The sequence below is a fragment of the Castor canadensis genome, chromosome 12 (genome assembly GCF_047511655.1).
Source record: "Castor canadensis chromosome 12, mCasCan1.hap1v2, whole genome shotgun sequence".
In the NCBI taxonomy this organism is placed as follows: domain Eukaryota; kingdom Metazoa; phylum Chordata; class Mammalia; order Rodentia; family Castoridae; genus Castor; species Castor canadensis.
Genome location: NC_133397.1, coordinates 21,248,099 through 21,349,786, shown reverse-complemented (window position 1 = coordinate 21,349,786; position 101,688 = coordinate 21,248,099). Strand labels below are relative to the sequence as shown.

At 47.0% G+C, this 101,688-nt stretch overlaps 2 protein-coding genes and 1 pseudogene across 7 annotated transcripts; 1 reads left to right on the top strand and 2 right to left on the bottom strand.

Moving 5' to 3' along the window:
* The first annotated feature begins 1,004 nt into the window (after positions 1–1,004).
* On the top strand, positions 1,005–3,774 carry Pomc (proopiomelanocortin). Its single transcript, XM_020162623.2, has 2 exons — positions 1,005–1,137; positions 3,047–3,774. Exons 1-2 carry the CDS (start codon positions 1,006–1,008, stop codon positions 3,659–3,661), a joined length of 747 nt encoding a protein of 248 aa, XP_020018212.1. The 5' UTR covers position 1,005; the 3' UTR covers positions 3,662–3,774.
* Positions 3,775–5,469: 1,695 nt separating this feature from the next.
* On the bottom strand, positions 5,470–87,565 carry Efr3b (EFR3 homolog B). 6 transcript variants are annotated; one of them, XM_020162635.2, is made up of 23 exons: positions 87,379–87,528; positions 56,244–56,320; positions 55,146–55,273; positions 47,436–47,586; positions 36,269–36,390; positions 31,756–31,905; positions 30,498–30,632; positions 29,973–30,051; positions 29,139–29,274; positions 28,757–28,918; positions 27,771–27,882; positions 27,445–27,496; positions 22,001–22,173; positions 21,420–21,495; positions 20,764–20,925; positions 19,641–19,772; positions 18,010–18,077; positions 17,153–17,280; positions 16,379–16,470; positions 13,165–13,213; positions 12,064–12,170; positions 10,062–10,111; positions 5,470–9,671 (listed from the first exon to the last, which is right to left on the bottom strand). In XM_020162635.2, exons 1-23 carry the CDS (start codon positions 87,383–87,385, stop codon positions 9,566–9,568), a joined length of 2,454 nt encoding a protein of 817 aa, XP_020018224.1. In that variant the 5' UTR covers positions 87,386–87,528; the 3' UTR covers positions 5,470–9,565. The 6 variants fall into 6 exon arrangements, with proteins under 6 accessions (XP_020018224.1, XP_073905407.1, XP_073905408.1 ...); XM_074049306.1 differs by lacking the exon at positions 56,244–56,320 and having other exon boundaries at positions 29,139–29,247; positions 87,379–87,560; XM_074049307.1 differs by lacking the exon at positions 56,244–56,320 and having other exon boundaries at positions 29,139–29,244; positions 87,379–87,560.
* An 8,041-nt stretch (positions 87,566–95,606) lies between these two features.
* Positions 95,607–96,074, bottom strand: LOC109685681 (large ribosomal subunit protein uL23 pseudogene; annotated as a pseudogene).
* Between the last annotated feature and the right edge of the window lie 5,614 nt (positions 96,075–101,688).

Below are 101,688 nucleotides of genomic sequence, written 5' to 3'. Positions count from 1 at the left end.
CACACCATGTGCCCAGAGGTGCTCCCTGGATTCTCCAATAGAATCTCCAGTAGCCATTCACACTGGAGGTAGCTCCCTTCCAGTCTCTTTGTCCATCTTTTTTTTTTTTTTCCTCTGACACCTCTGACAAGTCCAGCTATTTGTGAGATCCAGAGAACAAGAGGTCTGACATGTAATGTGTCAGAAGATGAGCCAGTTTAAAGAGAATTGAGATCTGCTTTAAAAAATAAATCTCTTAAAAGGCTTGGGATGTAGCTCAGTAGCAGAGTGCTTGCCTAACATGATCAAGGCCCTGGGTTCGATTCCCAACATCACAAAAAATAAATCTCTCTAAAGTTATTGGGTCTGGGAAATGATATCACCTGAGTGATTTGTGTACAGGACAAATAGTTGCCTGAAATCTGGACTAAATGGACCAGTTTTATTTGCCTTTTTGCGAATCTAATATTCATGGGAAATAGAGTATTGGAGGAACGACAGGATTCTGGTGGAGGAGGAGGGAAAAAGACCATCCTGAGCGAGAATTTCAGTCCTTTGTCTCTCTCAAGTTACTCCCTTGCATTTGGAGAACTATAGCTTTGTCCAGACAGAGAAATAAGAAAGCAACAGGCTAGAAGCAGAAGAATTTAGCCTTACCTGGTCATGAATATGAAAGTTAGTATCTCTCTTGGGCTTCAATCTTCCCATCTCTCAAATGAGAGACTGGAGCAAGTGATCCCTCAAACAGCTTCCAGCCCTGATCTCTTTAGGGGTCTAGTTTTAACAGGAGATAGAGGGAAAATTTCCCATAGTTTCCCCACGTCTTATCCCCCTTCCTGCCTCCACCTTGCATATCTCACTTCTCCACAGCTCTACTTCTGTCCTCAAAAAGCCTTGGACTGCGCAGTGGGTGTTGTTAATGTTGGCTCCCGGTCCTTCCTGGTGACTGGCCAACATTGTTCTGCAACTTGCAGGGGTCCCACCAATCTTGTTTGCCTCTGCAGAGCCTCAGCCTACACCTGGAAGATGCCGAGGTCGTGCAGCAGTCGTTCAGGGGCCCTGCTGCTGGTCTTGCTGCTTCAGGCCTCCATGGAAGTGCGTGGCTGGTGCCTGGAGAGCAGCCAGTGTCAGGACCTCACCACGGAAAGCAACCTGCTGGTATGTGGGCCATGGATGCCACTTGGTTTGGGCATCAGATGGGACTGGGGCTGAGACATCTCAAAAGAAAGGGGCATTTGGAAGGGGATTGGGATAACCCAGGGCAGGAGCAGAACTTTGCCATGAAGTCAGAATTTGGCCAATGAGAGGAGAAAAGAGCAGAGAGATGGATCTGGTTCACAGCTTCTGCTTGATTTTCTTACTCCCCACCTGTCTTCTAAGGAGATTCCAATCCATTTAAACCATTTAGAGGTAGTGACATGTCGATGATAATTGCTCCTTCAATTAGTCCTCCACTTTCAACCTCTTAGACCTCAAATTATCCCTTTTCAAATAGCCTCATATCACTTACCACTTTTACTCCATATTTCTTATCCTTTTATCGAATATCAATTGCAAAACTAGATAGGTATTTCTAAAAAACATTTCTTTAGGGAGTAGGAAAAATCAAGGCCCCCTTCCCCCAGTACTGGGGATTGAACCAGGACCTCACACATAATAGGCAAGCACTATACCACTTAACTACACCTCCAGCCCCAAAAGGACCATTATTTTTAGTAACTGGTACCAAATGTGCCTCTTCTGGAGGGCTGGCCTTTTGCTAAGTTCCTTTTTAGCCTTTCCAGAAACACGTAAAGGCTCTTTTTGCCAGGGCTGGAGCTCCTTCAAGGTCACCACAGGTATGTGTGTGTGTGCGTGCATAAGCATGTGTGTGTGTGCCTAGTACCTGCCAAATGAGTGGAACATGCATCATTACATTCTGTGTGTTTTATCAGTGGAGAAATGAGTTTAGGTGATGGGAGAGGCTTCTTTCAAGTCACAGAGCAGGTCCCATGTATAATATAAAATAGAAATCAGAAGCCTGAGGGATTCTGAGTTCCAGTGCAGAGAGATCCAAGAGATTCTTGAGACACCTACTCACTGCACAGCCTGTCCTGTTGAGACTTCACCAGGGGCAGTGCATAGGATACCATGCCCTTCTGTCACTAGTGAGCTGGGCGACCTTGATCAGTTCCTTTCATCTCTCTGAGCCTCCTGTTTCATTATGTATCCAAGGGAGGAGGAGCTTAAATTATATTGTTTTTATTTTTCGCTGTTAACATTCTGCCTTATTATAATTCTAAATTCCCAGAATAGAAAATTCCCAATTTGAGTAAGTGGGTGTATTCTGTTTTCTTCTCTGTCATTCCCAAGCAACCGAAAAACTCAAAGCTGCAGCCTATGGGTTCATTTCCTAACAAATATGTAACACCCTGGAGTCCTCTGGGATCAGGGAGTAAAGACAGCAGCTCCATGGCATGTGCAGTGGAAATAACTTTGGCTTCCCCGCTCCTTTCAGTCAAAATGAGGTGACAGGGAGATGAACTATCTTGTTCGAAAGTACACTGATGGGAGAAGGCTCAAGGAGATCCGTTCAGAAAACTCATAAGAAGCAGAGAAAATGACCCAGTGGAAGCAAGAGAGTTTTGAGACATGGTGCAAGGATAGGGTTGGGGTAGGACACGAAGGTTTTCAGATCACTGGGGTAAAATTGGGGAATTGTTGAAAATACAGGGCCTAGAAAGCCAGACGTTTATCCCTTGTAATTCTCTTCCAAACGTGAGCCGGATTGTATCTATTTACTCAGTATTAAATGCCAACAAGAACCGCCTCTTTGCTTTTTGGGGAGCAATTCACAGACATGAGGCATGTAATGGTAAGACCGCTCACGAAAGCTATGGGAGGATGGCCAGGTAAACCAGCGAGCGGGATGGCGTTTCTGCTGTCGTCGCCGGGCAGAATTATGCAAGGGTGCAGGGACAACAGAGGGCACGTGCAAGGAGAGCAGGAAGACGTCCACGAGAGCCTAGAGGACCGCGCGGCCCACGTGCGGGGCACGGCGGTCTCATGGGTTCGCGCTGTTTTCCAGGAGTGCATCCGGGCCTGCAAGGCCGACCTCTCGGCCGAGACGCCTGTGTTCCCAGGCAACGGCGACGAGCAGCCATTGGCCGAGAACCCCCGGAAGTACGTCATGGGCCACTTCCGCTGGGACCGCTTTGGCCGCCGGAACGGCAGCAGCGGAGGCGGCGCCGGGCAGAAGCGTGAGGAGGAGACGGCGGTACTGGGCGGAGGCGATGGCGGCGCTCCCGGCCCGCGTGAGGGCAAGCGCTCCTACTCCATGGAGCACTTCCGCTGGGGCAAGCCGGTGGGCAAGAAGTGGCGCCCCGTGAAGGTGTACCCCAATGGCGCCGAGGACGAGTCGGCCGAGGCCTTCCCTCTGGAGTTCAAGAGGGAGCTGGCCGGAGGGCGGCCCGAGGTGGCGTCCGACGGCCTCGACGGCCCCGATGTGGAGTACGGCCTGGAGCCAGAGCTCGAGGCCGAGAAGAAGGACGACGGGCCCTACCGCATGGAGCACTTCCGCTGGGGCAGCCCGCCCAAGGACAAGCGCTACGGCGGCTTCATGACGGCGGAGAAGAGCCAGACGCCGCTGGTGACGCTGTTCAAGAACGCCATCGTCAAGAACGCCCACAGGAAGGGCCAGTGAGGGCCACGGCCCTCGCTGCGTGGCCGACCTCAGCGCGCGGGGGCCGAGGTAGCCGCAGGCACTCAGCCTTGTAGAGCTGCCTGTAGTTAGGAAATAAAACCTTTTCCATTTCACAGCCGACCCTGACTTTGACTGTAGGCCGGGTGGATAAAGGGACAATACACTCCCACCAGCCAAGAGCAGCATTACGGGGGGACATAGCTGTTTCCGTTGGCAAAGTGGTATTTCATTAGCTAGAGTGGAAAGAAGCCACCCCCTTCACCCAATACGTGGGTCTTCAGGAGACCCAAGTGGTTTGGATGCCCCTAGGATGGCTACATTTTCCACTCCTCCATTGGGTGAAAAAGACTGTTAAGGTAGGTGTGCCAAAAGGCAGGAAGCCTACGGGAGTGACCACAGGGTCTCAGCCAGCGGGCACCCCTCTGAGGCCTGCCCGCCTCTGGGAAGCCTCCCTGGGCTGTCTCGCAGGACACTGTGGGCACACTTTTCCATTTCTCTGTGACCTTAGGCAAGTCCTGAACTCTCAAGATTTAGTTCATCTACTCCTCACTTGTATGAGGACTATGGTGAGGATTAAAGGAGAAAATGGGTGTGATTATCCTTTTATAACGGAGGGGTCAAGTGTGAGAATTGCTATCAGTTCCAATTGGCTAGTCACAGACACATTCTCACCCGTGCTCTTATATACACACGCCCACGGAGGCACACGTCTGTGTTAATACAGTCTCCACAGATGCTTCGTTCCCTCAGGCTCAAGCCTTGATGTCCCCCTTCCTGTGTTCCAGCTCCTGTACTGCCCTACATCAGCCTTTCTCTTCATTCTTAGTCATCTGTCTCTCTATCATACTATCATAGCTGGTCTCCAGTTACTCTCCTTTCCAGCCCATCATACACTAATTACTGATATTAATGTGTACAAAAGCTTGTTTCTCCCACGTTCCTTGGCTCACAAGCCAAAACAGTGCTCTCCCCCCACAATTTTCCATCATTTGCAAACTACTTTGGAAGGCATGTAGGGCACAGTCAACCAGGCTCACTCTCCTTACGAACCTGTTTCCAGATGAAGGCTCTGCTTCATGCCTACTGGTCTCACTGTTCCTCTCCCCTTCTCTACCGTCTGGAATGCCCACCTTCCCCCACCATTCCAAATGCTGCCTTTTTTAACACCAACCCAGGCCAAGTCCACCTCCATTGGGCAAGTCGTGCTCTTGTCCAGCCACGCCTGCTGTAGTGAGCCGCCTCTGCACTTGGGCACGTCTTGCTGTGTGCATGTATCTAGTCCTCTACCATGCTTTGAAGGGCAGAAGCCAGGTGTTGTGTTTCTTCTGCCTCCTTGTGGTGTTTTCAGAATGCTGGGGTTGCAGGTTTGCAGTCACATACTTAGGATTCATGAGGGATTTATACATACTTGTCAGTTGTATTACACGTATCAGTGCATGGTGTGCATCAAAGCCAGATGAGAAACATTTGTGTGTGGCACTTAACGTTACCACCCCTACATTTGATGCTGTGGAGTTCACGACACGAGAAAATACAGAATGCACCCTGGGAAGTCCTGGTGTGTGGGGATCAGACATATTCTTAAAGTCTTCCCAATGTAGGTTATAGGAAATGAGTTAGAATGAAGAATGGGCTGGGCCTTCCTCAGGATGCTCCCATGTGGTGAGTCCTGGTTTCCGCCTTGGTAGCATCTTCTCCCCCACATCCTTTCCTCTGAGCCAGGTAAGTGGTCGGTGGGGGTGGCTAAATGTCAGCAGTATACTGTTGGTATTTTAAGATTCTGTTTTTATCTCAAAAAACCATTTAAAGAAATCAAACAGCCATGTGGTGACAACATTAACATTTATTTGCAAAGGGCATCATGAAGGCTCATTGGGAAATTACAACTAGTAGTTCTAAAGAATGACTTTGCTAAGAGTTCTTCCTACGCTCCCACACTCCCCTCTCGCCCTCCCTTCCCTAAAAATAAAACAAGTTTGATTCAATACACTTAAAATACAGAAAACTGCCACAGGCACTAATTCTGCACTCACATATAAATATGTCAGCTATTATATACATATATCTGCAACTACAAACTACATTACACACATGCACGCACAGGGTGCACGCACAGGGCACTCAGGTCACGAAGGTCGGAATGGACACGTTACAATGCATGGGCTGCAGCATTTGTGGATTTACAACTCTGCATTCCACACTCCAGATCAACCGTCACAGATAAGGAGAAGGTGCTGGGTTTGGGAGGCCCTGTGACACCCACCCTGGTCAGTCAGGCTGGTGCTAAGGAAAGTTAACAAGGACAGAAAGCTCTTCCTGCCAGGCTCCAAGGCAGGGCCCACCATGACTCTCTTCCTGTCGACTGGGCGCAATTTGGGGTAAAGGGCCACAGTAACCAGAGTTTTTAGGGTTAGTGGGATAAAGAGGCAACATGCCGGCTGAACCTTCTCCCCGGATGTAAGGAGGATGCCTTGTTTCAGCAGGGCCTGCTCGCAAGGGGCAGGGTCACGGGAAGCAGGCATGACCTGCTCTGGTGATTCTACCTCCCTGTCTGCCTTTAAGCTCAGCCCAGCATTCCAGGTCTCACCCTTCCCACAAGCTCCAGTGGGAGCTGGTCACTGCCATTTTCTGGTTGTGAGGAGGAACTGAGAAAAGTTGCCTGGCTTCGCAACAGCATTTTCTGTAGCGGGTAGGGAGGCTGGGACAGTAGAATTGCATGTGGAAGGCACTGTGACCTAGGGGCCCCAAAGAAGCCTGTAGGTCGCCATTTAAAGGGAATTTAGGGCTGTCCTGACTCCTATTCCAGTTGAAATGTGCCCATGGGACCTGGAACAGTCAGGGCAAATAGCTTCACATTCATGACACTGTGCTGTTTGAGTGCAGTCACCTGTCCCTCTGCTCATCCTTTTGTATTTGTGGGTAGGGGCTAGACAGAGGAGAATCAGAGGACTTTTCTGGTTCTTCTGTTCTAGCTCCTTCTCTAGTGATGAGGCTGTTTAGGAATCAAGAAACCACTTATTCTACTCTTCAAAGAGAGAGGAAAACGAGAACAGGCCTGGGGCACTAGAGATCCCAGTGCAAGGAAAACTGAAGCCACCTCTAGGCTCTACTTGTCAGCTTCTTGTGTACATTTGTGACTCAACCAAGTTAACAGAACTTCCAAACCTTAGATTATTCGTGCTTATTAAGTTCTATCTGTAAGATGCCAACCCCTTACCCACAAAGCCAGAGCCCTTGGTGGTTTCTGGGAGCAGTTAGTCTGAATGGCCTGCGGCTCCTCTTGGCTCAAGCTCACAACAGAGAAGGGGAGCAAAGAGGGGCATGAAACAGTGTTGCCAGATGCCACAGGGCTTGGAAATAGGGTGTGGGGACCCCAGGCCCCAGGTTCCTCCCTCTAGATCCTACCCAACTCTACTTTGCCTCTCAGGCCTTGTGATGGAAACTGCTGTGTTCACCATTTCATTTTCTAAGTTAACACATTAAACTTTCAATTCAGAGGCATACTTGGCCTGGATCCAGATTCTACTCTGTGTCAGCGGGCAATCCAATATTCTACTGAGTATGGATTTAGATGGAAATGGAGAAGAGGGCTTGTAAGAAAGGGCCAGATCTCCAAAAGTGGCATGTCTCTCTAAGCAGTGTGATGTACAGAAAAAGCTGCCCTGGAGAAAAAAGGGAGTGGCAGTTGAGTCTGCCAAACGGGAGCCCTGTCCCTTTTCTCCTCTCTATTCCCAGAAGCGGGGAGGGACAGAAGCTTCTGAGCAGACCTGCAGGTTTCTGGCTCTGGTGCCAACTTTAGAAAGACACTCCAGGGAAGTGACTCCCATGTCCCAGAACCGGGGCCCCACAGGCAGTGCTCAGAATGAAGCTGCCATGGGGGTGGGAGGGAGAAAGACCCTGACATCACATTGGGAACAAGAAACCGAAGGTCTCTGTCAATGCCAAGCATGGGGTAAAAGATGGTATGATCTGGTGAGGAAAGATGCATTTGTAGTTCAAGGTTTAGATTTTCTTTAAAGTTTCTTCCAAAGATTATTTGTCATCTAGTTTTTTTTAAAGTTATTTTAAACTTAGTTTCTTAATAAAGAGATATGCAAGAGAAATCTAAGTCCATGCTTGTAAAGTTGGGTAGTTATAAGACAAAAGCCACAGAAATAGCCAAAAAACCGAGGAGGAGCAGGACCTCACCCTTGGCGCCTGTGATCACACAGGCCATGCGGGAACCAAGCACCCACAGCACTAGGAGGTGCTTACAGCTGCATCCAAAGTGTGCAAACTAGGAGGGATGAGGGGCAGACAGTCCCCTCCCCACAATATTTACTGCACATGCAAGGGAACTGCATGTGTTAAGTTTGTCCCCATTTTGGAAAATGCACCCATCTGTCCCAACAGTCAGGCTCTCACTAGGCATCTGTGCAGGGCTGTGTGCAGGGGGTGACTTGGGAGTGTCCTGAGAAGCTGCCTCCCCTCCATTAGCAGAAACAGCTCCCTTCTGGCCCATTGCCTAAAACTATACCCTAAAAAGGAATTCAATTTCATGGGGTCAAGAAATCCAAATGGTCAAATGAGTTATGTCAGCTCAGAAAAGTTATAAGAAGTCTGAAAAGAAAAGAAAGGGTTATGCTGGACCACGCGGCATAGCTGTGAGAGGAGGGGTCAGGAAAGGGAAGTGTGACAGAGCAGCTAGCAGCTATTTCTGTGCCCCAACTGGTCCCTGGGTCAGCTGCTCTCATAAATCACGCAGGGGAAACGCTCGGGCTGGAAGCCTCTTCCATGGGAACTAATGGGCAGATTGCGGGGGCTCTGTGCCTCCTCCCTCTTTCAGTCATCCAGAACCAAGTACTATATGCTGTGCCTTCCCTCAACCCAGAGGCTGCAGAAACACTCTGGGGTCCTTGGAAGACAGACATCAAAGAGATGGTAATTCAGTCAGCTGAAGAGTCCACATTTTTTATCTTTCTTTTGGTGCTCCTAGGGTTTGAACTCAGGGCTTCATGCTTCTAGACAGGTGTTCTACCACTTAAATCATGCCCCCAGTCCTTCTCAAGCAACTTAGAGAAATATCAAGAAGTCAGAGAACCACAAGAGGGCCACCACAAGCCCCTCAGAACAAAGGAGGTGAGGAATCTACACAGGGACACAACTTGCCCTTGTGCCTGAGATGGGAGGCAGGTCTTGGGTGATGCTTGCTGCCCAGGCTGGAAGAACCAGCCTCTCCCTATCCCTGGGTCTGCCAGTCCTTTGTTCTATCTTCGCTGCTGCCCAACCTCCACTTCTCTATCCCCAGTTCCTGTTATAAGGGTTCAACATTCATCAGTAGTAAAAAAAACCCAAACAAACAAAAAACCAGACAACTGGAAGGTGAGCAAGAGTGGAAGAGAGACACAAGACTTGAATGGGAGAAGAGGGGGACTGCTAGGGATGAAAGCAGCCACCATCTCCAGCTCCCACACTTTTTTATAAGTGTCATCAATGGCTTCCTTTGACCAACCAAGTCTCCATCTAGCTCCCTCCTCTGGAGGTGGCCAACAAGCCCTCATAGATGTAACCCCAATGGCAGCCATTCATCCAACATACCAGATGGGAAATTTCTAGGCCTCTCAACTTCCCTCTGGAGATACCCCATGACTCTATGTCCCTGGATGACACAAAACAGAAGGTGCAGATGAGATGCTTATTGGCCCCAGAAGGCTGGTGGCTGGAGCTCCGTCAGGGATGATGAGGAGGAGGCAGGAGAGCAATGAAGGACCAGAGGAGGCCTGGGAGCTCCACCTTTGCTTAGCTGGAAAGGCGCTATCATCCAAGGTGTCAGAGATCCAGCTGAATTTCCACATGGTAGAGGTGAGTGTGAGGGCAAGTCCTCCCTCAAAACCCATTCCTTTGAGGTCCTCCATCTTTTGGAATTCAGTACACGCACAGATCGGGAAACTTCATTTCGTAGACAGGGATGGAGTGGTTCTGCGGCTGGCCATAGGCTGCAGTGATGGTTCCTGATGGGCTGGGAGGAGGCCTGTGGGGCGGAGGGGTGGAACACATGGCAGAGAAAGGCATGAAGCAGCAGGAATTCTGGGGTCCTGTTCCTGTGCAGCTGATTTAGGTTTCTCTTTGCATAGGAACCAGAGACCTTGCCACTTCATGGGCTCCCAGGTTGTTCTAGAATCTATCACTCAATGAGACTTTCAGCAGGCTCTACAGTGACACACTGCTGGGACACACAGACTGGGACAGTGGCCCAGGACCTCTGGCCCTTTCGAGGCCTCACTGAGCTGGCCTGCTTCTCTCTCTGATCTCTGTTTCCTCATCTAGGTGGCTGACTCCAGCCCTGGGGACAGAGGTCGTGGGTAGAGGGAAGACCCAATGCAGGGCAATGGGCAGATGCCAGCTCAGAGCTGTGACTTACCGGATGGTGATTTCAAAGATCTGGTTGAGTTTGCTCTGCAACAGGGATGCCTAGACACAAACAGAGAGTAAATGAGTGGGGGTGTTCCCGAACACTTGCTGGTCATCTCACAGATCCACCTGTCCAAGGGACACTTGGCAGGGACCTTGTAGTACCAACTGTGGAAGGAAAGCAGGTACAAACTTGTTCCCAGCACTTGTCTTTTGGACCCTGACTGTGGATTCATATCAGGGACAGCTACCTCAAACGCTGGCTGGGGACAGGGCAGAGGGCCAGGAACACCAGGGAGGACCTTGAGTTGACGCCCTTGCTTCTGAACATGGGAAGGTAGGGTCTGCTGGTCACGGGCTGCAGTCTTTAAGCTACAGCCAGATCTTTCCTTAATTCCCACATGTCCACTAACTGAGCCTCAACTCGGCCCTGCAGTGGGCAGTGTCTACCTCTCAAGGTGGGATGGGAAGTTAGGAGAACACTGAATCAGGAAAACCTACATTTTATATAGATATAAAATGTGCAAATATTATATACATAAATGAAAATAAGCCAGGCATGGTGGTGCAAGCCTGTACTTCCAGCACTTATGAGTTCAAGGCCAGCCTGGGCTACATAGTGAGAGACTCTGTCTCATAAATAAGAACAAAAACAAACAAAAATATATATTATATATTAAAATTTTAGAAGTTACGTTGTTGCAGGAAGCAATACTGGGGTTTGAACAAAGAGCCTCGTACTTGCTAGCAGTTACTCTACCACTTAAGCCAAGTCCCCAGCCCTTTTTATTTGAGTCATTTTTCAGATGGGGTCTTGCTTTTTGCTCTGGCTAGCCTGGACCATGAGTTTTTTCCCTATACCTTTCATATAGCTGTGATCACCACACTTGGCTTGTTTGATGACATAGGGTCTTGCTAACTTTTTTGCCCAGGCTGGCCTCAAACTGTGATCCTCCCAATCTCTGCCTCCTGAGGAGCTGAGATTACAAGAATGAACCACCAGGCTTGGCTAAAATTACATGTATTTTTATTGAGAGAAAAGATTGGTTGTAGGTTTTGAATGTTCACAATCATGTTTCATCATCACTAGGACTGACACTGTGGCTAACAAATCCTTGTATATGATTTGTTTCAAGAACTGCCTGAAACTGGTCATGGTGGCTCACACCTGTAATCCCAGCTACTCAGGAGGCAGAAATCTGGAGAATTGGTTAGAGTCCAGTTCAGGCAAAATGTTAGGGTGATCCCATTGCAATAAAAAAACCCAAGCACAGTAGAACACTCCTGTGGTCCCAGCTATGTGGGAGGCCAGAGGTAAGAGGATCACTGTCTGAGGCTGGTCCCAGGTGAGAACCTGAGATGCTGCCTGAAAAATAAAGCAAAGAAGGGCTGAGAGGTGGCTCAAGTGGTATAGCACCTGCCTAGCAAGTGTGATACTTTGAGATCAAACCTCAGAATTGCCAAAGCTAAAAACAAAAACAAAAAAAAGCCCTAAAAAAACCTCTGGAATCATTTGAACTCCTCCCTCAAGTCCAACCATGGTCTTCATCTCTGCTTGTTTGGCTGCCTGTCTTTCAACTCTCTTTTTCAGAGGGCTGCTGGGGTCCCCTGGTTGGAAGAGGGCCCTGCTGCACGTGTTGACCACCTCTCCTCTGCCATGTATCCTCCTCCATCACACCATAATGTGGAGAGCATAATGGCACCAACCTCACCGAGTTACCTCGAGAATAAAATAAGCTAACAAGTGAGAGACATTCTGGCATGCTGTTTAATTTGCATGCTTGCTACCATGACCCTACTGAGTATAACTGGACTGTCTGGTGCTCCTGGGGTCAGAATTTCTTCCTTCCATGAAAACTACTGAGATGTGCAGTTCAGGTTGTTGGGGAAAACAGCAGAATTCTCTGTGCTGGAATCAAAACTTTAATTTCTGGAGGACAAAGAGCCAAGACTTCTAAACTCAGCCTTGCCCTGGACCCAAATCTGGACACCCCATGTGGTGCCCCACTCACCCGGGCCCCACAGTGAGCTGCAATCTCCTCGAATGGTGCCTTTTGGAATTTCTCCACCACCTGTCGCCGCCGCTCACGCTCCTGCTCCTCCACCGCCACGCTGTCCACTGCCACATAGAGAACTGGGTTAGTACTTGGGTCCTCCCACTGGGAAGGAAGGGGAGGGGCTGAAGGAGATGAAAGTCTCTTCAGAGACTCTGCCTTCTGCTGATGAGGAAGGGACAGTGGCAGGGAGGGTGTGGTGCCCCAGAGAAGCAGGACCTTTTCCTGGTAGATGACTTTGAGAACTAGTTAGGTGGACCCTTTGGTTTTTAAAGCCCAAGAAGCTGAACTGCCACTAGGACCCTTAAACAGAAGGTCTTCAGGAGAGGTGGCCCTTTTAGTACTCTTTGGGTAATTCAAAACGGCAGATAAACCATGAAAGTCAACACAGATGCATGACACAAAGCAGCCTGAGGCCATTTAGCTTAAGGCTTTCCACATGGAACTTGGTACCCAAAATGACTTAGGGGGTCACTATGGTCACTGTGTTCAGTTTAGGAAGGCAATCAGTGGGTACACAAAGAATACCATTCACGAGAACAGAAACTTAAAAAGGATTAATTGAAAGTCCATAAAGGCTTAATTTGTCATTAGTCGGAAAAACTCTCTTAATGAGAATACTTCATGGCCCAGTCACCCAGCACATGAGGTATAACTGCATTGTAGGGCTTAGCGCCCTTATTAAATGCTAACATGATTTGTTCTGAGTATCTTTCACTGGTCAACTTATTTGCATCAAACTCCACACCCCCTACCCCTACCCAGAACAAAAGAGAATTATTTACACAAAATTACTGGCTGTCTGCTGTAACTCCCAACTGATTACTTTTAGAGGCAGCTGTCACTAGTAGAAAAAGGACTGCCTGATACAGGGTACACAGGGAAAAGAATACTGGCCCCCATCAGAAGAGCTGCCATCTTGATGGCTCTGATGAGTTTGTAGGAAGTCACCAGCCTCTGTCCCCAGGTCAGTGCTGAATTGCACTAGGGAAGGCAACAGATCCAGGAGCCAACCCTGCCCTCCCCTCTAGCCAGAGTCCCCTGGAGCCCCTGTCTTACCAATGGCCTTCTTCAGTGTCTCATAAGTGATTTCCTCAGCAGGCACTCGCTGGAAAGGGGACAGAAATGCTCAGAAAGGCAGAGAAGGGAAACAGGTAGCCCAGCTTCCTCAGCTATCTGGCAGCCCCTTTGCTTGTTAGAATGTTTTCGTGGGCACTCCATTCCCACTGGGATCTCAGGAAGCTCCCCCAGCAGGAATGGAGGGGAGCAAGTGAGGTGCCCCACCAGATTCTCAGAAGAGTCCTGAGTCTCATCTAAAAGAATTCCCTATCCTCTGTCCCCTGCTCAAGCCTGTCCCATCAAACCTTGTGGAAGGAAAACACCATGTAATTTTTTTTAATCCTCAGAGAACATAACAGAAACTACTGAATGCCAGCGGAGGCAGTTAGCAAATATAACTGCAAACCTCAACTTCAAGAACTGAATATCATTTGTAAAGACTTATGTTAAATTATCCACTAAGGAGATCAGAGTCTTAATTTAGGTAAGAAATGGAAGAGTATAATTGATGGGCCCTCACTGCTGAGGTTGGTCCAAGCACTTGGGTCATAGGCTCTCAGACTTTTGCAGAGCCTATGAAAAGAGGTAGAAATAATAAAACTCCATGCCTTAGGACTTATACTGAAAATACTGAAGAAGTTTGGACTAAGTTCCAGGAATTCCCCATCAGACTATGAGCTTCTCGAGGCAAGACTCATGGTTTCCTCATGTTCCATCTCTTTATCAGAAGACTAAGTACAGAAGCAGACACAGAAGAAAATGACGTCACCAACATAACATTCAGGAGGAGTCACAACTCAGGTTAGTGGCTCCTTGGGACGGAGTCAGGGCTCTGGACCATAAAAGCATCCCATCCCCTAGACTGGGTGTGATGACATGGGCACATTCACTTTGTGAAAATTTATGGGGTTGTATACTTTTTGATTTGTTTGGCATTCAGTAAACACTTGTCTGAGGACTAAGGAAGTGTAGATATGGGATAAAGACACTCAATGAATACTAGGTGAGCACCTATTGCATGTAGACTCTAAGTGGGTCACTCAGGAGAAATTGCAAAATTTGCCAGGATAGGAATCCTAAGCAAGAGAGATCTATGGTTCACTCTGAGGATTCATCTCATGTCCATCCATCCATCCACGTATGGTTAGAAAATGACCAAAATCAAATATGAGCATAAGGCACTAGACAACCATATGGTGGTGACAATAAGAGACAAGGGTTGCTCACCAGGGGAGAGCAAGTAGAGAGAAGTGTATGGAGGAAAGGGACCTTGGGCTGGTCACCTGTGTGGAGAGGCAGGGCGACTCCAGCATGGCCTTCTGCACTAGCAAACACATGGAGATGACTGAGTGTAGCAGGGGAGGGGGACTGGGGACTGAAAGCAGTCCCACCCGACTAAGAAGGTGGAGTAGGATCAAATGACATGATGAGACCAGTCAAACTGTAACTGGCCCTGAATGCTTGATACCGGGTTAGGATTTGACCACACCAGCATTGATTTATCATCCACAGTCATGGCCACAGGCATGGACATGATGGGCTGAAGGTGAGAAGCAGGGTGGCATGGCAAGAGGGCATGGAATAGAGGCTTCACACCCACCCATCAGCTACCAGGCCACCCCTAGGCTAAGCCACCTCTAGAACAGCGAAGGAACTGACATGGGTGGCCCAGGCAGCCACTGTTATATAGGTGGCTTGGTAGCCAAATGAGGATTTCTCCTCTTTCAGCTTCCCTGAACTCAACAATTCTTCAGGGTCTCTTAACTCAGAACAGCAGCCAGCTAATCCTGTGGGGTACACTGGAGGTTCTCAGTCTTTTACAGCAGGAATGACCTCAGAGGGGCCCCAGTTTCACCACTACTTTGTTCCAACTAGTCCAACTCGGAGCTTTCTGCCTTCCATAGGAAGATTCCAGAAGAGCTCTGAAAGCCCTGGCCTGGTCTGCCCCAGTGAATGAAGTGGTTGAAGGTCTGTTAGAGGGAGACTTGATCTTGATCTCTAAACACATCTCCATGCTCTGATCACATCTGGGGAAGCCTCAGTGTCAAAGAAAAAGGGGGAAAAAAAGGCGTGATGAGCTAGTACCCTCCTTACTCCTTTCTCCTCTCTGCCCCTCCATTTCTTTCTCTTCTGTGGGGGTGGGGGTTAATATGGTATTTCACTATGATTTCTACTCGCATAGATACATCTGCTTTATCTCCTAAGGGAGAAGAAATGAGGTAAAGGCAGGGGGGATATCATAAGTTAATTTGAGCAGAAATTAGATATTCATGACTGGGAGAAAGAGATCATTAAGGTACTGCTGAGGCTTTCTCTTTAAAAATCTCGGTTGGCAAGGGTGGGCAGAGGGAGGGATGGAAGGGGAAGCACGGGGGATTTTTAGGGCATTGAGAACACTCTGCGTGATATTGTAATGTTGGCTACATGTCCACATCCATTGAATGTACAATACCAAGAGTGAACCCCAATGTAACTATGGGTTTGGGTGATAATGGTTTGTTCAGTGACTATAACAAATGTACTACTCTGGTGTGGATATTGAGAATGGGGGGGTCTTCACATGTTGGGGTGGGAAGGGAGTATATGGGAAGTCTCTGTATCTTCCTCTCAATTTTGCTATGAACTTAAAACGACTTTAGAAATTAAGTCAAGTTTTTAAAATAAAGGTTGTTGGGGGGAAGATATAGACAAAGGGTGTAGGAGGAGGTGAATGTGGTAGAAATACTCTACACTCTGTATGAAAATGGAAAAATGAGACCTGTTGACACCATTCCAGAAACTGGGAGGGGCAGGATAAAGGAGAAGGACGGAGGGCTGTAAATGCCACAATGTATCCCCAGTACAACAATAATATCATAATAAAAAAGGAGGGGGGAAAGAATGTTACTGAAAAATCTGGAAGAACGACTCTGAAAGCTATTCTCCCCTGTTAAGCCTTCTGACTCCCAACATGGAGTACAGCGTCCCACTGTGTAAAATGAAGACCAGCAAGCCTTTCAAGAATGATTCTTGACATTCTCTTGGGAGTGGGGGCATTAAAATCTTTCCAGGTGGAATTTCAATGATATCTAGATATGATGAGAAAAAGTAAGAAAATGGATTTTCTTAAGAAACTAATTTCCATGTAACCCTCAATGTGTTGTGTTGTTAAAGGGGCCTGTACCTGTAGCAGTGGGCAACAAGATGCTACACCAGGACAGTGACAGACACTCACCTCCTCTTTCTCTGGGCTGTTCCTTGATTCCACCTCCACCTGCAGGGAAATAGTCTCCCCAATGCTCTTTCTCTTGGATAAGCGATCCTCATCTGGAAAAGAAGAGCCCAGAAGCTGGGATTCACAACCTCAGGCAGCCAGGATTGAGTCCCCAGTCCCATCTCCTATCCTTTGGCCTTGGTTTGGTTCACAGTCCTCTATGGCTTGGTACATACTTTGCTCTTTTGGGTTAAGATTTTACAACCACTGATGCAAAAAAAAAAAAAAAAAAAAAAGCTGCTTAGTACCAGAAAGAGTATCTCAACTTGCATAAGCCTCACCTGTTAACAGCATGAGCACTTACTCTATGTGTAGTGTGTACATAGTGCCTTTGCCTTCAGTATTTCATGGGCCTCTCACATCAATCCTCTAAGGCAGGTATTTTATAGTCAAACAAATTGAAACTCAGGGATGCCCAATGACTTGTCTAAGACTTTTCAGGCAGTAAATTACACAGAGGTATAGAACAGTGTCTCTGGTTCAGTAATCCATGAATGCTCTTTGCAGCACAATGGACCACCCCATCCATGGACCAGGCTATCTCGTGGGCCAGTTACAACCTAGGATCCTGCACTGAGGAGGAAAAGCATGGAAATCAGGATCTTACCATAAATTCTGCTGTATCTTTCAGCTCTTGTGCAACATCAAAGATGCCATAGTGGGTGATAGAGGGGTCCACAGTCCCTTACCCTCAGGCCCTTAACTGGTCAGGAAAAGACAGAGGCAGGCTCATACCTGTCAGCTGAGGGATGTAGGGCAGGCAGAGCCTGTCTGAATTGTAGCCACTGCCCCCCAGGACTTCACTGATCTTGCTCTGGCGGAAGAGGAACTCAATCACCACACCATCTAGATTCTGAGACAGCCTGGACAACAAAGGAGGGAAGAGGCAAAGTAAAACTGTGGGCATCTTGACTGGTTCCCTGGTGACTTTCCTTACTACAAAAACAACACATTTATAATGCAAAATGACAAAAGAAGTCAAAGGAAAAGAAAACCCGCACATTCCCAGAGTTACCCATAAATTTACATTTATGTAGAATCCTTTAGTCATATACATTTAGTTGCCCACATAAATGTCCCCTTCCCCACCATACTGCTCTTTGATCAATGTTATTCACCTATTATATAATGTATATTTCACATTAAACATTCTTCCTAAACATCATTGATCTTATTTACCAGCTTTTTTGGTGGTACTGGGGTTTGAACTCAGGGCACTCTACCACTTGAGCCACTCAACTAGCCCTTTTCCGTGTTGGGTATTTTCAAGATAGGGTCTCATGAACTATTAGTTCAAGGCTAGCTTCAATCCAAGATCCTCCTGATCTCTGCCTCCCGAGTAGCTAGGATTACAGGCATGAGCCACTGGTGTCCGGCCTGCCAGCTATTTATTGCATGGATGGGCCACAATTTAGAAAGCTATGCCCTACTGTTAGACTCTTTGTTATTTTAAAATATCTTTTCCCTGCTCTCTACCCTGGATCTTAGGAGCCCATGTCTCCTGTTGTGCGGCCCCTCCTGGCCTCAAACTGCCCACCCTCCTGCTCAGCTATCTTGGGAATATGCCACCATGTCCCAAGTGCTCTTCTCACCTGGGCCTCTCCACGAACACATCCTCAGGAAGCATGTAGGGGGCCTCTTTCTTCCTGGTCTCAATTACCTGGAGTTTGAGTGGAATCAAATGATGAGAGCCTAGACAGGATAAGCTCTACCCTGGTCTGAGTGTTGCCTCCCTCCTATGGCCTCCATGGGGAGTGTGATACAGCTGGGCTTTTCAAGTGAGAACACAGGTCTAGGCTACCCTCAGACCCAGTGGCCTGCTCAAGCTGTCACTATCCATGGCACCTTTGCATTGAGTGTCTTCCAAGTGCAGGGCACTTCACTCATAAGAGACTGTAGTTTTCTGTTCTTGTGCCTTCTCTCTGTGCTTCCTACCCAAACATGTGGAAAGGGAGCATAGTTTGCACCAATGCTGAGTATTGTAAAAACAGCCAACAGACAGTGACCCTTTGAGCTTTCCTCAGTATCATTTGCAAATTTTTGACAAAAATGATGAAAGTTACTAAGGTGGCAAGAAGTGGGGGAAGAGTTTGCACGGAGATGTGCACAGGGGAATTAGCAACAATCCCATGATTTCTGATGAACAGGACATCTGAGCATTGCCCTTCTTGCACTCCCTCATCAGCCCAGAGCCTGGGATGGTCCAAAACTGTGGGGTTGTCTGGCACATTGGTATGGCACCCTTCCCCAAGCCCCCAAGCCCGGCCTGGCATTTCTTTTATTTTGCTTTTCTTGTATATTTTAAAGTTAATCCTAGACATCATATCATTTCTCCTATAACTATTTTGGCATGCTTTAAAAGATGTTTATGCAACAACTGAGAGCACGTGACTATAGACTGGGTGTTAGACAATTACCAAGGGAGCTTTGAAAATTGAGTTAGCTATGTGACTAGCATGGCAGTCATGGAGCAGGTGCTCATGTTGTGTTTTTTGTTTTGATTTTTAGTCATGCATACTGATGTATGATGTAAGGTACACAGGCAGAAAGCTGGAATTTGTTTTAAAATGTTTTAGCAAAGGAAAAGAAAAGGAGCTAGATGAAGCAAATGTGAGAAAATCTTCTTAAGTATTTCCTTTGCATGATGGATGTTTACTAGTCTACTCATGTTTTTGTGGTATTTGAGATCTTTCATGGCAAAAATTATTTTTTGTTTTGGTTTTTTGAGAAAGGGCGTACTATGTTGCTAAAAGTGACACTAAGCTTGTGATCCTCCAGCCTCAGGTTCCCAAGCAGTGGTGGTACAGGCATGCACTACCACACATGGCTCCCCAAAACTGTTATCGACTTTAGTTCACATGATCTGAGGGATGTGTACTGTGTGCTCCATGAGTAGGGAAGACGAGGGGAAAGCAGGTGCAGGATACTCCTTGTGTCTGATCCCACCCTGCTCTGTCAAGTCAGGCAGCAAGAAATGCTGCCTCATGTAACTAACTGTCATTAGGTTTTTTTTTTAGTAGTACTGGGGTTTGAACTCAGGGCCTTGCGCCTGCTAGGGAGGCACTCTACCACTTCAGGGACACCTGCAGCACTCACTAGTTCTTACTTCCATGTTTTCTTCAGTGCCTAAGTACAGTACTGATACAATTAAGGAAGAGTGGTTTCTGGGAACCCCAAGCCCAAGGAGGGCCTCCTGAGCAATCAGGGCCACGAGGACACTAACCTCATGGATGTGCTGGCAGAAGGCAGGCACTGTCGTGAGTTGGCTGATGAGGTTCAGGTAGGCTGCACCCAGGGCATAGAGGGCACAGCGGTTGTATGCAGGCAAGTTCTCTTCATTGACCTGGGCCACGTCCTGTACCAACACAGATGGCCTTCTGACTTTTAACTGACGACCTACCCTGGAGTTCTCACCCTCCACCCAACTTCTCCCCAGTCTTCCTAGAGGTGACTCATTTTTCTAGACTAAATTCTTTCTCAGAATTAGCCCCACAACTTGCCGGGATACAAAAGTCAGCCTCATTAAAGCAGAAGGGAATGGTCCTTGGAACAACCCATGAGCTAGTGGTCCTTAACCACTCACTGAGCATAAAGGCAATGACCTTGGCTCCCCACTCGGCACTTCTAGCTGCAGTGACCTTCACTGTCCAGATCCGCATCATTGCTCCTTACTGTAGCTGACTCTTGGAGGACTGAATTGGCTTGCTAGACATATGTTAAGTTGACAAAACTATGGGACTCACCAGAGGACTGGGACACAAAAGAATCCAAATTCTATCTCTTGAGGGTAAGCAGAATTAAGAAAATTATGGCAGCTAGGTTGGTTCTGCAGTATTTAGCACTTAGGCCACTAGGCCTAAGACTCTCCATTGCTGATTCAGGAATATGATACCCGCCTGACTTCAGGACCTGGAGACGCCAGCCTTTGAGGTCTGAAGGACCCACCCCAGCTACCTTGGGAACTACACTTCCACTCAGGCAGACCTTAAACTCTCCGACCCTACCTAGAACCACGCTGACTGTCTATGAATCACAAGGAGACCTGTTAAGCACCCAGGTTTCCAGCTTGGAACACTCTGACTTTCCAGCTCAGGGAATACATAGTTTTAATAAGTGTCAAAGGCAATTTTGAACCAAGGGATCATTAGACAAAGAATTTTGTTTTAGGGTCACTTAGGGCTGGAGTGAATGAGATTCTGAGGTTTCATGAACACCCTCTTCCAAACCGTGGCTGAAATCCACAGTAACTGTTAAGCAACTGCTCCTCGGTACTCTTTTCAGTATTTGGCCAGACTGGACCCACCCCATGATCCTAACCCCTATGTCCTACCCGCACCAGGCCACACCTGAACAGCCAGCACCAGGCGGATGAGGTCTACCACCACCTCCTCATTGGCCAGCTCGATGCTGATGAGTGCCAGCAGGCCGTAGAGCGCCTCGTAGTGCTTCTGTATGTTCGTTTCCTCCTTACAGCTCAGGTAGATGTGCCGGTAGAGCTGCTGGGAGTGCTGGAGATGGGAGTGGGGACAGAGGAAAGCCGCAGTGAGTAGGTGGAGAAGACAGGAGAAGCGAGGAGAATGGGGAAGAAAACCAATCCGAAGGGGGATTGGATGGCTGTTACATATCCTATGTCCATTCACAGGGCAGACAGTGGAAGTGAACTTGCACTTCCATGTGTGGGAATGTATGTTTAGGGACAAATGGGCCCAGTGACACCAGCCAACAAGCTATTGCCCAAACCTGGTTTTAGGAGAACAAATCGATGACCCCAGACTGGATATTTAGGGGCATTTCTGGCTCCGGACTTGGCAATGAATGTCACCATGGGTTTTATCTCCACCCCCCACCCCCCGCCCCCGAACCCAGGGGGCAGATGGTTAACCTGACTAAACATATCCAAGCATATCTGTAGAGGGACAAAGTAGGCTCTGGGGGCAGTGGTTGGCCACGACCTGGGAGCTGGCAGGCTCACTTGGGATCTGCCGAGGTCACGCATGCTTACCTTCTTCATGAAGACAGTATCCTGTCGGGAGCACTTATCCACTTTCAGTTTCAGAACTGAGATGTCACTGAGGGTACTGGAAGAGGATAGAAGGGCCCCCCAGTCCTTGTGTGAGGCCAGCCTGAATTCACATGTGGTCACTGGCTTTATTCCCAATGTATATCAGTACAGCCTTCTAGTGCTCCACTGGACCTGGGTCAGCCCAGTCTCCACTTTCTCTCAAGTTCCAAAGTTCCTGTTCCTTTCTCTTAAATCTTTGATTCTGGTTATTCTCTTTCCCCTGTTCCTCCCAAATCGTCTCAGGATCTACTGGTAACTACATCCTCTTCCCCCCACCTGAACACTCCCTTTAGTACATGCTCTTCCTCCCGAAATCTCTAGTCCACTCCCCTTCTCTAGGCACAAATGCCCTTTGGTCTCTCCTCCCTTTGTGGGACCCCACAGTCAATGTCAGTGATCGACTCCCTAGTGGGTCTCACTGAATCTGAATTGTTCAGATTAGCTACAGGCTAAGAAGACAGGCCCCATCAGGGTCTTCTCCCTGATCACATATCTCCTAGAGGAGAGACCTCCAAGTTCACCTGATGGTAGAGAACTTGTGGCGGTTGCCATGACGATCAATGAAACTGATAAGAATCTCTAGGACGAAAAGACGAATTTCTGCATCTTCCATGAGGGCAGTGGAGAGAAGGCGGTCAAGGAAGTTGCTAGGCAGGGCTGACGTCATATTGTTGCACTGGAAACCTGTGGATACCTGTGAAGGAGTCAGGACAGGCGTGTTTAGGAACACTGTCTCTCCCAGGTACAAAGGAGATGTGGAGAAACAGCCAGTGGAAATTGGGTCTAAAGTATCCATCCTTTCTGGACATCTCCCAACCCAGCCTCCTCTCCTTCCCTCTCAGGCCCTAGGTGCCATCAGCATCTAGTTTTGGGACACTCCAGCAGCCACTTGGACAACTTACCAGCACAGTTCGGTAAGACATGAAGTTGAATGGGACAGTGTACAGGGACATCAGGTGTTAAAAGTACCAGAGAGAGCAAGAGCCAGGAAACCTTAGGACCTAACATTCCAGTCGCTCAGGGCACAAATGATGAACTCCCACCACAGGTACGATGATTCAGTAAGTACTCTTAATGAACAGGCATAGGACTATAGAGGAGGAACTTGCAGCTGGGCTGAAGAATCAGAACTCACACTTGTGGCAACAATCAGAGCACATGGACTGCATTTGATTACACCTCCTCTAGTGAGGTGATAACGGGGACCTTCTGACTGAAGTCATTTGGCATAGACACATCATATATGACATCAAAGCATTCAATAGCAGCAAAACATATTTAGTATTAAGTCCATATTGCAGAATAATGCCTTTGATGATTGAGAAGGCCTCCATGCAGAAGATCATGAGTTCCAGGACAGCCTGGGCTACAGGGGGAATTTGAGGCCAGCCTGGAGTACATAGTGAGACTCTGTCTCAACAAAATCAACAAAACAAAACAAACAAAACCCAGAAGGTGAGAGAATTCCAAGATGGCGGCTAGAGGGAGGAAGCAGAAAGCATGCTTCATAAAGTAAAATCTTGGAGAGATGCTGGAGATATACCTTACAGGAAAAACCACTGAGAAGAGGCAAAACTTTGAGCCCTCCACACCTCCAGCCTGCGCATAGCATCTTCACTTCATGTTAAATGGAGAAACCAGGAGGGCTCCCACGCCACCACCAGACGGCAGTGCCCAGACAGCTTGGGAAGATGCGGACCACAAGGTGAGCTAAGCGGCACGCGGTACTCCCACAGACAACCCTGGGCCAGATCAGCATAGCCCCCTGGACAGACCGACACCCCACCCAGGGAAAAAAGAGAAACTAAATAAGCAATAACAACAAAAAAGATACGTAGCAAAGAGGGTGGGGCGCCATGAGCGCCGAAGAGGCCGGCCGGAGAAGGCAGGAGCAGCAGCATATGCCCAGCAACGAGGAGTGGGAAAGCTTGGAAAAGTGGCGGTGGGAGGAAAACTCCACAGGAGAGGGGAGAAGGCCCATTTCCCACATGAACTGTAAATAAACATGCAGGCCTGAGAAAGCGGGTGCAGTGTCACCTCCCCCAGTGTGCTTGGAATGGGGAAAGCTTATAGCAGTGGTCGTGCACAGGAGAACTCTGAGTAAACAAAGCCTGCAGGGCCAGGTGAGTGCTAAGCTCACCCCTGAGATCTGCATAAACAAAGCCTCCAGCAACAGCAGGCTGACAGCAGCGGGCAGGCAAGCCATAGCCACAGATAGCCATTCACAGAACTGTCTCCAGACTCTTTTTTTCTCTCCCTACCTTTGATGAGACAACAATCGAACTACACCTGCATGCTGAAAAACTTACTGAAACTGTATTGCATTTGAACTTGGGATACTTTCTACTGTTTTGGTTTTTTTAGTTTTTTTCCCCTTTGATGAGACAAAGACAGAACTACTTCCAAGACACCATCTCCAGGATTGGAGGCTGAGGGACGAACACCAAAATTATTAAGACTGAAACTTTATTGCATTTGAACTTGGATATTTATTTATTTTTTTTTCATTTATTTATTTTTTATTTTTATTTTTTTAATTTTTAATTTTTAGTCCTCTCTCTGCTCTATAATGCCTGTTCAGCTTACTGTTGATCAGTACACTATCTCTTCCTGTTTATATCTTTGAAACTTTTTTGTTTGTTTCTGTTTTGTTTTTTCTACTTGTTTATTTGTTTTTCCCATTTTCTTTAACTTCTTTGCTTTCCATCTCCTCTCACCCTTCCATTCTAAATATCACCATTGTTATTATTACAATCTAGAAAATATTTAATTGCAAACAGTACAGGGACAATAACAACACCAAGGGTAATGACGGGAAGACAGAAAAAACAGAGAAACCAGTTTCCCCACAGCAAAAAATTAGTACAGGAACCAGAGGGAAATGAAGAAAACAGATACTCAGATCCAGACTCCAACAAAATGAAGATAAACTATGCCAAAGGACCCAATGAAGCCCACAAGAATAATCTAAAAGAAGAAATACTACAGGTAATCAATGAGAATTTTATAGAGATGATATTGGATAGGGTCAACCAAAATGTACAGGAGACACTCAAGAAATTCCAAGACAACAAAAATAGAGAATTTGAAAAAGCAAAAGAAGAAATAAAGGAAACCATAGAAACACTGTATAAACAGAGAACACGATTAATAAAGAGATAAATGAACTCAGACAAAAATAGACAACATTAAAGAGGAAACGACTCAGGATATGGAAAACCTCAGAAAAAAGAATGAAACAGAATTGCAAAACAAAACGGAAGGTCAATCAAGCAGGACAGAACAAACAGAAGACAGAATCTCAGAACTCGAAGATGAAATGGTAATTAAGGAAAAACCGAAGAACTATTAGTTAAACAACTCAAGAACTGTGAAAAGAAAATGCAAGAACTCACTGACTCCATCAAAAGACCAAACCTAAGAATCATGGGCATTGAAGAAGGAGAAGAGGTGCAGGCAAAGGGAATGCATAATATACTCAACAAAATAATAACAGAAAATTTCCCAAATCTAGAGAAATCTATTCCCATACAGATGCAAGAGGCCTCCAGAACACCAAACAGACCAGATCAAAATAGAACTACCCCACGGCATATCATCATTAAAACAACAAGTACAGAAACTAGAGAAAGAATATTGAAGGCTGTAAGAGAGAAAAAACAAGTAACATACAAAGTGAACTAAACAGAACTTTCTCAAAAGAAGAAATTCAAATGGCCAAAAAACACATGAAAAGATGCTCACCATCTCTAGCAATAAAGGAAATGCAAATTAAAACCACACTAAGATTCCACCTCACCCCTGTCAGAATAGCCATCATTAGCAATACCACCAACAACAGGTGTTGGCGAGGATGCAGGGGAAAAAGGAACCCTCTTACACTGTTGGTGGGAATGTAAACTAGTACAACCACTCTGGAAAAAAATTTGGAGGCTACTTAAAAAGCTAAACATTGATCTACCATTTGATCCAGCAATACCACTTTTGGGGATATACCCAAGAGTGCACCTGCACACCCATGTTTATTGCGGCACTATTCACAATAGCCAAGTTATGGAAATAGCCAAGATGCCCCACCACTGACAAATGGATCAAGAAAGCGTGGTATCTATACACAATGGAATTTTATGCAGCCATGAAGAAGAACGAAATGTTATCATTCACTGGTAAATGGATGGAATTGGAGAATATCATTCTGAATGAGGTTAGCCTGGCCCAAAAGACCAAAAATCATATGTTCTCCCACATATGCGGACATTAGATCAAGGGCAAACACAACAAGGGGATTGGACTTTGATCACAAGATAAAAGTGAGAACACACAAGGGAGGGGTGAGGATAGGTAAGACACCTAAAAAATTAGCTATCATTTGTTGTTCTCAACTCAGAGAAACTAAAGCAGATACCTTAAAAGCAACTGAGGCCAATAGGAGAAGGGGACCAGGAACTAGAGAAAAGGTTAGATCAAAAAGAATTAACCTAGAAGGTAACACACACGCACAGGAAATTAACGTGAGTCAACTCCCTGTATAGCTACCCTATCTCAACTAGGAAAATCCCTTGTTCCTTCTTATTATTGCTTATACTCTCTCTTCAACAAAACTAGAGATAAGGGCAAAATAGTTTCTGCCGGGTATTGAGGGGTAGGGGGAGAGGGAGGTGGTGGGGTGGGTGGTAAGGGAGGGGGTGGGGGGAGGGGGGAGAAATGACCCAAACATTGTATGCACATATGAATAAAATAAAAAACAAAATAAAACCCAGAAGGCCTCACCCAGGAGTATCAACGGTGAGCAACCAGTGCTTGTTCAAGGGGGTGTATGTGAGTGTGCCTCAAACTGTCAGCTTAATAAGACACTGTGCACAAAAAAATGAGGGTAAACAGAAAACAAATGGCAGGAAGATGACCAACAAGGAGATAACTATATTACCAGATGGGGTAGTGTCAGAGCAAAAGGGCTTTATAAAAGTGACAGGATAGGGGCAGGGTAGCTCAGTGCAGTGGTGGAGCACGTACACAGCATGCATGAGGGCTTGGGTTTCAGCACCACCAAACCAAACCAAATCACCCAAACAAACAAACAAACCACAATGACATGAAAAGTGAAGGATGGGACATGGCAGTGAGGGGACTGTCCAGATTGGCATGGCTGGAACACAGTCAGGGCCTGAGTGGTGGGATAGAAAGTCTCAAGAGAGAAAGGGTCCTGGGGACCTTCCAACTTCGCTCTAGCATGTTCAGGCATTAGAGACCGCGACTGAGACCTACTCTGAAATAAGGGGCAATCCTGGGGAACGGCATTTCTAAAAAGTTCTTGTTTTATTTATGATAGTTGAAAGATGGCGATGAGAACAACTACTATGGGAATAATCTAGTTATGTGATGTCCAGAGTTTAGGACAGGACTGGGCATGAATACCTGGGGAGCTTGTATACAGATTTCATTCAGCACTCACGCTGACAATCTCTTGGAAGCTTATGGATTTTAACCAGTTGGCCATGGGAATGGTGTTTGGGAACAGTGCATCTAGACTCCAGTGATGGTTGCAAAGATGCAAAGAGGCGTATAAAACACTGAAGAGAAAGATGGCAGCTGGGAGATGAGATGGGCACAGTGCCAAAAGGGAATCATGTGAAGCAGAGAGGGAGAGGACCTGGTATGGGCTACCAGGAGGGGAAAAAGGTCTGGAGCCAATAGATTCCATCTCAAGCCATATAAAGTTTGAGTGACAGGATTACTGGTAGCCAATAAGGAGCCTTTATGAAAATGAAACATTAGGGGTCCACCCTACTCTGGAAGACCCAGTTCTGTGAGTGCCCAGAATGAAGCACAGGCTGGATTTCAGCTTCTCACTCACCCTTTTGGTTGGGCATATTTGTACAGTATGCAACGTGTGTGACTAGACATGGGGGCCTTCTCTTGGTCTCCTGGAAGAGACAGGGAAGGAGTGGGAGTCAGAGGGACTCACCTGAAGGAGGGATTTCAGCAGCATAATCTGGGTCAGCCGGTTCCGGTTCTCCCTGTACACCAGAGAAACACACATACCAGGATGGAGATGGGGACAGGACCTCACACCTGTTGCTCAGTTTTCCCTCTGACGAGTTTCTCCATGAGGCTAATCTTGTTGGGTTTCCCATGATAGTGATTTCCAGCCCCAGGAAGCAGACCAGGTAATTAATGACTCCCCCTAATGGGGGTGGAGGGGGTGATTATGTGGGGCAGTTTGAGAAACCCCAGAAGCATGGGAGGGGGAAAGTAGGAGGAGTCTAGGTTGGGAGAGGGCAGGGGACTCACCCTGTCCTCCCAGTCTCCACAGGGTGATGCAGGGAAGGTAGTGGGACCTTGCTCATGATGAAAAGAATCACTTCCGAGCGCTGATAAGTGGGCAATGTGCTGGCAAAGGAGCCTGTGGGGAAAAGATGGCACAAAGTGTTGGCCGGCCTCCCCTGCTCAGCCTTTCGGAAGAATGAGCTGTGGCCGAGAGACAGGCTTGTGGCTGTCCAGATCCAATGTGGATCCAGACAGACTGCCCAGGCTGGGTCAATGTGATTCTGCCTCTCCAAGACAGGGGCACTGAGAGGACTCCAGAGGCCTCTTCTACTCTGGCTCCTTCACTTGTCACTGAGACTAGGGTTAAGGCCTGGGATTCTTTACTCAGGAAGGGTGAGATGGAGAATGACAGGCCACAGACCAGACCAGGAGCCCCAGGGTCTCACTAGGCTGCTTCACCTGCTGAGTTGCTGGGTAGCTCCATCACCCCTGCCCTGCCTACTTCACAAAGATGAGGGGAGTCAATGGCACTAGGACAGGTTTGCTCTGAAGATAAGCCCATCCTTCACCTGGGGTGGCTTTATACTTCTCCAAACCCACATGCATACATATGGTCTCCACGTCCTTCTCCCTTTCCTCTTTTCTCCCTGAGTCCCCACATGACCCCCACTGGTCCAAACCTGGAGGCACCTGGCAGGCTTATTGAGGACTGGGGAGCAGGAAGAGTTCGGAAGTCCTGGCCGGATCGCCATGCGGATTGTCTTGTGTGCTCATCCAGGCCGTGGGCACCACTGACTGCCTGACTCCGTTTTGTGTGGTTTCCCCACAGACACACTCCTCGAGTGACAAGATGCCCCGGAGAGGCTCTGCCCCGCCTGCTTCCTCTCGGTCTGGGCTCCACCCCTCTGGCCAGACCTCTTCCCAGGCTTCACCCAGTCCCCAGTTCACCTAGGGTCCTGCTTCTCGGCCCCTCCCCACGCCGCGCCCCGCCCGGCCCCGCCCCCACCTACCTATGGTCTTGATGACTGCCTCCTGGAACATGCGCTCCTCGTGCTCCTTGATGATCTTGGTGCCAAGGCTCAAGGCCCCGTCGTAGCTCCCGGTCAAGGCGTAGTCGATGCTGAGCCGCAGCTGCCTCAGCAGGGTGTTGAACATCTCCAGCACCGTGGGCCCTAGGCGCAGCGGGGTTGGAGAGCCGCAGTCAGGGCTGAACCCCCTCATGCACCCTCAAACCCACGTGCAGCCAGGGACATCGGCCAACCACCTGCTTCTAGCAAATCAGACGCTCACTCCTGCCCCTCGCCTTTTCCCACTGGGGAGGCGGCCTACAAGGGCAGTTCTTTGTCCTCAGGGCTCCCGGACCCCTCTTTCCCTCGCTCAGGGGCCCCTCACCAACAGAGCCAGTGGCGGCGATGACCGCAGCTTCCGACAGGACCTCCACGATGCCGGCGCGCACAGTTGCGGCGCTGCGGCTGTTGGCGTCCAGGTGGCTCAGGAGCTGCTGGATAACCAGGTGGGAGTGCTGCGGCTGGGGGGAGGAAGACGTGCTGGTCCCCAAACAGCGACCCCCACGTGGCCAGGCACCCTCTGCTGTGACCCAAGGGGCCAGAAGTAAACCAAAGTGATGTTCCAAGGCCAATGGACACTGCTGGTGGCACCCATACCACGTTCTTTCTTGCAGCCCACCCAGCCCTCAGGCAGGCCAACAAGGACAGGGTCGAATCCCAATACATCCATCTTTCCACATTTTTCCTAGTCTCTTTTATGTCAAAGGGACCAAAAATCCATTTCAAAATATTGTCTTTTTCATTTTCCCCTGTCCCCAGGGCTTATTGGCAAAGATCATGAAAGGCCACATGGTTTATTTAGTACAGTGTTGCTGGAAGTGCAGCCTGTGGACCAGTGCCAACTCAAGATCTGTTTGAAACGGTTTACTAGGAGATAAGTACACACCAGTAATTTGACAATGCTTCAGCAGCCAGGGGTGTGATCTATGGGCTGCTTATACTTCTCAAGTTGAATTCTTTTTCACTGTATTTGATAAAAGTACTAGTTTATGATGTACTAGAAATAAAATCAACTGGCCCTTCTCAACAATTAGTTGAAGCAGCTCTGTTTTAGAAAACTAGGGGCTCAGGAGAAGTCACAGGACAGCTGCCTTTCTACTTTAGTGCACTGTCTTCGGTGCCCTCAGCCAGGGAGAAGAGCTGGACCAGGGGACCCTACCTGAATTGAGTACATGATGATTTTAAAGCAACGGATGGCGAACACCTTGGGTTCCCAAAGACAGTGGTTATCCAGATGGCTGTGAAGAAGAAAACATAGGGATGACTACGAACTCAGAGTGATGTTAGAGAGGTGAGATTAGCTTGGAGGGACAGAGACACCTTGAGAGCCCCTTGCATTTCCCAGGTAAGGGAGGAAGGGCTTACAGGTGTAGGTGAGAGAGGGAATCATGAAGGACCTCAGAGCAGCCCCAGAGCTAGAGGAGGTCAGCACAGGGTCTGAGCTGAACACATGATATGAAGTTGGGCACCTTCATTCTGTTTCAGGTGCCCTTCTCCCAACTTCTCACCCCAAATGCATGGGGCCACTGTGTGATAGCTTTGCTGTCATAGTGCAGGGAACACAAGCACAAGAAAGGGCCTGATGTGGCCACAGCTTCACAATGGTGCTCTTTCCTTCCCTCCTCCTGAGTCAGCAGGAGACGCCTGGACCTACAGAATTTGAAGACCAGGGCACTCAACTCACATGAGGACAGGCTTGATGGCATTCTTAATATTGCCAAAGGCAGCCCGGCCCAGCAGCTCCCGCAGACACCTCTCAGCCAGCTCTGCTGGGTTTTCTTTTTCTTTCTCCGGTGCTTGGAGGGGCGAGGGAGACCGGCTGTGGAAATAGAGCCACATGGGGTGCAAAGCTGGGAGCCAGGCTGCATGCACCCCTAGGTTTCTATGTGGGACAAGCAGGAATTTGACATAGGTTGCACCAGGAAACATGGAGACGTCATGGCTATCAGAAATGAAATGGAGTGAGGAAACCCAGAGTGGAGGAAGGTTAGGTGAGATGGGATAGAGTTCCTTTTCTGGAAATTCTTAAGGCTACATTGGTGTGCTTCTGTGGGAGGGGACTCTAAGCACCATGGCTGGGTTCGGTGCAGACCATGAGGGTCTCCACACACCTGAGGGTTCAGAAGGAAAAATGGGATCTGAAGAGAGGGAAGGGAGGCAGTCAGAAAATGAAAGAGAGGGAGGGAAAAGGAATGGTATGATGGTTGGTTTCGGTGTGACTCAATGGTACCTAAGTCATAGGTAGTGGATCCAGATCTGAACAGAACAGAAAGGGCCTCAAAAACTCCAGGTCCAGAGACCACAGCAGGGTAGGGTGTCAATGAGATGCTATTACAGAAACAACCACCAGAGGGCACACTTCATTCCTCTGCCAGTTTATCAGCAGAGACCCAACTGACAGTGAGATAAGGAAGTTCACATCTTTACTGGGTATCATGCACACAGGTGGGACATGATCCTTTCCCGCCATCCCATTCCACAGGGAAAAGGAAGAGGCAGGGAAGGAAATTAATTCTATGCTTGGGGGCGCCAGGATTAAAACCCAATATCTGCAACCCTTGAGTGGCTGTGACTGGTCAAGCAGTTATGGGTTTGAGGCCTGAAATAGCATCAGGAAGTAAGGAAGGAAGGTCCAAAGAGAAAGTCCTTAGTGCTTGGGAGTCATGAAAGGCATTTTAAACATCCTTGGCCAGAGTGACAAAGGTAAACCTACCCTTGATCCTTTGTGTTCTAAGCAGCAACCTCCCACCCCCAGGGAGTCCATGGTCATTCATGCCCTTGCTTCATTATCACAGAGGTGAAGGGGGGCAGCTAGCTCTGGAATTATTGCAGAACAAGCCACAAATGATTGATTCCTGGCCTGTAGCTGGGCCTTGCCTTCCGGCCCACCCCTGGTGTTTTCCAGTAGCCCGGAGGCAGCCTCCTAACACTGGCCTGCCTACCTCTCTGCCTCCTCCACGTGCTGCAGATTGAAAAGCAGTGAAGGGACGATCTTGTCCATGTGCTGTGGGTCCCAGATATTGGCCTGTAATTCATCATTCACCGTCTTCCTCACCACGCCTTGCAGACCTTTGATACCTGACATCCGGATTCTGCAAGGAAAGGGTGGAATGGTATCGTGAAGTCCTCAGGTCCTGAAAAGTACAGCTCTGTGGCCAGCAGAGGAGCACAGTTTGGGGGTTCGGGCCACATTCATCCATACAAAGGTAGAGGGAGCGTATCTGCTCCTCCTCACAAGTTTGACCTACTGCTTGGCTTCTGGAGAGGGTGGACATGTCCCAGGGAACCACTTCTTATGGCTCTTCCTGGAGACTCCCAGACTGCTCTTGCCCTGGTACTGCCTGAGCTCCACTAGGATGCCGGTATGCTCCAGTTTAAGCCCAAGATAGCAGAGCTAACAGCGAGGCAGAGTCCAGAGCCCGTAGCAACTCAGAGCAGGGAGGTGCATCTACAGGTTACACTGAGCTACAGGCTCTCTGGGCACAAAGGGTCGGGGCTGGCCCTAAGCTGGTCAAGAAACCAAAGGGAAATTCAGTAACAGCTTGCCGGGGATCCCTTTCATAACCTTCCGTGCTAGCACTGTGGGAAGGAATCCATTTTACTGCCCATTTATTTCAGCCTGAAGTTTCTGTTGTTCTCTTTAAATTTTTTTTCTGATTATAAAATAATAAGTGCTAATTAAAAAATATATAGGGAAGAAAAATTTCCCCTAGCATCACCCCTCAAATATGACCATCACCGGCATTTTGGGCGTCTTTCCTTTCTTTTGTGCATAATGTGGGGCAGAATTAGAACTAGGTGCATTTTTTCCCACATAACATTCTGCTATAAGCATTTTCTGATTAACTTTTTTTTTTTTTCTTGCAGTACTGGGGTTTGAACTCAGGTCCTCACGCTTGCTAGGCAGACACTCTACTACTCGAGCCACTCTGCCAGTCCTTTTTAACATTGGGTATTTTTGAGATAGGCTCTCATATACTATTTGCCCAGGACTGGCTTCAAACACATCCTCCTGATCTCTGCCTCCCGAGTAGCTAGGATTACAGGCGTCAGCCACCAGTGCCTGGCTTCTGATTTGCTCTTGATAAACATGTTGGATGGCTGCATGATATGCTATCCTAAAAACTTCCTAAGTTGCTTCCAAACTTTTTGCTACTATAATGCTATGACAGACATCATATTGTCTGATTACAACCCTCCACACACACCTCAAAGCTGCAGGAGAATTGCCACCATCCTGGCCCTAAGGACCCCATTTTAAGCATCTGTTCTCATTTTATGGCTCGGAACAATCCTCACATCTTCTGGCTATTTCAGTTCACATCCTTAGAGTTTAGAAGTTAGTTTTTCTAAGTGTTTAGTTGCTAGTTGTAGGGTTTTTTTGTTTGTTTTTTGGTGGAACCAGGATTTGGATTCAGACCTTGCAAAGCAGGTGCTTTACCACTTGAGCCACACCTCCAGTTTTTGATCTGGTTATTTGCCTGGGCTGGCCCTGAAGGGAGATCCTCTCTATATCAGCTTCCCAAGTAGCTAGGGTTACAGACATGAGCCACCAGCACCCAGCTCAGCTTTGGTTTTAAGTGGCATTACTAGGGTAAACCCTGGGCCATCTGGGTGACCATCATGGTGGGGGGGGCAGGAGTTCAAAAGCACAAGGATCCCCTGGCTCAGGGTTGATGCCATGGGCAAGATTCCCTGGGAAACCAAGGATTCCTTGGTTCCTCTGACACTGACCCCCCTCATTCATGACCCAGCACCAGAGGCTTTCCAGACTTGAGGATGAACCATCTATTCCACTCACCGTCTTGCTCCAGGTTCAAAGGCTTTCTAATGCACAACCAAAGCACGCACCAAACACGCAGACTCACTGGTCTCACCCAAGAGGGCCTGTCTAGCAAGAAACCAGGCTCAGGTGGGGAAATCCCTGCCCAGAGCTTTTTGTATGTGAATATATATATATTATATAATATATAAATATTTATATATATTTATAAATAATATTTATATATAAATATATACATATTTGTGTGTGAACATATGTGTATATATACATGTATATATATATATATAGATATACATATATATCTATATATATATATATAAACATAAGTAAAAATAAATTTAAATATAGGACATGCTAGGCAGGTACTTTACCCCTGATCTCTGCCCCCAGCACCTGTGAATTAATTTTTCTTTGAACTACCTGCCCTCACTCCTTCAATCTCCCCGTGATCCCACCACGTCTGCACACATTTCATTCCATGACACCCAGGACTGACCAACTCTTTCAAAAATCACTCTTGGGAAAGAGAAAACACCTTCCTGTTTCATTTAATGGGCTCACTTGAGTACTGCCCAGGTACAAGGGACCCACAAGTCTCTGAACCCAAGGGGAATTCAGAGAACACTGGTCTCTGGCACACACACACATGCACACATTCATCCCCATCATGGAGCATGTTCTCTGAGAGGAGCCAACAGCACTGAGGCCTGCTCTGGACTTCCACAGCAAAGCGATGTTTGTGGATGGAATGCTCAATGCACCTGCCTCCATTAGAGGCTCTGCATAAGCAGAGGATGACCAACAGGGAAGAGAGGGTACACAGATGGCACAGAAGAGAGAGGAAGAAAGATGGTGGTGATGCCAGGAGATCCCCTACACTCACCCTGTGGCCTTCCTGTCATGGGTGACAGGTGCCAGTGTGGGTGCTAATGGCACTGCCTGGCTGCCGGGGGGCAGACCTCAGCATCCTTCTTCATGGTTACTCCTGGTGCTGCTGGAACACAGTACTGACCACGCCCCTCACCATGGACCATGTGTATGTGTGTTTTCTGTCCTGGGGATGACATGCAGGCAGCACAGTCCCCCAGTATCCGCACCTGGTTCAAGTGAGGTCTCAGAGACCAAGGGGTCCCTGGCCCTGCCATCCCATCCCTGGGATCTGCTCAGGAGTCCTTCCACTACCTCCGCAGATAGGACTCATTTCCTGTTCCTCCAGCCCAGATCACTTCAGTCATAAAAGGGCAACTCGGATCCTTGACCCTGTAGTTCTGTGACCCCTCTGAGGGGCTGGTGTGCTGAAGGACTGAGCTGAGGCCTGGAACCAGCAAACTGAGAAGTGGCCTACCATTGGCATGCTGGCCATGTGACCACTTCAGTCCCTGCCTCCACCTCCTCCAACCCTCCTGTAGCCTTGCTTGGTGCGGACAACTTGACCTTTCTCCCTCTCCTTCTTCCTTAAGCACATTCTCCAGTTTCATATAGTCCTGTGGTATTGGCAGCTTACTCTGCAGACAGACTTACTTACTTTTTTTACATCCTACAGTTCCAAGGACCTCACTAGGCACAAAACACCTATTTACTGCTTCATTGTATCTTAACGGATGCATCAGCCTGAGTGTGCCTGGCATGCTTTGTATGTCGGTGTCAGCATTACTCCTTTTAATTTCTTTGTGATTTCGTTTGAGAGGCTTTGCTACTCTAACTCTCTGCAAGTTAAGTATTTTTATAACTTCAGTATGTGGGTATACAGGTATATTCTGTAATTCAAGATGTTTATCTGAAAGCATTCACTCAGTTATTCACTCCACACACAGCATCTGCAGTCTCGCCACTATTTTAGCATTTGGGATGCATCAAAGAACAAAACGACCCCTGTCTTCCCACAACTTGCATTCCAGAGGGAGAGACAGACAATAAGAGCTATGGGAAGGACTCTAGGCAATGTGTTAAAAGGGATTGAGCAGGGTGCAGGAGAAGGGGTGTGGGATGTGGGGCACTTCAGGTAGGCTTCACTGATGAGGGCATAGGGGAAAGCCTCGGTGGAGGGGAAGCAGTAAGCAGTGCAGATCCATAGAGAAAGCCTTCCAGACTGTGCAAAAGCCCTGGGGCAGGAAGGTCTCTGAGGGCTTTGAGAACTGCGGCTGGAGGGGAGTGAGCAAGAGGGAGGGTAGAGGTGAAGTAAGAAAGGCAGTGGGGATCAACCAGTGTGAAGACCTGGGCACTTTTTTTGTTGGTGGTTACTGGGGTTTGAACATAGGACTTCATGCTTGCTAGGCAGGTGCTCTACTGCTTGAGCCACTCTGCCAGTTCAGGACCCCGGTTCTTTATTGGTGGGTGTAGATTTGGCTGGATACTTTTAGTGGCTAGTTTCTGGAGTATATAAATACATATGCTTTTGAATAGGGGAGTAGTGTATGTTTCTGCCCTTGGCTCAGGTTGGGCTCAAGGGAGCATTATCTTACATTGTGCCCTGTTTTCTGGCCCAAAAGGTTTGTCTTGTTGGGAGCCCCATGATACCCGTCACCCACCCACACACGTGCAGCCACGGCTCCTCCTCCCTGCAACTCAGAGCAGAAGGAAAGCAGACAGGCCAGCCCAGGCTGGGAGTTCCCCAGAACCCCTTTATGCTTCTGCTGAGGAGCCGAGCAGGCCCCTCGCCTCCCCCTACTAACTTAGTCTTGATTTCCAAGTCATCGTGGCTTGAGTGGCACATTTCACTGAATCGGGACACAAAGAAGTCATAGCTCCGATGATAGGATGGGGTGTCCTCCTCGATGTTGGCGAACTTCACAAACTGTTGGGACAAGAGATAGACAGAGAGGACGTGTGAGAGATGATCCTCTGCCCCTCACTTCTGAATGTCCCCAGAGTCCCTGCCATAGGGAAGCCATGGGCCCAGCCATCCCAAGACCAGCTCCTAGCTGTATCCAGGAGAACCCTCGCAAGATCTGAGTTTCAATCCTGCTCAGTTTTCCTGTCTACACAGGGCTGGAAATCATGGCTTTTCCCACTAAGGGCAGCACAGGTGGGAAGAAAAGGGAAATGAAGGGGTGGGGTAGGGGGGTTCCCTCTCCCACAGGCTGAAAGGCTGTGGGGATTAATGCTGACCTCGGGCAAGAGCCCGAGTGAAAGTACAAGCACCACCTGGAGTGAATTCTGGGACACTGAACAAATCTGAAACTTGATTTACAAAATATAATTACAGTTTATTGTTGAAAATTGGGCTAAATGTTTAAAGTTTGCCATTTCAGCTCAGGGAGTCTCAATCAGCATTCTGCTGCTAGATTCCAAGGCACTGCACAGTCACAATTCTAAATCCAGTCCTAAAGAGATGCGAGCATCATGGACCATAATGGAGGTAAACTGCTAAAAATGTAATAGAATTCTTGCAGGTTATTTTGCTTAATATTATAAATTTAGTATCCAAAACAACTCTATAAAGATTTATAATAAATTCTATTTTCCATTATTCTGCCATGTATTATTTAATTTTCCCAAACTAGTTGGTTTTAAAAGGATTCTACACTTTTCTTAGAGCTGGCGGAGTGGCTCAAGTGTAAGAGTGCCTGCCTCGCAAGTGTGAAGACCTGAGTTCAAACCCCAGTGCTGCAAAAAAACAAGGCTATTACACTATTCTTCCTGAAAGTATTTAGTGAGCACCTTTTCATAATATTCAGTGGTCATTGTCATCTGTATCCCTATTTATCTAAAAGTTGTTAACTTTTTTGGGGGAGATGAATAGCAGCTTCTTTTAACCTCATTGTTAGAGAATTTTGTTCTTGCAACAGTAAATATAGAGTTACTTTGTACAGATTGATAGAATCTTAACACACAAAGCAGATAAGGAAATCTTTTCTTCCAAGCTACATCTGAACTGTATGCTATATTTGAGAGCGAATGTTCTGGTGTCAGCGATAAATCCAGGTGACACCACTTTCGTTATTGATGTAACAATGCAGAGGCAGAGTGGTAAGCCATGTGATCACAGATCACTAATCATACACAAGTAGGAGTTCCAGAAACAATGGTGAAACATGTGGCCTTCCTAAGCCAAGGCTAGACCGCAGGCTTGGCTGATTCCAAGGCTAAAGCTAAACTCCAGGCTATTGCTGCTCTTAACCACTGGCAGGATGTTCCCAGGCTACCCCCAGCCCAAGACTGGCCTGTTCAGTGGGTCTGTCCACACCCAGGGCACACACAGCTTTAAAGGGATACAGCTGCAGACCTAGCTCAGAACTGGCAAGGTGACCAGAGGTGGGACATTTACGTTTTTATGTTTTGGTTTTCCCTGTGTAAAATAAGCAGCCCACCTTTACTAGGTGTCATTTATTTTTAGGTTTTTATCTTGTATTTATGTCAGGTATGATGCAACAGTTTAAAAGACTTCCTATGTGTATGCATGGGTGCACACATTTTAGACTAATCAAAACAAGACTTAAAAGATGCCAGTAATAAAGACGGAAAAAGTCAAATAAAGACTCTGTCCTTAACATGTAGAGACTATGTAGACTCAAGTGTTTGTCAGGAGAACAAATGACCAAACTTTATGCTCACTGGTTTGGGAGTTTGTGGCTTCCAGTTATGGAGATTAAAGAAGCTTCTAGAATGTCAGGAACTACCCTAAGCATTGTACATACATCATCTCTGTTACTTCTTAAAATGACTCCAGGATAGAGAAAGATTATATTCTTTTCACAATAAAGGGAGACTGAGACTCATGACAAGTAACTCCGGGCAGGAGGCCCCACACCTCACCATCCTGAGTCTCTACTCCTGGCTTCTCCAGCAAGAGCTCTTCCCTCAAACCCCCCTAGGCTTCTGGCTTTGTTTTCAGCTTTATTGAGGTATAATTAAAAATAAAAACCACATATATTTCTATATTTATGCTGTACAATTTGATATGTAGATATTCATATACACTGGACAAAGGAAAAATGTGCATATGTGTGCACACATGTACACACACACACTGGGATATTATTTAACCTTAAAAAAAGGCGACTAGACAGGGATGATGGTGCATACCTGTAATGCCAGCACTGGGGAGGCTAAGGCAGAAGGATCATGAGTTCAAACCAGGAGAGCCTTCCATTTTGGACAACATAGACAACCCTGGAAGTTGTCAGATGAAGTGACATAAGCCAGACACAGGCAAACATGATCTCATTTATATATGGAATTCAAATAGCCAACCTCACAGCAGCAGGGCATAGAAGAGTGGTCGCAGGTGCAGGGGGAGAGAGTACACAGAAGAGACCAAGACTCCAGGGACAATTAAGAGTCCCAGAAGAAAAGCATAACTCAGTGTGCCATGGGGTTAGCAGTCATGGCTGGGCTGGTTCAGATCTGTTTAGAAGACACTTCTGGCTCAGTGTGGTGAAAGACCATCAGAGCTTTTAAAGAAGGAAGTCCTGTGGTGTGAAGGAGCTGTAAAAAGGCTCAAGCTTGCCCTGGTTTCCATCCCTGCCCTCAGTTTCTCACAACTCCTTAGGCCCAGTCGCCCCAGGAGAAGGTGGGTCTGGGGTTCCATATTGTTGGAGAAGATTAAGAGGAGGATGAGGAAGTGACCTCATCCTCCAAAGGTGACTTTTGTCTTCCAAAGGGGGTACAGGTCAGTAAGGTGGGGCTGGAAAAGCAAGGACACCTGTTTTCAAACCTGACCATACAGCAGGGGACAGGGCTTGTTCATCTCATAGATGCCGTGCCAGCCCCAGGCAGGTTGAGTCAGTCTGGGGTCTTCCAGGGAATGGTCCAAGGCCCACTCCCATGGGACAGTCTGAGCACCACTACAGGAGAACAGCAGGCAGGCAGCCGGCCCTGTCTCCTCACTGCCCATCTTGGTGGAATTGTGACGCCAGGTCCCCTTCACACTCAGCTTTGACATTCCTCTTCCTCAAGGTCAGTAGCGCCATGGCAGGATGGAAGTGCGTCCTGTGCCTGTCCTGACTAAACGTCATCCTTAAGTATTTCAGTTAGTACTCCTTGGCTGTGAGGTTGGAATTGGGATAAAAATCCACTTTTAATTGAAGATTCTGTGACACCCGGGGTAGTACACACGCATAGGAACGCCTTTCCTAAAAGCACTGACGCCTTTTTGGAGACTGGGTCAGCCAGAACTGCTACCCCACAGGACGTTCCCTTGGGCTTTTCTTCTGGGACTCCATCTGTCTCTGGAGTTGTGCTCTTCTGTGCTCCTCCCTGGAAACTTGATTGTAAGTCTTCTTATAAAATGTGGACTTTGACCCGCTGGTGGCCCTGTGTGAGCAGACAGTGATTCCACTCCACATCTTGCCCAGGCAATACCCAGCTCCTTGTGCCACCTCGTGTCATGTGTGACCAGGCAGAACGTGGGTAACCTCTGAGTCTCTCTCATCCATACAGTGGGGATATGAGGACCTACACCACAGTGTGGTCACCAGGATGAAAGGACAGGCAGGATGCATGCTCAGGAAAGAGCACCATGGCAGCCAAGGCCATGGTGGTCATTTATAATCAGTTCCATCAGCTCTGGGCTAGGTTCAGATGCAGTTTGACCCTTGTCATTTTCATGGCCCCAAACCAGGAACCCAGTTGGGCAGCCTGGACCATAGCAGGTGAAATACCTCAAATGTGACACCAAGGAGGTATGGAAAGAAGAAAATGAGTGACATCAACCCCCACCCCCATGACCTGGTACCTGAAGGAGGGTGTGGGGATGGGGCAGAGGACCAGGGAGCTGACTAATGACAGTCAGCCACTCTGAAAGTGGTGCCTGTGGGACCAGGGCATGGGGACGGAAGGGAGTTCCAGTAGCCACAGCTGCAAAAACAGCAAGAAGTAGCTGAGCATTTGCTTTCTTCTCTGTAACGTACATCACCTCCCGGGAGCATGAGTAACGCAGACAAGGCCTGGTTAGGCTCCACGAGCTCCAGATACTCAATGCTTACTGTTAGCAAGCTTCTCGTCTGAGGTGTACACTTTGTTGGGCCTTGGCGGGATTCTGCACCACACAGGCCCTGGCAGCAGTGTTTGCTGGGACAATGAACAAACATGTTCTGAACACCTCTTAGAAAGCAGCATTCCATGCTTGACATGCCCAGGGCTCCACCCACCATCCCATTCATTCCTTGATCAGAAAGACAAGTTCAAGTATAGTTACAGTGAAGCTGGTTTGCTTTGCTTCAGCCCATGTCTTGTCCTTTTGGAAGCCTTCAAATATTCAAAAGGCACCAAGAGGTGCAAGTCCTTGCAGAAGCTCTTCCTAGACACAAGCGTTTCCACAGGAACAGCCATGCCAGGCTAGTGCACCCCCACTTTTTGAAATAGGGCCTCACTGTAGCCCAGGCTGGCTTTGGACTCTCCATCCTCCTGCCTCAGTCTTTAAGGATGATTATAGAAAGAAGGGCTGAACACTTGTTTTCTTTTCTTTAATTACAGGCATGCGCTACCACGCCCAGCTTCAGCGCCCCCTCTTTATTTAATGCCAGGTGTGGATCACAGCAATCTGCAAAAGGAGCAATTAACACACCCGTGCTCTAAGTAACAGCAACACTATGTACTTCTACGTGCCTGCTGCTTCCTTATCTGTGTGACTTTCCCGGGCTGCATCATGATCGTGTCTGGCTCAGTCTTCATTTTTACTCTCTCCTGTGTGTCAAATCTCTGCCTCTCTTTTACAAGATACTTGTGACTGCACTGAGATTCCCAGGTTGAAAAGGTAACAGGATCAGGTCGCAAACATCCTGTGGGAACCATTTTTCAAGCCACCACAACATCCAATGTATGATATAATTTTCAGCAAGCCAGTAAATTTAGTGAGGTGTATATTATTCCCATTGTAGAGCTAAGGGTCAGCCAGCTGTGATAGATGAAGCATGTATAGCTGGGCCTCAAACTTGGGACTTCAGATCCCGCTCTTTGCCCTTCAACTGTTCAGGTGCACCAAAACTGCCCAGGATGAGTTAAAAATGCCAGGTTCTGTGCCACCCTGGGCCTACTGAATAAGACCTCTGGGGATGGGGCTTAGGTACCTGCATTCTTAGAAACACTGCTCCCACCTCCTACCCTGGAAAATCTGGGGTAGGGTATGTACAGACATGTGTTCTTTGCTCCCAGGTTGAGCTGGGCCAGTAGCTTTGACAATATTCTAAAGTGAGCCAGGAGGAGCAGAACACTGGGAAAATGTACATGTGTCCTCGGTAGTAGAGGCCAGTCAAGGTTGGACAGGGAGGGTGGCCATCTCTCTTGAAGGCAAGAACTGCAGTGGTTTGGGACTGATCCCAGGTTTGGATGGGTGACTCCGCCATGGCTCCATTTCTAGAAGACACTGTCCTCCATGCTGGGCCCAGACTGTAAGGGTGTGGACAATTACACTCTCTTGTTCTGCCATTACACCTGCTGTTAAGTGGTCCAGTGACCCTCTCATACAGAGGTGTGTGCCCCATTTATGACAGTAAGGGTGGCAACAGGGCAAGCTGATAAAAAAACTCCTTTTAGGTACCAGGCTCTATGAGGATCCTTGGTTTAATAGCAGGAGTGTCCTCTCCCTAGGTCTGGAAACATGGGTCCACCAAGCTGGACAACCTGGTCAGGGAGCATTGGCTTGCATTAACCCTATGGGGACAACTCCCAGATAGCCCATGCTGCTTCTGGGTCTTCCAGGGTTGACGTGAGGAACCAAACTAGATATTTTGGTGATCACATTTCAGGGGGTCTCACTGGTGTTCACAGGGACCCTGGTCACTGGTCAAGGAGTCTGTCCATTCTGAAGTCCATCGGGGAAATGAGCCCAAACCTGGCTGAGATGGGGTGGTACTCCTGGGCTTTACAGTGAGTAATGTCTTCATTCCCCCCTTTTTTTCATTCTTGCCATGCTGGTATCAACCTCAGGGCCTTGAATATGCTAGGCGAGTGATCTACTACGGAGCCACATCCTCAGGGTGTTGCTGCCCTTGAGCTCTAGATTCTCCTGCCTCTGCCTCCTGAGTGCTGAGGTTACAACCAGTGCCACCATGCCTGGTGCACCATCATCCCTCTTCTAAGAGGCATGCAGTGTTGTCATTACAAGGAGGGGTTTGTATTTGAATCCTAACTCCTTACTTATCAGAAGGCTGACCTGGGGCAAGTTACTAAAGTTGTCTGTGCCTCAACTGTCCCACCTGCAAAATGGGGGTAAAATGAGCACCTGCCTTGTATACTTGGTATGACCAGAGCTCCACTGGCCTACCAGTTAGCAGCTTCCTCCCCTAGTGCGTTTTTGGCTTGCTCTCCATGAGTTTTCACTTAGCCCATTTACCTGTGTGACCGGTCACTATTTTTCTAAATGCGTAAGACTGCAGGAACTTCCATCTGCTTCACCGCTACCACTGCTAATTCAGACCTTACAACTGGTTTTTAGTAAATGGAAGATGCCTAGTGTGTGAAATTCTGAAAGAATAAAGTTGGACTTTTTTTTTTTTAAGATATAGCAATGATGAGGACAGTCTCCATAGCAACAAACTGAAGATTCTGAACATGTGACATTTCAAAGGCCATGGGTGCTGCTGCTAGGCCACCCTTTCGAGATCAAAGTTGCGGCTCTTTCTATACATCAGAGGGTGCCAAGCTTGCCAGAGCACCTCCTACCCTCCAGTACAGGCAGGCAGGAGCCATGATCATGTGCAGGCCAAGGGTGACTTAAGGGCCCGGTTAATAAGGAGAGAGCAGACTCAAATTCTGACACTGCACAACAGCTCTCCCTAGATCTGAAAAGGGAGCTGAGCTGTCTGGCCTCACTTTAGCACCACCCAAGTCTCTCAAGCAGTTAGCTTTCCCTCTCCCATAGGTACGCCTTCTGTGCCAGATAACTTCCTGCTGTCACCAAGAACTACAGGAGACACACTGGACACAGAGAGCACCCCACCTTTCCAGCAATCCACCTCTCCAGCAGGCCTTTTTGCTGCATTTACCCACCTGAGGAGAAATGGGAACCGCCTCTTTGCCTCTGGCTTTCACACCACCTGCAACTTTCTCCTTACTGTGCCTGGCTTTTTTTATTATTTTTTTCAGATGGGGTCTCACTATGTGACCCAGGCTGGCCTAGACCTTGAGATCCTTCTGCTTTAGCCTCGGGGGTGCTGGGATTTCAGGCATGATCACCACACCCAGCACTGTGTTTGTTTATAGCGACTCTTTGGAGTTGTTTGCACTCTAGCCAGAAAAACAACAGTTCACCATCACTTGATTGTGTCTTGACAATCCCTTGACAACTGGCCAAGCCACTGAAGTTCCTTAAGCTTAAGAGCACTCTCCTGTCTACACACATTGTGCCATCCCTCCTTTAAGAACCTTTGCAAACCACCTGTGGGTCTAAGGACTCCTGGGAACATCTAGTCCTTGCCCCTGTCATCTTTTTGGCCCCAAGTGGCCCCACATTCTGGCTCCCAAGCCAGCACTCCAGAAGCACAGACCTGGGATGTTCTGCCACCTTGCCCTAACATCCTGAGCCTCCAACTTGAGTGTCCCCTAAGAGTCCTGAGCACACCTGACACCATGGACCTGCCTCTACCTACTGCTCCCCAGCAGCAGTGGTTGTTGGGGCAGGCATTGGTGACTGGACCATTGCTACTCTATAGATGACAATTAAAACCACAGGGGTGATGACACTGTCCAGGGGGAAGCACAGAGAGTGAGCAGAGGGTGGAGCCCAGATCTGGAGGCCACAGACCTCCAGGGCAGGTGGGAGAATCACTGGAGGAAACAGTGATTGTTTCCTGTGGCTAATATAAAAAATGACCACAGTTTAGTGGCTTAAAACAGCACACATTTATGCTCTCACACTGCTGGAGCTTGGAAGTCTGCCATGGTCTGCAGGGCCGCATTCCTCCAGGAGAAGCCAGGGAGCATTCATTTCCCTGCCTCTTCCAGCTTCCAGAAGGAACATCTGTCTTTTGCCTCATGCTGTCCTCCATGTTCAAGGCCAGCAGACAGCATCCTCAGATCTCCTTCTCTCTGTTCCTCTGCCTCCAGTCATCATACCACCTTCTGTCTGACTCTGTGTCCCTCTCGTGATGATCCTTGCAAGTCTGTCTGGCCCACCTGGATAGTACAGGACACGCCCCATGTCAAGATTCTTCACTTGATTACACCTGCAAAGTCCCTTCTGTTACACAAGGTCACACCTGCAGGTGTCAGGGACTAGGAGATGGATGTCCTGCTTGTGTGTGTGTGTGGGGGGGGTTACTTAGCCTGCTGCAGAAGCTAAGAAGGAGGAAGCAGATGGAGAAGTAGAGATGACAGTCGTGGAAGTCAGGGGAATGTGAAGAAGGATGCAATTGTCAGGGAGAAAGCCAAGGACAGAGAAAGACATCAGGAGAAAGGGATGGAGAGCAGGGTCTTTGCACAGTCTCCACAGATCGCTAACTGCGTACTTCTACCATAGAGAGGGCTGGCTGGCACCATCGAACATGGCTCGCACTGAGCATGTTGTGACCCTCCACACAATACCCAGCACCCCCCACCAGAAGTATGCTAGAGACCTGTGGATCTGTAGGTTTCTCACATTGTCCAGGAGACTGTGTCATCAGTCAGACTGGGGACTTCGAGGGAATAGGGCTTCTGAAGAGACATTGCAGAAGGGAGATCTGTCCTGTGCCAATTTCACAAGTCTAAACCAGGTCTGAAGAAAAAGCTACCAGCAAGGAATTGGCCCAGGGTGAGACTGGGGGACTCCTGGGAGAGAACCCCAGCGTGGGACCTGGTGAGAGGTTCTGACCTTACCAGTGCTCAGACTTTGGAGAGCAGACGAGTCACTGGCTGGAGCCAGTGTGACTAGCTGTGCAAGCACAGGCAGGTTATCTGACCTCTCTGAGCTTCCATTTATAGGTGGAGAAATCTAGCAAAATAAGGGCCTAGATACTCTCTTTCTCTGCTCACCCCCCCCAACCCTGGCTGGTCTCAAGATTCTCCTATTTCAGCTTCTCAAGTGCTGGAATTACAGGTGTGAGTCACTATATCCAGCCTTTCTTTTTTTTCCTTTGGAAACAAAACCTTTTATTTGAGTAAAAAATGGCGCAAGAGTCTACACAAATAGTTAAAAAGGAGCTGGCTGCTGGGTGCAGCAGGAGGAAGGGCCCAGAGCTTTCTACTGCTCCTCCCCCAGCCCCCTTTGCACCCACAAAGCCCCAAGTCCCTATGAAGACCATTTTGACATTCCTGGGCTAAACTTCCTAAGGTTCTGTCAGACACTAGCATGCCAGCAAGTTTCAAATGAGGAGGAACCAAAAAATGTTCTTCTCAGGAAGGTTCCAGAAGGTCTCTGGCTTAGTGAGCAGGACAGAACACCCTATGAAGGACAATACTATGAAAGGCTGCCTCCAAGCTGGAGTCTGAGTGCACTGCGATATTACTGACTCACTTAGGACAGCCTGGTCTTCTAGTCTCCATCATCCATTGGAGCACAGCAGTCATTCAACTCCCTGCCTACTGACGTGCTGATTCTCTGGGACGGGGAACTTACAAGACACTGCAATTTCAAGGCTGTCACTAGCAAAACACCTACACTGGACTGGGAAAAACGAAAGCTGTGGCTACCTGCTCCTGTGGTGCCCCTGGAGGCACAATGACGGCTTTATTTTCCATTCAGATGTTCTATTCCAGACTGTAGTTATCTTAAACAAGACAACTAAAACAGTGTCTGAAGCTGTTGCCAGGGCAACCTGACAAAGGACTTTGCCCTCAGCTACCATATATATAGTTTGTCAAAGGCAGCTGTGTACAGAAAGGGAAGAGAAAGGGAAGACCTGCCACTCTGGGTCCTGGAAAGAAGTTAGAAGACTCTCTTTTGATTAAATCAAGTTGTGTAGAGCAGGGAAGACATCCTAATCAGTGCAATAAAAATGCAGAAAGGTCAAGCTGGGAGAAGCCTCCAACTTTTCTCTGGTGCTCTCTGCAGATAGATAAAGGCCTCACCTAAGACAAGTAAAGTAGTTACATCTAAGCTTGTTGAAGACCTAAAGCTTAAAGTTTGCCTTAAGAGGAGGGATGAGGGAAAAGGAAAGAAATGGAAGGAAACATCCAGAACATTCGAGAAAGTATAGAGTCCCACGTGATAATGGGAGTTCTTGACATGTCTGATAGCTCTTCTCTCACAAATCCTAATATCCCATGATAGCCACCTGTAATGAGACCAACAACAAAGAACTGGGATGACCACAGAGTCCAAGTTCAACCTGCTTGTGGAACGAATGAAAAGACTATGGTCCATGGAAGACAACATGCTCTCAGCTGCAATGTTGAGAAAGGGCAGAGCTAAGCCATGGTCTTTCTACTTCTCCAGTGCCTCACAGAGTGCTGCGTTTTAAGGACCCCAAGAAATACCTGCTTTGATCTTTTTTTTTTTTTAAATCCTGTGGGGCCCCACTTAAAATTAAGTAAGTGAAAAATCTGTTAGGAGAAAAAGGCTGGCAATCACCTGTCTCGACCTTGGGAACATACTAACGCCACTGAACTGGGTGCTTCTTCTCGAGCCAGGGTCTCTCCATGTAGCCCTGGCTGGCCCGGAACTCACTGTAGCTGAGGCTGGCCTCAAACTCATGACCCTCCTAACTCTGCCTTCCAAGTGCTGAGACTACAGGTGTGAGCCATTATAGCCTCACAACTGTAAGCTTGAAGATGCTAAATTTTGTCTTTAAAAAGTATTTTCTTATATGCCTATAGAAATGATAGTATGTAAATTCTATGTTACTTATTTAAATTAAAAAGCCTCAACACCCCTTTGTCCACACAAGGGTCCACTAAGACAAGCGGTGTGTCATGAGAATGGGACATAGCAAGGCTCACTCGGGTCTTTGTCTCCACCCAGGGCCCCGGGGCCAGCCTTACCGAGTTGGTGCCGAGGATCTGCAGGTTGGGCTTCTCCGACTCCAGCAGCTTGGCCACCATCTTGAGGAAGCTCTCCACAAAGAGGTTAATGCTCTGGCAATGGCAGGCCATGAGCAGCTGGTCCAGCGCCTCCATGGCGATGCACACGTACCTGGGGGACAGCGGCCTGGCTTCACCCGCTCTTGCCCCCCTCTCACCCCTGGCTGGAGCAGCCAGGTGTCAGTGCAGTGACCTCGTGGTGAGCACAGGGTCAGTTTCCTTCCAGAGACTGTCACAGCTGCCAGGGTCTGGGTCACGGTCCAGCAAGAACCCACTCCCGCCCAGATCTGAGAGTGACTTAGAGCTGCAAATGCTAACGCAAGCGTTAGCATTTGCAGCTCTCAAGGCCAGGTTCATATGCTGTGTAGACAGTGAGTTCAAAGATTTATTCTCTATGTTTTGATCCAAATCATATCCATCTTTGAATACTACACGGGCATTTAAAAATTCTTGATTTGTAAGATTAGCCTTCTTAGTCTTTGTCTTTTTTAAAAAAACAAAGTTTGAGTAAATAAAAAGCAAGCACAGGAAGCATGACTATAGGACAACTTTTGGAACTATCACAAGGCCTCTGTGATTGGCAGCTGCCCAATTCCAGACCTTGTGTGGCCAGACTGTCTGAGGCAAATCCAATCATATAAAGTAACAGAAGCCAGAGCAAGGGCTGGTGGCACACGTCTGTAATCCCAGCTCTCAGGAGCTGAGACAGGAGGATTGAGAGTTTGAGGCCAGCCTGGGATATATGGTGAGTTTCAAGCTTTAGGCCAGCTACATAGTAACACTGTGTCTCAAAGCAAACAAAAACAAACAAATAAAGAAAGGAACAGAAGTCACAGTGTCTTCTAATGTTTCTTAATAAGACATCAGACACCATTGCACAAACTTTTATACAAAACAACCATTTTTTAAAAACCTGTATGATTAGAAATTTTTCTTTCCACTTCTGTTTCTTCAATCTGTATGAATAGAGCCAACTATTATTAAGTTATTGTTTAATTATTTTTAAAGATTACTAAACAGTCATCTCTAGGCATAGTCACAATGGATCAAGTCATGCTCTTATCTATAATGTCTTGTTTTTTATTTGACAGTACTGGGGCTTGAACTCAGGGCTTTGTGCTTGCTAAGCAGGTGCTCTGCATCTGAGCCACACCCCAGCCTCCACAGCTCCACAGGTCTTTTGAATACAAAGTGGCACAGGATCAAGGCTCTCCTTTGCTGAATGAGAACCTACCATCCCTCCCTGCCCGGGATAGACATCCCTGGCCTTCCATTGCTTTGACCTTCAGAGACCACCATAATCACAGCTGGGAACCATGCTGAGCCCTGCAGAGCCAACACCAGCATGTCGCTGGTACAAAGCCTGAGTCCCAAGGTTGGGGAAGCAGACTGGCCTGAAGCCTTGCCAGAGGGAACAGACTTTCTCTGCAGAAACCTCTCTCTCTCTCTCTCTCTCTCTCTGTCTCTCTCTCTCCTCTCTCCCTTCCTTCCTTCCCCTATTTTTCTTTCTTTTTGCCAGTACTGGGGTCTGAGCTCAGGGCCTAATGCTTGCTAGGCAGGCACTCTACCACTTGAGCCAGTCCACCATTATTCTACCAGCATCTCACCATTATTTTACAGTTTAAATAAGGTAAATAAAGGAAAGGGTGGGGTGGGTGGGGCTAGGCAAGAGAAGAAAGTAGAAAGTCTCCCAAACCCCAGACCCTAGATTACTGCTTTTCCGTTTCCTGAAAAAAAAAAAAATTTCAGAATATCCTGATAAGCAAAAAACATCCTTTGCTTAAAAAAAAAAAAAAGCTACTGAAATTTTGATGGAGATTGAAAATTATGTAGAAGTGAAAGTTGAAAGTAAAACATAAAGTATAGGCCAAGCTTGGCATGGTAGTACATGCCTGTAATCCCAGCACTCGGGAGTCTGAGAATGGAGGAGTGAGTGTTCCAGGCCACCGAGACCCTATCTCAAAAGCAACAACAAGAAAGTATAAAGCCTAGTTCTTCAATCTCAATACAAAGGATGGCATGACTGTAATTATGAACTTGAATTTTTCAAAGAATCTTAGAAAACTGAAAGCCAGGGGGACCTTGGAACCAACCCCCAGGCCAATGATCTCCACGCTGGCCCTGCACTATCGCCACTTCCCCAGTGTGCCCACCTGCAGACCTAGAAACTCAGAAGTTGTAGAGCATGGCATTCTTGGGGTGATGGCCACTGAACAGCACCACGGTGGCCAGGTTACCATCAGCAGGGATCTGGGGGCTAGTGTCCTGGAAGGAGCTCACAGTAGTAACAGGTCTGGAAATCCAAAATGGCCTAAGTGGGTACGGTTATGAAGAATCTGGGTCACAGAGGAGGGAGGAGCAGGGACAGCCATAGAGGCAGTTGACACCAGCCCCAGGTGTTCCAGGAGTGCATCCCCATCCTGGTGAAGAGGGAAGAACCCAAGGGATGTGATACACTGTAGCTTGTGGACAGCAAGGAGGACAGGGGAGGACACTGGGCAGATACAGTGGGAGGAAGTCAAGGCCAGGGACCACTAATGAAAATGACCAGAGGGCCTCCTGCTTAGAAGAGAGGCAAGAAGTCCATGACTGGTATCCCAGGAGAGGCTGGCTTTGCTTGAACACCTGTGCTCAGTAAGAAGTGGCCCCAGGAACCAGGAGCACCTCCTAGGGAGGAGGAGTGGGATGCACAGATTACAAACCACATTTAGTTGGACAGGAAAGGCCAACCCAGGGTCAGAGACTGGGAGCAGCAGGCAGGAAGAGGAGGCAGTTTTAGGAGAGTCAGTCATCACCCAAGAATCATTCAGTAGCCTTGGCAAAGACCCTCTTATTCTGGGGCAGTTTGAATGTATTTGGTCAGCCCATTGCTGGACAGAACCTGCTGGGTTTGGGGAGCCCAGAAGCAGGGGTCTGTTTTTAGCTAAGGAAGGGAAGGTTGGCCCTCCCTACCTAGCAGGAGCCTGCAGAGTTCTTGTTTGAAGGGTTAGCCTGCCCTTGCCCCCAGACTCAGATCCTTCTCTTAGGAACTCTGCTGGTTCAGTTCCTGGCCTGGGTCCTCAGGCTGTAGTAGCTTAACCTTGACCAAGTCCTCAGGACTTGGCCTTGGGCTAGGTGAGAGCTCCAGGCACCAGGAACCCTGACAATGTCTAGTAGGGCATCATGCATCCCGTGATGCTTAGTGGCCATTGCAGACTGACCGGAGTCTCACTCAGCATTGCCTCCCCCCCATCCCCATTCCTCAGTTTCCAGGCATGTTCCAGTGGTTAGGCTGAGTTGGAAAGGAAATGCATGAAGAGAAAGGAAAGAAATAGAAGGAATGCTGGCTTTGGCTGCTCTGCACATCACTACCAATCATGTGTCATGGCCAAGGACAGCACCTTGAAACTCCCTCTTAGTGCTCTCTGCCCACATCTGATGACATCCTTCTGATGCCAGACACTCACAATCCAGGACCCCCATACAGCTAGAACAGGGTGGCAATGCAGGGAGACAGTGGCCAGAGAATAGTTCTGCCATGGGAACCCATATCCCAGGTTCAAGTCCATAGGATCAGACCATAACTAGAGACACCTGCATCACAGCAGGGCGACTCAGCCCCTCCCCCTGCCCGCGTGGGAGTATTCTGCTCTCCCAAGGCTGCCAACAGTGACAAAGATATGTGTGGTGTCAGGCAGGAAAACACAAGGATGAGCTCTCACAGATTTTTCTTCTCCGAACGTTTATGATTAAAGTCCTCCGTGAGGCCTTCAGGCTTTAAATACCCAGATGCTGCAAGGGCTATTTTTAACAGGGCGATGGCAATTTTGAATTGTAATTCTAAGGGCAGTAGAAGGATTTTAAATGGCTCTTCTGGCTGCTGGGCATTTCTACCCAGAGAACCATCACTGCAGAGGGGACAGGCAAAATTAGTATTAAATGTTTAATGCTATAGCTGGCACATTTGTTTTAGGTTCAGTCTAGGATAACGTCATTTTCACTTGCTTGAGGATGCTTTACAGTCTGTCTTTATGTAATCAGTGCAGTGCAATCATGCCTCTCTTCTTATTCAGTGTGTAACCTAATTTCATTATATAAAATGTCATAGAAACATAATAGTTTACATTCTGCTTTTACACTAGGGGTAGTCTGATTTAAGATTTGTTAGGGCTTGGGTATAGCTCAGTGGTAGAGTGCATGCTTGAATACACAAGTGCCTGCTTTGCAAGTGTGAAGCCCGAGTTAAAACCCCTGTCCCATCAAAAGAAAAGAAAAAAAGAACTGGATATATTTTGTATAGCTACATTATTGTATTTATGTATTGTAGTTTGTTTAATTATTTGAGTGTTTTGTTTTGTTTTGTTTTTGCTAGCTAATATACTTAACATAGCAATGAATGTCCTTCCTTGTTAAATGCTTTCATAAACCCAACATTACCTCTTTGGATAAATTCCTTTTTATCCAGCATAAAAATAATCTCTAGCACACACAAAAAAACTAAAAAGTAAAGATTTGCTGGTGGGCCCTAGATTTTCTGGACCTGAGCACTCTGTCAGGCAGTCTGTCTGGAACTGGTTCCACAGCAGACATGGCAGGTATGGTGGGCACGACTGGGTCAGGGGCAGGTTGTGGAAGACCCTAAGGTCAAAGTGAGGAGTGTAAGTTTATTCTAAAGTTACCAAGAAGGTATGGTTTCAGGTCTATGTGTTGAAGATCAAATCTAGACAGGAAAGATGAAAAGTGGGGCAGCAATACCCAAGGCTGCTGTCATCCTGTGAACTAAATGACAGTAAAAATGTGGGGCTGGGGGTTATAGAGCATTTGCCTAGCAAATGTGAGGCCCTGGGTTTGATCCCCAGCACCATAAATAAATAAAACAAGTCTGAAGCAAGAAAAAGGCAGAAAAAGAGGAAAGCGGAAGGAGGAGGTAAAAACTTTGTGCAGATTAAGCCTAAGAGGACTTAAGAACAGTTGCCTGAAATCTATCCAACCCTTGGCCCCATAAGCAATGCCATCTGGACTATCTTTGAGTTCTCTTGCCATTAAGCCCACGAATTGTAGTGTAATGATGGGGCAGCAGCAAGCACAGTATGCCTTGTAATTTTCTCTTTCGTCGTCACACGAGCCCAGTAGGGAATACTTCAAAAACACACAGAAAAAATAAAACTAAACAATAAACCCCACTCACAAAATGAATACTCTTGACATATTGGCCTATTTGTACCACATTTTCTATGTGGGATATTTTGTTGATGTTTACTTAACTTTCCTAAAAATTCTTTGCATATAATTATCCAGTCTATTTTTCATTTTCCCTAAGACATGTTTCATATTACAAGGTAAGCTTCTTTACAAGTGCCATTTTTATTGACTAGATAACATTTTATCAAATGACATATATCACAATTTACTGAACCCTTCTCTTGTGGGGCACTTGAATTAGTTCTGCTTTTTCATTATGCTAAAATGTATTTAAGGTTGATTCTTTAGAAACAGACAAATAGAAAATGGATGATTGGGTCAATGGACATAAGTGGTTTTGAAGTTCTTAACACATATTTCAGTTACTTTCTGGAAAATTTCAACCAGTTTATACTCAGAAAGAGTAAAAACGTTTGCTTTTCAGAATGAGTTTGAGAGGATGAAACCTCAGCGTTTCAATCCTCATCTTTTTTTGATGGGATTGGGGTTTGAACTTAGGGCTTCATGCTTGCAAAGCAAGCAGGCGCTCTAGGGCTTGAGCCATACCTCCAGTCCATTTTGCTCTGATTGTTTTGGAGATGGGGTCTCTCAAACTGTTTATTTGCTGTGGCTGGCCTTAAACAGCGATCCTACTGATCTCAGTCTCGAAAATAGCTAGGACTGCAGGCATGAGCCACTGGTGTCCGGCTCAATCCTTATCTTTGATGACAAGGCTATTGATTATTGTCCTGTATTTTTAGCTCCCCTTCTACAAGTGGCTTTGTGGCCTCTGCCTCAAACTTTTTAGTTTCTCAATCTTCCCACTTTACCCCCAACTATTTATTATTTGCTACTAAGCTTAAATCCTTGTCTTTTTTTATTATTTAATTTGATCTCCTTTTGGTGGTACTAGGGTTTGAACTCCAAATCTTGTACTTGCTAGGCAGGGACTCTACTACTTGAGCCATGCTTCTAATTCTTTTCTGCTTTAGTTATTTTTCAAATTGGGCCTCACCCAAGCTGGCCTGGACCACAATCTTTTATTTGTACTTCCCATGTAGCTGGGATGATAGGCTTGCACCATCATGCCCAGCTTTTTATTGGTTAAGACGGGGTTTCACTGCTTTTACTGGCTGGCCTCGATTCAAAATCCTCCCAATCAGCCTCCCAGCTGAGCCACCACACTCAGCCTGTCTTTTTTTTTTTGATAGTATTTATTTTTGGTGTTTGCCTTTTGAATTTTGATGATTTCTCTTTTACCATCAGAAATACTTAATTTTTTAAATAGCTAAACCTATTGATCAGTCATTTTAAGATTTCTTCTCTCAACATAGAGAGTCCTTCCTTCTCAGATTGATAACCATTTCACCAAAGTGTATTTTTAATAGGCAAATTGCCCCTAACCTTGCCTTCTCACCAGAACCTAGATGGCTCCTTCTCACTTTTTTTTTTTTTTCTTTTTTCAGTACTGGGGCTTGAACTCAGGACCTACACCTTAAGCCACTCCACCAGCCCTTTTTTTGTGATGGCTTTTTCGAGATGGGGACTTGCAAGCTGTTTGCCCAGACTGGTTTCAAATCTGGATCCTCCTGAGTAGCTAGGATTACAGGCGTAAGCCACCAGCACCCAGCTTTCCATCCCAGTTCTTAAGCTAGAACTTTCATATAGAGATCAATGCCCTAACTTTCATATAGAGATCTGGCAAGACTGGGAATTCAGCTGATTGTATATTTGGCAACTCATGGAAACTAGCTGCTTTCAGTTATCTGTGTCTTGTATCTGTAAGAAATTAAGCCTTTTTAAGAGTAATGCAGAGGGGTTAGACAGATTTAAGCACATTATATTTACAGGTAAAATACCAAGGCAGAAATCCTCACTGAACAACAAACAGATATTTAAAAAATGAACGCAGAAATGCAAAACATGTTATGTTAAGGGGAGGGCATTAGTGGAAGGGGGAGGGTAAATGAAGAGGGCAAAGAAAGGTGAATATGGCTGATGTACTTCTTATACATGTATAAATATGGAACATGGAAACCTACTGAAGTTATTTTAAGAAGAGGAAATGGGGTAGGAGGGAGAATAATGGAGGGGATGAACCAAACCAGGGTATAATATATGTGTACATGGAAAAACACATATATTCACAATGAACCCCCTGTATGACTATCATATACTAATAAAAATGTTTTTTAAAAGAACATAAAAAATAAATTAAGTCTTTTTAGAACAGACTCTAAGACTTAGTATCTTGTGTCAATCTGTATTTTGCTCTGAGAGTCTGAAGACCTGAAATTATTCATTTTTGTGTAAGCAAATTAGAACCAATAATTGAAGCCCTTGAAAGGGGAAGGCACTAATGGGAGGGGAAGTGTAAACAAAACAAAACAAATACATAAACAGAAGTCCCATAACCCAGTCCACTGTCATTTCCTCAAAATTGTATTGCTTTGGCCTAACAATGTAATACAGTTTCTGAAAATCTGTCTCCTCCTTCCCCATACGACTCACCCGTATCGATGGCGGCCCACATCACGGATGAGCCTCTCCGAGAGGTAGGCACCAATACGGTCTAGCTTTTCTGGAGCCGAGAGGGCATAGAAGGTCAGCTTCTCCATATTGGTCTTCACCAGGCCATCCTGCAGAAGACAGACAGCTCAGTCACCAAGGCCAGACTACGGCAGAAGGGTTTGAGTCTGGGGGTGGGCTGTAATCCAGTCGAGTCAACATGTACAGATGCCTAGGGATACAGAGACAATTATGGCCCAGTTCCTGCCCTCCAGAAGGTCACCATCTAGCCCAAATGAGCTGGCTAGGAATACATAGGAATAGTAAGTGACCAAAATACATGTATGTGAGGCTGGGAAGTGGCTCAAGTGGTAGAGCGCCTGCCTAGCAAGCTTAAGGCCCTGAGTTCAAACCCCAGTATGGCCAAAAAGCAAAAAGAAACATATGTGTGTGCCTGTGTGTATATGTGTGTATGTATATGCATGAAGGTATATATGTTCATGTAGGTGGGTGTGTACATACACACACGTGTATGTGAGTGACAATGCTTCATTAAAAGCGACTTAGAACTAAGACATGTAGGATATCCACAGGACATAAAGAAGACAGCTCTGCAGCACTGAGGGAATTCTCCAGATGATCCAACCGCCCATTCAGAAGAGGCACAGATTCCCAGGGAGCGAGTCACATACACCCAATCCTGACATTTCTGAGAACACAACCCATAATGCAATGTGACATGCAGAGTGGCAGCTTGGAAGTCAAGAAGCCAGGCCTCTCATGTGACACACCTAGATACTTGGCAGATGCCAGCGGGAGCTGGGGAGACACATGGGCTCTTGAGCCAACACTCAGGACAGGGGTGCACCTCTAGACAGCAGGCAAAGATTTCCATCAGAGAGTGAACCTTGCAAGGCAGGTGTCAGGAAGACGTTCGTTGGACAGAGACAGCACAAAGCAGGCCACTGCCTTCTGCACACCCTGCCTCCAGAGAGAGCCAATGCCCTCATTCTCATGTCCCTAGTAGCCTCTCCTTCCCAGGGCTGGGACCCCAAGGGGCCTGCCTTCCCCCGACACCCCAGCCTGGATGGTGTGACCCACCTCCGGATCCTCGGGGAAGATGTTGTCAACCAGCCTTTTGTACCTGGGGCGAAGGGCACCACAGCAGCCACACACACCTGGAACAGGAAGGAGAAAAACCCCTGAGTAAAGGATCCTGGTCAGCAGGGGAGACAGGAGCTAGGCCCCACCCGGCACAGTCTGTCAGGGAACAAATCCAGGCTGCAGCGCCAGAGCTCACCCTTCCTGGGGTCAAGGTCAGTGTCTCACACTCCCACTGCTTCCTGATGCCCACAGGCCAAGATATTGACCATTCTCACTTCCTGACATTCCTTGGAGATCAGGTGGTGTGGCGTGTGCAGGGGCGAAGCCAGATCACAGAGAAGCACGTAGAGGGGTAAGGCCTTACGGGTGGGAGCTCACAGAAAGGCCAGGTACTTCCCCACCCTGCCCCCCCAACACACACACACACTGGGACACTGGGACAGGACGATAAAATGACCTCCTGCACCTAAATAACCGACGGTCCTGGGAAGACAGACAGAGCATGGAGGGGCCATTGCTCCCCCTACCCACTCCTCATTTGTCCCTAATTCCCTTTATTCCTTGTGTCTCTGTCTCCCCCTACCATCTTCTCCTGCACCATTTCCTTTGCAGAATGCATCTTTAAGGCTGTGTGGCCATCTGTGTAGGAACAAGACACAAGGAAACAATCAGAAAACTGTTAAACAACACAGGATAGAGGGAAAAGGGTAAGGAAGAGCAGTGGAGGGGGAGTTCATTGACTTAAGTGCAATGCATGTATAGGTATAATACCAAGGCAAAAAATCCCACTACCAACAAACAGACACTTTAGCAATGAAGGACAAGAATGAAGGGAAGTTACTAATGAGAGAGGGAGGCTAAAAGAAGCAAAGAAAGTGAATATAGTTCATGTGCTTCCTATACAAGAATGTTTAAACCTGCTGAAGTCACCATAAGAAGGGGACTAAGGTAGAAAGAAAAATAGAGGAGATGAACCAATTCAGGATGCAATACATATATACATGGAAATGTCATAATAAGCCTTGTGCTGGTGGCTCACGCCTGTAATCCTAGCTACTCAGGAGGCAGAGATCAGGAGAATCGAAGTTCAAAGCCAGTCCCGGCAAATAGTTCATGAGACCCTATCTCGAAAATACCTAGCACAAAAGTACTGGTGGAGTGGCTCAAGGTGTAGCCCCTGAGTTCAAGCCCTGGTACCACCCCCCCAAAAAAAAAATAGTGAAATTCTCTGTATAAACTTAAATAAACAAAAATATCTTTTCCCAAAAACAGAGGACAGGAAGGTAAAACAGGTCCTGTCTGGGGGCTGGTATCAGTGGGAGGGAGGAAGATGTAAGGAAAGGGTGTAGGAGGTGAATCTGGTGGAAATATTCTGTACTCATGTATGAAAATGGAAAAATGAGACTGCTGAACTATTCTAGGAATGGAGGAAGGGAGATAAAAGAGAACGATGGAGGGGTGAATTCAACTATGACACATTGTATGAACTTTTGTAAATGTCACAATGCACCCCCAGTACAACAATAATATGACAATATATATAAAGGCTGTGTGGCTCTATGATTGGATATAGGTAAAGACACTGGGCCCTGACTACCATCCAATGTGTCATTCTCCATGGTAGCCCTTTGCCCCCAGCCCAGAGGCTTTGCCAATCTGTGGCAAAGTGAAAAAACTAAGAACAACACAGTGTATTTTTATGAAGATAAACTGATTTCATCAAGGAGACCAAGGTAACTTCCTTCCTGACCTCTGGTGCCAGGAGGTGCTGGCATTAGGAAATCAATGATAAAATGAACTCTGGCAAAATACCTCTGGGCGCCACCAAAAGAGCTTTAATGAATAGAGGAAATGAAACATCTGGGAATCTTAGCTCTTTTCCACCTTCTCCTGGGTAGAAGCCTCCTCTCTCATCCCTGCCCCACCTGCCCAGTATGGTGGCAGAGGGGAGGGGGTGTCCCAGAGAGCTAGTCAGGGCCTGGGAAAAGTCCGCCCTCCAAAGAAAAATAAGTGCTCCTTTGTCCCACCAAGAGAAGGTGAATTCTGTGTGTACATGCATTCTACTTGAAATTCAAAGGTGTCCTGGAAAGAGAAGCCCTGTAGGTCACTGAGAAAAAAATGAGTTCCTTATACCCAAACAAAGAGCTCTACACGGGCAGGGAGGGCTGACAGAAGCATCTGGAAGAGCTTGGGTTGGGGAGGGGGCCAAGGGCTGTGTCCCCAGGAAGAGGAAGGAGCAGCAACTGGGATCTAGGGCTGCCTTCAGTATTTAGGAAGTGGCCATGAACTTGGAGAAGTCCAGGGTGCCGAGACATAGGCATCAGGAAATTGATTGGTGACCTCACCCCACAGGGAAGCTGAGGGGCTCAGTCTGGTGCCAGGCTCCCTGGGTTTGGCCTGGCATCTCATCTCCTCTTGCCACTGCCCGGGAAAAGGCCTCAGGCCTGTGGCTGGTTGGCAACCTGGACTCACTGCTGGGCCCCAAAGCCCTGAGTTGAAGCGTGTGGCTGCCCTGTTCTCTGCCTGGTAGAGCAGTCAGGGCACTTTCTCCAGGTGCCTTAGTGGGATACCTAAAACAACCCCCTGGGGATGGGTACTATTTTAGCCCATTTTATAGATGAGGAAACTGAGGCATTAAGAAGAAGTTAAGTTACCTGTTTGGAACCCCGCGGTTCCAATAAATGGCAGTGGTTAAGAGTTTGGGTGCTCAGGTCAGACAGGCTTGGGCTGAAATTCCAGGTCATTTAACCCACGTTTTTTCATATTGGAGAAGAGAAGGAGAAGGAGGGAGGGGGAGGAAAAGGAGGAGGAAGAGGAGAAGAAGGTGGTGGTAACAATTGGTGTCCAGGGGACCTCATGAGATCAGACAGTCCACTGCCTTCTCTCTCTTTTTCAACTCCTTGAAGAAAAGACATAGACAACCAGGGAGACAGAGGACACTCTGAGCAGTTGGGGAGTCCAAGCATTGCCTGGAGGAGCAGGGGTTCTGGGGGCTGCCTGGGCCGTGGGCAGCAGCACCCATCCATCTGGAGGAGACAGGCAACATGGCTCAAGGCTGGCAGGGACTGCAGGAGATGTGAGCATGAATCATGCCAGGCTGGGAAGGACAGCCTGAGCAGAGTGACCTAAGACAGGAGAAAGAGGGACAGGATCAAACGAGACAAGAGGAGCATGAGGAAGAAGGGGTAAGTGGAGGGTGGGTTTTCAGGCAGGACACCCAGAGCATGCCTTGAGAAAGGGCAGAAGTCCCCTGCCTGCCTCAGACCCGAGAGGCAGGGTCCCAATACTCAGGCAATGGGCAGGAAGGGGAGGGCCCACAAATATGGCTCTCCTGCCCCCTCTGCCTCTTTCTTCCTATTTTCTCCTTTGCTACTTTCTGTACAGCATCTCACCTCTCTTTTTCTCATTTCTCTGCCACTTCCCTGAGGTCCTCCAAGTTGAAAAGCTGAAGTTTTCCAGTGGCTAACCCTGGTCTCATAAATTTATCAGCATGTCTGAAAACCAAGATTCCTATGTCTCCGTGACCCAATTATCTAATTCACAAGCTGCTGGTAGCTGGCAGTCTTCCAGGGGCACATGCATTTGTTTTTAAGTCTTTTAACACCAAGCTTCCCTAACAGTAGAACCTTCACGACATTTGGATTTCAGTGTAGTTATACAAGGAAACCAGCAACAGGTATCTGTAAACCGTTGGTGCTGGACTTTTGCTTGTCTGCTTACTTGCTTTTTGTGTTGTGTGTGAGTGTGAGTGTGAGTGTGTGTGTGAGTGTGAGTGTGTGTGAGTGTGTGTGAGTGTGAGTGTGTGTGAGTGTGTGTGTGTGTGGTATTGGGGACTGAACTCAGAGCCTGGAGTCTGCTAAGCAGATGCTTTACCACTTAGTTATACACACCGGCAGTTTCTTTTTTCACATGGGGTCTTGAGGTTTTGTGGGAGGTTAGGAGGGAGATCCCTCAAACTCAGATCCTCCTATCTATGTCTCCCGAGTAGCTGGGATTATAGAAGTGAGCTGCCATGCCCAGCTATGTTTTTAATTCTTTACAAACTCAGTTTTGAGAAAAGTAAGGTAGGGAGGAAAAATTAGTAGCCTGATTTAAGAAATAAAAAATATTGAAAAAAATGAATAGTTGTGTTTTGTTGTAAGTAATTCATCACAGGGTGAATCTTGAAAGCCAATGGTGAATAACCATACAGTCTGCCACACAGCTGATGACATACCAACAGAAGGAAAGAAACAAAAACCAAATCACTGGCGTCAGCAAACCCAAGGCGCCACTACTTCGGCATCTTATCTGCTTTAGAAAGGGACCAATCATAGAGACTGTGTGTAATCGCAGCAGAGCAGCCAGCCCAGGGCAGCGCCCACACTCCCTGAGCAGGTAACCAGAGCCTAGGGTGGGAGATAAAGTCTGATGTCAGATAAAGCAAAGAGCTGGGGAGGCTGGGGAAGAAGCCCAGACTCTGGGAGCCAGCACCACTCAGAATGTGCTGGGGACCCATGAGAACCCTAGCGGGCTTCCAGCCTAGAGCAGGTGAATTCAAAGAAGCAAAAACCCAGCTAGGAAAGTCCAAAGAATAGAAGACATTTAAAGGAAATTGAAAGAGTCGTTGGAATGAGACTTTAAGTAGTATGCTTATACATGTTGCTTTAATTCTGCTTCTGAGGGCACTTATTCTTGTATGTCAGCACGTATAAGCAGGTGTTTAACTCGCAGCCACACGCCTGTCTAGAACTGTTTAATTTTGAGCCATTTTATTTGGAACCTCTTGTAAGACCAGAGTTCTCTCTCACTCTCTGGATGGCATCTGGCTGATCCAACCATGGTACACCGAAGGTAACTTTATAAAGGATCCCTTTCTGTTCCTACGACATATCTTACCTAATATTTTTATACCTATTTAAAGGAAAAGGTCTATGGCCAGCTTCACTGGTATGCAGCCAGTCTGTAGAGAAGTCAAACTGACAGACCATCCAGTGACAAGACTTCAGTGGTGCCCTCCAACTTTGCCCCAGCTTTCCCCCTCCCTTCCTACAGCTCATTCGGCCCCAGCTGCAGGCTCTCCTCACAGGACACTTGCTCTGGAAATCTCCCCTTTTGGAACATTCTTCCCAATAGTCTCAGGGCTCCCTGCTCATATCCCAATGGTCTCTGTCCACATGTGGCCTGGCTGGAAGAACCTCCCCCCCAAATCCGGTCACCATTCCCTGTTGACTTTCTGTGCTGATTTCTTTCCCCATTTGACTCTATCTTCATCTACTGTGTTCCCCTGCAGGTAAGCATGACAGCAGGGCTGTTACCACCTGTGGGTGGAGGTGGGAGGCATGCCAGTACCGGCCTGTTGAATGAAGAGATGATGGGGATTGTACAGAAAAGCAACCATGACACTTCAAAGTCAGTGAGGGCAGGAGCAGCAGTCAGCAAAAGCTCCCCACGAGTTCCAAGTCCTGCAAGACTACATGCCTAAGAGGACCCCAGGGAAGGTTCCTGAATTTGTGACCCAGCCATCTTCCAGGGCTACCACTGCCTGCAGCCTCCAGGTCTGGCTTACAGCCGTCTCTCTCCAGGACCAGGGTTTTAAGGTGACCCGTGCAATGCTAGAAAGCAAGGGTCAGGCTGCCTCCTGCCCATCCTGCCTGCCTCCCCCCATGTCCATGCCAGCCCCCACTTGGCCTGGGTGGCAGGCGTCATTGGAGACCAGCTCGCCCCTCCATCCTGAGGAGGGACAGAGGTGTTTAAAATGTCCCTGTGTGACTGGGACACAGCCCGGGCTAGTGGCCCTGGCCCAGTGAGGCTGTGCCAGCAGATCAGGCCTCCGTGGACAAACCTCCTGACCACACCACACCCCGTTGGCCCCTCCCCTTTAGGTCTCCAGACTCCCACACTTTGCAGCCTTGTTATTGCTCGGCCTTGTTTGCCCTACTCTGTCCCCGACCCATCAGTCTCCTTGGTCAGACCTGCCCATGACCAAGGGTGATTAGAGGCTGGAAACAAAGTCTCAGATACTAAACACTGCAAACCTTTCAGAATCTAGGTCTCCTCCCCATTCCCTACTTCCAGCCCCATATGGTCTGCTGGGCCCCCTGAGATACACAGTAGTCAAGACTCCTTCCTCTATTTGACTACTACCCAGTCTTCCCTGGGCTGATCTTTACTATTATAAAAAAAAAAAATGCAAAAACAAAAACAAAACAAACTCCCAGGGTTTACTATTAAACACTAGACCAAGCGCTATACAAATATTTCATATAACCACTTGTCACAACCTTATAAAGTAGGTACTATATGTACTATATTCTCATTTTATGGATAATGAGGAAGGATCAGAGAGGTTAAGTGCCCTGCCCAAGGTCACACATCATGTGCCTTTCTACCATGAGTCTCCCTTAATTCTCTCATTACTTTCCCCAAAATACATTCCCAACAATTTCTCAAATTTATTCTGTGCTTTCCTTTGCCATCACCACTATGCTGGAAGCCTCCTGAACACCTCCTACTAGTCCTGTAAACCTGGCCACCTGGTCAGGGTCCTTGCTTCAATCCATCCTCTGTGTAGCTTTAAGGCAACTCTGATTTAGTTTGGCTCAGAGTCAAGCATTTAGCAGGGTTGGTTTCTGCATTTCAGTATCACCCTTCCCTTTGTGTTCAGCCAAGGACTCCTGCAAGTGGGCCTCCGGCCTTACGCTGCCTCCCTTAGCAGAGGCCAGAGTGAGAGGCCTGGGAGGTCTGAAGAAGGCAGCCTGGGGGCCTGGCAGTTTCTGACACCTGCTGGGTCTCCTGGGGCCAGGCAAATTCCCAGCATCCTTTGTGCTGGGTCACCTTTGGCTTGCTCCTAGAGGACAGGAGTGTTCAGGCTAAGTGACTTGTCTTTTCTCCCCTACTTCCCCCCTTGCTCAACTGTAAATTCCTCAGGTGTCACATCCTCCCGCCCCCCCAACCCGTACAGTGTCCAGAGCCCAGCAGGATGTGTGGCCTCAAGGCCTTTGATCAGCGTGAGACCCAGGGAAGTCCCTCCTCACTGTTTCCTTCTAAATACCAGCTCCATTATCCTGTTCATCCAGAAAAATGCCTTTTTTGCTCAAAATAGTTCATATTTATTTTCTTAGCTATACAATCTTCTTGTGAAGACAAGGGCTAGACTTGCTCATTTCTCCCAAAGCAAATGGAATTCTTTTAAACAATTTACAATCAAATGCAACCCAGGGCTCATGGCACAGATGGCCCTTTCAAATGAATTGGAGGAAGTGGAGCAAAGTTCAGAGAGAAAGGCGTGTCTGCCCCTATCCACTGCCTCCCAGGAGAACCAGGCTTGTGTCCGAGGGATTTTAATTAAACTCCAGCGGTTTGCACAGTACTTGTGGGTGGTGTGGACAGGAGAAGGAAGTGAAACATGCAGACAGTTCAGCCATCAAGGGATTTACTCTATAGATGGGGACATGAAACCCACACTGATGTTGTATCACAGTGAGGCTAAGGAAGAAATCTAAGTTCCATGAGTCCAGGAAGGCTTCCTGAAAGAGAGACCGAAGTTGGGGGTGAAGAGAGCTGGTAAGTCCTGGGGAATCCATGAAATGAAAACTCAACCATTCAACAGAGAAAGTTAAGAAAACCATAAAGTTTTTCTCTTCCCTTTTTCCTATTTCTCTCTCTCTTTGTCTCTCTCTCTCTCTCTCTCTCTCTTTTTGGTGGGCCTGGAGTTTGAACTCAGGGCTTTGTGCAAAGCAGATACACTACCGCTTGAGTCACAGTTCTAGTCTATTTTGCTCTGGTTATTTTGGAGATAGGATCTCACGAGCTATTTTCCTGGGCTGACCTCAAACTGCGATCCTCCTGATCTGAGCCTCCCAAGTAGCTGGGATTACAGGCATGAGCCACTGGCGCCCGGCTTCCCTTGCTTCTAATTATAATGCGATACATGCTCACAAGGACAAATTTGTAAAATAGGAAACAAATTAAAATGAATATAAACATCACGTATGTTATTCAGAGATAACTATTGAGTTTTAGCATGTCCTAGTGTTCATCTCTGTGTTTATGCATATTTTTAAAACATGCATAAAACTGGGATTCTATAGGACAGTGTTAAGACTTATTTTCCTCTTCTAATATTGTGAACATTTACCATCTTGCTAGATCATTTCCATACTTCATCTTAATGTTTGCTGCTTCCATCTTTTGACCTGACTCTGATTTACTTAATCATTTCCTCTTGTTTTCTCATTATTTCGAGCGAGGCAGCATCTGCCCTTGGTAATTAAGGCTGGGAACCACACAGGCAGAGCTTGGTTTTGCCTCATGGTGATGAAAAGAATAGTGCTGGGTGGCGGCAGGACAGGTGTGCAGTGGAGAGGCCCATGTGCAGGGGCCAGCACCTGTCTCTTGTCCAGGATGAAAATGAACTTGGGACCAAGTCTCCAGACAGACCTTACCTGAGGAGACGCCTGACCCTCGCCCACTCCAGAGCCTCCAAGATGGACAAGCTCAGGTAATCTGATCACTACCTTCATTGAGAATGGAAATTTAAAACAAAAGAGAAATATGTCTGATTGACTTAATGTCAGGACTTCAATTCTTCCCTAGACTTTGGGACCACACTCCAAGCAAATAAAAGGTGAAAACAATGTTTCCCTGTTCTCTGTCACTTGGGACCACTCACAACCCAGTTCAGGGGCCACACAGCCTGGCTTCAAACCCCATGCCAGCTCTGGCAAGCTGTGTAACACTGAGGGAGACATCCAAGTCCTCGTGTGCCTTGACCTACTCCTCTGGAAAGTGCAAATTCTTCTTTTTTTTTTTTGTTTTTTGGTGGCAGTAGGATTTGAACTCAGGGCCTCACACTTGCCAGGCAGGTGCTCTACCACTTGAGCCACTCCCACCAGCCCCTCTCATCTGCATAGTGGGACAAGGGAATCTACTTCAGAGGGCTGGGGTGGAGACAGGATAACTTAACACAAGCGAAGTTCTCAGAACGGTTCTTGGCAAATGACGAGCACTCAGTGACTGTCAGCATTTGTCATCATCACTATCAGTTCATTATTCCTAAGATCTCTTTCCCAGCTTAGGAGCAAGAAAGCGGGGTAGAATGGAATAAGAGCACAGCAAGACTGGCCTCTAAAGCCTTCTGTCTTCATTTTATGCCTGGAGTGAACAACGGTGAAGAAAGCCAAGTCCAAATGGGCATGGTAGTGTGTTCCTATAATCCTAGCAAGCGGGAGACTGAATCAGGAGGATGGAGAGTTTGAGGCCAGTCTGAGCTATACGGTGATACCCCATCTCAAAAAACAAACAAACAATAACAACAAAAAAAGGACTGGAGGTGTGGCTTAATCGGTACCTGTCTTGCAAGCATAAAGTCCTGAGTTCAAACCCCAGCACCAAAAAAAAAAAAAAAAAAGGACAAGAGGAGGTGTGTCACAGTGACCAGCAGCAGCTGCTGACATGTTTTACAGAGGGCCCCAAACCTAGGCTCTTCTCTAATATGCTGACTTGTAGGAATGACTTGAGGTCTCTGCCTGCAGAGCCCTTATATTGTTGTTGGGTAAAAATAGAAATGAAAATATATTTGTCAGGAACGTGGAATACACATCAGGATGATACAAATTGAGTGTTGTGCACACACAGAGCAGTTGCTGAGGAAACTGGAGATGGGATGGGAAGATGTTAGGGAAAAGCAATTTCAAACCTTATACAATTCCATTGTATCACATGAAAAAGAAGGCTTCCCACGTAGCCGAGAGGAAAAAGAAAACAATTCCCAAGTGCATATTATTTTATACACTTGGGAATCTACCTCGTACCTAGTGCATTAAAAAAGTTCCATGAAGTTGGTATTGTCACTCTTCAGATGAGAAAGCCCAGAGAGTTTACTTCATTGGCCCAGGACTACACAGAAAGCAAGGACCTGAGGCAGGAACAGAACCAGGGAGGCCCTGACTTCAGAGCAATGGTGCACAGAAATAGCTGACGAGAGTAAATATGTCAGGCAAGGGTATGAAGAGTGTGAACTCCAGGAGAAAAAAAAACAATTCCCAGGAAGGAGTATTTATTTTTTAAAAATCATTTATAACTTCTGAAATCCAAACCAGCTCTGTGGACTGTACCAATGTCAAGTTCCTTGTGTTGATACTGAACTGTAGTGATCCACAATGCTAACGATGGGGGATGCTGGATGAAGGGTACATGGGACCTCGCTATGCGTTTATTTAGAACTTCCTAGAAATCTGTATTTCAAAATGAGAAGTTTTTAAAAAGTTGCATAGAATGCTGGCAAAGATTTTCCTCCAAGCGGAGGTGGGAGCTGGAGGTGGGGGCCTGGATATTGGAGCCTGGTCTGCTCAGGGGCCACAAGGAGGACTTTGCAGGGGAGGCAGAGTCAGGAAGAGTCTTGGAGGAGATGGGCCAGCCAGTGAAGGGGAGGGAGAGGGTCCACCACACAAGGGAAGCTGCTGTGCGAAGAGGTACAGTGGAAGTGGTTTCGGAACCCAAGCTTACCTGGGAGTCCTTGCAGGCTCCCAGTCTGGCACTCAATAAAATGGTTGACAGCTTAAGTAAGATTCACAGAAGACAATTTCTAAAGAATGATCTTCAAACCAGGTATGCATGCCTTTAATCCCAGCACTCAGGAGGAGTGCAGGAGAATCACAAGTTTGAGGCCACCCTAGCAAATTTGAGGCCAACATAGGCCATATAGTGAGACCCCCACTGAAAAAAAAAATAGGAAAAGAATCCCCTCTACCCCAAAAAAGATCTTCAATATTGTCACCTCAATATGTAAGAATCATATAACACACACAGCTCTGGATTTCATACCACGGCCTTGGTAGGGGGAGGACATGCTTTGGGATTCAGCAAAGCTGAGATGGGGAGCTATGTGACCCACAGGTCACTTGAACCCTAGGTTGGCTTTCTTGTCTGCAGAAAGCACACATAGCACCCAGTGTGAGCCTGCACACAGTAGGCACCATAAGTGCCGGCTCTCTGGTCCCTTCCATCCTATTTCATATGCATTTTTCTGTTGAATTATCATCTAATTACTACTTTGAACAAGCTTCCAATTCCAGCCAGAAGACCCACAGGAATTACTGAAACCTTACCACTGTCTTTGACATTCACCTACTAAAAACAATGCTGGAACAGTACAGCTTTTTTCATTTTCTGGATTTTTGCCTGAGGATGGATTTCCAGAAATGGAGTCAAAGGGTATGAACATTTGTAAGGCTCAAGCATGTGAATTGCATCTTCCAGGGCAGGACAAGGCTGAGCATGCCTGGAGAGAGGTTCAGCACAGTGGAACCTGAGTGGATCCCACAGCCGTGAGAAGCCCTGACTGCCTAGGCAGAGACCCAGCCTTGGTCCTGTTGGTGAGGTAGCTACCTATAGCTTTAGAGGATAAGATAAGAGCAGAGTATTAGGAAGAGAAACTTGAGTTTCGAGACAACAAAAGAAGGGAGACAATCTTGAGACGGAGCAGGACCGGGGTTGGGGTGTGGGGTGGAGGTGAGCCACTAAGGGCAGGAGAGGAAAGGAAGAGCCAGATGGGCCAACAGCTGAGGAAGAGCCCGCAGTCCTGGCTGACAGCACAGAGGAGAACCCAAAAGCTTGGAACTAGTGACAAAAATGGAAAAAAACCCCACCCCCATTTCCACAGGTGTTTCAGTAGCCACATCCTAAAAGCTGGATTAAAATTCCTATTACCACTGAGGAATGACAATATCAGTAACCTCATGTCACTAGAGTGACAAGTGAGATTTGAGAACTGCCATGAGAAACAAGGCAAACTGGGGCCAGAGTCTGGAAACCCCCACCCCAGAAAACCACCATTCTGAAAAGCTGATGTGAAATCTGGATGGAAAAACAATGAAGAGGAGGCTTCCAGCACTGTCACTCTGTTTTGAGGGTTCCCACTAAATCACAGGCACAGGACATACTTTCACCATGCTTTCTGCAAACAAAGGCCCTCCAGTGCAACTTAGCCAGCTGGCTTAAATGCATTTGAATAAATAATTTAAGTGCCAGCCTCACTGGCATAATTTTGATAATGAGGTTACAACATGGAAAAATTCCTAGGATGGAGTGTTTAATGAGAAAGGCCTCCAGTTGTCCCCTCTCACCTATAGTTTCCCTTTCTGTGGTTTTGGTTTCCTGGGGTCAATCTCAGTCCAAAACATTACGTAGAAAATTCCAGAAACAAAAAAATTTGTAAGCTTTAAATCCATTTTGTTCTGAGTAGCATAAATGTCTCATGCAGTCCCACACCACCCACCCAGGATGTGAATTGTCCCACGGTCTGGTGTATCCACGCCGTGTGCACCACCCTCAGTTAGTCAGAATGGCTGTCTCAATATTGCACTGCTTGTGTTTAAGTAACCCAAACTGCAAGAGTAGTGATACTGGTAGTTTTATTATAGTATACTGTTATAATTGTTCTACTTTATTATTAATTATTATCACTAATCTGTTACTTTGCCTAATTTACAAATTAAAAATTATCATAGGTACGTATGCATGGGAAAAAAAAAATCAGTCTACATAGGATTCTATCCGTGGTTTCAGGCAGTTACTGGAGGTCTTGGGTCGCATCCCTACAAATAAGAGGGAGTCAGTTAGACTTTTTTCTCGCTATGACAAAATAACTGAAATAAACGACTTAAGGGAGGAAAGATTTATTTGGCTTATGGTTCCAGACAGTTCAGTCCATAGTTGCTGGCTCTGTTGCTTGTGGCCTGTGGTAAAGCAGAACATCATGGTTGCATGATCAGGGGCTACTCACTTCATGGTGGACAGGAAGCAGACAGAGGGACAGAAAGGCAGAGAGGGCAAGGACAAGATACAGCCTCCAAGGACACACCTCCAGTGGCCTACTTCGTCCAGCTAGGCCCTGCCTCCTCAAGCTTCCAAAACAGCATCACCAGCTTGGGACAAGAGTCTTTTGGGGGTCACTTCATACTCAAACCATAACCAGGGGGCTACTGTATACCAAACTGTATCCACAGTAAGGCCAAGACTACAAAAATTACGACTAAATTAGGGCCAAGAATGTGCAGAAAAGGAGGTACCTTAGCCTGCTGGGGCACAGTGACTTTTCTCTTCTGCTTTCATTTCCACTAATGCTGTGTGGAGATCTGCACATCCCCCCTCACTTCCCCCCCCAAGTTTTCACAGCCTGATGTGAAGCTGGTTAGCAGGGCATGCCCTTGTCGTCTCTGTTCCCTAATATAACAGGGAACACCCTTTCCTACCTTCCTCCTCCATTTTTTTATACAGTTCAACCATCACCAACACCTCCAGTATTTCTTCTTCTACTTCTTTTTTTTTTTTTTTGAGGCAGTGTCTCATTATTTAGCCCAAGAAGGTTTTGAACTCACAATCTTCCTGCCTTGGCCTCTAAGTGCTGGGATTACAGGTGTGTACCACCACATCTGGCCCTCAGTGTTGAATTTCGAAGTCATCAAAAATCACTGAAGTAAAAAAAACTTGGCATGGAATCATTAATAATCTTTTATTTCATCATGCTTTGAAATTAGGAGTGTGTAGGATGCTGGAGGTGTAGCTCAGTGTGCAGAAGGCCTTTAGTTCGATCCCAGAAAAACATGAGAACCAGAGATGGAAGAAAGCACCAGATAAGAAAGCACCCCCTGTCCATGAGAAGCAGGCCAGGCTTCTGTCTCGGTTTAATTTGCACTGGCTTCTCTGCCATGCCCAAGGCCGGAGCCTCCTTTGCCTGGTTGAGAAAGTGACTCAGGTACATGGCATATGATGTATCTTTGTTTTATTCCTTACTTAACCCCCAATGTCCAAAATGCTAGCAAATACATGTGCCTTTAACCCCAGCTGTCTGATCCTTGGGCCCCAAGAGTGTGGCTTGAGGGATCTGACTTGAAAGCCAGGCAGTAATCAGCATCCTGGATCTTCCTCAGGTCTGCACTGAACTCAGCCTGCAGATGAGTGCTGTCTGTGTCTGTCGTCCTCAGATAGTTAATAACGTCTCAGTATTTTCAGAGCTCATCACAGCCAGGATGATAAAAATCTAGGTTTCACCCTCCTACCAAAAAGCAAACAACAGCTCCCTGGTGGCATCTCAGACATGGGGCTAGTCCCACGTTGGCCTTGACCCTGCATATCTGGGCCAGGAAAAGCGGGGGTGGGAGAACTCCGGGCACAGAATGACTCCATATCTGCACCTGTTCGTTGCCTGGGAAAGCAGGTCACAGATAGCTGTGGAAACAACCTAGTGCTCATCACTGGCAGACTGGCCATATAAACAGGGACATCCACACCGTGGCCGCTATGTGGCAGCTGAAAGGAACTGTGTACAGCTGTGGGTGTCACCCCAGACGGCTCTCCAAATACACCGGTGATTAAAAAGGAGGCTGCAGAACACGTATGGCATGATACCATTTGCGCGCCACAGACTTGGCATGTGTGTAAATATGCGTGCATCCATGCTGTGAATCATAAAAATGACCCATAAGGATCCACGGCGCAGCTCTGGCATGGTGACCTGGAGATGGGGGTCTTAGGGAGCACCATTCAATGTGATAATTGCTGCTTTATTTATTGTTATTTATTTTTGAGACAGGGTCTTGCTGAGTTGCTCAGGCTACACAGTTTTCTGTATGATTTTGATGTACAATTTTTTGTGTATTTATGTGATGCTTTGGACTACAAAAACACATTAAATAAAAAACAGGGGCTGGACGTGTGGCTCAAGGAGCACCTGCTTTGCAAGTGGGAAGCCCTGAGTTCAAACCCAACACCTGTCCTGCCAAAAATAGCCACATGTAGCTAGTGGGAACCACACTGGACAGTGCAGACACAGACATTTTAGCTTCTCAGAAAGTTCTGACTTAGGACTTTAGTTTTTAGTTGAGTTTCCTCCCTCAACAGAAACTATTCATTTAATTTAAAATAAATATTTTTTAACGCTTCCCTCATTTTCTTTTCAGGATAAAACTCTTCACAAAGTCTGGTAAAAATAATTTTCTGTTCAAAGCTTTGGAATCTTTTAGTACACACACACACTCACACAGGTTTCTGTACTTGCTCAGCTCTGATCTGACTCAAGACCCTCCATTCCTGCATGCATGCTTGCCATCCAAAGGCATGGTGTGTACATTAGAAGGTGGAAGATGAAGAGAAAACAAATGCACAAGTCCTCGTGGCCTCAGAGGGACTGCACATGCACCAGCAGCCAGAACAAAAGGAAGTACAAGAGCCAGGTGAGGGAGTCATCGCACTGGGACTGCACGGGGTGGAAATATTTGTTTAGATCTTCCTTGTGGAGGTGGGGGGACAAAGAAAAAGGAAGGCTTTTTGGGCAGCGGGCACCGGCAAAGGCATGGAGGAGCTGAGTTCACATGAGAATTCTGAGTGACATCAGCTGAGCGTCTGTCTAGAGCAGCATCAGGGGCCCTGGAAGCATTAGGGAGGGGCCATGGTGATGCCCTCAAAGGCCAGGCCAAGAGGGAGAACTGCCTTACCACTTGGTAGCAGCCCGTCACCTTTTATCGTGTCCTCAGACTGCATAAGGAACCTGCTTCTGGGGATAAATGGATGGTGTGTGTCTGGGTCCTCCCAGGAGACCACTAAACAGAATCCACAGCTGAGGACCAGTGGAAAAGGGGCTTCCAGGGAGACATTTAGAGACATTTAGATGGGGACTGCAGCCTCACAGCGTTGGTCTGGTCACAGTGGGTTAGTGTGTGACATGGATAGGCTGGGCCAGCCAAGGACCAGAGGCCATAGTCACAGACAGGGGCAAGGATCAGGGGACATCATGTCCGCCAACCTTGAGTTTCAAGATGTACACCTGGGTTTTTTTGGCAGTACTGGGGTTAAACACAGGGCCTCACACTTGCTAGCCAGGCACTCTTATCACATGAGCCACTCCACCAGCCCCTTGAGTTTCAAGATGGAAAAACGAGCAGAGAAAGAAGCCGTTAGAATGCAGAACAAGGAAAGGCACAGGGCCTGGCCACCAGGCAATGCAGAGAAAGACACTGGAATTTCTTTTTTCTTTCCTTCCTGCCTCCCTCCCCCCGCCACTTCCCTACTTCCCTCCTTCCTTCTTTCCTTCCTTCTTTCCACAGTACTGGGGTTACCTGCCAAGTAGCTAGGCTGACAGGGGTGCCCTACCACACCCAACTTGTTAATTGAGATGGAGTCTCACTAACTTTCTGCCTAGGGCTGTCTTTGAACCATGATCCACAAGATCTCCGCCTCTCATATAGATGGAATTATAGTTGTGAACCAGTCATGGAATTTCAAATGCAGTAAGTGAAGAATGACAATGAAAGGAGGAACCATGTAATTCAGCTGCAGGGACAACTGGCTCAAGGAACATCCTATAATGTATGGCTCAGTAATTTAACAGTGATGTCAGCTGCCCCAGCACTCAGCCAGCTCTATCACTGGGACTGCAGGCTGCTTCCGACAGCAAGCGCACAGGCCCCTTGGGAGCCCACTGGCATGGCCGCACAGGCCCTTGGGGGCCCACTGGCACGGCCAGGGATGAACCTGTGAGGTGTTCTTTCAGCCTTAGAACCCCAAGCTACATGTTTTATAGCTTTGATGGGAGAGCACTGTTGGTAATTTACTATATAACGTGAGTAGCACGGTTTACTCACTCCTAAACATTATTTATCAGTAGGAGTATGCAGGTTATGTTTATGGAAAGAGTGCTTTGGAGCATTTTAAGCCCTAGGGTTACCAATAAATGGAGAAAAGGGGGAAAAAAAGAAAAGAAAAGGAAGTTCGTGTCTGTGTGTGGCGCTCTCTGTAAGGCGATCCGAGCTCCTCGTGGGCACCAGTAGCATTCAATTTTTTTTTCCATGCACATGAACTATGGGAGAGAGAAAGCATTCCAACAAATAGCTCACAAAGACCTAGAAGCATAGAGAATCTACAGCAGGAAAACAACACAGCATTAGGAGTTTGGCTTAAGTTTGGAGCTGAGAACTGAAAATCAGGATTTGGATGTACAGCACATTTCTGCTTTCCTCTTTCCCCAAATATGCCTACTTTCCTACACGGTCAACAGGCAGCCTATAAAAAGCAGGGTTACTCACCTCTAGCTTCCCAAATGATCACACAGTATCAAATATAGAAGCCAGAGGAAGCTCCATTGTGATGGTGCCAAACTGATTGAGAGCAAGCACAAGTGCTTTAAATATACAGATGAAGAACAGATTCAAGACCCAGACTCTTACAGGCTAAGAACCCAAGATTAATCATTCAGACATCCAAATATATAATCAGAGAGTCTGTCGCAGCTCGTGTGGGGTGCCAGAACACAAAACAGGCACTGTGCCCAGGGCGGCTAAAATGCTAAAGCCAGGGTGGTCGCAGTGCCAGAGGGAAATTTCAGAAGCAAGGCTTTTGAAATGCAAAACAGAGTCGGGAGCAAGCAGCAGAATTCTGCAAAAAATGCAAAACAAGTGCTAGGTTGAGCCCTACTAGAAATGCCAAGTAAGCAGGCAGTCCAAACGGAGCCAAGGCCCATTTTTAATGAAACAGCTCCAGTGTGCATGGCATTCTGTGACACCTGAGTGAGGAAGGAAATCCCTCGACAGATGCTGCCCACTGCAAGCAGCAAAAAGCAGACAGTGGGAAAACGGCTCCTTAGAAAGCCCTATAAAGGGCTGGTGGAGTGGCTCAAGAGGTAGAGTGCCTGCCTAGCAACCATGAGGCCCTAGTTTCAAACCTCAGTCCCACAGGAAAAAAAAAAAAAGCTACCACTCACTGGTTAGAAACCACTAAGAGGTCTGAGTGCCTTTTCATTTCCTCCTCCCAACAACACTGGGGTGGAATGCATTGTGTCCATTTTACAGATGAGGAAAATGAGTCACAGGGCAGGTACGTAACATCTTCAAAGTCACACAAGAGCTAAAACAGCAAGGCTGGACTCAAACCCAAGCCTAACCGGGCGCTGGTGATTCATACCTGGAATCCTAATTATTTGGGAGGCTGAGACCGGGAGAATCGAGGTTCAAGGCTAGCCCAGGCAAATAGTTCACAAGATCCCATCTTCAAAATAACTGGAAAAAAATGGACTGGAGGTGTGTGGCCCAAGAGGTAGAGCAAGTGTGAAACCATGAGTTCAAATCTCAGCCCTACCAATGAGAAAAAAAAAAAAAATGGACCTGACTCCAGGGTCTTCACACTTAACCTGTAACCTGAAAAGGACACACTGATTTATTCATTTCAGTGTGCCTTTAGACAAAAATTCATTTTTTAAGCCAGGGAGACAGAGGTCTTTGTGTGGAGATATCACCAGTCAGTGTATTATTAGGGAACAGGAAATAGCCACTAAAGGCTATGTTCTTAGGACAGGACGTTATTATGGGTGTGAGGTCACAGAAGCCCCAAGGTGGAAAAGGAAAAATCAATCCTTGTCACAAGCTGGCTCTACTCAGCCATGCTGTGTTGGTAGTCTGCTAGCTTTGTCATTCAGGTCCTCAAGTCAGCAATTTCAAAGGCAGTGCTCAGAAAGCAGCCCCTTCACGCAGATGGCCGTTTATGGGCTGTCTGCCCACTGCCCTGGTACCATCAACCTCCCAGCTGTCGATGAGCTGGATGTCTGGTCAGCTTCCTCTTGTAGCACGGGGCCCTGCCTGGCAGCTTTCAATGAGCCCTTTCACTGGGGTGCCAGGGATCGTCTTGTGCAGTGGGTAAGAGTCCTGGTGCAGGCTGGCACAGCCCTTGGCTGTGTCTTAGCATTCCCAATGCCAGCACTGCAGAACAGCCCCATGATAGCCTGCATGCATGGTTTCTTCTTTCCCTGGATTTCCTAACTGTTTTGTTGCAATATAATTAACATGCAAAAGACGCACGGGTTTTTTTAAGAGTTCTGTACCTGGAGTTCTGACAACAGTTCTTACACTTGGGTAACCGCCACTCAAATAAAAGCTAGGACATTTCCAATCTCCTCAAAAAGGTCCCCTTCCCAGTCAGTCCCCCACCCCTCTACAATCTGATTCCTATCAATATAGATTTGTTTTTGTGTATCTTTGAATGACCATTTCTAAAGCATAACTGGAAGCATCTAGACCACTGCGCATCAGACTATTGGTGGTGAAAAATACTTTTAATTATATTTATGCTTCACCATTAAAAATGCTCACTATATGAAGTAGGAAAAACACAAGTAGTTTTCAAGAGTAAATTAAAATCACCCATGATTCTCTCACCCCAAAATAACCACAGCTCGATGTCAAGGGTGTTTCTTTCTGGGGCAGTGCATATGCGTTGACCACAGGCCAGCTCGCTGGTATACCATTAGCTTTTTTTTCTTCTTCTTCTTCTTTTTAAATAAATAAAGCTTCCTGCTCACTTTGGAGCAGGTCATCTAGAGTTGCTCCTGTGAGGCAGCTCAATCCAAAACCAATCTGTAATTCAGGCACCCAACCACTGTGGCTCAGTCAGAGGCCAGATCTGAATTCACATTTATCTTCTGTCAAAATTGTCTGGCTCTCCTCTGCCCACTGGCAGCCACATGGCCCCTGCTGGATCCTCAGTTTTGCTGCCCAGAGGCAATGGTCAGACCCTTGAGAACCCCTTCCACACCCCCTCTTGTGAACACTGCATTTGTCGTTGGTTCAGCCCATTCCTAACAGACACTCCAAATTTGAAAACCATCCCTCCAGCTGCTTTCACAAAGGCAGCATCAGACACGCCCTTAATCTCATTTACAGACTTCTTTTACTAAAAAAAAAAAAAAATAGTGCTTTAATGGCATTCTTAATTTGAGTTGGAGTTTTCCAGAGATCCAAAGAATGTGATTGTGTTACTTTCTGAGTCTCATAGGCAACTAATGCTTAGACATCAATGTGCTCTAATTCATGCCATTGGTGAGGGAATGATCAGCTGACAATGGCGTCTCATGCACACATGTGCACTCACAAAAGTTTTTGTTTGTTTGTTTGGCATTGTTGGAGACTGAGCTCAGGGCCAATGCTGGGCATTCACTCTACCCCTTGAGCCATGCCCCCAGTCCTTTTGCTCTTAGCTTGCTTTTCAGATAGGGTCTGTGCTCTTGCCCAGGTGGGTACTGGACAAAAATCCTCCTACCTTAGGCTGCAGGTTTGGCTCAAATGGTAGAGCTTCTTCCTTGAAAGCATGAAATCCTGAGTTCAAACCCCAGTACTGACAAAAAAAAAAAAATCCTCCACCTTCAGAGTAGCTGGGATTACAGGCATGCACCACTATACCCAGGCCAAAAAGAAGTTTTTTAAATTGTGGTAAATTTTATATAAGCCAGCACAATGGTCTGTACCCCTACTTGGGAGGCTGAGGCAGAGGAGTCACTTGAGCTCAGGAGTTCAAGACCAGCCTGGGCAACATAGCAAGACCCTCCCTCAAAAAAATTACATAATATGAAATTTCCCATTTTAATCCTTTTTAAGTGCACACTTCAGTGGCACTGTCCACTCACATTGCTGTACGGCCATGTCTTTGGGGTTCATCCATGTTGCAGCATGTGTCATGATTTCCTCCCTATTGATTTTCCTCCCTATCCACTGTATGTGGATGCCACATTTTGTTAGCCATTCATCAGTCATGGACACTGGGGTTGCTTCTGCCTTCAGGCACTGTGAGTGATGCTGCTGTGGATGTGAGTGGACAAGTGTCTCTTCAGGTCCCTCCTTTCAGTCCTTTTGGGTAGGCACTCAGAAGTGGAACTGCTGGATCATATAGGAATCGTATTTTTAACAGCAGCTGTACCATTTTACATTCTCACCAGCAGTGCACAAGGGCTCCGGTTTCTCCACAGCTTTGCTCTCTCCTCTGCTTTTTTGACAACAGCCATCCTAACGGGTGTGAGGTAGAATATCATTGTGGCTTTGAGTGGTACTTCCCTAACGATTAGTGGTGCTGAGTGTCTTTTCATGGATCTCTTGCCCCTTTATATATCTTCTTTGAGGAAAATGTCTAATCTAGCTTTGTTTATTTGTTTGTAGACGGGGTATAGCTATTGTAGCCCACACTGGCCTCAAACTCCAGATCTTCTTGCCTCAGCCACCCAACTACTGGGATTGCAGGCACATACCACCAGGCCCAGCTCTCTAGTGAAGTCTTTTGCACATTTTTAAATTAAGTTGTTGTTTTGTTAGGTTACAGGCATTCCTCATATATTCTGGATATTAACCCTTTATCTAACACATGATCTGTAAATATTTTCTCCCATTCTGTGGGCTGCCTTTTCACTCTGTTGACAGTGTCCTTTGAGGTGCAAAAGTTTAGAATTTTGATATAACCCAAGTGGAAATAGTGAGTCCATGTGGAACAGAAGACATGGGATGGAACAGACCTGGCTCTTTTCTCAGCTATGCCACTAAATGAGCTGGCTGACCTTGGACAAATGCATTTAACTTCTCTGAATCTTATTATCCTTGAAAATGTGGGAGAAAATGGAGAAAGGAACACCAGGCAGGGTTTGGTGAAACTTGAGTGGCAGAAGGCAGTGGCCCTTCCTACCTCTGCCCCAGTGTACCTGTCAGCACAGAGGTCCCACTGGACAGGACCCCAGGACAGACACTGAACCAACAAAGAGCTCATTATCCTTGTTGTACCAATGAGGAAGCCAGTGCATAGCCAGGTTACATAAGGGACCTGAAATGGCAGTGCCAGCAATCTTGCCAACATTCCTACCTAGACGGCTTGAAAATTCTTGCTCTGGGTGCAATGCCAGCCCTGAGCAACCAGTCAGGGGATGAAACAGCTGCTCCAGCCCATTCACAGATATAAGACTCAGAAACCCTTCAAGACTGTCCAGTCAGCTCCTGCAACTTACAGACGCTAAAACTGCAGCTGAGGAGGCCTGAGCACCTTGCCCAGATTCCCACAGCAACCGGGCCTGAATCAGCCCTGGTGGCCGGTTTCCTGCCCCACTCCAGAACCGTCCTTGAGAAAGCAGCAGGCCAGTGTTGCCAATGCCCAGTACCACCCACGCCTCTCCAGAACACTCAGCCCTGTTCTTCTCCCAGATGCTGTCCAGGAGAGAGAAGGACATTTCCAGCAGCTCTGAGAGCAGCACGCTCCTGGATTTACCACACAGGCTCAGACCTGCTATGGGATCACACACTTTTAGAAGTTGGTGACAGCAGCAGGAGACAATGCTGTTTCTTCCTGTGCTGCTTTGTCCATCTGTGACCTTCAGCAAAGATCCTGCTATTCCACACAAGCCCCTCCACACACACACACACACTCTCTCTCTCTCTCTCTCTCTCTCTCTCTCTCTCTAAGCCTGAAGGCACACTAGGCTACAGAGCTGTTTACCAGGAACATTCTGACCAGTGCTCTAGGCAACCAGAAACACACTTACTGCCTTGCCTCAAAAGGCCTTTTCATCTTTATTTTGTGAAAGAATAAGGTACAAATGATAGGAATGGAAATCAAAATACAGATTTACCTATACATATACTATCAAATGATCCCCCTTTTTGAAGAGAAAGATCGTGACACTTCTCCTGACCCCTATAAACCCAGAAGGAAATTTGTGAGCATATCTGACTGCCTCCACCACCTTGCAGGTAACTGACACCTCAAATGTGGAGGAAGAGTCACATGCTGTACTCGGGTCTGTTCATTATTTATATAGAATTATGAAAGTGTTGGAAGGCACAATTAAGAGGACAACATATTGTTGCTGTCACTAAAGGATTCTGACCTTAGAGAAATACCAGCCGTCATCATTAATTCTCTACCAGGATAGGCTGCTATGCATATTTGCATAAAGGAATGATACATATGATTATTTTATATTCAATGCCAACATGTGAGTTCTTAGCACATCAAAAAAAAAAGTTCTCTGCAAGGTGCTGGAAAAGGATAGAGATTGTGTGCTCAAGAGGTTCACAGATATGTTGTGTAAAGCAGTAAATGACATTCCATTTAACAAATAAATCACACAAATAACAACAAAGTACACTGGAGACATGAAGACAGCTTAGTGGTAGAGCTCTGGATTTTCCCAGCATCCCTCCTTATGCTTCTGTTCTAGAAGCTTCCTTCCTGCACAGGCTGTGAGGAGCGATGAGATGCTGGTAGTGTTACACTTAACTGCAAGCCGCTCCTTTCTAAGACATGTTCGTGCAAGGTCTCTACAGCTGTTCTTGTAACTTAGGGCTGATCCTACACATAATTTATAAATGTTATTTCAAGTCTTATCTGGGTAAAAAGAAAGTTGGGACCTGGAAAGAAGTCTTTCTGAATATTTATGATCAGGGCAGGAGCTCTGCCAAGCTACAAAGTTAAGACTCCTGGTTCCCAGATGCTTGAATTTATCTGGGTCCTTCTGTACAGGATCAAGAAAGTTAGCATTTGAATACAAGAATTCCAATTCTCAGATTTACAGACAGAGCCCTCTGTCAAGTGAAAGGGTAGGCTGTGGGGTGCTGAGCCGAGAAGTCCATCTGGGTGCCTAATGAGGGCATCCTAGAACTCAAGCCCTAGATGTAAAACCACAAATAAACAATGTAGAATCTACTCAAGTATTCAGTTTGGGATAATTTGATAAAGTTTGCTGTTTGCTATCAGGCGCAAAAGTGGTAGTTTCATCTCACATGAAGCTCTGAGAATGCTGGCTTAGGAGGCAGTGGAGTGAATGGACTAGAACCAGCTGTATGACCTTGACAAGTTACTAGGCTTCTGAATCTCAGCATCCTTGGCTCAACCACTGAAATAATGACATCCACCTCCAAAGGATTGTTCTGAATTGAGATAATAAAGAAAATGGTGTGGAAGAAACATCGCTAAAATTTTAGTAATGCTTACGAATTTAAAATTATAAAAAGTTGTAGGTAAAGATGTCACCTCTGTCCTCTTTGTGGCCTAAGAGATTTTTGCATCTTTCTGATGCAGGGATGAGAAAGACACAGTCATGAACCTCCAACAGACACTATCGCCTTTCATAAGCACAGAGTTCTGCAATGAAGTACCTGTATACAAATGCGAGCTCATTTGACCCCCTCACTGCACTCTCATGAGTGAGGCAGACATATTATTCCCATTTTTCAGAGGAGGGAAAGGGTCAGAGAAAGATGAACTACTTGTCCAGGGTCCTATGGTCATGTGAGATTTGGACCAGTCACTGTCTCTCCCTTGATACTGGTCAGGCCCATATACCACATACATGGCTTTGCTGTCCAAGTATGAGAGAGAGGTGCTTGGGATTGGGGGTGTAGCACATAGCCAGTTCTAACCCCACCTCTCCAAAAGAGCACAGGGCCTCCAGACTGCCTGGACCTGAGCTGGTAGGGAGGGAGTTTTAATTCACAGGCCATGCTTCCTTGTCTTCAATGCCATGGTTGGTTCTTGCATTGTCTTCCACTCAACCACCTGCCCTCTGGCTCTTCCCCTCTTAGACCAGAGGGGGCTGTGTGTATCTCTAGGCAGTTGGCAGATAGGTAGCTGCTCTTCCTTATTCTCCTGCTCTTCCCAACCTAACATGTGGTGGGTGGGTGTGGGGGGGCGCTGGCAGAGGTGTGGGGGAGAGGGAATGTCAAGAACACATTCTGGACCTGGAATGCCCAGCTTCAAATCTCAATCTTACCACAAACTCAGTGGCCATGGACCACCTCACTTTTCTCATTTCCAAAATGGGAATAATAAACTTTACTTTGTAGAGTTTAATTCAAAGATTAATCAGTTAAAACATAAAAAGTACTCCATCTTACACTGGTCTCTTCTGCTTCAAGATACTGCTGGCTGATATTGGATGAGTAGCTTCCTCACGCCTTGCCAAATTGTGATTTTATAATTGTGTCTTTGTATCATTACAATTTTTGTGTGTTTTACAACTTGTTTGCCTACTTAAATTGTAATCTTTGAACCGAAGGTGTGTTCAAGTGATACAGTGCCTGCTTTGCAAGTGGGAAGCCCTGAGTTCAAACCCTAGTCCCATCAAAAAAAAAAAAATTATAATCTTCTTGGCAGAAAGGGCTTTTATACACTTCTGTATCCCCTGTGATGTCCTGTGTTATAGCATACCTATCTGGTATTCCACAAATATTTCATAGTTCATGTCTATTTCCCTTCAGGACAACAGAGAGCAAAGGAAAGGCAGATGGTTAATACCCTCAATAAATAAAACACACATACTCATACAACAATTCACTGAACTATACAAATGGCTAAAAAAACATAGGCCATGCTAAACTTCACTAATAAAAAGAATGCAGGTTGAAATGACATAAACCTTCTATCAAATCGTAAATAAGTATGCTTAATTAACAAAGATTGGAGGGTAATCTCAGTATGTGATTTTTTTTTTTTTTTTTTTTTTTTTTGGTGATACTGGGGTTTGAACTCAGGGACTCATACTTGCTAAGCAGTCACTCTACCACTTGAGCCACTCCACCAGCCTGATGATTTTTTTTGTTTCGTTTTGTTTTTGCAGTACTTTGACTCAAATCTGCGGCCTCAGGAATGCTAGGCAAGAGCTCTACCACTGTTTTAGCCCCTAGCACTTAGTGCTTTGAGTACAGGGAGAAAAGCACCTCATAACTGCTGATGGGAGTGTTACTGACACAAAATGAAAACAATTTGACAACATGTAACAAGTCTCTAAAATGTTTCTATACCTATACACCTTGACCAAGGGAGATCTCTAGCCTAGAGAAAAAATCCCAGAGCTCAGGGAAAGTTTTGGACACCAGGTACTTCTTCAGTGTACTGCTATACAGTTATTTAAAACAGCATCCACAGGCCAAGTGTGGTAGCTTGCACTTGTAATCTCAGCTACTCAGGAGGTAGAGGTAGAAGCATAAGACCGTACCTAAAAACAAAAACTGAAAGCAAAAAGGGACAGGGGCATGGCTCAAGTGAAGTGCTTGCTTTAGTTCAAGCCCCATTGTTCCCCCCTGCCCCCCAAAAAATAGCAATCAGCCAAACTAAATGCAAAAGGACTGGTAACACAATCCTAAGTTCAATTTCCAGTATCACAAAAAAAAAAAAAAAAGCAACCAGCTGGTATTTTATTGGTCAGAAGGGTGACTGCTGATAATATAATAATGACGTACTGTATATACACATTTTTAAAAACAAAAGAAAGGATTTTGAGTGTTCTCACCACAAGGAAGTAATGTATGTATGAAGGGATGACAGCATCCCATGGTACCCATAAACATGTGAAGGAGGGGTGTTTGGATCTGGAATGTGGCTGAACCCATGAGTTAAAGCCTTGGTGCTCAGCTTGTCCTTACTGGAAGCTTCAAGAGCACACCTAGTGGAAGGGCACTAGGTTGTGGGGCATGCCTGTCCTGGAGGAGGAAGGGCACTAGGTTGGGGGGCATGCCTGTCCTGGAGGAGGACATTGGGGACCTGGCCCCCTGCCTTCCTCGGTTTGCTTCCAGGCTGCCATGAGATGAGAAGCTTCCTCCACTTACTTCCGCCAGGATAGCTGCCTCACCACTGCCCCAAAGCAATGGGGCCAACTGACCATCGCCTGAAACCTCTGAAATTGTGAGCCAAAATAAACCTTTCTTCTTTTTGGGTGGATCAATCACAGCTATTTGCTTTAGTAACAGAGAGCTAACTAACACAGGGTCTCGTGTGCCAAGCACACACTACCACCATGCTATAACAATACTAGCCTAGTATGAGTATGTATCTTAAATGGTAGCCAGCAAGTTTCCATTAACTTGGGGTTGGGGAGGATGCTTATTTCCTAATGCTATGTACAAAAAACTATGAAATTCTGTAAAATGAATAATTCCAACCACGGAAACAAATGCATAGAAGGAAAGATGTCAGAAGAACATTTGTTTATTGCTTGCTATATTTTTAGATCATCTAGAAGGATTGGCTTATTACCAGAAAAAAAAGTCATTCCTTAAAAATTAATTTATCCTTTGATACAGGAATGATATCATAAGTACTATTCTTAAGCCTGGGACAGAAGTTTATATTCATTTGTTCATTTGATTTTGCCCTTACTTAAATTAAGAAGCAGGAAAGAAAAGAGTTAAAGAAAGGAAAAGTGGGAGCAGCTCTCTTACTAATTATCTCTAGGGTAAGGTGGGTGTTGTCACCTTAGAGCCAGGAAGGAAAATCAGAAAAGTTCTGATTGGCAGGTCCAAGATCACCTGAGGGGAAACAGGCTACAGGGGTCTTCTGTGCTCTTTGACCACTAACCCTGCCGAACAGGAATAATGCAGCCAGGATTGGGAAAGAAAAGAGACAGGAAAAGGCAAAAGGAAGGGAGTGGCAAAGCCACAGGGTGATTTACATCATAACATAAGAGGTATGGTTTTGTTTTATTCTTTTGTGGTGCTATAGGGCTCTACCACTGAGATAAACCCCAGCCTCCAAAGATGGATTTTAGCCAGTAGGATCTGGAGGATGATTTTTTCCTTCCTCTTGCAGATTTTCCGTGAGGTAATATTAATGTCTTATTTTTATTGATGCGCAAGAAGAAAATTGTAACCACCTGAATCACGGAACTGTGAGCAGCAAGAGAGAGAAAACAGGCTCTATCTACTGGGCTCCCCCCTAAGGAGAAAAAGGGAATGGGGGTGGAGGAGGGGACAGGTCACACAGCTGCTAATGCACCATCCAGAGATGGCACCAAGGGCTGCAGGAGGCTCCAGATTTGGGAGAGGGGGTTGGAGAGAGAGAGAGACAAAGAGAGAGAGAGAGAGAGAGAGTGTAGTTGCCTGTGAGAGGGAGCAGCAGCAGAAATCAGAGATTTCTGCCAAGGTGAGTCTTTGCAACAGGAGAATCTGCCTGGCCCTGCAGTTTCTCTGATTCAATCACAACAGTCACACAGTCGACATAGAACACTTTGTCAAGCACATTTTCAAAAGTTGTGCACCACTGCTTTCTCCCGAGAGGAAGCACTCTCCAGCACACAGCAGGAAGGGGCACATGCAGAGGAATTAGTTAGAGAAACGTTGGCTTTCTAGGACCAGGCATGCAGACCATGGTGTGGCCTGGAAATCCTCTCCAGTCAATCTTCCCTGCTCATGGCTGGCTGCCCTCAGTCCAGAGACAGCCATCTCAGGAAGCTCTGTCACCTCAGTGCTTATGTGGGATGCTCCCAAGCAGGATGGTCAAGGCTCTGGCCCAGGTGAGAGAAACAGGGAAAGTCCTACTTATGCAACCCCAACAAAAAGAAAAACTAGCTGGGCGCTGGTGGCTCACACCTGTAACCCTAGCTACTCAGGAGGCAGAGATCAGGATTACGGTTTGAAGCCAGCCTAAGCAAATAGTTCACGAGACCCTATCTCAAAAAACCCTTCACAAAAAAAAAAAGAAATAGGGCTGGTGGAGTGGCTCAAGGTGTAGGCCCTGAGTTCACGCCCCGGTACCACAAAAGAAAAAAGAAAAGACAGAAAAACTAATAGAAATCCATTTTTGGGGGGATGGTGGTACTGGGGTTTGAACGCAAGGCTTTGTAATTGCTAGGCAGGTGCTCTACTGCTTGGGTCATGCCCCCAGCCCTAGAAATTCATTTTTGCAAAGATCTTGTCCATGGTCTTCCCACTCCAGTACAAAGTGCTCTTCTTTTCCCATGTCTCCTATCAATCAACTGGCTGGGAGCATGGCTTAAGTGGCAGAGTGCTTGCCTAGCAAGCACAAGGCCCTGAGTTCAAACCCCAGTATGGGGATAGGAGAGAGCTGTTAGAAAGTCACTTTCGTCCATTTGGAGAGTCACTTTCAAAAAATAACCAAGGTTTTGGAATGAGTGAGTGGTGAGGGGGGCAGCTGGGGACAGTCTGATGAAGGGAAAAAAAGTAGTTCAGTGGTTCACATCTGGTAAGGTGAAGGTGATCTGTTTATTCAAGCTGGGTTGGGAGGTGATGCAAACAGGCACTGCAGGAGCTGGCAGACAGAAAGAGGGTGAAGGTCCAAAAGGACCCAAAAGGCACAGGCTCTTGTGTAGCTTGTCTTGCAAGGGCAGAACCCTCTATGGTGCACTGTGACATCGCCACTCAGCTTCAAGACTCCCAAGCAACTTGAGAGGTAGATGGGAATTTTATACAGAGTTAGAATTTAGAGAGGTGACCCCACTTGTCTAAGGCAAGTCCTTGGATTGGGATGGGCTAATCCCATCTAGGATTCCTTCTGTCTGAGATAGCTGTGCCCTCCAGCAACGATCAGAGGCCCTTAGTCTCCCATAGGCCAAAGGAAAAAGACAAGAGACTGAAGAAGACTGAGTGGTGGAAGGCAGAGGTAAGTAAGGGAAGGAGGGGAGGAGAGGGGAAATGAAGACCAGTGAGCCACATGCAGTGATGACCTCCCACCCAACACTTATGCTGCAGGCAACTGCCCAGAGGACTTCATGAATCATTCAGGGGAAGTCCCCACTCTGCATATAGAGAAATGAAAACACAGTATTAAAGAGAAATGAAAACTGTGGTGTATCTGAAAATAGCACCCAGATATGTTGGCTTCCCAGTTCACTCTCCTGTTCTATTCAGCCCTTCCTTGACTTGCAGAGCCAGCTGAGACCCCCAACTCTCAGTTACCCTGGATAAATTACCAAATTATCTATTAAATGCAATGAATGTGGGGGCTCAGATGAACCAGGGTTGGTAATCTGGACCCATTCTGATGGGCCAATCCTAACTCCTTCCCTGCTGCAGGTGCCCCTGCAGTCACATGCTTTTGTCAGATGATCTGCAGCTTCAGGCTGCTCCCTCTGCAGAAAAGATTAGGGGGAAAAACAGAAAAAAAGAAATGCATAGCTCTCTCCTAGGAACCTCATGCCCTCCCAGCTTGTGACCTTCCCCCAGAGTCCCCACTGGTCACCAACAGAGCCTCTCTCCTTTCTCACCTAAGAGAAATCATACTTGCTGAGGGGACTTGCTGATCTCTCTACCTGGATCAGAAGTGGAATGTGTTAGCAACTGGGCAGGGAAGGAGAGGGATCCAAAAGTTGAACAATTGTCTTCTAAATAACGGGGCCCACCAACTCCAGAGCCTTTTCAGCTCTGCCTGTAACAAACTTTGTGACTCATGGTCTGTTCGCACACTGAGGCAGCCCAACAGCCTTAGAGATGAGTTAAATTGGGGACATGCTCTTCTAGGACTCGACCCCTCAGGTGCAGATCCCAGCCTCTACCCTGCATTGGGAGAAGCAGGAGAGCCCTGCTCCAGTTCTTTTTGCTGGCCCCAGAATAGCTGCCAGAGATTTGGATCCTGATGGACTATGTTCACAGGATCATCACAGGCATGTTCATACACGTACACACACACACACACACACACACACGCGCGCGCGCGCACACACACACACACACACACACAGCCTGCCCTTGCAGGCTCTGTAATGCAGCCCATTCCTAGACTCGTTTGGGTCCCCAGCGTTCCCCTCATCAGAGCTGCACTGTGGGACCCAAAGCGCTCTCTTTTCCTCACCCACACAGCCTGCAGAACCACAGGAATTCCTGGCCAACGATCAAGCAGAACAGTGCATGGTGAGGGTCTGCGAAACTGTTTCACGTCAGGGGGGCGATAGCTGTGGAAGGGGAAGGAGGTAGGGACTGTGCTGCACCCTCTCAATAGCGTACCCCCTTCATCCCTGCGGAGGGCCAATCTGGAAGTTGGGGAGCCTGGATCCCACCCGCAGGCAGGCGGCAGCAGAGGCCAAGTCCATCCCGGGCGGCGAGATGAGGCTTCCAGCGCTGGCTCGCTCCCCACACCGCCGGCGCCGCCTCTCCCATTCTCCGAGCCCGGCAGAAGGCTCGCAGCGAGCGTCTCCCCTCCACCCTGGACCGGCTTCCCGCATCAAACTCCCAAGCACACGCCGCTTTTGTTAATTCTGCAAATGCTGTCACACGACCACCTCCACCAACACTCCCTGTCGGCTCGGGTCCCCGCTTTCCCCAGTGCCTGGCCAGCAGCTCGTGACCACCAGAGCCCCCGCCCCCGGACGGACCACCGCCCACCGCCCCTAGTGCCAGCCAGCTCCGGGGCCGAAGGACCTCAGGACTCCGGAGTCCCCTGACCCAAGGCATCTTTGTCCTCTCGGCACAGACGCGCGCGCACAGAGCGACCGAAACAGCCCAGCCCGGCACCGAGGCGGTGCTGTCGCCTTTCGCCTGGGCCACGCAAGGGGACAAAGATCCGCGTCCTGGAAGTTTGCGGAGTCGGCCCCTGCGGGGCCCGAGCCGGGGCGCGGAGCTCTCCTTACCGTACATCTCCGCGGGGAGCGCGCCTCCCGAGAGGCCGGCGTCGCCGCGTCGCTTGCAGCCAGCCCCCGGCGGCGCCTGCCTTTCATTCACAGCCTGGGCGGGGGCTGGCGGCGGGCGGCCGAGGCCCTGGCGAGTCGGGAGCGGGCGCGGGGGCCGGCGGCGGGCGGGACGGAGCAGAGCGCCACCACCCCATTCAGCGCCCAGCCTGGCCGCGGCCGCCTCCAGCTCCGGTCTCCGGGCGAGGCAGCAGCACGCAGGGGGCGGAGGCTGTGCCCCCCCGCCACGCCCCCTCCCGCTCGGCCACTGACCGGCCGCCCCGAGCGCCAAGCCACGCCCCATGCCGCCACGCCACGCCCAGAAACCCGATGCCCCAGGCGCGCCTTTTCCCAAGGCTGTAGGACCCCGCGCACACACACGCAGCGAGTCCGGGCGGCGGGTTCTCTAGGCTGCAGTGCTCACCTCGAGGGTGGCGGGGCGGTGGCGAGAGTGTCACCCACCCGAACCCCCTTGCTTAGGCCGACCGCTGAGATTCCCCTAACCTGCGGGCCCCGAGGTCAGTGGGGCACTGGAAGCTGCAGGTGTCCCCCTCCCCCAGCTTTGTCCGGGCTGCGTAGGCTAAGCTAGGGGCGGCCTGGAGGAGGAATTGCGGGATAACCTCTGCTTCCCTTTGGCTTCCCATTCTCTGATGAAGTCTCCCGAGCCCTCAGCGGCCAGCCAGGTGCTTGCTACCAAAGAGCGTCCTTCCGTGGCCAGGTACGCAGGAAACACAACCCACTCCCAACTCCGAGTGCTGCAGGAAGTCCGCTTGCTTTTCCTTTCTCAGATTTCTAAGTGTAATTAGCACGCTTTGCCGCCCGCATCCACTCCTGTGGTGCCCCAGGGCTGACTTCAATTCCATCTCCTCACCTCAGTCTGACCCTCTGAATCTGACTCTCTGAGCAAGCGACACAGAGGGGCAGAAGCCAACGCCCCACACTCGGAAGATCTCTCCTAGCCTAGCCCGTGACTTCCCTACATTTCACACATTGTCCATATCATTCCTTAGTATCTCCTCCTGCCCTGCCCTTGTTGAGATTTTTTGTTCCCCCCCATACTGGTAGAAATTAGAGAAAGGAGGATCTTAAAAATCATGTAATGCCCTTAATTTTACTTCGTCTAATCTTGAGAGATTAATTTATGTTCTGTTTCCTAGCTACACTGGACTGTCTGTAGGCCAATCATTTACCTTCTAAACCTCAGCCATCTACTGGATTGTTGGGAAATTTGGATGAAACCTCAGGAACGAGCACAGTGACACTCACATATTTCTTTTCTTTCCTTCTTTCCTGGTCCAAGGCAGGGATAAAATCAGAGAGAGAATCTAGTTTGCCTGGCTAACAACAAAACAGTGTTCTCATTTGCTGTGCCCCACCCCCATATTTCTATTTCTCTCTGGCCTCATCTCTCAGTACCCACACCCTACACAAACTCCCTTTCTATTTCCAAGTGTTGTTCCATCCCCTTCACCTCTCTCAGCAGCATGCAAGCCCTGGAGGCCCCCTGAGACCCCTGAGTTCACATTACTCTAGGTAATTCATGAAAAAACCCTGTCTCTGTTCTCCAGGATCAAGCCAGATAGCTTTGAGGTTTGAGAAGGCAGGAGGCTAGAATCTGGGGTCTTGCTAGATCTAGGCAGCCAGAACTAGTCACACCCTACTATGCTGTTAAACACAAAATAAATTCCAGCTGCACTAGAATCCACATCACAGAGGAGGTGCAGGGTCTGTCCTCAAGGAGCAAAGTGTATCAGAGAGAGCCAGATGCATACTGATGAAACCCATGTGACAAGGAAGAACACGGTCAATGCTGTGTGACAGGTGTAGACCTCTGTTTAGATACTCAGAGGGCTCATGTGTTAATTCATTGTTTTTATCAAATATTTATTGTCTAAGTGTGACACCGTGGGACACACTTAGAAGACAGGAGGTATGCAAAAATCATAAAATCTTATGACTACAGAGGCATATATGAGGAGCAAAGGAAAGTTACATGAAGAGAAACCACCCAAGAAGGATTCTAAAAAGGCAGTATTTCTAGATGTGGCAATAACATAAATAATTCCAGTTAGAGGGGCTGGTATTTGCAGAGGTCAGAGATTGTAGCAGGTAAAGCATGTGGGAAGTGATGTATGCAATCCTGGCAGGCAGGCACAGAGCTGAGGAGGAGGGCAGAAGTAGGCAGCAAGGCTGGAAAGGGAGTCTAGAGTTTGTTGGGAGGACCTTAGGTGTCCAGCCCAATGGCCTACACTTTAATTAGGGGTGCCAGATTTACAAAATAAAAATACAAGATGCCCAACGAAATCTGAATTTCAAATAAATAAGGGAATAATTTGTAATGTATGCTCCACTCAAACTAACTTTTTTATTGTTGTTGTTTTCTGAAACTCAAATTTAACCTGTTTTATTTGGCAACTATAGTTAATGTCATGCTTTGGAGGAGACTCCTGGATCCCCATGACTGAACCTAGCTTCAGTCGCTACCCCACCCCATACTCCAAGTTGGTATACCCAATAAACTCCATTAGTATGAAGTTCCTGAGGGAACAGAAACAGGGTCACTGAGGCCAACCTTTTACCCTTAGGCATAGGCCCTTTGGCCAGAGTTCTGAGGTCCTGTTTATGCTCAAGAGAGCCATCCAAGAAAAAGCTAGGCCTCTAGTCTCTGCTCACAGCTCTCCTCTGGGCTTTGTGTGTTCATTGCGGAAGGACTCCAGCCCATATTCAACTTCTCTGAGGAGTAGTTGAGATGTTTTGATAATATGTGCACAGGAAAAGGGTTCGTAAGTCTATGGTAGTGGTGTCATGTACAAGGAAACAGATTTGAGGGACCCTCATTCGCAGTGTAAAACCAAAGAGCAGAACTTGGTTCCAGTTCCAGAGACGCTAAGCAGAATCAACTATTTAGGAGGATCTTTGGAAAGGAAGGAAAATCAGAATTGGGATCTCTGTCTTAAATAGTTTTTTACTTTCTCTGAAGAAATTCAAAATAAGGTGATGGGCATAATACGAAGGAAAATGGAAAAGAAATTATATTTATTGAAGCCTCGAAATGCAATGGGTCTGTTCCAGGCACTTTCCACAGGACTCAGCACAGGTTGACCATGACTTAGGATGGCCTACTTTTCGGTGGTGTGAAAGCAATAAACGAAACTGTACTTGGAAGTTTGAATTTTGATCTTTTCTCAGTCTAGAAAAATGTAGCACTATACTCTGTCTTGATGCTGGCATTGGCAACAAGCTCTAGCTTCCAGTCACCAACGTGATCACAAGGGGGAAGGAAACAAGCAGTGCTGTTAAGTTATGATGTCAACTGGGTGGATTAAGTGCATTTTTCACTTATGTCAAGTTTATGTCACTTGAGGAGCACCTGGGGATTGAGGCCAAGAGAGCTTACACAGTGCTCCAGTAAAGGGCCAAGCAGGGATTCAAGCCCAGAATACTGCCCAAGATGACTCCACCCCAGTGCGAAGCCCTGCAGCACACAGCGACTGCACACACATCTTCATTGCACAGGGAGTGGTCTTTCTGGCAGTCTAAAGCCCATGTCCCTTTCCCTCCTTTGACTGTGCTTGCTCCTTTGCCTCATCTGCATATCACCTTCCTTCCTGTTACCTGGGTTTGGAGGGAAAGGGTTGGGAAGCTCAGCCCCTATAGACCAAACCAGGCCCTCTGATTTGCACCCCTTCCGAGATCCATCAGTGGTGGCCCCTATGACATCAGCTGGAGTCCAGGGTCCTCCTGGACTAATTTGGTCAGTCTGGAGAAACTAAGCTTTAGAAAAGGCCAACTGCACCTGGTCCATGTCACGCTGTGGTGACAGCTCCAGTTCTCCCCTCTGCTATGAGCAAGCACCGCAGGAAGGTCCAGAGGCTGAATTTCCCTACAGTCTAGAGAAGGAAGGCTTTGAAGTGAGGGGGCAAGCTACAACCCAGGAACCCTCCCTCACATCTAGGTGTTTGTATCCACGTCACATCATCAGACTTCTGTCTTTTAGCCTAGGAGTCTGCCTTCCTGACAGCGGGGTGGGGCCGTGCCAGTGGGTATCCATGCAAAAGCTTCTAATCTTTTCATCAGCCAGAGGAAAGACAACTGCCCCAGGGAATAATGCAGCTTCTGAAAAAAAAAAAAAAAATCACGGGACCCAGGAAAACCCAGAGGGGAGAGTGAGCTTGGAAGAATTGTCACGCAGCTGTTAGCTGTGAAACCAGAAATAGAATTCAGGAGTCCTGACTCTAGGCTGGGTGCCTTGAACCATGGCACTTCTCCTTTAAAGCAGGTTAACTACCTTGACCTACTTCTCACAGGCCACAGGGAAAGAACAGCCTCTAAAACAACGCCCAAGTGCAGGGGTGGGAGGGGCTCCAAGGGCTGAAAAATGCATCTCCACCACATGCAAACAGCTCAGCAGCCCTGGTGCACAGGGCATACTCTGGTCACCAAGGCTGCTGTGAGCTGCCCAGTGACGCAGGCAGTAGAACTGCCTGCTGCCAGGGTAGCAGACCTGAGCATCTGGGGTGGAGAAAGCTGCTCTACACCAGATTTTACAACCAGATTTGACCATGGTGGGAGCAGTTTGAGATATTAACTGTCGGTATGTTAAGGTTTGAGAGTAGTAAGCAAGCACCATCAGCTGCCATCCTCTTCTCTGCCTTAGGCTCCCCTGTGGCTCCCCTCCAGGGCAGGGCCAGGTCTCCTTCTCCAGCTGCTACTCTCTCTGGTCCCTGAAGGCTTCTTTCCCTCATGAAGCTCAAATCCATGGTTAAGTGCAGGCATTGCTGTGCCCATTGTCCAATCTGTGGTGTAGATCAAGGAATGCCATCTTTTCACTTTCTCCTTGCTTCCAGGGTCAGACGGCATCTGTTCCCCACCCATGATGCCCCATATCCAACCCGTGTAATACTTGCTCCTGCCGGGAGACCCACACTCGAGGACTCCGAACCCATGTGCCATTTCTAGCTTGATTTCCTGTTGATAGGCATGGCTTGAAAGAGAATCAAAGATTTAGGAAGTGAGTTCAGCTCAGACAGATGATCTCCAAAAGGCAGATCTGGATTTCCTGGCCTTGGCTAAGGATACCTGCATCTCACCACAGAGAGAGGGATGGGATGGGATGGGCCAAAGGCTGCCCACACTGACCAAAGCTTGGCTGAAACAAAATGGAAGGGGAGTAAGACACATGCCTTCTGGAAGTTGTAAACTTGGTGCCAAGAAGAATATGGAGATGCTGGTGGGGAAAGAGCCCTAGAACTTCAAGGGGCCAGATACAAACTCCAAAGGAAGTCACCATAGCCCACCGGAGCCCAACCTGGTTCCCAGGCCTTGTCTGTTCACTGCCTATGTTGGCCTTGGACCTGGAAATTACCCCACCTTCCCACTAAAGGGTGCTGAAGTTTACATTCACCTGCTCAGTCTTGGGCAGCCCTGCAGTAGGCATCCCTGCCCATGCTCATTGTCCCCTAGACTCTACTTGACCACAGGACTCTTCTTTGATACTTAGCCCCATGTCTCAGCTTTGAAATCTCTAAGTCTCACACTCCTGGCTTAAAGATGGCAGCTTAGTTCAGTCTCACAACATGGGGCCAAGGAAGAGGATGTTAGAAACTCTTAAGCAAAACTAACGGCAAAGCTTGGGCATCTCTATGTGAGCAGGCATGTAGGAAACAAAGTCAGTTTGAAGTTTGAAACCCATTAACATCTGATATCTGGTAGGGTGGGACTCAGTGTGCTCTAAATAATGGGATATGAATATATTGAAAGCCCACTACCTGCAAGGGATCCTGTTAGACCCAGTGGGTAGAGAGAAATAAGAGCATCTGTGCCACCCAGGAATTTCACAGTCTACAGAGGAAAGTAAGTCAAGACAGGAACATGGGGTGTGTGTGTGTGTGTGTGTGTGTGTGTATGTGTGTGAGAGAGAGAGAGAGAGAAAGAGAGAGAGAGAGAGAGAGAGAGAGAACAATGGAACCCTAGGAGAAGAAATAATGAGTAGTCTGGGAGGAGTCAGAAAAGACTTCCAGACAGAAATGAGAGGTATAGAGGTGGAAAGTTCTAGAGAAGACTATAACATGAGCAAAGGCAGGTATTGGGAAGTTAGCATTCTTTATGGAAAAAAGCAAATGTTTCATTTGATTGGAACATATGCCAACCAAAGGGATCTGGTGAGAGACAAAATAAGAAAGGCAGGTTCTGGCCCAGCCACAGAGGGCCTGAGGTGCCAGACAAGGAGTGCAGTCTTTAGTCAGTGATAATTCTTCTGGCAGATCTAAGTTGAATGGGGGCACCAAAAGTGTGATTGTTCTAAACAGGTGAAGGAAGAAGACGAGAAAGGGCCAGTGCTCATGGAACTAGTAGGGGAGGTGGTTGATGACCAGACACATTTCCTCCCTGACTTGTGACCGCCTCTTTCAGAAAAATAGCTCCTAGGATCAAGAACATTGAAGAAGTTGGGTGTGGTGGCCCATGCCCGTAATCGTGAGTTTGAGACCAGCTTGGAGTACACAGTGAGACCTGTCCCCCTCTCCCCCAAAAAACATTGAGATGCACAACAGATCTGTACAGAAGTCTCTCCCCTTCCTAGTCTTTTCAGAAAAGAGTGGGAAGGGATTGTAATACTCATCTGCATCCCTATGCACTCCTTACTCCTTCCCTTAGAAAGTTGTTCTTAGCCCAGCAGGAAATGGGCCATATATACCTTCTATTTGGGAAGTGTCTTCGGTTTTAGAGGTCTCAGTTGTACTCAGGGGACAGGAAACAACACACTGTCCACTTGGGGCTGACTGGCTTCCAGCTTCCTGGACAGGGGTCCACTCTGGATTCTACATTGCCTAGCTTGGCACACAGAGCTTTCCTACCCAGAGGCTGGAGCAGAAGTCTTAATCAGGGATCAAGAAAAGGAATTTATCTGGTATCATCTCTCAGGAATCTAAGAGTGGCAGGAGGCAGCTGGCTAGGTATAAGGCCAGAAAAGGGGAGTAAGGGAGAACTCAAATGGTGACCTTCAGGTTTAAGGGCCTTGGGAGGGAAGGAGCAGGAGAAAGGACTTAGCATTTGCCAAATTCCTACTAGGTGTTACATGCTTACCTAGATCAGTACCCAGTGCCTGACACATAGTAGCTTGAAGACATGTTTCCTTTCTACTCAAATCAGCACCCCCTGGTAGCTTGATGAAAAGCAGATTTATGAGCCCGTCGCAGACCCATGGAAGGGAGAAGGCTGAGCTCCACAGGTAGAAGGCCATGGTGAGCACAGCTGTGAGCAGGTGAGAGGGGACAGAGGAGGAGCCTAAGACCAGGGTGCCAAGGTAGGCTGTCCCAGGATAGCCATGGAGAGCTTTAGTTAGTGGTGGCAGTAACGGGGCCCTGCTAGGAGGAAATAGAAGGGATGTATTGTAAGAGTCTAGATAAAGGGGTGGCAGGTGTTTTTCTAATGAAGAGATGGGAATTTGCACCACTACTGAATATGTGTTTATGTATGTGCAACAGAAGAAAAATAATTGATAACTTCAGTGACATGTAATAACTGAGAACCACCATGTGAGAAGGAATTGTTCTTTACTGTGGGTGCCTCAGACCTGGGTTAAAACCAGGGGCAGAGGTGTGCGGCTACTCTCCCATCTCAGAGGACCATTTTAAACATCTCTGCTACGTCCATCTACTGCACTGTACTAGCTTGGAAAGAGGATGTGCAGAGAAATAATGAGGATAGTCAGACTGAAGTCTGGCTTTGGCAATGGAGCCAAAACCAACAGCTCTCCAGGAGATGAGCATCTCTGACCAACAGATCCAGGTAGCCCAGTGCCATTGGCAGGTGTTTCCTATAAGAAGACAGATGCTTCATGGCATCCTGGACCATCATAGCTTCTCTTGTTGATACTTCTGGCTCACCACAACCTTCTGACTGTACTTTGGCATTCCTATGTGCTATCTAATCAGCAATCTGAACTTTCCTGTCCTCTGTGTACTAATATTTCCAACAGTGCATGGGCACCCTGGAAGCAGCCATTGCTTATGAATTTGCGTAGCCTATGCAGCCTAAAGAGACTGTTGCCTGTGTCTATTGCTAGTTGCTACCTGAAGATGTCCTACCTTTCAAACATTCAACTCTACTCTCTCCTTCTTGTTTTTGTTTTGTTTTGTTTTGTTTTTAATGGTGAAAAAAACTGTATTTAGAATTAGCCAGCTGGACTCAGTTTAGATGATTTCAGTTTTGTTGGCAACATCCAAAGCATCATAATCAGGAGGCAGTTGTACATACACCTTCTTCTCTCCATCAGACCTGATCAGTGTATTGACCTTAGCCACGTGAATGTCATGGAGCTTCTTCACAACCTGTTTGATCTGGTGCATGTTGGCCTTGACATCCACAATGAACACAAGTGTGTTGTTGTCTTCTGTCTTCTTCATGGCTGACTCAGTGGTCAGGGGGAACTTGATGATGGCTTGGTGGTCAAGCTTGTTTTTCCTGGGGACACTCTGCTTAGGGTGTTTGGACTGCCTCCAGAGCTGCAGTGTCTTGGGCCGCCTGAACGTACATGACGTGTATATCTTCTTTTTGTGACTGTGGATACCTCTCAGCACTGCCTTCTTGGCTTTCAAAGCCTTTGCTTTGGCTTTGGCTCTGGGAGGGGCAGGAGCTTCCTTCTTTGCTTTCGGTGCCATCTTGGTGAAAAGCTCCCTCTTGTTGATCAGTCTCTAATGAGGCCGTAATTGCACAAAGGGATCTTGACGATATATATGAGTATGATTCAACTTAAAGAGTCAGATGAGGAAACCTGTACTTGCCTCACTAACAGTTTTATTCCTTCAAAAGATAGAGGAAACAATCTTTGAAAGCTTTCCTGAAGTTTAAGATATCTACTTTGTTCAATATGCACTTCCTTAGCTTTATAAATTCTAAGTTGATAATATCTTAAATGTTTGTAGAATTTCCAGTTATAATAAGATGCTTGGCAGGAGTTGGCATTCTGGAAGTGTCTGCAGACTTCTTCCCAAGTTCTTTCTTGTGCCTCCAGGACCTGCTTGGACCTGTTCATTGATACTTCTTTCTACTTTCTGCTAACCATGCCCATTGTGGCTCAGATGAATACAAGTTCCTGAGGGATAGGTAAAGATACATTGTTACTGGATAGTCCATGGTAAGCATTTAGCTTTTCCCTAGGCTTTGTAGCAGGCCAAGAAGCATCTCTTACACAGGTAACAGATAACAGGTGCTTGCTGAAGAGGTCATGGATTGATGCAGTGCAAGAAAAACCTCCACAGTGACACTCTTCATCAGGTTTGTCATAAGCTGCATGCTGCAACTCAATCCCCATTGATAATTCACACACCATTTGAGTTCCCTGAGCCATTAGGCTATTGCCAAATCCTCTGTGCTGCGACCTGGAGAAGATTTTCTTTCTCTGGACCCTACTCAAAACTGGGAAGTCTTTCAAGTCACTTGATAAACAAATCAGAGAAACACACCAAAATGTGGCATATGCTACCTAGAAAGTCCAAAAAGGCTCAGCAAGCACTCAGCCACTTTCTCAGTCGTGAGCGTGAAAGGTGCTACAACCTGTTTGTTATTTGCTATCCTGACATGACTTACCACTGAGTGCCTAGAAATTTCACTGATTTGACAGAGCCCCTCATTTCCTTGGAACTTCTCTCCCTCACATGCTCCCTTCCTTTTTTTTTTTTTTTTTTTTCTTGCATGTGTTTTATCAAGTGCTCAGGGTACTTGATACATCCAGGCCTTCATATCCTGTTTTCATTGTGTCAGTATTATAGACTAACATGATGTCTAAGGGAGTAGAAAGACAGCCAGTGTCCTGTGCATTTAGTACAGAGACAGACAGAGATGACTGAATGGAAGCTGTTGTGTTGCTCTACCATTTCTCTTTCAGGTGAAAACATTATTTTCTCTGGGATAAAAAACAAAAGCAGTAGTGATCATCACAGTCTTTTAGGTGCCAGAGGTTGTATTGGTTTGCTCCAGCAGGAGACTCTACACTGAACAGCACTGCCTAGGAAAGTGTACAACATTGCAAGGACACTGAGGGCCATTGTAATTTCCCAAAGTCCAGTCGTCTTCTGTACTAGCCAAAGTAAACAGTTAAGGGAATTATAATAGAACCCTTGCACCTAACAAGGTGCAACTATATAAATGGTATCCCTGGAGATGTAATGTTATTTTGACTGCCTTTTTTAATTAGGTAGGGAGAATTCCAGATGCTTCCACATGGACCTGTTTATATATAGCACTTATTCCACAGGTCAGGAGGTCATTTGTGCTTATCTCTGAGAATGTCTCGTTCAACTGTATTCTCAAGAGCAAAGAAAATAACCGTGAGATAGACTGATGGGTTCCAGGACCATTGTGAAGTAGACTCTGTGACCTGACTCTGGTAGATTCGCACTCTGAGCTGCAGACAATGTCCATATTAAACATCCTGAGTTACTAGTGTCAGCTCCAAATCAGTGTCTAAAATTCCCCAAAAGACCCATTTGTGAGGGCTGGGGGTATGGCTCAATAGTAGAGTGCTTGCCTGCATGTGTGAGCCCTAGGTTCAATCCCCAGCATTGAAGAAAAAATCCTTTGTTATCATTGGTGGTGGTGGTCTTTCCCAAGCTGTCATGCTAAATCAGCTGTAGTGCCCTTCTGAAAGCATTGAGGAAGTACCCAGTCTGTACCAATGGGGGACAGCAGAGTTGTTCCTCAGAAGTGCCCAGTCCTTTCCTATATTCATGGAGTCTGGTGCAGTAATTGGGGGTGGGGCTGCAGCTCTATTAGAATGACTTGAGTCAGATCTTTTTTTCAGAAGAACTGAAGGTGGGTTTTTAAATTTTTCTTAGTTACTTATTTTTACAAATATATTTTAAAATCAAACAGGATCCCAGTGACTAATCATTTATCTGAGTACTAAGGTCTCATGATCAAGTAACCTTGAAGGCCTGAAGCTTCTGATGGTCATGCTGGCCTTGCTGCCTAAAATGGAATCCATGTCCCCATATCTCCAGCAGTTAAGGGCCACCATTTGGCCTCTGCTAGGATCTACCCATTGCTGGTGGAATTCAGAGGAACATTTGAGCTGTAGCATCTCCCATAGGCATTTCCCAGCCTACTTAGTCACTAAAGCATTCTCAAAGATTCTGGTAATTTCCTTTACCAGCATTTTCTGGGCTACCTTGGGGACATAAAAAGAGGACACATAAATGTTAATATTTTTATCTTCCGGCATTCTTGAATTTCTTCCTCAACTTTACACCACGCCGTATTTCAGCTTCATTTTCATTGTCCTCTACCGCAACAAGGTTTCAGGCAACTAACCAAGATGATATTTAAAACCACACCTATCTATTCACATCAGAATGCTAAGACCAAATTTCTAGAAAATATACCGACATTGACAAATGCAGTCCGAATCTAAAATTTTGGTTTTTTTCCTTTGTTTTTTTTCCTGCTATGTGTGTTCTTCCACAATAACGTAAACGAGCAGAGCCTGGTGTGTGTGCGTGTATGGGTGCACGTGTGTGAGTGTGCATCGTGGCCAGCGTGTGCTAATCACCTCTTGGGTTATACTTTATAATTGGTCCCCTGGGAATGCTGGTCCCTAATTCGACTTACATGTTTGGCAATAATGAGGTGAGGGGAGTAGAGTCTAACCACAATTGGCTTCTTTTTACAAGGAAGCAAGATTAGGTCCCTTTGGTTCTTCTTTGTGTAAAGCAATACCAGCCTCATTAGACATGGGAGGAGTTCTGTTTTGGTCGGTGACAGAGATTTAGTGATGCTTGGGGTACAGAGTTTCCTGAGTTCTTCAGATATTTGCATATGTTTCCATCCCAGTTCTTTTCTTCTTCTTCTTCTTCTTCTTCTTCTTCTTCTTCTTCTTCTTCTTCTTCTTCTTCTTCTTCTTCTTTTTTTTTTTTTGTGGTGCTGGGGCTTGAACTCAGGGCCTACACCTTGAGGGACTCCACCAAGCACTTTTTTGTGATGGGTTTTTTCAAGATGGGGTCTCGCCAACTGTTTGCCCGGACTGGCTTCAAACCTGGATCCTCCTGATCTCTGCCTCCTGAGTAGCTAGGATTACAGGCGTGAGCCACCAGCACCCAGCTTTCCATCCCAGTTCTTGATCTAGAACACTTTCCTGACCAATGCCCTAACTTTCATATAGAGATCTGGTGAGACTGGGGATTCAGCTGACTTTGTAATTTGGCAACTCATGGAAACTGGCTGTTATCTGTGTCTTGTGCCTATAAGAAATTAAGCCTTTTTAAGAGTAGTGCAGAGGGGTTAGACAGATTTAAGCACATTATAATTACAGGTAAAATACTGAGCAGAAATCCTCACTGAACAACTTCCTATACATGTATGAATATGGAACATGGAAACCTGTTGAAGTTATTTTAAGAAGAGGAAATGGGGTAGGAGGGAGAATAATGGAGGGGATGAACCAAACCAGGGTATAATATATGTGTACATGGAAAAACACATATATTCACAATGAACCCCCTGTATGACTATCATATACTAATAAAAATGTTTTTAAAAGAACATAAATTAAGCCTTTTTAGAACAGTCTCTAAGACTTAGTATCTTGTGTCAATCTGTATTATACTCTAAAAGTCTGAAGACCTGAACTTGTTCATTTTTACACAAAACAAATTAGAAGCAATAAATGAAGCCCTTGAAAGGGGAAGGCACTAATGGGAGGGGAAGTGTAAACAAAACAAAACAAACAAATAAACAGAGGTCCTTGGATTTCTCTTGACCTTCTATCAACTATTTGCAGGAACAAATAGTTGCCTTTGATGAGCAGTGGTCCAGATGATATCCATCTTGTTATTTTCTCCCACTGTACGTCATGAGCATATACTAACAGAGCTGTTACTGTTCCCATCCTAAGTAACCAGCCAGTCAACCTCAGGTTCCCACTCTCATCCATTTCTCTAAGGTTCTGTTGCAGGCAACCATCTCCCTGTACCAATTTCTCTGTACCAGTCAAGATTCTTGGTCCACAGGATATAAACCAAGTCTGGATAGCTTAAAAGGAAAAACAATAATTCACTGGAATGGTGTAGGGCTGTTCACAGAATAAATGAAAAGTCTAAAACTCAACATTAAAACCCAGCAAGGAACCAAGAAAGCTGGACAGCCAAACACCATCAGGATTGCCCCTCCAGAATAAGGCCATCACCAGTGGCACTGCCACCACTGGCTATTGCTGCTTCCATTCTTGATGTCTCTGACAAAGGGCATATGCCCATCCCACACATCTGTACTCTCAGCTCCTTCACTGCTGCATCTAAAACTCCCACCTTCTGTCTTTTTTTTTTTTTCTTTTGGTGGGACTGGGGGTTGAACTCAGGGCTTCATGCTTGCAAAGCAGGAGCTCTACTGCTTGAGCCACACCTTCAGTCCATTTTGCTCTGGTTATTTTAGAGATAGAGTCTTATGAACTATTTGCCCAGGCTGGCCTCCAACTGCAATCCTCCAAGCTCAGCCTCCCCAGTAGCTAGGATTACAGGTATTAGCCACTAGTGCCCAGCCACCATCTGTGTCTTTGAGTTGCTCCCCCAATATTCAAAATCCTGAAAGGCAGCACAGAGCCTAGATTGCATGCTCATACTTGTTAGAGAACAGAGAGAAAATCTCCCCCTGGTGCAGCCTTGTCTCCATATACTTTTTTATTCCTCAGATGAGAAGGGCATTTAGATGCCAAGCAGTCTCACTATTCCCCTCCTCCCTCCCTACCGAAAAAGTCTACTTTTTAGGACAAACTTTGCAAAAAGAGAATCAAAGCCTGAAATAATCTATTCAACTTCTTTCAATAATTAAAACCTCCATATCTAGACAAATTTCTTTCTGTGATGCTAAGAGAAGTGGGAAAAGGGTTTGTAAAGTTAGCTATCAATAAACTTTAAAAATTCATGACAAACTCGAATGGAGTTGCAATTGGCCTTGTATGAAAGAACAGAGTGGGTTCTGCTAATCACCAGGTGTCGGACATGGACAATGAATAGAATCACCTGGTTAAACAGGCTAGCTAATTGTGAACACTTGAAAATAATTAAATGAACACTTGACATCATATGAACTTAAGGACAAATTGAAGTAACCTTTTTTATTTCCTTTTGGATTCAATTAATAGATTTTAGACAATTGTTAGACAACACAAGAATGTTGATCTGGAGGACTGCATCTTTAAATGTTAAAAATACCATGATTTGCTTTCAACATAAAAACCAAACCTAGTAATTATAGAAAAAGTACAGAGTGAGTTCTAGTAAA

Excerpts from the sequence above, each read along its gene's own strand:
- Pomc (XM_020162623.2), top strand. The coding sequence starts at position 1,006 with ATGCCGAGGTCGTGCAGCAGTCGTTCAGGGGCCCTGCTGCTGGTCTTG. Across the intron at positions 1,138-3,046 it reads CCACGGAAAGCAACCTGCTG|GAGTGCATCCGGGCCTGCAA; the intron begins GTATGTGGGCCA and ends GCTGTTTTCCAG.
- Efr3b (XM_074049305.1), bottom strand. The coding sequence starts at position 87,465 with ATGAAAGGCAGGCGCCGCCGGGGGCTGGCTGCAAGCGACGCGGCGACG. Across the intron at positions 31,906-36,268 it reads GACTTGGAAATCAAGACTAA|AATCCGGATGTCAGGTATCA; the intron begins GTTAGTAGGGGG and ends CTTTCCTTGCAG. Across the intron at positions 30,052-30,497 it reads GCCATCAAGCCTGTCCTCAT|CCATCTGGATAACCACTGTC; the intron begins GTGAGTTGAGTG and ends TCTTCTTCACAG.